We start from the raw sequence: 144,179 nt of genomic DNA, 5'->3' as shown, positions 1-144,179 counted from the left end.
CGGAGAAACCACTTTCACACCGAAATTGGGCCGGTGATTCTCCAGGACCCGAAAATCGGCGTGATCGCAGAATACACCGCGCGACTGGGGGACCAATGTCAGAAGCCAGCCCGGCGATCCTCCACTCCCGACCGGCCGAGTTCCCAACGGCGTGGAACGAACCAACTATTGCCGGTTGGGCTGCTGGCATGACGGCTGCGGACTCAGTCCGCGGCCGCCCTGGTTGGCGGGGGGGGGAGATCAGATACCGGGGTGGGGCCTGACAGGCGGCCAGGGTTAATATCCGTGCGGTCAGATCCGCGGGCACGTGGCCGATCGGGGGAATCTGCCTCCGCGGTCCGAACCCGCCATGGCGCTCGCGCGGCCGCTGAAGGCCGACGCCATGCGCATGCGCGGACTCAAAACCGGAAGTGCGGGGGCCCTTACCCGCAGCCAAAGCTGCCTGAATTACTCCGGGTCCCTGCTAGCCCCCTGCATTAGCTGTACTCTTTTCCAGGAATCTCCAGAATAAAATCCAGCGTGTTTATGCCGACGTGGGGACATAGTTCCATTTTGAGAGAATTCAGCCCTTAACGCTCGTCATCATTTTTCCTGCCTTTTCAAGAGCACAGAAGAAAGTCCACTAGCTATCCTCAGGGCCTGAAATCCTGGTGAAAATTTAACATTTCAATGCCGTCCAGCCATCTCTGTAGGCCAATTAGTCAGAAACAGCCTGTCCACATTAGGTTGGAGAAAAAGCTCAGTGGATCACAGTAGCCCCTCGTCCTGCAAGAGTCACAGTTGGCAGATCCACAATAAGTACCCTCTGTGATCGCACACTAAATGGATGCTGCAGCTTTCAGATAACTTGCCCTGTCTTAACCATGCATCAGCGTGTCTGGCATTGCACAATTCATGCTCCTGGTAGCATGAAGGTCATTTTCTCTCCCACCATTTGCACTTCATCCATGAATCTTTATAAGTTTAGTCACAGTGGGGACAACGGGAGTATTTGTACAGTTAGATATTAATGCACTTACAAGGCTTGATGCGACCATCAATTCATTCAGAGACATGAGTTGAAGTAAACTGTGGCTTTAATCGGCTTACAACTGAGCCTGCCTGCGACTATGCTGAACTGAGGGCGGACTCGCAGGACCGCAGCACTTATACTTCCTGCTGGGGGCGGAGCCCTGTATATGCTCCTCATCTCCCCCTGTGGGCAGAGCCGCGCAACGGCTCACAGATGGAGCCCACAGGGACACAGTAATGTACAGTGTGCATTTATAGTGGTTACACATTCACCACAAGGCTGTCTGCGTCTTGCGCAAGTGAAGGGAAGCAAGAAACAGACGGATGAAGAGAACTGGAAAGAACTTTAGTTATCGAGTAACACTGACACTGCGGCTAATATCATAGTGCATGTTTCTTAGAAATATGCAGAGCAGCCCTGCACACCAGTGCAGAAGAAAAGAAATAGGACAGCATGTAATTGCAGGTCAAATGACCTGGAAGGGAACACTAAGACCTGGAGGTGTCCCAGGGAGTCGGACAAGGGAGGGCAACAGGAAGTGTCAAAGCCGGGGAACAAGAACACGTTTTCTTATGTGAAATTAAAGAAATGAGCAAAGTTATGGGCTCCGAATTCAAGAAAGACCTGCATGAAGCAGACTTGAAATTAAGCGGGCACAAGAGGAGCCCTGAATATCTGAAAAGACAGCAGAAAGTCAGTGACTCCGTGGTGCCCGCCATTTAAGCTGAAGTAACCCATTGGAGCAGTGGGGTTCTGCTTGGCACAGTCGAAGATCTGAAATTATGCTTGGAAGGTGAAATTTGTATATAGTCAGAGATCTGGGTCAATGAATCTTGGAGGCGAGACTGAAACCCTGCGAGGTGGGTCATTATTGAAGTCACCCGAGCGCGAGTAACGTTTGGAGAGCATTCCAAGATGAGACTTCAAAAGCAAAGTTGGGAAACTTTCAGAAGAAAGATAAAGTTTCAATAAAGTCGGTTGCCTCACAATGTCACAAATGCCTGGGTGAGTTGTTGAGAAATCCATGGAATCAGTTTTGGTCACATCTATCACCTACTGTGTAATACAGTGTATCCGACTGCAGTTTGTCCATTAATTTACATGTATCTCATATTTACCTGGATATAAGAGTATAAGATAAATACTGCACATTGTTTTATCATTCTGAACGTCTCTGGTAACAAGTATTTTTGTTTGTTCCAAACCCATGGAACCTTCTGGCTTTATTCACTCAGTTATCAACTTGACTCGCAAACTTGATCTACTTTAAACTAAATGTTAATGGTCCCTAAATGGATCACCTCATGTTCTGTGGTCTGACCAGGGATTGTAACATAAATTGGGGTTCATTGTGATCTCAGATCCATCGACAATTACAAGTACTAATTCTTTGCTGAGGTGAAGGTTTATAAGAATTGCATGGTGAATGTTTCTAAACTGGTTGAAAGGCAGTTTGGCTTTGCCAAATCTAAGGCTTTTTCTGGAAATGGAAGACTTATCCCTGAATGATTTCCAACAGTTAACCAAGGCTATAAAAATTGCATTAGCAGAAAAGTTAAAGTTAACATTAAAAACATGGGATAAGAAAGAAGAAATATTTGAGGTAATAGCGTCTAGGATTTGAAGAGGAAAAAATGAATCCAGATAGCAATACTATAGCGTTAACTAGAATTCAGTTGCAGATGAAGCAACTTAAGTTTTGAAAAAATAAATGAAAAAACTTGAATTGGACAAAAAAGAAAGATTGAAAGAAATAGAAATGAGAATGCTTGAACTTGAACATCAGAGAGAATAGTTAACAAGGGACAAAAGAGATAAGGAGGGAGAGAGAGATGGAAAGTTTCAGCGAGAAAAAGAAACGAGAAGGCATGAATTAATTAGAGAAAAACTTCACGTACAGCATAGGAAAAAAAAAAGTGTCTTGTAGTTTGGGTGAAGAATCAAGTCCCTTTGAGAGCTTTAATATAACAAAGATTCTTTATCTCGTGCCTAAATTAACCGAAGGCCGAGTTGAGAGATGTTTTATCTCAGTGTTTTTAAAACCTTTTGGCCCGGGACCCAATTTTACCAACCGACCATCCTTCGGAACCCACAGCGGCCGATTATCGCTACTTACGCCGGCCAACTATCGCGACCCACACCGCCTGACCTTCGCGACCCACACCGCCCAACCTTCGCGACCCACACCGCCCAACTATCGCGACCCACACCGCCCAACCTTCGCGACCCACGTTGCCCCAACTTCGCAATCCACCATTTTCACTTACCTGTAATGTGACAGGTGAGCATGCTTGGTCCTCATGTAACATTAGTCAATGTTACAATTTTGATAATGACTTCAGCTGACGATTTAAGATCTCACTGCGTCCGTTGAAAAGATTCAAGAGGTTTGTCTTCGAAGTTGCCATGCTTAGTATTCAAATGTCTCTGAAGTTTTGAGAGTTTTAAACTTTCATTTGACAGTGTTTTCCTGTATTTAACACACATGACAACTTTGAATCCTGATTTGCAGTGGTACAATTGAGAAACCCATACGTCAAGTAATCATCTTTATTCTGCTTTGTTCCTGATTTCAGCTTCTTCTTCATGGGTTCTTCACCAGAGGTCCTGGAGTTCACACCAGCACTGCTGGCGGCTGCAAAATGGAGGAATCTCTCTCGCACCCATAACACGTGATGTCAGCGTGACATGCTCTCTTCCGCCTCTCCAGACAGGAAGACTCCAGCGGCTTAAAAAAGTATCTGCTCCTGGGTCAGTGGCTGATGTCAAGAGGAAGTGTTCTGCCCTCCAGGGCTCTGGGTCTGCGTACTGCTGAGGGGGCACGCATGCACGGAATGGCCAGCAATAAGCAATTTTCATTTCATAACTGTGGACACTAAATTGCAAATGCTTGCCAGTGTTGACACACAGGAGACAGCAACAGGATTCCAGGCAAGTTGACAGTTCATAATTTACCTTTTAAAACCTGCAGAGGAGTAGAATGATGTGGGGCATGATTTTCCCACCAGGTCACACCAGGTGCAGAGCCGGGCGTGATGGGTGGATCGCAGGAGAGGCCCAAATCGGGCTTTGTGCTGGGCGTGAAACCTCACGCAGGTCACCTGATTCATGGCGCTCGGCATGATCTGGGTCTTGCCCTTGCTGGGGACTCCACCCTTGGAATCAATGGCCGCAACTGCGAGGCCTCAACCTGATTAGTACTGATTTCCACAATTGTGGACCAGGCATTTTTGCATCTTGGGGGTTCTCGGAGGCAATTAGAGCCCCCAGGGTGGTTGGAGACAGAGCAGGGCAGTAGCCTAGAACTCTCCGTGGCACCTGGGCCGGGCAGTATCCTGGAACTCCCCATGGCACCTGGGCCGGGCAGTATCCTGGAACTCCCCGTGGCACCTGGGCCGGGCAGTATCCTGGAACTCCCCATGGCACCTGGGTACCTTGGCACTGCCAGCTTGACACCCTGGCAGTGCCACAAAGGCACCCTGGCAGTGCCAACCTGACACTGCTAGGTTGGCACTGTTAGGGTGCCAGGGTGGCAGTGCAGGAGTTCTGGGCTGTTAGCATCAAGGTGCCCAGATGCCAGGTTGGTACTGCCATGGTTTTGGGCCTTGGGGAGTCATGCCCATGAAAAAGGGGGGGGTGAGGAGGTATGAAGGGCGTGGAATGAAGTGGGGGGCCTGAAAGCAGGGGGTTCTGAAAGGGGGGATGTGGAGATTGGCGAAGCCTTTGAAAATGGTGCCCCGATCTCTGAGGAGCCGGTCCTGCTGGCGAGTTCAGCTCCCCAGTGTCGCAAAAATTTCAAACGAGGAGAAACTCCCCGAGGCCAAAGAACACAGCCAGTTGCTGTTGAAAAGTGATCTCCATCTCGGCATCGCAGCCGTCATGAAACACCCCGCCAAACGCGCCCGAGATCGCCCTTTCAAATCTTTCCAGTGAATCGCTTCCATGATTTGTGAATTACGTAAAAGTATTGAAATATTAGGGTGAACAATAAAACTCCAGAGTGAAGAATCGGGTAGTATTGCTCATGGAAATTTAAATAAGAGCCGTGTGGAGTGGGATCGGGGTAACCACAAGATCTGAAAATATTCAACGATCAAACCAAGCAGGGGTATGAAACTCTTTTGTGTGACCATAATAAGTCGCTCAATAACATCCTTGAAACAGCTAATAGAGATCCTGATCAGAGGAGGAATGAGTTGTTAAAGGACACAGCAGACATTTTGACCTCACCATGTTTTGAGCTTGAGAAAGGAGTTTGAACATGGAGTTACACTTGCAGCGAATGAAGAAGATGACCGCTGGGCTGTGGACTTGAGCAACACATTCTTTGCTGAGTCAATGACTGGGAATAAGAGAAATACTAAGTGCAAACATAGATCCATGATAATTCTATGATAGAATTTGGATTGTATTTATTTCAATTATTGGCTTTTGTCTTGGAATTGTATATGTGTAATTGTGCAATAAAATGAAAAGTTCATTTGTGTAGTAAGTCATAAGCTATTTCTTAGAAGTGTATGATGTTCGGTTCTTGCAATGAAAGTGTAAAGCTATTGTAAAGAAACCTGCACAGCAGTGAAGCTTTCTTTCTTTCAAGGGGTTAGGTGTGATGAAACTAGAATATTGTATGCTCTATAGGTTGTGGGTCAGGAACTCCTATACTGGACAAACCATGAGTCTCCCGTGCATGAACCGTTTGGAGAGTGGCCGCAAATGAGCAGTTGGACTTTTCATTTGCACTTTCGGCAAGGGACCAGCTCTGTGTAACTGCACAGATAATAAATGAAAAAATGAAATGAAAATCGCTTATTGTCACAAGTAGGCTTCAATGAAGTTACTGTGAAAAGCCCCTAGTCGCCACATTACGGCGCCTGTCCGGGGAGGCTGGTACGGGAATCGAACCGTGCTGCTGGCCTGCTTGGTCTGCTTTCAAAGCCAGCAATTTAGCCGAGTGAGCTAAACCAGCCCCTATAAGAAACACAATGGTGCAAAAAAGCAGGAACTCGAAGGGAACGCAATGATCTGGTATTCATTTAGTAAGCATCGTGATTCTCAAAGTTTATCCACTTTAAAGAAGCCGGATCTACCTCCATCACAGCCGCCCCCCCCCCCCCCCTCCCCCGCCCCTCCCACTTCCCGAGGTCTGAACAAGGATCGCAACAGACCCTACAATGTAGCAACTGCAACTAAATTAAAATCAAAAGGAACATCCATTACTTCGGGGGCAGCACACACAGAGTGGGGTTATTAAGTCTCAAGTGTGATGTCAAGAGTGGTGCTGAGTACAATGGTTTTTGATTCCCTTCAGGATTCTTTTTGGTTACTGCCCAGCCAACCTTTCGTCCTTTGTGCGAGAATTGATAGATAACTTTGGTTGAAGTGTAGTCAGGTCTGTGCTGTGTGACTGAGTCTGGCCTGACACTGCCCCAAACTCATTTTGCACTGAACCTTCACAAGCCAACAGATAGAAGAGGCTTCCATCTCGCCATTGTGGTCTAGATTTGGAACGAGGGGCTTTTCACAGTAACTTCGTACTTGTGACAACAAAGGATTATTATTTTTACCAGACTGGAAAGAAAATGAACCTGTCATGCCAGCACAACCTTAAACAAACCTCAGCAAATCACGGTGCTGGAACCTCCAACAATATTAGGGAGATCACAAAACTATCGTGAACTTTTTATGTAAAACAATCATCTCTAATATGATCGCTAATGACGGAAGTGGCAAGCAGAATATTAAATCTATTGTTTTGTATTCCTTTATTGCTACGTTATTGCAGAGCTTTGTCTTATTGTAAGCATCTGGCATGCTGACTGCAATAAACGGGTATAAACATGATTTATCTTTATGAAGATGTCACTCATCAGGCTCCGTGAACAATATTTAAAATAATCACAGTGGGGCTAACCTGCCCATTACCATCTGGCTGTGCTCTCAGCGGTAATCTCATCTGTACGTAGTCTGAATTAATCGTCCACTGTTCCAACAATGTAGCATTTCTGCAATTAAGAAGTCAGCATATTCCTGAAACCCAGATACCGCTTGGTGAAGCGGAGACCTGCTTTGTGTCGCGTTGATTTCTGCAGCAAGAATGCGGTGTTGGGTTTACAAATTCCACGATCGAGCAGACGATGGACGAACTGCGCCCAAAACATGGCTGCTGTCCTGTTGAACTTTGTCGCACTCTTTGCATGAGTTTGAGATGAAAAGGGTGAGATTTTGGTGATAGCTATAAGCCCTGCAGGACTGAACCCCCAACCCCCCCATCGACTGGCCATTGGCCCCGAACACAAATCCATCATCATGAGTTGTATCTCCAATGGGTAAGGGAAGGACCTGAATCAATTTCCCTTCTCCCTTGGTCCTTAGCTTCTCTCCATTATTGTTTCTGGGCAATTATAAAGAATGCTTTCTGTCTCATCAGCAGAAAAATTGCTTCACTTCATTGTAAATTATTTTCCCAGTTCCCTTTCATATATTCCTCGCCATTATCTCCGTTGCTAAACCCATTTATAGATGCCTTTACGGCAACTGTACAGTATCCACTTCTCCCGTTCTGCCTCCAATCCTCTTTTCCATACAGCCAACAATCCCTCCCATCAGCAGCTTCATCCAGACCCCGAACTACTGTGTTCTTTGCCTTGGGAAAATGCAGAGATGATAAACCCCGGGTTATGTGTCTGCACAGGAATTTCACTTGAGGATTTGTAATGTCTACTCCCATGTTTCCAACTGCCGTCATGCTTACAGTTGCCTGCCTGCATTTTGATGTCTCTCTTCGTCCCCACACCCAGGTTTAACTAATCACACACAGTAAAGAAAAGAGTCAATCAACGCACATCATCAAACACTGACCAATTGAACATCCACCATTCCTTTTGGAATGAGTCAAGACGATCCAGAGCAAAGCGTTATTAAGTTTGGTGCCAGAGCTAAGTCCTTTCTCCATGGCAATGAGCACAGGTTCAGGGGAGGCGCTGGTGTTGTGGTTGTCATGATATGCAAACATGCAGCTAAAGAACACATAGAATAGGACACGACCAATGAGCAGTTAGGACACTCAGGGGTGGTATCTCATTATAAAAGGGATGAGGCACTCACACCCCACCTCTTTCCACAGACCAACATCTACAGAGTGAGACAGGGTGTGTCTTCAGCATGACACCCCAGCACGTGGCTCAGAGCAAGGCCGGTTCAGTTAAACTGAGTTACTACATTTAGATTAGCGAGAGTCGAACTCATTGAGAACTGTGCTAATAGTTCAATAAAAAACATTGAACTCACTTCAAAGTCTGGCGCATCTTTTACTCAAAACTGCATCAAGTGGCAGCTTGTGTTATTCCAAATTACATAACACAAAAGTGGTATTGTCACTGAATTAGTAATCCAGGCACCCAGGGTAATGGGGACTCTGGTTCAAATCCCACCAAGGTAGATGGTGGAATTTGGTAAAAGAAAATCTGGAAATGACCATGAAAGCAATTGTCGATTGTCGCAAAAAACAATTTGGTTCACGAATGTCCTTGAGAGAAGGAAATCTGCCGTACTTACCTTATCTGGCCTACATGTGACTTGAATGTGACTCCAGACCCACATCTTGACTCTTAACTATCCTCTGAAATGGTCTGGCGAGCCACTGAGTTCAAGAGCAATTAGGGGTGGGCAATTAATGTTGGCCCGGCCAGAGACACCCTCATCCCATGAATGAATAAAATAAAACATTACACCCAGTCCATTCACACATTGCAAAGGTACCGTCAGATTAATCAGTGCAGTCTACCCTATAAAAGTGGGGGCATTTCAGGTAAGGGCTTCCAAGCTAATATTGGATCAAATTGTCATTGGAATTAGTAGGTTTGTTTATTCCATTCTGCCCTGCCATCATTCTGTAATACAAATCCCAGAAAGGCATCTTCTGCTACATCGCTAAACATTTTTCATGGCTGTGTTTGCTGCCAGCAGCATGCATGCACAATTGTGATGTTTCTTCAGGGAAATAGGGAATGGGAGAAGTCCATTTGGGTTTTGAGTTCGTCCAATCAAACTCCTATTTGCACTGCACCATTCTTAGTTCTACTAATCAATCGGCTCAGCCTGACACACTCCACACATTACGTTGATTATGCAATCAGCTTTCCTATTAGCCAATTGGCAGTCCCTGAAGTGTGAGTTTAGAATCATTATCAAAATGAGGACACTTGATCTGGTGCAACACTTCAAGGGTGTTTTTGTTGCAACGATTAAAATTTCCAATCCCTCTGTTAAAGGATATCCTCATAATTCAGAAACTAATTTTAAATATCACACGGTGAGAGCTATCATATTTTTGTCACATATCCTTTGAGCAAACAGAGAACATATCAGAGCATGTTTGATCATTTTAAATTATCTATTCCAAATACTGTTGCTGCATGTGTTCTGGACTTTACTGGGTCCTTGTTCATGTAACATTTTCATTAAGAGTATCGGAAGGTTGCTTTGATCTCACAGTTTAATTAGAAAATTGAAAGACCCTTATGACTTCATCCACTTAGATGTGAGCACTCGCAGCTTATAATTCATTCTCTTTCATTCCTTCCAAGTGATGGATGGTGCCTGACTTAAATAACTTAATTGATTGGTACAGATAAAAGAACATTTCGAGAACTCATGTCAAATGGCTGCATGTCGAACAGATGGGTACGTTCAAGTTTATTTTGAACCAACAGAAGGTGGCAATATGCATTTTGGCTTCATGAATGAAACCTAAAGTATATTGCCTTAACATTTAAAAGCGATTAACAAAAAAACAATATTCTTTTCATCTAGCTTTGTTTAAACAACATGCAAATATTGAACATTTCAAGTGAAAATTAGACAGCATTTAAGAAATGCATTGGCCAATCAAGGGCAGACAGGAAAGAACTAGTTAAAAGCATTCCATGTATGACAAACATAGTCCTATAGTTTTTCTTTCAGGAGGTAACTGGATTGATAAAGTGAAGATGTTTGATAAAGCACAGGTACATTTCCAGAAATGGTTTAATGACATGCCTGCCAAAAGGCTTATTAGGAATATTCCGCTTCTTTTAGGGGAAGCACGGTGGAACAGTGGTTAGCACTGCAGCCTCATGGCGCTGAGGTCCCAGGTTCGATCCCGGCTCTGGGTCACTGTCCATGTGGAGTTTGCACATTCTCCCCGCGTTTATGTGGGTTTGGCCCCCACAACCCAAAGATGTGCAGGGTAGGTGGATTGGCCACGCTAAATTGCCCCTTCATTGGAAAAAATTAATTGGGTACTCTAAATTTTTTTTTTTTTAAATATTCCGCTTTTTGCTATCAAAGTAAATGTACAAATAAAAATGGAAGATTACGTGATGGACAGAAAACAAGGAGTGCCGATAAATGGACATTGCACAGATTGAAGGTTACTAGCAGCCTGGTCCAGAGATTAATGATGGATCCGTTTACATTCTCAGTTCACACAAATTATATAGATATGTGCAGAGGATTATCTTCTTCAAGGGAAATTAATGAATATCTGCAATTCCTCTGCTAAGTGGAGTGAGGACCATGTTCTCACTGATGCCTTCTTTACCTCCAATCAAGAAAAAAAAAACATCACAAGTCAAAACCCACTTATAAATAGAGTTAGGAAATACAGGCTTACTTGACGATGTTTGGGCAGAGAGATCCGTTATCCGAGACTGATTGAAGAAAGAGAGAGAGATCCTCTCAGATTAATGCTGAACCTCTGCCAGCCTTCTGCGGAAGCTGTTGTTCAGCTCCCAGCCAAAACTAAGCTAAACTAAAAAACTGCCTGCTGCAGTCCTGGCTCCTCCCATTAATTACATCACCCCCATTCCATTCATATCCCATGGCCGACTTGCTTAAATTTAAACACAATGGGTTGGATTATCCGCCATTGGGATGTTCTGTTTTGCCGGCAGCCCGGGGGTTTCCCGAAGGCATGGGGCTGCCCCACAATGGGAAACCGTGTTGACCAGCCAGCAAAACCGAGTATCCGGCTGGCGGGGTGAACCAGGATCCTGGCGCGGCGAGGTGGAGAATCCGACTCAATGTCTCCAATTACCTACTCCCAGGGAATCCCAGAAATCCATTCGGCCTCTCTTTGTAAACATATACAGACGGGAAAAAGGATGTTCTAATTTTTGCAACATCTGAAGTCCCCCTTCTGTAGCCACAAAATCTGGCTGTCTTTCAAACCAGGATTTTAAACAAATGTTACTGCAGCAGATATATACATACCCTAACCCAGACGTTTAACCATTACTTCACCAAATGCATATACGATTATTATATACCAATTTCTCACATTCATCACAAAAGACAAAAACAAGTGTCTCAATATTTATTCGAAAGCTAGAGAGGGAATTTGTTTCAGGGAAGGGCAAATTGAAAATCCCAGGGTCGCAGAGCTTCTGCCATATTTAGTGACATGGGGCAGGATTCTCCGCCGGCGTGATTTTCCATTATGCCGACAGCGTGGGGTTGCCCCACAATGGGAAACCCCATTGACCGGCTGGCGTAACGGAGAATCCCGCCGGCCGGTCGGGGCAGAAATGTGGCGCGGTGGGGCGGAGAGTCCCGCCCAGGATCTTTTTATCCAGAAAGCTCAGGAAAGTTTGGGGATCTTAAAGCTTGTCATCATGAGTTTTGGGGAAGTTTGGGGAAGTTAGGGGAAGGGTCACAGTGCCGGCCCACTGCAACAGGAAGTTTGCTCCAGGCACTGGGTTGGGGGAAGACTTTGGTCATCTTCATATCTCCTTATGCGGCTTCATTTCATTTAACTTAAAGAATGATCTTGTGAAGCACAACGGTATGACGCTAGGCAAATGTACATTTCTTGCTTTCAGTTTAAATACAAAAATCTTGATATTTATTGGGGAGGCTTGTGTTTTTGGGGAGTTGGGCATCCCTAAAATCCCTGCGTTGCAGATGTTAGACTGTTTTTTAATGGTAGGACCTCATTATCACGTTTATATTCGACATCTTGCTTAACAGCCAACTAATTTGTTGGTTAGAATAATGGCTCACGGCCATTGGAGATGACCATTGACAATTGGCAAAGATTGTAAGGTGTAAATTCCACACAAAGGCTTTCCTTTGCCTTAGTATTCAGAGTTGAAACTGAAGCCAAATTATTTGGCGCATTAAAGGAGCTCTTCGCGAAAGAATACTCACATGGGGAAATGCCACACACTGACCAGAGACAAGTCACGTGAAAACCCATTGTTAACGTCAAGTACACACACACACACCATGTTGATTAAATGGAGTTTCCTGCCTGATTGGCCTTGAAATGCGATCGATGTGCGCACTTTGGAGAACTACCCATCGATTCACCATAAAGTGGAAAAGTGTAAGGCAAAGGCATCACTTCCATTGAAGCGTAAATGGCTCAAAAGAATTTCATTGAATCTTTCGAAGGGGTGAATTGAGAAGGTATTTTGGGAAGACTTTATTGTGGCCTCAAGTGCCAAGATGTCCATGTATGTCGGTGCTCCTTTCATAATCTCAAGGCATCTTTGCAGCCAATAATATTGCTGTAATATAGGAACCACGGCATTCAATTTGCACACAGCAATATCTCTTAAACAGCAACGTGATAATGATCAGATAATTTGTTTTAATTATGTTGGCCAAAATACCCACTCCTCGTGTTGTTCTTCAAAGTAGGTCCATTGGATCTTCTAACCACCTGAAACTAGAGTTTAGTATCTCATCTGGCCTTGGTTTAGTGTCTCCTCTGAGAGTGCAGCACCCCCATAGGGCCAGACCCAGAGTCAGCCTGGATTATAAACTCAAATCCCTGGAGTGGGACTAGAACTCACAACCTTCCAACATGGAGGCAAGAGTCTGGCCCCCAAGCCACCGCTGATACATGGCGGGGCATTCTTTGACACAATGAAACACGACCTGAATCGGGCCGTTTAAATAAAAACAATGAAAATTGTGAACTAATTCTAGATCACCCTGGATTAAAATCTGTTTGGTTCTTAACACCTTGTCTGAAAGTCAAAAGGCTTGGTCCTCATTGTCATTCGTGAAGAAAGCGAAAATCAAACATGTTGTTTAACTGAGAGCGCAGCAATATTGTTTGGACAGTCCTTTGATCACCGACAGGCAACACTCATTTATCAAATTCATTGCTGACCTATATCTACAGAAATTAGCACAGCAGTCCATACCTTGTTGCATGTTCACATCTTTCTCCGTCCAGTAATCATTGCCTCGAAGGAATGCTCCATTTGTTCAGCAACTGTATATAGTTTGAACATTATTTTTACATATACAAAGTCCTTGACTTGTTTGGCAAACTGCTTTCTGAAAAGATATTGCTGAGTTGAAGGAATAAGCCTAATCACTGTACGATGAAGTACATATAGGTCATGCTGCAAATATTGAAGAGGGGTTGATGGCAATCTATGATAAATAGCATGCTGCTGTAATAAGACTACTTCTTAGCAGTTCTGGCTCTTCTTTTTATTACACATTTATAATAATCGTTGCCTTTGGAAAGATTTTCGATTGTGAAGTTATTTTTTTTTCCTCACTGCCTTTTAAATCATTCGGACCTGCAGCTTTAAAAAAAAAATGTCACTTATGTTTCCTCCAGTTTGAATTGCGATCGTCTGAATTTTAATAAAATCTAGCTGGGGAAAGGAGAATGTTTCAACTGACATCTTTGTTCCCACGGGAATGAAAGAAAAAGTTGTGTGATAATATGTTCACAAAGAAACCATTTGAGGCTTTGGTCTGGGTGTGATTCTAAAGATAGTGTCGAGTTGCTAATCGACTATCTTTACATATCAGCTATGTAGGTCAGGAAAATAGGGATGCTTCATCTTGGAAGTAGCAACCTGCTTATGCAGCACTTTTTAAAAATTTGTGCTTCCTTGCCTGGTTTTCTCATTGCAGTTGTCAAATTATAATTTTAGTGATGCACATGCAGGGGGCGATTTTGAACCCTCCCTCTCCATCCGTGAAAGAAACTCGGCGCAAGCAGGCAAGAGGGAATCATCGGAAAACATGATCCTGTCCAGTGGGATCGGGTTTTGGAATACCACCGTTCCCCACGCCCACCCCCCCACCTCCAGTGGAGTAGTGAGAACCGTGTTGCAGTAGGCCGTAAAACCTCTTTTTAAAACGCTACCACGCCATTAGCGAGCGCTCTCTCTAGCCCAAAACCCCTCTCCCCCCCCCCCACCCCCGCGCCCCCCACTCCCGCCCCCCTCACGGAATATGACCTGGCACCAGCGCGAGGACACACCAGCGTCAATCTCTCCAAAACTGGCCAGGCGTGAGGCAGCCAAGGGTTTCCCTCTGGATGAGCAGAGGTAAGTACAGCCCCCAGGGAGGGGTAGATGAACATAACCGGATAGTGACCTGACACTGCGCCCTGGCACAGGTGCCAAACTGGTGGCGCCAATCTTTTCCGGAGTAGCGCCAGGGCAGCACCCCAGTGGGAGCCCCATTGGGGGTTTATGTATATATGTAGTGGGAAGGGGGGAGTGCAAACATTGGGGGGGGGGGGGGGGGCGGAGGTGGGATCCGCCGTCAATGACTGTCGCTAGGTTTGGTGGAGCAGGGGGGGAACCTGCAAGCAGTCAGGACGGATCTGCCAGCGATGACTGTCGGGGAGAGCACTGAAACCTCCAAGGACGTGGCGTGGGTGCTGGTTTGCTACAGTGCTGGTCGGGCCGTCCTGTGAAGGTGGAGACCCGATCTGCTTGAAACCGGTTCCCGGCTCTAAGGGTCCCGACCTCGCCAGCGCGATGCCGTTAACTACGCCCGCTCAGGCTTTTTTTGTTCCCAGGGTCTCAAGTTCCCGTGAGAAATTAATTCCGTTTTTCTCGCCGGGACTGACAGTTTGCCATTTTTCGGTAAGATTCCGCCCACAAAGTCTGTCTTACATGCAGCTTTTGACTTCTACCATGCAGCAATAGTGCAGCATGAATGACAAAATCCTGAATAATTAGGGTCCGTGCCTTGAAATTACACCACATTAATGTTAATGTAAATTTTTTATTTGGTGCCATTATAATGAAGGTTGTTATGTTCGTTGTTGTGGCTGCAAAGAGAGAATCAGAGGTTGCACACGCTGAGTTTGAATAACACAGTGCAAAGTTGTTTATTTACAAGGTGCTGCTCAAACAGGGAACAGCGGTGAACTCCACAGAAACGCTCTGATGATGTCATTGAGTAACATGTGACATTACGCCTTGTTACTTCGTGTTGCCAGCATTTTTACTTCAACAAACACTTTAACACAGATCCAAACACATTATGCCACAACCAATATTGTTGTGTTATGGATGCATATGTACATCAGTAAGACGGTCTCTTGGGTGGCCAACTGTCTCGTTTTGGCAGAATACGATGTTCAGGAATTTGTCCAGGTCCTGGAAGTGTCTTCCAGTACGTTGGTCGGTGTTACATCTAATGAAACCAACTCCGGAACTGTCCCAGATTGTGTGGATGATTCTGTCAGAACAGGTTCCAAAATCTCAGTAGTTTGTAGTCCTCAAGTCGGGCAAGTCATACTCCCTGTGGTGTAAATATCTGGTACAGGTTCTGGACCCTCTCCACGTGCAGACAATAATTGTTCAGCGTGCTGACGTCAAATTTCTTTGTCGTCAGGTTGTGCAGTATCTGAAACCGCACCCGTTTTGGTGAACACATTTGCTGAAGTCCATCTTTTGTCTGAGGGAAATTTCTCGCAAGAACACGTTACCCATGGTGACAGACTCAACTTTTGGGATGTTGTTCCCTTCCAGCCACTTGTGTCTGATGTTGTAACCTGGCTTTCTCCGAAGTTGAAGTGGGAGTCAAAAGGTCAAACTGTGTACTTAGTTTCTTTTAGAATATCAGTATAGCCATTGAACTTTGTGTTGTTGAATGCACAGTGTTTCTGTCTGTTATTGGCAATCTACTGATATGTTTAGCTAGAAAGCCTTTGGGCTTGATTCTCCAGCCCGCCGCGCTAATTTTCTGCCCCGAACCGCCAGCGGTATTCTCCGTTACATCAGCTGGTCAATGGGGTTTCCCATTGTGGGGCAGCCCCATGCCGTTGGGAAACCCCCGGGCATCGGCAAAACGGAGAATCACGCCCCTTATCTCTGAAAACCTCAACTGCATGCTTGAACGATTGAATGAAATGTTCAGCTAAACCATTGGTAGCTGGATGATAGGGGGCAGAAATGAAATGGCAAATGCCACACCCCTTCAGGGAGTCCTCAAACAGCCGAGAATTCCGACCGCTGTTTCTTGCCCTGCCATCGATTCCCGGGCAGGAAGTTGCAGAGTCGCAGCCCTGCAGGTGTGCTTTCCCGCGACCTGCTTCAGTGCCTTACACGTGGTCTCCGCAGCTCATAGAATCATAGAATTTACAGTGCAGAAGGAGGCCATTTGGCCCATCGAGTCTGCACCAGCCCTTACAAAGAGCACCCTACTGAAGCCAACGTATCGACCCTATCCCCGTAACCCAGCAACCTCCACTTAACATATTTTGGACACTAAGGGCAATTTAGTATGGCCAATCCACCTAACCCGCACATCTTTGGACTGTGGAAGGAAACCGGAGCACCCGGAGGAAACCCACGCAGACACGTGGAGAACGTGCAGACTCCGCACAGACAGTGACCCAAACCAGGAATCGAACCTGGGACCCTGGAGCTGTGAAGCAACTGTGCTAACCACCATTCTACCGTGCTGCCCACTACATTTGGGCTCTACTCATTACATTTCTGGGGAGGCTGTGCCGAAGTGTCACTGGACTAGTAAGCAGAGACCCAGACTACTGGTCCCAGGTTCAAACCCTGCCACTGCAGATGGTGAAATTTGAATTCAAGAAAAATCTGAAATTAAACTAGAGATGACCATGAAACCATTGTCGACCAAAAACTCATTTGGTTCACGAATGTCTTTTCGGGAAGGAAATCTACCGTCGTTACCCGGTCTGGCCTACCTGTGACTCCAGACCCACAGCAATGTGGTTGACTCTTAACTACCTCTCAAGGGCAATTAGGGATGGGCAATAAATACATAGCCTACGACACCAATGTCCCTGAACGAATAAAAAAAATTTGTACTGAAAACTTCTATCATCCAATTGAATTAATCCCCCAGTAACTCGCAATTGGCCAATAGCTTTTTAATCTTTAAAAACCCTGGGCGCGATTCTCCGCTCCCCACGCCGGGTGGGAGAATCGCAGGAGGGCCCCCCGACAAATTTCACGTCCCCCTGGCGCCCCCCCCGATTCTCCCCCCTCTGCTCGGAAGAATCGCCGCTCGCCGTTTTTCACGGCGATTGTCCGACCCGGATGGGCCGAGCGGTCTGCCATTAGTGACCGTTTCACGACGGCGGCAACCACACCTGGTCGCTGCCGTCGTGAAACGGGTGAGATATGCCCATTTGGGGCTTGTGGGGGGAGTACAGGGGAAAGAGCACCACGACTGTGCTCGGGAGGGTACAGGCCGTGATCGGTGCCCACCAATCGTCGGGCCGGCGTCCAAATCGGACGCACTATTTCCCCTCCGCCGCCCCGCAAGATCAAGCCGCCACGTCTTGCGGGGCGGCTGAGGGGAAAGACGGCCACCGCGCATTTGCGGGTTCGTGCCATCAGCGTTATGATGTCAGCCGCGCATGCGCGGGTTGGAGCCGTCCAACCTGCGCATGCGCGGCTGATGTCATTAGGTGCGCCGGCCGCGTCATTCTTGGCGCGACGCCCCCACGGCCGTGAGTTATGGAGCGCCGCTCCTAGCCCTGCGGGGAGGGGAGAATAGGGGGCGAGGAGTGGCCTCCGAGGCCGTCGCAAAACTCGGCCGAGTTCACGACGACCCTCCCGATTTTTCCCAGGAGCGGAGAATTGCGCCCCCATTCTCTTGCACCAACGGCTGAGGTGAACGACCGGATGATTTGCTGATGCCTGCTGCAAACTGCATGATTTCCGAGTACTTCATTGAGAGTTATTTTTACATGCCACAATGATGATTTCACCTCGGAAGTCAATGATATTTCTCCTGACCTCACCCCCGGTGGTGAATAGGGGAATCTCTATCGATGATTCGTATACTCTAGCTCATAAAAATCGGTGGCGAAAGCTGTTTTTCTCCTGCTTTTCGTTTTGGCCTAGATCCTGTTGCCAGTTTCTCTTCTGTTATGTTCTTTTTCGTAGCCATAAAAATAATCAGAGATGGCACACGTTGCATTTGTATAACATAATGCACGAGGTTTATTTACAAGGTGCTGCTCAAACAGGGAACAGTAGTGAACGCCACAAAAGCCCATGAGCCACGCCGGTTATGTCATTGCGTGACACGTGACATCACACCAGCCAATGGTGTTACACTGCTACATGCAAAGGTGCTCTTCTAAATGGGGTAGCCTCCATCGAAATGATGAACAGGAATTTCATCAGAATATGTTCAGCATTTTTGTATGTTTGCAAAATAAATCTACAGAAAGCACTACAACACAAGGGATTTAATTGGAGTTTCATCTCAAAGTCTCAAACGTATGGCAGGGATGGTTCGTAAATGTTAGCTTTCCTGGACGGCATGCTGGTGCAGTGGTTGGCACTGCTGCCTCACGGTGCCAAGGACCTGGGTTCGATCCCGGCCCCGGTCACTGCCCGTGTGCAGTTTGCACATTCTCCCCGTGTCTGCATAGGTCCCACCCCCACAACCCAAAGGATGGGAAGGATAGGTGAGTTGACCACGTTAAATTGCCCTTTAATTGGAAAAATACCTGACCTTTCCTGATCCACTGCACTGACCACTTCAATCGCACTAACTGGCAATGAAGTAAACTGAACGTTGACAATGTTAGGCTGTCCTATCTTTAGGAATTTTGGAGATATCTCTCTGTTTTTGTTGGCTAAGGCAGGAACAAGAAAGGAATCATCCACTTGTAGCATTTGGCAACAACCAAATCCATACAATACCTTATGTGCAGAAGGAGGCCATTCGACCCATTGAGTCTGTACCAACCCTACTAAGAGTACCCTACCTAATAATAATAGCTTATAGTCACAAGTAGGCTTCAATGAAGTGACTGTGAAAAGCCCCTAGTCGTCACATTCCAGCTCCTGTTCGGGGAGGCCGGTACGGGAATTGAACCCGCGCTGCTGGCCTACTTCTGCATTACAAGCTAGCTGTTTATCCCACTGTACTAAACCAGCCCCAGTACCTAGGCCCACTCCCCCACCCTATCCCTGTAACCCCACCTAACCTGCACGTCTTTGGAGACTAAGGGGCAATTTAGCATGGCCAATCCGCCTGACCTGAACATCTTTGGACTCTCGAAGCACCTGGAGAAAGCCCATGAAGACAGGGGGAGAATGTGCAACTCCACACAGACAGTCAACCAAGGGCAGAATCAAACCTGGGTCCCCAGAGCTGTGAGGCCGCAGTGCCACTGTGCAATCTGTTGAATGAGAGAGAATATCACAGACTGTGGTGGTCATGCTAAAGTACTGGGTGGATGGCTTCATAATTCTAGAATCTTTGAATGTTACAGCATAGAGGAAGGTCTGTAGCCTCCAATGCTCTCATCTGTATCAGGCTCATCCTTGCACAAGAGGAGGTCCCGTTTACCCTTCGCAGTGCCTCACTCCATACACCCCAATGAAATCCAGCCTTAATTATTTGGGACAAAGGTCCAGTCCGCTGCATGGTTGTTCAGCACCCTAGCTCACACCACCTCATTAATTATAGAATCTTTGAATCTTACAGCACCTTATCCCCATGCACCCTTCCTTCAGTCCTTCACTCACATGTCCCCCAATTTTCTATTATAATCAAACACCCCCTCCATTCCCCCTTAAGTCTCCATGCCCCCTCCATGCTCCATACCCCCATGGCCCCTTCCATCCCTCCTGTAACACCATGCCCCCTCCAATGCATTCTTCTCACACACGCATCCAGTATCCACCATGTACAGAACCAGCATCATTGATATGTCTGAAAAATGTTTGAAATGCTCCGAAAACTGATTAAACAATCAAACAGTTTTGAAAATCCCCTTTTGAATGAACTGCTCACATTATAACTTCAAAAGTATGTCATTCACACACAATTTATAGAATCAACATCAAAAATGTAACCATCTTAATACCTCTTAATCATGTCCAAATAAATACAAGGGCACTGAAAAACCAAATCAAAGAAAAACACATATTATACAACTGTCACTCAAAACAAAGTAGTATTTCCCTCCAAGCTGTGTCATACTCAGTACTGCTACTATCACTTTGTTGTGGAGAAATAATGAAGTTGGTTTGCCCCATTGAACAAATGTTTTGTCCAGTTTCTTGATGTATCAGTAAAATAACTTACAATGAAGATGATCCCTGAGGTATCCTGGAAAGATCTTTGGTATATTTAGCGTACATTTTAAGAAAGGTGATGATCTTGTCTATGATGCAGTGACCTTTTGTTGTAGAAGTCATCTCTGTGCAATGTGATAACTGGAAAACTTTATGAATATTGGATTCGGAGTATTTTAGCAATTTAAGGGTTAAATGCCTGGGGGAATAGTGCGTTTGACTGCAGCGGTCATATTTGTTTTAAAATAATTCTCTTTTGCAGGGCCTGGGTGTTTTTAGGAGCCAGAAGGTGAAATTGACAATGGAATGTGTTTTTCAGTCTGGGATAATGGACTGTGGTTTGACTGGGAAAGTCCCTGGAGTGTCAATGCGCTATGCAGCCTGCGGAGTTAATTTGGTTTTAGCTTGGGGAGATGAGGTAATTGCTGGATAGAGCCAAGGTCATTGCTGGGTAGAGCCAAAGAATGCAGAGAGACATTTTGAAAAGCTTTAAAGAGATATTTTTTGAAAAGCTTTGCAGAGGTAGTTATTGGAGAAAGATTTGGAGAGAGGAGGTGAATTCTGATCTGCCTGATGTTGAGTGCATAATTCTCCCACAGTAAGACAGTCACAGAAAAGTAATATGTAAAGTGGTACTGTCTTGTCTGGGGACAAGGAAGAAGCTGAACATGCCAGGTAAACCAGCTTGTTTTGAAGATATTCAGCCAGAGTCTGAAGGAGTTCTGACAGGAGTCTAAATCTGTTCTGTGATGCAAGTATTACTCTGTCATGCTGATTTTTAAGATTGATTGAGAGCTGTATATTTCTTGTTCTTTAATGGGAAATTGAGTAGTAGTGTAATTGTAAGCTGTTCTTTTTGGGTATGAAGTTAAAAAAATTGATATTGTATTCATAATGAAGGTTAGTTTTAAAAATACCAAAACCCTATTTCTTCATGCAATCACTCCAAGAGCAAATTATTCTTTCCGCACAGTTTCTGTCCAGTATCCGAGCCAATGTTTGGATCTGGTCTGGGATCGTAATAACAGTCCATGGAATAAGTACGTGACTACAACTCTATTGAACATGAATCTACGAGGACACTTCTCCTTTAATATTCTCAGGTATTTGTGCCTCAGATTATATGTACCGGTTCTGAGGTAATGGTGGTTGTGCAAACCTCACCCTTGGTGCAAGCAAATCTCCCTGACCTCTCCTTTCTTTGGTCAGCTTCTCGCTCTTTTTAAACAATCAGAGAGCCTTGGGCCGGGATTCTCCTTTCCGGGCATTAAGCCCTCACGCCGATGGGAAAACCAGCGCCAATGATTCCGGCGTCAACGGGCCCTCAAGGCGAGGAATTCTCACATGTCTCGGCGGGTTCGTGCATGCGCGGAATGGCCATCGTGATCTTGTGCATGCACAGACCAGCCGGCGTATTTTGGCGCATGCGCAGGGTGTTCTCTTCTCCGCGCCGGCCATGGCGGAGCCCTACAGGGGCCAGCACGGAAGGAAGGTGTGCCCCCACGGAACAGGCCCGTCTGCAGATCAGCGGGCCCTGACCGCGGGCCAGGCCACGGATCCCACCATGCCACTCCCCCCCCCCCTCCCGAGGACTGCCCCCGCCGACTTACATGCCAGGTCCCGCTGTGTGGGGCCATACGTAATCCACGCCGGTGGGACTGGCCAAAAATGGACGGCCGCTCGGCCCATCAGAGCCTGAAGAATAGCCAGGGGGGGCGCTGCCAACGACCCCCGACCAGCCCGGCGGGAATCCCGTCCCCGCCCAAAAAATGGCACCGGAGAATATGGCAGCCAACGTCGGGGTGGCGGGGCGGGATTCGCGCCAACCCCCGGGGATTCTCCAACCCGGCGGGGGTTCCGAGAATCCCGCCCATTGTATCTTCTGAAAGCACCAGTGATTGTATAGGAGTGACGGTGGATGGAGCAGCCCAGATTTAAAAGAATGCCCTTCCTTACAAGCCTATCACAGCTATCCTTTAATGTTCATCATAATATCAGAAACCAAATTTCCCGTAGTCTCATAATGGAACTATTTTCATACATTTACATTTTTATACGACCATCCCTTGCACGTTCTCTGCAACAGCCATGAGCATTGGCAAGCAAAGCTGTCTGAAAGATGATCTGCTTCACTGGCCAATTGGGCTGTGCTATGGTTTCATGCTAACAGCACGTTCACGCACGTCAAAAAAAATAAAGTTTAAAATAATCCGATAAATGATGGACCAATAAAAGCTTCAAACAATTTTTGTGAATGGCTTGCTGAAAACAACATTGAAAATTCTTAATGCTCTCCAACCAAAAATCCTCCGGGAAAGTGCTTTGCCTTTCTCATACTGCTGGCAGAAAAATACTTTTCACTGTACTTTGGTACATGTGACAATAAATCAAATCAATCAATCAATCAAGCAACCTTAATTTAAGAAAACACGAGATTGTATTTATCTGGGGCTTTTCATTTTCCCAAGAGACAAGTAATCGCTAATGAAATATCGGGCGAGAGTCTCCGCAAATGAGGAGAATCGTAAAGGCTGCCGTGGGACAGGCCGTGACCCACGGCAGCCTTCACGGCCACTTCCGGGGCCGATTCTCCCCCCCGGGCGGGGCTAGGAGTGCGGCCCCGTGCGTCACGGCGGCGCGGCCTTGACAACGGTCATCAAGGCCGCACGTCAAGCATCACGGCGGCTGACGCGGCCGATGTCGTCAGCCGCACATGCGCAGGTTGGACAATGCCAACCCGCGCATGCGCAGTTGCCGTCTTTCTCCTCAGCCCCCTGGCAAGACGTGGCGGCTTGATCTTGCCGGGCGGCGGAGGGGAAAGAGTGCGTCTGTTTTGGACGCTTGCCCGACGATCGGTGGGCACCGATCGCGGGCCTGTCCCCTCCCGAGCACAGTCGTGGTGCTGCCAATCGGGCCTCTACATGCCCCAAACTGGCATCTGGCGCCCGTTTCACGATGGCAGCAAGCAGGTGTGTTTGCTGCTGTGGTAAAATGGGCGTGAAGGGCCCGGCTGCTCGGCCCATCGGCCTCGGAGAATCGCCGCTCGCCGTAAAAATCGGTGAGCGGCGATTCGTGGCGTGGGTCGGGCGTGGGGGGGGGGGAGAATAGCGCCCATTGTAACTGTTACAAAGTCAGCCAATGTGGTTAACAGTTTGTACAAAAAGAACAATAACTTTGATAACTGGGGCATCAATGCAGGGCTTTTGAGGGATAAATGTTCATTGGAAAAGGGTAACTCACCTGTTGCTCTTCAAATTGCGCCATGAGGAAATATTATTTAATTGATATAATGACTTGCACACCCAGAGAATACTCCATCGCACTACACAGCCAATGAAGTATTCTTGGAGTGTACTCACTGTTCCAGTGAGATAAATACAGCAAATGATTTTCACACCAAGCTCCCCCACACATCAACGTGAGAATCAGCACAAAATAAGTTTTTGCCATGTTGATTGAGGGATAAATACTGGCCAGGACACCGGGGACTGTTCCTCTGCTCTTCTGGGAAACAGTGCCATGGGATCTTTTCAAGCCGCTCGAGACAGCAGATGAATGATTGGTTTACTGTGTTATCCGAAGGCCAGCAATGCAGAACCCCCTTGTGCAGCACATTGGAGTGAGATGAGTCACAAAGCCTTCACGGTGTAAGATCCCATGATGAAAGAATGGCCTGCCAATTATCATGAAGATCCCAACATGGCTTTTGATCCACGATGCCATGTTACGGGGTGGCTTGATTTCAGGTTAAAATCAGAAGGGTAGGTCCCACACTAAATCCAGGACCAAATAGGATCCTCCTTCACTCTTTGCCTGCCACAGAATGTCACGGTTAAGGGTAGGGCCAGACATAGTTTGACAGTTTGATGCATCCCCACTGAATTTCCAAGGGATCTTTATTCTGCAGCACCACACCCATGAAGGGATGATCTCCATGAGATATCACTTGGATTGAAAACAAATACAGCTGGCTACATGAGCGCCAGTTCAGGCTCCAAGTCCCTCACGGGAAGCCATATCGTGCGATTTCTAGTGCGACTGGAATTTTCAAGCGAATTCCCACACATCGTTGTGTATATTGACGCTGCTGGAATCGCCTCGGGAGCTGTTGAGAAGCCTTGCGTCTTTTCTTGTGTAAGTAGGACAGAATCATTCAGGTTTCTGCCTGTCACCACCCCCCACCACCACCACCCCCACACATCCTTCACCACAGTCCTGAAAATGTTTCCTTGTTAAGTATACATCCATTCCCTTTTGAAGGTTCTTTTCGAATCTTCTTCCGTTACCCTTTGAAACAACACAGTTCGGATCATAAAGAGTCCCGGGGTGGGGAAAAAAGATTTCTCACCTCCCTGCCCTCTCCCCAACATTAATTCTTGCCAATTCTCTTACATCTATGCTCTCTGGTTACTGACCCTCTTTTTTTAATATACTTGAAATATAGTTTAATATATTTTGCGCTGTTTGAGCCATAATGAGGCACAATTCTCCCCACAAATATTTTGCCACATGTGAAACAAATGTCCCCAATTACAGAAATTCATAAAATAGTTTATGATACAATTACCAGCACAACTAGATTGTAAAATTAAAATTAAAAATACACTTTAAATGGCATTCAATAAGTGAGATATATTACAGAATCAACTCAATGGAAAGGTTGCAGGTAAGTTGGAAGTGGAAAATTGCGCTTTATTTAACTAGTTTAATAAAATATTTCTGGTACAAAGCAGACTGGGCGAAATTCTCCCAAAGGGAGACAAAGAGCCGACTCCGGAGTGAAACCCGGAGTGTTTCACTCCGGCGTCAGAGGCCGCTCCTCGCCCCCTATTCTCCAACCCCCGGGGGGCTAGGAGCGGCGGCGCGTCAATCTCGTGCGCCAGGCCTTGACGCCGATGTCAAAGCGGCGCCGCCTGAATGACGTGGCCAGCGGCGCCTGAATGATGTCGCCCGCACATGCGCAGGTAGGCCGGTGCCATCTTCCCCTCCGCTGCCCCGCACGACATGGAGGATTGATCTTGCGGGGCGGCGGAGGGAAAAGAGTGCGTCATTCAGAGACACCGGCCCGATGATCGGTGGGCACGATCGCGGGCCAGACCCCTCCTGAGCACCCCCCCGGTGCTCGATTCTCCCTCCGCCCCCCACAGGCTCCACAGGCAGCGGTCGCGTGCTGTTCACGCATGCAGCGACCAGGTGAGTTTGACGCCGGCGTAAACCGGTCGGGTTCGGCAGGCCGCTCGGCCCACCCGGGCCGGAGAATCGCCGCTCGACCGGAGCGACGATTCTCCGAGCGGGAGTCGCAAAATGCGACACGCCGTTTTGGGGGGGGGGGGAGAATCGCGTGCGGGTGCCAGGGCAGCGTGGCGTGATTCGCCCGGCATTCCCGCGATTCTCCCACCCGGCGTGGGGTCGGAGAATCGCGCCCCACATTTCCTATAGACCGAGTGAAAATTTTAAAAGAAACAATATGAACGACATTGCTTTTAAAAGCGGTAGTAAGAACAAAGGGTCAGAAAGGCACTTTCCTTGTTCTCAATTTTGATTTACGTTGAGAACTAATTCATCAGCATTCTGGTTGTAAGGATAACGCTTAAATTTGCTAATCTCCGTCAGAATCATACAAAATTATATGCCAAAGATGACTGCTGCAGTATTAAATTTCAATGTTGCAAATCTTGAACCATGTTTTACATTGAGCGACTGGAGGAAATGCACCAAGCTTCCTGCCCTTACCCCTGAAATTCCTCTTTAAGCTCAGAATCGAATCCCTACAGTGCAGAAGGAGGCCATTCAGCCCATCAACTCAACACCGACTGTCCTTACGGGGTCTGGCCTACATATGACTCCGGATCCACAGCAATGTGGTTGACTCTTAACTGCCCCCCTCAAGGGCAATTAGGATGGGCAATAAATGCTTGTCCAGCCTGCGATGGCCACTTCCCATAAATTAATTCTTTAAAAAGGCCTTCGAACATACAGTGCAGAAGGAGGCCATTCGGCCCATCAAGATTGCACCGATCCATTTAAGCCCTCACTTCCACCCTATCCCGCAACCCAATAACCCCTCCTAACTTTTTTGGTCACTAAGGGCAATGTATCATGGCCAATCCACATAACAGCACAGCTTTGGATTGTGGGAGGAAACTGAAGCACCCGGAGGAAACCGACGCAGACACGGAGAGAACTTGCAGACACCGCACAGACAGTGACCCAGCGGGGAATCGAACCTGGGACACTGGGGCTGTGAAGCCACAGTGCTATCCACTTGTGCTACCGTGCTGCCCTGCTGGTTGTTGAATGTCAAATCCAAGCATTTAGTCCTTTCCTGTCCTTCCAAACATTCCTTATTGCGTTGCTTATTCCTGTAAGTCATAATGTGGCATCTTTATCTGAAGATACACTTTTATTTTGAGATGCAACGAAAGAAGCCATTCAACCCATTGAACTCATCCTAGCTCTCTGCAGAGTAATCCAGTCAGTCCCCCGCTCTACTGTCCTGTGACCCTGTGAGGTTATTTCCCTTCAAGTGCCCATCCAATTTGGGTGGCGCCAACGACTCAGCCCGACCCGGGCCTCCCCAAAGGTGGGGAACTCTCCCCACCTTTGGGGGCCAGCCCCGCGCCGGAGCGGTTGGCACCAGATGACTGGCGCAAAAAACCGACACCCCCGGCAGCGGGGCTGGCCGAAAGGCTTTCGCCGGTCAACGCTTGGCAGTGACGTCAGCGGCAGCTGGCCGCTGACGTCACTGCCGGCGCATGCGCGATGTGGGGTTGTCTTCCGCTTCCGCCATGGCGGTCGCGGAAGGAGAAAGAGTGCCGCCAGGGCACTGGCCCGGAGTCTGAGCGGGGGGCCCCGATCGCGGGCCAGGCCACCGTGGGGGCACCCACCGGGGTTCGATCGCATCCTGCCCCCCCCAGGACCCCGGGGGCCCGCTCGCGCCGCTGATCCCGCCGTTCCAGAGGTGGTTCAAACCTCGGCGGCGGGAGAGGCCTCCCAGCGGCGGGACTTCAGCCCATCCGGGCCGGAGAATCACCGCAGGGGCCTCGCCGGTCGGAGTGGTGAGATTCCTGCCGCCGCCACTTCCCGGGTGGCGGAGAATCTCTGCCACGGCGGGGGAGGGATTTTCGGCGGCCCCAGGCGATTCCCCGACCCTGCTGGGGGTCGGAGAATTTCGCCCCAGATGTCTACTCTCAGATATTATAATAACACAGACATAGGCATTCGCCTTATATAAATACTGGTTAACAATAGATCAACTGAGGGCAGCATGTAGCGCAGTGGTTAGCACTGGGACTGGGGCGCTGAGGACCCGGGTTCAAATGCCGGCCCTGGGTCACCGTCCATGCGGAGTTTGCACATTCTCCCCGTGTCTGCATGGGTTTAACCCCCACAACCCAAAAGATGTGCAGGTTAGGTGGATTGGCCAAGCTAAATTGCCCCTTAAATTGGAAAAAAATTAAATAATTGGGTACTCTAAATTTATTTTTAAAAATGTTTTTAAAATAAAACAAAGTAATGCTGTTGGTCGTTCTGGGTGAGTGTGCTTAACACTCAATTTGGCTCTGTTTCTTTACTTAGCTCTGGAGTCGCTAGGTATCGTTAAGACACCGCCACAAGTTCAAGGTGAAGTTCAAAGCAATAAAACTATACACCAATTAGTAAGTCCAAGCAACTGAGTTTATTATACCCATGCACACGCTAAAAGGATTAAACTTATTCCTACCGCTAAATAAACTAATACTTATCTCGAAGGAATTGCTGGGTCAGGGAACAAGGCCTCTTGCTCTGCTCTGGTCTGCAGACTTCAGGTTGGTATAAGTTAAAAAGGGGTCAGGGGTGCCTATCTCTGTTAGCGATCGTTGTGAGGCACTTACTTGTTGGCGGCTGCTGTCCGAACCCTCTTCTCTCTCTCATTCAAGGTCTTTTTGGCAAAAGCTGGTCCATGGAGGAGTGTTGGTCAAAGAGAGAGAAGGGCTGGAGGACTGGATCAGAAGACTGATCCATGTGTGGGACCTGTCTTTTATAGGTCCCGGGGATCCGCGCCCCTTTGGGCGGACTCCCTTACCTGCTTGGAATCGATTGGGTCTCTTCCCAATCGATATGTTTGAATCCCCCAATAATGGGGCAGTTCCTTGGTCACTGGGGCGATTCTTGGGACTTATTGTTTTGGGCTTTTTTGGCACCGAAAAGTCTGGCCTTCCATTCAATGAATCGATCTGTGTTTAACTTGTTTCCATTGTATTTGGGGATCGCCCGGTATCGCCTCATTAGTATGTTCACTGGTTTCTTTTCACAGTGCTGTCTGGTTTTTGCAGCAGTCAAAACTGGTTTCTGCAGCAGTCCGAATATACAAGCGCTTTGCAAGCTGCTTGCTTTACAACATGTCCATTTTCCCTGCATTCCTTGCAATCTTCCATTTTGTGTTGGGCAGTGGCCACCCCAGGCGGCTACAATACATCAACTATCCGGAGTAAAAATGAGAACTGCATGTACAATAGTAAAGCAGAACCTAACCTACTTTCAGAAAGTTAATATCTTGCTTGACCAGTCACCATGACGCATTTTGCTGTGGAAGGCTTTTCTGCAATTGTACTGTGGCATCAAAAATACACTCCATAAAGTTACCCATGGAACTGGTTATTTATCTTGAAAGTAGTGAGATTCTAAATGAACATCAAATTCTATAGTCAACATAATAGCGTAGTTAGTCAAATTATAAAACATTGGCATCAAGATATCGGGGAACCCTTTAAGGTCTTTAGATGCTTCAGATAAGAGACAGGTAATCCAGGGACCTGGACTAGTGATCCAGGGTCACGGGGAATGATTCTCCCAAAAGGACAAGGTCCCCTCGCAAGCGGGCTTAGCCGCGTGTTTCCCGGAGCTCACAGTGCCGAGAAACACATGGCTATTCAATGCGACTAGCGTTGAATAAGGAGCCTGAACGGGGAATGAGAGGCCGAGGCTGCTTGTAGCCCTGTTTGGTACAGTGGGGAGCTCCACTCGCCGGAACTCCCCAGTGTAGCGACAGATCGGGACGCCATTTTTAGCCTTGGAAATGGTGATCATGAAACTACTGATTATCATACGAGCGCATCTGGTTCATCCATGTCCTTCAGGGAAATCAGTCTACTGTCCTCCTCGACATGCGACTCCTACAGCAACCAAAACAGAAAATGCTGGGAAAACTCAGCAGGCCTGGCAGCATCTGTGGAGAGAGAAACAAAGTGAACGTTTTGAGTCTGAATGACCCTCCTTCAGGGGCGATGTGACTCCTGCCTGCTCAGCACAATGTGGCTAACTCTGAAACCCCCTTGGAGACTAGAAAGCCTCAAAAGCCACTGCGTTGTATCAAAGGTCAATAACAATAACTCCCTTCCTCACAACACCGTGGGTGTACATACATCAGAAATCTTCAGCCATTCCAGAATCTAGCTTACCACCACCTTCTCAAGGACAATTAATGATCATCAATCAGTGCTAGCCTAGTCAGCGATACTCACAGCCCCATAAATGATTAATTAAAATTTACAAAAAGTGATCTTCAATCAGAAAGGAATGAGGTAAGAGGGAAGATGATAGAAATTTGGGTTTATCAGCATTGAAAGGAAGCTCTGATGAAATAATCTCAAAGAGAGCATCCATTCTCCATTGTAGATGGTGGTGAAGAAAAATTAGATCCACAACATGATTTATATCTCGACCGGATTAAGGATCAGGGTGGCGGTTTGAACTGGAAAGAAGCAAATTTTTTAACGGGACATAACAATTGTTTTACAATCCAAAAGACATTCGTTTCAGGGAAATTAATGGAATCTGTCATTGGGGATGAAGTGGCTGAGAACTTAACTGAGTGTCAGCTGATCAGACAGGCCAACATGGCTTTGCTAAAGGTTACTGTGGAATGGATTTATTGATTCGGTGTTACTTTGGGATTTTTTTAATGAAACACATGATTGAGGGACGATGAAAGGATTAAAGGATTGAGCTAACAAAGGTGGAATCACCTTCCTCACTTCTAACAAGATATTCTTCGATTGATGAGAGCATGCCCATGGTTTATGATACGCAGAGCTGGCAGACATAGACTTATGCTGGGCGTGTGGTTAACATGAGCTATCCTGTATCTTTTCGTAAGCTTTACAGATATGGCCGGCACGGTAGCACAGTGGTTAGCACTGTTGCTTCACAGCGCCAGGGTCCCAAGTTCGATTCCCGGCTTGGGTCACTGTCTCTGCAGAGTTTGAACGTTCTCCCCGTGTCTGCATGGGTTTCCTCCGGGTGCTGTGGTTTCTTCCCACAAGTCCCGAAAGGTATGCGGTTAGGTGAACGGGACATTCTGAATTCTCCCTCTGTATACCCGAACAGGCGGCGGAATGTGGCATTGAGGGGATTTTCACAGTAACTTCATTGCAGTGTAAATGTAAGCCTACTTGTGACAACAAAGATTATTATTATTGTATGGTAGCTACATCTGTAGCAAGGTAGAACATATCATCAATGGATAATACCAGGGTTAAATTATAACAAAAGATTCCATGAAGACTGGACTTGCATTGACCCGAGCATAGATGATTAAAGGGCAAACTAGTTGAGTTGCAAAGATGATTAAAGGATTTGATAGGGTAGACAGAGAGAAACGATTGCTTCTGGTGGGAGAGACCGAAATAAGAGACGTAACGTAAAATTAGAACTAAATCATTCAGGGAGAATGTCGGCAAGCACTTTGTCACACGACTAAGGGATTTTCACAGTAACTTCATTGCAGTGTTAATGTAAGCCTACTTGTGACAATAAAGATTATTATTATTAGAAATATGAAACTCAAAAGCTGTTGAGGTTAGAGTTCAAGACAAATTTTTCAAACTAAGGTTGATCATTTTTTTTTAGGTAAAGACATTAACGATTATGGAGACGAGGCATGTGGATGGATCTGATTTCTAAATAAGCCGCGGTCTTCTCGGATGGTGGTAGAGACTCGATGGGCAGATGTACTCCTCCTGATTCCACACGTTCCTGTTATGATGAGGAGACAGGATTTTGTAACGTCAGCAGAGATATTGGTCATGACAAATGTTCCGTGTGTGTGTGAGTGTGTGTATGAAGCAGGAAGGCATGCAGCGGGCTAACTGCACAAAGCAACATCGCTCAGTGAAGTTAATTGGCAGCACTCTGTGAGCACAGGGCATGACGGGTGGGGAGTTGTCTGCGGCCCAGGGGTAGCTCAGCAAAATTAAAGAATTGTCTCTCGTCCTCATAACTGACCAGCAACCGAATAGTCCGTCATTAAATGGTGAAGGTTCTGAAGGAGAATCCTCACAGACAGGAGGAAGAAGCCGGGAAAAAAAAATTGCATTTCTTTGCTGTCCTCAGGAGACTCCAAAGTGAGGCACAACTGTTGAAGTAAAAAGAGTAATCGTAAGGCGGAATTGTACATCGGCCCATTTTCCAGTCTCACTCAGTTACGGGATTCTCCGAAACGGTGGCTAAGTGTTGATGCCGGCGTAGACATCGGAGCGTTTTACGCCGACGTCAAGGGGCCCATTAGCCCAAGGATTCACTGACCTGAAGGGGGCCAGCAGGGCGCTGGAGTAGTCCGCGCACCTCCGGCTGCCGATTCGGTGCCCTGCACTTCCGGCCGCAGGTCTGCGCATGCGTGCGACGGTCGCCTGTGGCGGCGGCCCTGTGCAATATGGCGGACCCACACAGCAAGCCGGCCCCAACAGTATAGACCCCTCCCAGATTGCCCGGGCCCTCCGATCAGTGGCCCTTAATCGGAACCCTGGCCGTCCTGGAGGACCCCCCCTCCACCATGATGGATCCCCCCCCCCCAACCAGGGCGGCCGCAGCAGCCGCCACTCCGAGTGCCCACCGGGTGGAACCATGTTACAACCACGCCGGGGGAACTCAGCCAGCTGCCGGCGGAGAATCGCCGCCGGGGCTTCTTTCAGTGGCCCCTGACCGCGTTTGTGTGGCTGGCGGCAATTCTCCGGTCGGCGGAGAATCGCAAGAAGTCGTTGGACCCGATCACGGGTCTGACATCCCATTCTCCATCCCCACGCCGAGCGCAAGTTCGGCTCTGGGAGAATCCTGGCCATGGACGTTTGAATGGCTCGCCGCATTAAATGACCCTCACTGTGACGGGGGTTGTAAAGTTCCACCGATGAAGAATTAATGATGTAATTTTTCACGTTGTTGGGTATAAATGTTAGAATTATGTAATAATCTGAATTAAGCATTGTCAAGGACTTACCAGCGATGCATTTTGGGCGACATTTCAACAATCGGAAATTTTGATTCAACAATTTATTTGAGGGTCAAGAAGTGCCAACTTTTCCATGGTTGTTATCGCAGCAAAGCAAAAAGTAAAATCAGAGTGAATCAGCTGTGTAGTAATCCACGGGAGCTAGGAGTTCCGTCACCACACCAATATTTATTTACAATAACGATATTACAGGAGCAGCTACAAACAGTGCTGCTAGCAGTCCAGTCAACTTAAGACTGGCTCACAAAGCCTACACAGGTGCTTATATGGGCCCCCTCAATGAGCTATCATTGAGGGAGCTCATACTCCAATTGGCCAACCAATAAAGCCAATTGGAGTTCATTACACCCCTCCCCCCCCCAAGGTCCGAGGAATTTCTGCCAGCTGGCATTCCTCTGAGCTTCTTCCTGCTCCTGATGTCTGGGTCTGTCACCTCTGTGTCGTCCGCCGGGTCGTTCTCCAAAGTGGGCGGGGTGTACCTTATAGGTGCCCGTCTTTTCCTTGACGACCGCCTTGAAAGTTGTTCTTCCTCCTCCTCGGGGAGAGGTGTCGCGGCGGCCTCGTCGAGTGTGTCCATCTCCGACTCTGATGACTGGATGACGGAGTCTGGAGAAATTGCTCGGGGCTGGGGTGTGGGTATCCTTTCCGTCTGGGCTATCCCAGCTTGAGGCGATCCTGCTTCGCCTGCCTCCAGGTGTGGTTCCGCTGCCTTTATTTGGTCTAGGTGTTTCTTCAACACCTTACCTCCTATTGAAACCACATAGGGTATGGGCCCTGTTTGGGACTCTACCGTGCCTTTGACCCACGTTGGTCCATTCCCATAATTCTTGACCCAAACCGGTGCCCCCACCTGGAAATGTCTCTGCTGCCGACTATTATCATGCCCCCTGCATTGGGCCTCCTGACGTTTCTCCACTTTCCCCGTTAAATTTGGGAAAAGGAGACTCAGCCTCGTTTGCAGCCGCCTTCCCATTAAGAGTTCAGCTGGCGGTATGCCCGTTGTGGAATGCGGTGTGGTCCTGTAATCAACAGCCAGCGGGAGAGCTTTGTGTCCATTGATGCTGCCGGCTGCTTCTTGAGTCCCGCTTTAAGTGTCTGGACCGCTCTCTCTGCCAGGCCGTTGGTCGCTGGATGGTAAGGGGCCGTTCTGATGTGACGGACTCCGTTTTCCTTCAGAAATTTTCCAAATTCCCCACTTGTGAATGCCGTTCTGTTGTCCGACACCAATACCTCCGGAAGTCCATGTGTTGCAAACGAGGCCCTGAGCTTTTCAATTGTCGATGCTGTGCTTGCCGTGTTTACCCGGTGGACGTCCAACCATTTGGAGTGGGCGTCCACTATCACCAAAAACATTGAGCCCATGAAAGGGCCGGCATGGTCAATATGCAGGCGGGTCCACGGTCTGCCTGGCCATTCCCACGGGTGCAATGGCGCCGCTGGTGGCACTCTTTGCCCCTGTTGGCACTCTTGGCACCGACGTACCAAGGCTGCTATGTCTGTGTCCAAACCTGGCCACCAAACGTAGCTTCGAGCTAGCATCTTCAGTTTAGACACCCCTGGGTGTCCGTGATGTAACTCAGTTAAGATTGCCTGACGGTCCTGAGCTGGGACGATTACCCTGGCTCCCCATAATAGGATACCGTCTTCTACGGTTATTTGGTCCCTTCTGCTCCAGTATGGGTGCATCTGGGGCTCCACTGGTCTTTCCAGTTCCCCTGTTAGCAGTAAATGCTTCATCTTGGCTAAAATGGGTCTTTTTGCGTCCACAAACAAATATGTTGTGCGTCTACTGGTAGGTTGTCCAAAAAATTTAGCGTCATTACTGTCTCCTCTACTTTTGGTATTTGCGGCGGAGTGTCCGGGAGGGGAAGTCTGCTCAAAGCATCTGCATGTGCTACTCGCGTTCCCAGTCTGTGCTCCAGAACGTATCTATATGCCGCCAGTAGCCACGTCCAGCGTTGGATTCTAGCTGATGCAATCGGGGGTATTGACTTGTCTTCTTTTAATAACTCTAATAACGGCTTATGGTCTGTCACTATGGTGAATTTCCGCCCGTACAGATACTGGTGAAATTTTTTTACTGTGAATATCACCGCCAGTCCTTCCTTCTCGATTTGGGCGTACTTCCTCTCAGCCATCGCCAAGGCCCTCGAAGCATAGGCTATTGGCCATTGGCCATTCTTCCCCATTCCTTCCTCTATGGGCTAAGACGGCTCCTACCCCGTATGGGGATGCATCACAAGTGACCACCAACTCCTTCCTTGGGTCATAATGCTCTAGGACATTTTCGGATGACAGCTGTTCCTTAATGTCCCTAAATGCTCGGTTTAGCGGGTGGACCATTTCCATTCTTGCCCCTTTTTTAGTAGCTGGTGGAGGGGTTCTAGGATGGACGCCCTATTTTCAATAAATTTTCCATAATAGGTTACCAACCCTAGAAATGATCGTAACTCCTGGACCGTGGTGGGAGCTGGGGCTTCTTTTATTGCCCTTACTCTGTCTTCTAATGGATGTAAGCCTGACTCGTCGACTTTATATCCCAGGTACGTCACTTGTGGGGCCAGAAAAACACATTTTCCCCTTCTTAGCCGTACGCCTGCCTTTGCGAAACGCCTGAGCACTTCCTCCAGGTTCCTTAAGTGTTCCCTGTTTGTCCTACCCGTGATTAAGACATCGTCCAAATAAATCGGCACCTGTGGTAGTCCCTGTAGAATATTTTCTATCGTACGCTGGAATATAGCGCAGGCTGATGACACTCCAAAAGGTAGCCTAGTATAACGAAAAAGGCTCTTCAGGGTGTTGATCGTAGCGAACTTCTGGGAGCCCTTGTCCAGTTTTAACTGCAGGTAGGCATGGCTCATGTCTAGTTTCGTGAACAAAAGCCCACCTGCCAATTTGGCATATAGGTAGTCTATTTTCGGGATTGGGTATTTGTCCAGCAGTGCGTATTTGTTTACTGTCTGTTTGAAATCTCCACAGAGACGTACCGAGCCGTCTGGCTTCAAAATTGGCACCACCGGCGCTGCCCATTCCGAGAATTGTACTGGTCTGATAATGCCGTCACGCCGTAACCTTTCTATTTCGTCATCTACTTTCTTTCTTAATGCAAAAGGTACCGGCCTGGCCTTACAAAATTTCGGAAGGGCCTCTGGGTCTACGTGCAAAGTTGCTTTGGCACCTATGATTTCCCCCAAACCTTCCTGGAAGACCTCTGGGTATTTTTGGAGTACTCCACTCAACTGCCCGCTTCCACTCTGGAAAATTTTCATCCAATCTAATTTTAGGTCTTTCAGCCAGTTCCGTCCAATTAAGCTCGGTCCGGAGCCCTCTACTATAGTCAACGGTAATCTGAGCAATTGTTTCTCATATTTCACAGGTACATGAGTCGTGCCTAGAGCTTCCAGGGGTTCCCCCGTGTAGGTTTTAAGTTTTGTCGATGTTTTTGTTAGGGTTAGTGGCTGGAGTCCATCTTTGATTTTTCTAAATGCTGCCACTCCCATTACTGATACGGCCGCACCCGTGTCTATTTCCATTATTGTCGGCCGTCCGTTCACCCGTGGGGTAATCCTAATGGGTTCTGCTTTCTTCGTTGTAATATTATATAATCGTTCCCCTTTGGAGGAGGATGGGGCGTCTAGGTTGTGTACTTCCCTGCGTCCCCACCTGCTATTCCTCTTTTGCCACCTCCTTCTAGGGTTTCTGTCGTTGTTACCCCACTCTGTCTGGTGCCAGAAACGGTCCTTCTCTGTTGGGGGAGCCTCAGTCGGTACTTCCCTCTGTCTCCAGTTAGTCCTGGCAGACTTGGGGGCAGTTCTGGGGTTTTCCTTTTTCCCTCTATTCCTCAGGTTTTTCCTGAGAGCGGCTATCTGGTAGCAGGACCCGTTGTGGTAGTCCCTCTCACAGGTATCTACCTCCATTGGCGTGCTCTGTAGTTCCTGCGTCCCACTTGCTGCCCTTTCTAGGGACAGTACGAGCTGTAATGCCTGCCTGCAGTCTAGCTCCGTTTCCGCCAACAGGTGTTTCTGTATTGTGAGGTCGTTTATACCGCACACTAACCGGTCCCGAAGCATTTCATTTAGCGTCGGGCCGAACTCACATTTTTCCGCCAGCCTTTTCAGGCGGGTCAAGAAATTCGTGACTGACTCCCTGTCTTCCCGCTTCGCTGTGTAGAATCTGTACCTACGCAAAATGAGGGGTGGTTTTGGGTCGTAGTGCTCTTTCACCAATTCCGTTACTTCTTGGAAAGTTTTTGTGTCCGGCGCATCGGGATAAGTCAGACTACGTATAATGGCGAAAGCGGAGGGTCTGCACACCGACAGCAGGATAAGCCGTCTCCTTTCACCCGTCAGTATACTATTTGCCCGGAAGAAGTAACACATTCTCTCCACATACTGGGACCAGTCCTCAATAGCCGGGTCGAATGCCTCTAACCTCCCAAAAAACGGCATTTTTAAAATGGCAAGGCTTACCCTCTGAGTGCGGCAGCTGGTCTCCGCAAAATTTGTAGTTTACCTCGTCGCCACTGTAGTAATCCACGGGAGGCAGGAGTTCCGTCACCACACCAATATTTATTTACAATAACAATATTACAGGAGCAGCTACAAACAGTGCTGCTAGCAGTCCAGTCAACTTAAGACTGGCTCACAAAACCTACACAGGTGATTATATGGGCCCCCTCAATGAGCTATCATTGAGGGAGCTCATACTCCAATTGGCCAACCAATAAAGCCAATTGGAGTTCATTACAAGCTGGTAAATCTAGGCCTATAAGTTTTCAATGCAATCATGATTGTACTTAAATTATTGCAGATTTTTTTTTTTGGCCAGATTTAGAAATTGCTTTCATAAGATATGTCACAATCCATGGATCCCTGCTGACAGATGCATGCGTGTGGGTAGCTGTGATTGGGATTAGAACACCTCCCATGTCACTTTCCTGCCTGATTCTGTTTGCGTTTACCATCCGCTTCTTCCAAGCAGACATGATGGGGAATCCTCATGAGGTTTATTCTTGGTGTCAAAATTGTGCATAAGAAGTGAAGCCCAGGGGACCCAAACTGACAGCACAGAAACCAGGGAAAAGTAAAGCCATTAAGAAATGGCTCGAATAGGCTTTACTTCGTGCTGAAGAAAACATTTATTTACACAGCACTGTTCACAACCACAAGACATCACAAAGCACCTTACAATCATTTGAGCACTTCTCTGAATTGTCTTCACTGATGTAACGTAGGAACCCTTGGCAGTCAATCGGTTGAAATTGAGATCGATCAGGTGATGTGTTCTTTGAGAAAGGTAAAATACTGCAGATGCTGGATCTCTGAAATGGAAACAGAAAATGCTGGAAAAGCCCAGCAGGCTTGGCAGCGTCTGTGGAGCAAGAACAGAGGCCTGGATTCTCCATTCTCCCGCCAGCAGAGAATCACGGCTCTAGGACTCACTGTTGCACCGCTGCCTCACGGCGCCGAGGTCCGCGGCTCTGGGTCACTGTCCGTGTGGAGTTTGCACATTCTCCCCGTGTCTGCGTGGGTTTCGCCCCCACAACACAAAGATGTGCCGGCTCGGTGGATTGGCCAGGCTAAATTGCCCCTTAATTGGAAAAAACAAATTGGGTCCTTATGAAAAAAAAGAGAATCACGGCTGGCCTCCACTGGCACTTTGAGCGGGCGGCCTGATACGGAGGGTCCGGTGGCGTCCCTCCCCCAACAACGTAAATTGTGCCCCCCGCCTCGCTGACAAGTGGCGGCACCTGTTTTTCCCTCGATGCCCCATTCTCCGCCCAATCGGGAATCCCGCTACCAGTCTCGGGCAATGGGGAATCCACCCCAGGGTTAACCTTTCACGTCCCATCTGTTTTTTGAGTCATGATAGTTCAGGCATAAATGCTACACAAGGATAACTCCCGTGCTCGTATTTGAGGTAGTGCCACGGGATCTTTTGCATCCACCTGAGAGGACAGACGGTGCCCACTTTAATGTTTCATCCAAAACAAAGCACCTGTGGCCAATGTAGTGTTTCCTCAGGATTGCACTGGAGTATCAACTTTTATTATGTGCTCACCTCAACCAGACTCCGGTGAGAGTTTTATCGCCCAGACACTGAATCACAGAAATTCAGTGGGAGAGAAGGGGGCCATTCAACCCAACATGTCCGTGCTACCCTACAAGGAAGTATCCAGCCGAAGCCAGGCTTCCAGTGCGTGTTCCTTATTCCTACAGCAGCATTCAAAGTGCATGTCCAAGAATGTTTTAATGAGATTTTGGTCTCTGCCTCTGCCTCTGCCACCTGATCAGACATTGAGTTGCAGACCACTCCATCCACTGGGTGGTAACAATTCCCCTCAACTTCTCCAATCCACCTGTTAGCTATTTAAAATCTATACCCTGTAGCGATTGACTTCTTTGGTCGGGGAAATCAGCCCTTCCGATCCATTCTATCCAGGGCCTTGTAATCATATACATCTCAAGTAAATTCGTACCTCAGCCTTCTCTTTTCCAAAGGGAAGGATCTCAGTCTAATCAATCTTCCCTCAGAGGTAAAATTCTCCATTCCTGACCACATCCTCGTCAAGTCTTCAGCACCGTCTCTGGTGCGATCAAATTCCTCCTGTAATGTGGTGGCCGGATGACTGCTATTGTACCATTTCACACGACTCATCATTGCATAGCAACCCAACAGCATGAAACCAGCCCCATGAGTGTTGAAGTCAGTGGAAATGAATATCAAGAGGTGTTTAAAAGGTGACTCATGCCTATCATTCAGTTTGCATTATCGTTGAAATTAAAACTTGTTCCTCAGGAGCAGGCAGGTGGTGGGGGGTGGGGGGGAGGGGGGGATATGAACGATCAGTGACAAAGGGATTTGGAGGTGGGGGGGACTTGGCTGGAGGAGTGCATTTGAAAATAGTACACAGGAGAGATCTATGTGTTGTTGATGGTGAAGCAGCATTAAAAAAGGGAAGACTTGCATTGATCTGGTACATTTCACAACCACCAAACATCCCAAAGGACTTTGCAGCCAGTGTGGTATTTCTGAAGTGTAGTTCCTGCTGTAATGTAGGGAGGACAGAAACCAATCTGTGCACAGCAAGCTCCCACAATCTGTGCACAGCAAGCACCCACAAACAACAATATGATAATGACCATATGTCTTTGCGATATGGGTTGAGGGGGAAATATTGACCAGGATACTGGGGATAATTTGTTTGTCCTTGTTCAAAAATATTGCCACAGAATTGTTTGCATCCACCTGAGAGACTAAACAGGACTTGAGTTGAACATCGCACCCAAAGGACATCACCCTCTGACAGTGCAGCAGCCCCTCAGCATCCCAGCTTTCTCCTCAAGCGGGTCGTGAACCCATGACCTTCTGAGCCAGAGGGGAGAGCACTACACACTGAGCCACAATCGACAGTTAAAAAAGGAACACAAACGATGAAGAAATAAATCAAGAAAAGTAAGGTCGCAGAGAGGAGAATAAACACAAAGGAGTGATTTGAAGAATAAATACATTACTTCAGGTTGAAGAAATGTGGCCGGCGTTCTCTCACCCGGGGCTGAGCCGGAGAATCGCCGGGACCGGCGCAAATCTCACCACGCCACCCCGATGCCGGTCCACCGATTCTCCAGAGAGTGGAGAAGCGGCGCCATTGGCGCCAGCGTGGTCGGCGCGGCGCCGGTCTGGGAACGCTCTATGGGGCCCCCCCACCGGTGATTCTCCACCCGGGATGGGCTGAGTTGCCGTGCAAAAAAAGCCGAGTCCCGGCCGGTGCCGTTCGCACCTGTTCTTAGCCGGCGGGACTTTGGCGTGGATGCATCTGGGGGCGGCCTTGTGGCTGGGGACGTGGGTCCGACCCCGGGGGGAGGGCCTCCGCTGTGGCCTGACCCGCGATCGGGGCCTATCGATCGGCGAGCCGGCCTCTTGGGCTGGGGGCCTCTTTTGTTCCGCGCCATGTTGCATCGGGACCGGGGCGGAGAAGGGATCTACTGCGCATGCGCGGCAATCACGCCGGTCCTACTGCTCATGCGCGCGTTGGTGCCGGTGCCACTGCACATGTGCGGACCCTACAGCGCCCATCTGACGCCAGGATTTGGCAGCTGGAGCGGCGTGGGTCGCTCCAGTGCCATGTAGGCCCCCTGTAGGGGTCAGAATCGCTGCTCCTGTGGGCACGTTGACGCCGTTGAGAAATGCGACGGCGTTTACGACGGCGTCAACACTGAGCCTCAGGATCACAGAATCCCGCCCTGCGTTTCCAGAAATGAAAAGAAAAAAACAATGAGAATGGGCCTGGAAGGAAATGCTGATTGGGTGAGTTAAAGTAAGGAGGCTTCCGTAAAGCATAAATGTACTTTCTTTATCTTGACGCACTTACACAGAAAGAAAAAAGAGCAAAAAATACAACAGGGTTGAGGACTGAGGAAAATGTCAGACCTGGAAGAAAATCCATGAACGTTTTGAGTGGCAGTTCACATTTCCTGTTATGGAGGTTTGATTTACTGAGACAGCCCACAAGCACTTCATCAAGGGATCAATTTTCGGCTGAAAAATGTACAAGTGTGTAATTATGTGTATAAAATAGTCATAAAAACTCATTTCATTCCTGGCACGATGAACTCTTAACACAATTCCACCTGTACGGTGGCTACAATGGAGCTGACTTCAGTGTTTGAAAGAGAATGGAAATTGAAGCATATTTTAGAGGTAATTACTATTATTTGCATCCATGTTAAGCCCTAACGGACCTTGACTGCCTGAAATTGGATTATAAAACTACAACTTGACATTTGTGCTCAGTAGTACAGTTTCTTCAACGTAAGCCAAAATAGAGCAAAGGATGGAGAAGGATGGCAGAATTTCAAGCTTAAATTACGCCTGGTGTGAATCCGGTTTCTCTGATTTTTATTGGCAGTTTACAAAACATCGTGTGAGGCTGACCCATCCCAGAAAATTGCCCTCTTGCCCAGATCAATTAATCCCCGTGCTGCATTTCCACTAAATGCGTTTGTGGAGCTTCTGAAAGGGTTTTAAATAATATTGAGCTTTTGATTTGCGATAAGGACATCTATCAGCACTTAGGTTCCTGGGTATATATCTTCCCAAATTTAATTATGTCCAAATTTTCTGGGCGTTCCCATCGCTGGCTACCCCATGAGATGCCTTCCCCACTGGAGGAGGGTACGTGGCAGGCAAAACCCCACAGACATTAACGGGACCAGAAAATGGCGCCACTAGTCAATGATAGGCCGCCTCCACTGCCAGAAATATGCCACGAGGGGCGAAAAATCCCACACTAAGAAACTAACCACTGTACTGCAAAAGAACATTTACATGGCTTGCCAATTAAAATACTTTTTTTTTATAAATGCATTACCTTATGGCAGAGTCGTAATGTGACTGGGCTAGTTGTCCAGAGACCCAGGCTAATGCTCTGGAGACAAGGGTTCAAATCCCACCACGGCAACTGGTGGAACTTAAATTCAATTAATAAGCTGAAATTGAAAAGCTGGTCTCAGAAATGGTGACCATTGTCGATGGTCGTAAAACCCATCTGGTTCATTAATGTCCTTCACCGAAGGAAATCTGTCATCCTTACCTGGTCTGGCCTGCATGTGACTCCAGATCCACAGCAATGTGGTTGACTCTGAAATGGTGTGTGGCACGGCTCACAGTTCAAGGGCAATTAGGGAGGGGCAACCCAGGGACACCAACATCCCATGAAAGAATTTTAAAAACCTACTGTACGATTTAAAGGAATTAAGCATTATGGTGAGCGGGTGAGTAAGTGCAGTTGAGTCCACAAAAGGATCAGCCATGATCTTATGGGCCGGGATTCTCCCGCAATTGGTGGGGCGGCCCGTACCGGCGACAAAGAGCGGCGTGAACCACTTCGGCGTCGGGCCGCCCGGAAGTTGCGGAATCCTCCGCACTTCCGGGGGCTAGGCCGGCACTGCAGGGGTTGGCGCCATGCCAACCGCCACCAAAGGGCCTCTGCCGGCCGGCATGAGTTGGCGCATGCACAGGACCGCCAGCATGTTCTGGCGCATGCGCAGAACCGCTGGCGTGTTTCCTGTGCATGTGCGGGGGGGGGGGGGTTCTTTTCCACGGAGAATCCTGCCCCATGGAGCAGCAGGGTCGAGGGGCCAGATGGCCGAGCCCCGATCCTAGTTCTTAAGTACAGCAAGCTACCACTCTTCAGTACATCAAATGTTTGAAGAAAATATTTTTAGAAAAATAATTACATTCTAAAATGTTGCCTGGTTGCGCTGCGTCAAGGCACATTTTGCATTTGACAATAAGCAAATAGGTTTAAGTGAAAATTGTGGGGGAAAAATGCACTTCTCAAAGTTGGCATAGTTGCAATTTGCTCCCAAATTGTCTATTGTGCTGCGAAGCTGGAGCACCAAGCTAAGATGCCTGACAAAATGACACCTGTTTCCCCCTTGCCTTATGTTAGAAATACATGTTTGACAAGACAAATAGGCACTTATTTTATAACACTCATTCCCAGACAATGGATGATAAAGTCTAAAAATAGTTACATTGTTACACTGATAGCCCGTGTTACAAATGCATTATCGTTCCCTTGAGACACCACAAGTACAAGTAAAGTTGTCAACCTTGTTTTGTATGTCCTTGTTAGATGCTGAACCAGAGTAAGTAACAAATGATTGTTCACACTGATACAGAACTCTAAATTATAAACTGGAATTTGATATGTGCTATCGAAACAATTGAAAGTTAATGGAATGTTTGCGGGTCGATGATTAGAATTCCGGTGTTTAAACGATGAGGCTCAAATAATTTCATTTTATATCATTTTCAGAAAATATTGCAGCATTAAAAGAGGAACTAATACAGGAATAATAGTCGATTTGTCGTTCAGAACTTGAGTTTTGCTGAAAAAAGAGACCATTTTTTGTTGACGTTTTGCACCTATCACCTGACTTTAGCATTTTTCTTTATTGTTTTCAGGGACGGGCAATGGGCAGAATTCTCCGGCCACGCCGCCCGGTGATTGGAGAATCTCGCCCAGGGTCAATGGACTTCTCCATTGTCCGCGTCTCACCCATACTGTTCTTGGGGCAGGCGGGGAGGGAGAATCCAGCTCAATATGTGCTGACCACTGGCTGGCCTGTCCAGTGACGTCTGCATCCCATCACTGAGGAACTATAAAGTCAGGCAAAACTCCTGTCATCGCAAGCTGCTGACGGTGTTACAGGGTAGTCTTCATCAGGGATAGTCTCTGGATCCCTGGACAGGGGTATGTGGGGTGGGATGGGGGTTGCAGGGAGAGAGCATCGCCAGTGAGAGAGGTCGGTGTAATGGTGGCTTCCCCTTCCTGGAGCTGGGTCCCTCAGTCAGGCACAAGGGCACCCTCGCTGCTCCATGGTCGCACTGCCAAGATGCCCCCGTGGCACTGCCAGGGTGTCCATATGCCAGTGGGGGTGCCAAGGTGCCACCCTGCCCTGTCCCTGGGCATCCAAGGTCTTGAATGGCATGAGGTGCTGTTACATCTCGTCTAGGTTTGTTTGAACCAGAACCAAACAGTGCTCTGGTGAGGACTTCCAGGTGCAACTAATGAGTCCTGGGTGCCAGGTGAATTTGGGGTATGTATATTTAAATGAGCCGTACGGGGGCAGCACGGTAGCATAGTGGTTAGCACAGTTGCTTCACAGCTTCAGGGTGCGAGGTTCGGTCCCCGGCTTGGGTGACTGTGCTGAGTCTGCACGTTCTCCCCGTGTCTGCGTGGGTTTCCTCCGGGTGCTCCGGTTTCCTCCCACAGTCCAAAGATGGGCAGGTTAGGTGGATTGGCCATGCTAAATTGTCCTTATTGTCCAAAAAAGGTGGGTGGGGTGATTGGCTTATGGGGATAGGATGGATCTGTGGGCTTAATGGGGATAGGGTGGAGCTGTGGGCTTAATAATGGTGCCCTTTCCAAAGGCCGGTGCAGACTTGATGGGCCAAATGGTCTCCTTCAGCAATGTAAATTCTATGATTCTATAAATATTCTGAACTGGATCACGCCCAGATTTGCCTGACTTTATCATTACTCATTCATGGGATGTCGACATCAGTGGCTAGGCCGGCCAGCATTTCTTGCCCGTCCCTGAAAACATTTAAGAGTCAACCACATTATTGTGGATCTGGAGTCACCAGTAGGCCTTGAGGATGGCAAATTTCCTTCCCTAAAGAGTATCAGTGAACTAGATGGGTTTTTATGACAATTGATAACGGTTTCATGGTTGATTCCAGATTTTAAAAATTAATTAAAATGTCTCCATCTGCCATGGTGGGATTTGAACCCAGGTCCCCGGAGCATTGACCTGGGGGTCTCAAGATTAATCACCCAGCAACAAAAGCACTGCCTCACCCTAGACTGGGGCCTTGATCGAGTGGGTTCCCTGTGCTGTCCAGGAAGGTGCCTGATTGTGCTTAAATAGCATTGTGACTCCTGAAGAGGTTCTCCCGCTCATTGTACAAACTAAATTCCACCCAAGCTCCCTTAAATTCAAATTCAGTCAACCCTCTGTTTCTGTTTTTAAGCACGTAACAATTGGGATAACATGGGCCACTCCTCATACAGCAGTTTTTTTCTGACTTATTAATGACCACATCAGTAAGCCGACGTGAATATCAATCACACAGCAAGATAAGATGTAAGACCCCCTCTGAGAGTACCTACTCTATGTAAATGAGATAAAAGATTGGGACTGTTGCCAGAATCTTTACACCTACTACTTGTTTTCAAGAATCTCATTTTTTTAGTCAATTAATCCAACAGACTGCAGTCCTTGTGCATCAGTGCCAATGTGTAATTTTGTCAGCCAGCACTTTTTTGCAACCTGCGTGCCAAACTAACACCTTGCTTCAACTCTGTCGGGAGTTTTTGACTGCAAAGATCTCAAAATAATCATATTCCTTTCTTTAAGCAGAAATAGAATCCTCAGTAATTATGATTGAGTCTTTCAATTTTCTCTCTCTGAATTTTCATTCTCTTCCTGAACCCTTTCAATTTGAAGCCCTGAATGTCAACGGTGTCACCGTGGCAACACTTTGCCTCATCGACATACCTGCAAGTTAGATGAATACAGTCACAGGGCACGAATCGCAGGGCCCGTTCGTTGCCGGCTCGAATCCCATTATGACTCTCACGAGACGGCCATGATGGGATTTGGGCTGGAGGGATTTCCGAGCGCCATGTTCCCGGGTCCCCCGTGATGATGCGATCAGGTTCCCGCCCACGAAGGGTGTTAAGCTGATTTCAATGAATTAGAATTCATTTAAATGTAATTAAACAGTCTAATGCAGTACCTTCGGGCAATGTCAGAGGCGTCCCATTACCCCACCACCCCCCACAACACCTCAGCCCGCCTTCCCCAGTCGGCAGTAATCATTACTGGTTTCCAAAACGTGATGACCAAGTCGGGGGAAGCGGAGGTGAGTATCGACCATGGGTGGTGAGAGACATGGCTGGGGCAGGGCCCTGGCCCAGGAGGCAGTGACTGGGGACGGGGGCTGGACAGTGCCAGGAGGCAAGGCCAGAGATAGGGCCTTGAGTGTGGTGATGTGTATCACTGTAAATACACAAGGGGTAAATATACATAGACTAGCTAGACACTAGAGGGAGCACCAGAGACATGACACACAGACATTCAACCAATAGGCCAGGAAGATAGGACACGACCAAACGGCATTCACGATACACACAGAGGTGACACTACCACAGCTGGGCATTACACCAACCCATATAAAAGGACACAGCACGCATGATCTTCCTCTTTCCAGTGGAGACACTCAATGTGTACGCAGGGTTGATTTGAAACTCATCATACCCACCACCTGGATTGTAGCAGACTGGTTCGTCAGTCTGAGTAGCTATAGCAGGATGAACAGGGGAGTCTAATCCAAGTAGGAGAATCGTTAACAGTTTGATAAATATGTTAAAGCTATCTCCAAGTCTGAACCTTCCTTTGTCAGAGTGCACATCAAGGAAGCAGCTTATGCTACGTCAAGAGCATAACAAAACTTTGAGAGCACGCCATTGGGGTGGGGTTCCCATTATGTGAGGAGGGCGGGGTGACGATGCTGGATGTGAGGGGTGGTTGTGCCTGCATGGGGGTGAGGGAGAATTCACTTGAGAATGGGGGTTTCCCCAATGCCGGCAAAGATTCGGGGGTGTGGTGGGGGGGAAGTCATGTCACCCTGATGCCTGCCTGGTATGGGGGGGATTGACCCAATGATTGAGTGGTGGGGGGCGGTAAGTTGTCGGCCTGATGACTAGTGGGGGGTGGGGGGACTTTTAACTGCACTTCGCTACACTGCCCTCCCAGAGTGATGGCACAAAACATTCCCCCCGCCTCCTCGATTTTTTTTGTTGACAGTGCCGGAAGGTGTGAAAACTTGGCTGTGTTTCTGGGGAGAAACATGCCGGTTTTCAGTCAGAATCAGTGAAAATTCATCCATAGAGTGACAGAATTTTACAACCCACAAGAGACCCTTCGTCCCATCAGGTCTTGCTAACCAGCAAGCACCTATTTCTCCTCATTCCAGTTTCCAGTACTTGGCCTGTAGCCTTGTACACAATGGGTTTCAAGTGCTCACCCAAATATTTCTGAAACATTGAGGGTTTCCGCCTCTACCACCCTTTTAGGCAGTGAGTTCCAGATTCCCACCAACCTCTGGGTGAAATAGTTTTTTCTCAAATTCCCAAGCAGCATGGTAGCACAGTGGTTAGCACTGTTACTTCACAGTGCCAGGCTCCCGGGTTCGATTCCCAGTTGGGTCACGATCTGCGAGGAGTCTGCACGTTCTCCCCGTGTCTGCGTGGGTTTCCTCCGGGTGCTCCGGTTTCCTCCCACAAGTCCTGAAAGACGTGCTTGCTAGGTGAATTGGACATTTTCAATTCTCCCTCTGTGTACCCGAACAGCCGCCGGAACATGGCGACTAGGGGCTTTTCACAGTAACTTCATTGCGGCATTAATGTAAACCTACTTGTGACACTAACAAAGGTTATTAAATCTCCTGCCCTTACCTTCGATCTCTGTTCCCTGATTATTAACCCTCCAGGAAGGGGAAATGTTTCTTCCTATCTACACTGTGCATGTCTCACATGGTTTTGTGAGCAGGCCACTCCCCGCCTTCTCTGCTTCATCCCAGCCTAACCAGCCTCTCTTCCGAACTGAAACGCGCCAACCCAGGCAACATAATATGGGCGGCACGGTAGCACAGTGGTTAGCACAGTTGCTTCGCCGCTCCAGGGTCCTCGGTTCGATTCCCGGCTTGGGTCACTGTCTGTGCGGAGTTTGCACCTTCTCCCCGTGTCTGCGTGGGTTTCCTCTTTGGGTCATCCGAGAAGCAATATCTCCAACAGTGCCGCACTCTGAAATATGTGCTCCAGCCTATGGAGTTGAGCTGGAAGCCGTAACCTTCTGATTTAAAAGAAAGTGAAAGTTTACGGTCACGTGGCTGCCTTTACTGGCCTGCTATTGGGCCTTGGAATGTTCACCATCACCTGTCTGTTTTGTGACTTTATTGGTTGAGAAATGCTTCACAGCTTAAGGATATTTAAACAGAGCTGAGCCATTTACTCAATCAATGATTTCTAGCATTCAAATAGCTAGCAATCTCAGTGAATTTATTACAGGACTTATCCTCAACACGGGCTCAGAATGAGTAATTTTATCAGGCTGCATGGGTCACCTGTTGCCAAAAAGCTCAAGGCGGACACACGTTCGGCTCGAAAACAGTGCATAAAGGAGGTGCGGAGAAAATCATCACAGGATTACAGTGTAATGTAATTATTGTCATAACACCTATCTCAGCACAATAATTAATATATAATAGGTGTGAAAACTCAACAGCCTTCTGGCATTCTGAAGGAGATGGGTAGATTTATCAAATCCATTTGTGTCGGTCGGTAATAGTGTTGCCTTTGAGTCAAGCAGTTGTGACTTTAAATTCCACTCCAGACATATAGGGCGCAGTTTTAAGACCATGCTGCACCCAAAAGGCAGCTCGCCCTGGCGCAGTGAGGCTGATAGGAGCTGGGAGATCCGGTTGCGGGATCTGCCTGGCTCGCAACACTCCACGTGAAGCCTAACGCGATTTCGCGAGACGTTGCGATGTAAGTCCCGTGCATTGTGGGTGGGATCACTTTTTAGCAAATCTGCATATTAAAGCGCGATAGTTAGTCTCACTTTAATGTGCAATTTCCTGAGGTGCCCGAGGTGAAAGAGATAGATCTCTTGCCTCAGGGACCTTGGGGGCGAGTGCTATTCAGTACTTGTCTCCACAAATAGGGACCAGATAGAATGGCACTCATGAAGGTCTCCCATAGGTTTGGAAGCCCCCAGATGCATACCATTTTGGGCAGGGTGGTACCCTGCTGGTCACCCTGCCACCACTAGCCTGGCACCCTGGCAGTGCAGCCTGGATGCCAGCCTAGCACTGCCAATGTTCACAGATGGCACTGACAGGGACTCTCCCAGGGTGCCAGGTTGATACTGCCACGCTGCCATTTTTGTGTGATGGTAATTGGGTTGGGGTGTACCATGTGTGTGTTAGGAGGGGCAGGTACTGGGATCCTCCCATAGTGCATTAGGGCTTCGGGGGGGGGGGGGGGGGGGAGGTCGGGCATCACTTAGGGGACTTCAGAATCTGGGAGGCCATCTAAAAATGGCGTCCCGACCTCTCGCTTCACTGAAGAGTTTAAGTCAGCGAAGCTGCCCTTTGCACAAAATGGGGCTATGTGCGGACTTGGCCGCACTCCCCCCCCCCCCCCCCCCCCCCCCCCCCCCCCCCGCCCTCCTCCTCTAGGCCTCCTATCTAACGAGAGTGTTGTTTAATAGCGTTGTGTTTCTCGGCGTGTGAGTGCTGGGAAACAAGTGGCTAAACGCGTTCGCTATGTGGCTTTGTTCCCATTTAGTTAAATCGCGCCCTTTAGCACAGAAGTCTGGGCTGATGATACATGCGGGACTGAGGGAATGCAGTGGGTGAGCAAGTTTAAAATGTTGAACTGAGGCTTGTCTGCTCTCTCCGGTGAATGTAAAAGATCCCAAAATGCTATTCCTATTTCTGGCTATTTATTTCACTACTGTCTGTGCGGGATTGCTCTGGATAATTCCAATCTCCACGTTTCCTACATTACAACAGTGACAGTGAATCATGAGCTGCAAAGCATTTGTGACATCTCAAGGTTGGTAAAAGTTCTCTTCGCAATATATCTGCAAGTTTTCCTCTTATTGAAAAACGTGTTTATTATTTGCCAGCTACCGGAAATGTCTTAATGAGTGTGAATTAGTTTCTGAAATCTGCCACAATAATCAAGGTGCTTCCTTCTAATGAGAATTCACTCTGAAATGGGACATCACAACATTGCATGCCGCGTTTGTTGAAGAATATGTCGATGTAGATAGCGGCTTTGTGCACATCGTTTGGTTGGATGGTAAAACTGACAAAACATCTGTAACAACTAAAGTACGCTGTCCTTCATTAAATCTGCTGGGTGACTGGTTTTGAACAATTCTGTCAGAGCTGAGCCTGCAATGTCTTGTCTCCTTCGCAATGTGAACCTATCTAGGCTCATCTATGATTTTATTTATGGTCTGACAACCATACTTTGTGGTGTATTCCAATGCAAATTAGTAAAAACATCCTTCACCTTGAGAAGTGCAGTTTCTACATATTGTTCATTGTGTGGCAACGTTCTAGAACGTTCCTGTGTAATCATACTATTTTCAGCATATTATGATTTGGTAATATGTTCTTCACATTTGGTAATGCCCAGCGGTAGTCTCATTCAAATCTTGTCCTAGATTGCACCGTGCCCAATTCACCTCTGTGTACCTGGTCTGATAAGACCTTCATCTTAAAATTCTCATCCATGTGTTCAAATCCCTCTGCAGCCTGGTCCTTCCCTATCCCTGTAACCTTCTGCAGCCCTGCAAGCCTTTGAGATTTCTGCGTTCCTCCAATTCTATCCTCTTGCAAATTTACAATTTCTATTACTCTGCCAGTGGCACCCTCACCTTCAGCTGCTGAGGCCCTTAGCTATGGAAATGCCTCCTTAAGCCTCTTTGCCTCATTCTCGTCCTTCACATTGTTCCTTAAAGCCTACCTCTTGAACTCTCCCAATATCTCTTCACAGCTCCAGGGTCCCAGGTTCGATTCCCGGCTGGGTCACTGTCTGTGCGGAGTCTGCACGTCCTCACCGTGTGTGCATGGGTTTCCTCCGGGTGCTCCGGTTTCCTCACACAGTCCAAAGATGTGCGGGTTAGGTGGATTGGCCATGCTAAATTGCCCGTAGTGTCCTCAAAAAGTAAGGTTAAGGGGGGGGTTATTGGGTTACGGGTATAACGTGGATACGTGGGTTTGAGTAGGGTGATCATGGCTCGGCACAACATCGAGGGCTGAAGGGCCTGTTCTGTGCTGTACTGTTCTATGTTCTGTTCTATGTTCTATCTCGCGTTATGCCTCGGTGTCAAATTTTGTCAATAATGTTACGACTGGGATGGAAGGCGTGCACAGATTATTTACCATCGCTGCTGTTCGACCCAGAATAAAAAAGACTTTGGCGAGGCTTCCTTCTATAAACCCAGAATGATTGATTCATTCTCAAACAAAACATATTTTTAAACTAGCTGCAAGAACTGTAATTTGGAATCTGCAAGTGTAACTATCTATCCTTTTTAAAATTTCCCAGCATACACAACACACACATATACACACACACACACACTCACAAATACACACACACACATCGGCACACACAGACATAGACACACACATATACACACGCATATTCATGCTCATGCTTACACACACATGCACTCACACACACACACATACATGCACACACATATATAAACACACACACTCATACACCCACTCACACTCATGCACACACCTAGGTACACACATGTACACACATTCATATACACACACTCATACATACATACCGCTCATACACGCACTCATACATACACACACACACACACACACACGTACTCACACACGCTTACATACGCACACCATACACACCATACAGTTCGACCAGACCCCAACAGTGAGTTTGAAACTGAACGGAAACCCTAATATTTTATTTCAATTATATAAGACCGTGAGGAAAGGATACCTCGCTGCAGGAATGATTTCAAGCAAAATTCATAACCTGTATTTGGGCACTGCTTGAGACAATTATAGTTCACAAAGGACTAAAGTAATCCACGCATTTCTGAAGTCCCTAAGCAAGGTAAAAGGATATTTCTCTTACTTTTCCATTTAATTTGCACCCTGAAAAAGATTCAGACATCTTTTCTGCCAACGGTAGTTTTATATTTTACACTGAGGATTATCTGTACTCAATTTTTCCAACTTAGTCCTCCCAATAAACTTTTTCAGACTCTAAGATCCAAGTGTTGGTATCATTCTGCAGCTGTTAAACACTGAAAAACACACCAAGCTCAATTTGACGTGCTCCCCACCACCCCCAACCACCTTCAGATCTGCCAGAGGAAGACTCTAAAGTCCAGGCCATGGTTCTTTCAGTGAAGCAGGTTTCATTGCAAACTTTAACTTCAGATCTGAAGGCCAGAAAATATATGCAGGGCAAAATAATGCTCATTAGAAATATTAATAATCTTAATTATCACAAGTAGGTTTACATTAACACTGCAATGAAGTTACTGTGAAAAGCCCTCAGTCGCCACACTCCGGCGCCTGTTCGGGTATGCAGAGGGAGAATTCAGAATATCCAATGCTCCTAACAAGTCCCACGGGACTTGTGGGGGGAAATGGGGCACCCGGAGGAAACCCACGCAGACAAGGGGAGAACGTGCAGACTCCACACAGACAGTGACCCAAGCCGGGATTCGAACCTGGCTCCCTGGAGCTGTGAAGCAACAGTGCCGCCCATGAAGGCCCCAAATTGGGAGTTCCATGGGAACAGCACCACCTGAAAAGTCCCCTCCAAGGCTCATTCCATCCTTAATCGATGTTCCATAACTGTCATTGGGGCAAAATCCTGGAATTTCCTTCCTAACAGCACCGTGGGCCTTCCAACACCACATCGACTGCAGTGACTCGAGAAGGCAGCTCACCTACATTCCCAAAGGTAATTCGGGATGGGAAATAAATGCTGGTCTAGCCAGCAATTCCCACACCTATGAACGAATAGATAAATAAATAATATAGCCTTGTGTTGCAAATTGTGAAATATATACGTGTGAGCCCAGTCCAGACCAGTTAGTTTAACCTCAGTTCTGGACAACCTTTTCAAAACAGTTATTCGGGATAGAATTCCGAGGCACCTGAAAAAATATGCGTTGATTCGGAACAGATAGCATGGGTTTCTAAAGGGGAAATTGTGTTTAAACTAACTTGCAGCTATTTCAAGAGGTAACAGAAAGGGTCACTGAGGGTAATGCTGTTGATGTGGTGTACATGGACTGACAGAAGAAATTCGATACAGTGCCACACAACAGACTTGTGACAATAGTTATAACTCATTGAAAGAAAAGGGTCAGTAACAAGATAGACACAAGATTTCCTGAATGATGGGAAGCTGAAAGTAATGGTCAATGGATATTTTTCGGGCTGGAGGAAGGTTTGCAGTGGCGTTCCCCAGGTGTCGGTATTGGGATCCTTGCTTTTATTGATACATATTGACAATCTAGATCCTGGCGTGCATAGGACAATTTCAAAGTTTGCAGATGATTCAAAGCTTGGAAGTATTACAAACTGTGATGAGGACAGTGCCAAACTTCAAAAAGTCCGAGGCAAGTTGGTGGAGAGGGCAGAATGGCGGCAGATGAAGTTCAGTGCGTAAAATGTGAAATGATACATTTTGCTCGGAAGAACAAGAGGTAAAATTCTTCAGGCGATGCAGGAGCAGAGGGTGTATATGTGCATAAGTCATTAAAGGTGGCAGGACAGGTGGAGAGAGCAGTTAATAAAGCATATTGGGCGGGATTCTGCGCCGGCGGGATTCTCCGTTTTGCCGGCGCCCGGGGGTTTCCCGACGGCGTGGGGCTGCCCCACAATGGGAAACCCCATTGACCGGCCGGCATAACAGAGAATCCCGCTGGCGGGTCGGGGCCTAAATGTGGCGCAGCGGGGCGGAGAATCCAGTCCACAGTATTCTGGGCTTTACTATTAGGGGCATTGAATACAAGAGCTTGAAGTTAATGCTGAACTTATACAAGACACGAGTTGAGCCTCAGCTGGAGTATTGCGCATGTTCTGGGAACCACACTATGGGAAGAATGTGAACATATTGGAGAGAACGCAGACGAGATTTACCAGAATCCAGGTGTGAGTAACATCAGTTATGAGGATATATTGGAGAGGTAGGGACTGTTCTCCTTGGAGAGAAGAAGGCTAAGAGGGGGCCAGACAGAGTAGATACGGAGAAGCTGTTCCCGTGTGTAAAAGGATCAAGAACAAGAGAGCACAGATTTAAAGTGAATTAAGAAGCAAATGTGATGTGAGAAAAATCCTTTTCACACAGCAAGTGGTTTGGGCCTGGAATGCCTGGAAGTGTGGTGGAGGCAGATTTAATCAAAGCATTCAAGAGGGCATTAGATGATTCTATGAATAGAAACAATGTACAGGGGTACAGGGAAAAGACACTAAGTTAAGGTGCTTGATTGGAGACCTGGAGCAAAATTCTCCGACCCCCCGCAGGGTCGGAGAATTGCCCGGGGCCGGCGTAAATCCCGCCCCCGCCGTGGCCACAATTCTCCGCCACCCGGGAATCGGCGGGGGCAGGAATCACAGCGTTCCGGTCGGCGGGCCCCTGCGGCGATTCTCCGGCCCGCGATGGGCCGAAGTCCCGCCGCTGTCAGGCCTCTCCCGCCGACGTAGTTTAAACCATCTCTGGTGCCGGCGAGAGCAGGCGGCGCGAGCGGGCCCCGGGGTCCTGGGTGGGGGGTGCGGGGCGAAGGCCTTTTGGCCAGCCCTGACGTCGGTCGGCGGGGCGCCAAAGGCCGTTGGCACCAGTCGGCGGCGCGGGAGCCACTCCGGCGCTAGCCTAGCCCCTAAAGGTGCGGAGAATCTGCAACTTTGGGGAGGCCCGACGCCGGAGTGGTTCTCGCCACTCCGGTAGGCTGGGACCCCCTGCCCCGCCGGGTAGGCGAGAATCCCAGCCCTGGTGTAGACACAATGGGCCAAGTGGCCTCCTTGTGCACTGTAACAATTTGGTGATTCTGAGCGCTATGGGTCTGTCTCAACCTCTCCATAATGTCAACTCTTCTACTTGACTTCGAACCTGTCTCAGTAACATCTTAACAAGGTAGAATTAGTTTCCTGATCAACTGTAAAAAATTAATTTTTCATTAGTTATCCATTTGCACAGCGTACTAAAAAGAGAAAGATCAACCAGAAAGGTGATTTATTTAACACAGTGGTGAATTGGATGATAGAAAGATTATTTCCTAAGGCCGTATTAGCAATCAGCTCTTCCCCACTAATTATTTCCACCAACCTTTGAAGGTGACAGGAAGAATTGGAATTGCTTCTTGACATGAAGGACATAATAGAGCCAAATAAATAAGTATATTGTTGCTTTCAGTGACCAGATAAGACAATAAAATAGGCAGTGTGTTCACAGAACGTCAAAGCATTGACAACCTTTGACAAAACTGTTGTAAAATCGTTTAACCTGGAGCATCGGACCTTGGTGAGAGGAGCTTGGTAGGCGGAGCTACCTTCCTCCCGATCAATGAGAAGACAACACTTGGGCCAATGGGCAGCGAGCCTTCTACACCAATAGCAGCTCACACTCTCAGGTACCGGAATACCCCTAGTCATACTACCACACTTCTTTTAATGCCTACTGAAGGAAGGTCCACAGCCCACGCATGTTATTCAAATACCAAGCAGGGAACTGGCCACCAAGGCGCCTGAAGAACAAAGTCCTGTCGGGTTTGCTTGTGAGCTCCCAGCACGGGGCAGTGTGGGGGTTCCTTGTTGTCAGTCAGTGATTGAGGAACCCAGCATCGGGAATGGGTCACCCGCTGAAAGCTCTCCCTCCCTCCTTCCCACAACCAAACAATACAGGATGGCCGTTAAACGGATCCCATGCCAAATGGTCAAGTGTGAATCTAGACACAAATCCTTTTCATGATGGCAAGTTTATTTACAGGATGCAGCATTAGATACCTCTGCCTCTTATCGACAAACCAACACAATGTCCCAGCATTCCCTGATATATAAAAAGATACTTAAACAGTCAAAGTTCAGAGGAAGATAGGGGAGTTATTTTTAACTATCATGACCAACATTTATCGTTCAAGACACATTAGAAAAGCAGATAATGGGGTTAATGGCACTTCATTATTGTTTGTGAAGTCTGTTGTGACCCAATTGGCAGCTGAAGTTCCGACCTTACAAGAGTCATTACACTTCAATAATGCTTCATTGGCTGCTTTGCGTCATCCTGTCTTCTATATCTGCTGTTTCTTTCTTCTTCTTTCCTGTGCTTCTTCATTTTCTCACACCTGTATGCCAGCCATGCCTCAGTTGGCCATACTCTCACCGCTGATCCTTTACGTTCCTGATTTAATTCACACTCCAGGTCTTGAGCAGGGCTGTCACTCCACTGCGGTACTGAGGGGTACTGCAGTGCAGAAGGCAACATCTTCCCAATGAAACATCAAACTGAGGTGCTATCTGCCTACTCAGATGGATGCAAAGGATCCCATGGTATCATCGGATGACTTGCATGTAGGAGCAGAAGGCACATTGATACATTTGCTGATGGCACAAAGATAGGCCCGGAAGAGGACACAATGAGGCCACAACTGGATGTTAATAGGCCACGCGAGCGGGCAAAGATCAGGCAAAGAGAGGATAATGCAAAATTGTCCATCTTGACAAGAAGAATAGGAAAGAAGCACATTTTCAAAATGTTGAGAGATTGCTGGGCATTGAAATGCAGAGGGATCTTGGTGTCAAGAATTAGAAAAATTAATGGAATATTTTGTTTATTACAAGGATAGTGGAATGGAAAAGTTGGGAGGTTGTGTTTTTAATGAAACTGATGAGAGCACGTCTGAAGTACTGTGTGCAGTATTGGTCTACTTATTTAAGGAAGGATGTAAGTGCATTGGAAGCAGTCCGAGGAGGTTTACCAAATTAACACCTACAATAGCTGGTTTGTGTTGTGAAGAAATGTTGGACAGGCTAGGCTTGTATCCTCTGGAGTTTAGATGAATAAGAGAACATTTCTGGGAACATATAAGATCCTGAGAGGAGTTCTTGACAGGGTGGATGTGGAAAGGATGTTTCCTCTTGTGGGAGAATATAGAGCTCGTGGTCACTGTTTAAAAATACAAGTGACCACCCATTTAAGACAGAACTGAGGAACAATGTTTTTTTTCAGAGGGTGGGTGAGTCTCCGGGAGTTTCTTCCTCAAATGGCGGCCAAAGCAGAGTCTTTGGAGCCTTTTAAGGCAGAAGCAGTAAATTCTTGCTAAGCAAGAGGGTGAAGGGTCATCTGGGCTAGGCAGGAATATGGGGTTTGTAGGTGCAATCGGATGAGCCATGAACGGTAAAGCAGGCTCGAGGGGTTATGTGGCCTCCTCCTGCTCCTAATTCATATGTTCAAATTATTTTTGAGCAAGAGCAGGGGGTGTCCTGGCCAAGAGTTATTTCTCAAACGGGGCAGTATGGTAGCACGGTGGTTAGCACTGTTGCTTCAGAGCTCCAGGGTCCCAGGTTCCATTCCCGGCTTGGGTGGCTGTCTGTGTGGAGTCTGCATGTTCTCCCCGTGTGTGCGTGGGTTTCCTACGGGTGCTCCGGTTTCCTCCCACAGTCCAAAGATGTGCAAGTTAGGTGGATTGGCCATGTTAAATTGCCCTTAGTGTCCACAAAAGGTTACGTAGGGTTACTGGGTTACGGGGAGAGGTCGGAGGTGTGGACTTAAATGGGGTGCTCTTTCCAAGGTCCAATGCAGACTCGATGGGCCGAATGGCCGCCTTCTGCACTGTAAATCCTCTGTTCTAACACAGCAAAAGCAGATTGTCGGCTCATAATCACAATGCTGATTGTAGGAGCTTGCAGTGACTGTCGGGTTTGCCTACATCTAATAATCTAATCTTTATTAGTGGCCCAAGTAGGCTTACATTAACACCACAATGAAGTTACTGTGAAAAGCCCTTAGTCGCCACACTCCGGCGCCTGTTTGGGTACACTGAGGAGGATTCAGAATGTCCAATTCACCTGACAAACGCGTCTTTCGGGATTTGTGGGAGGAAACCGGAGCACCCGGAGGAAACCCACGCAGACACGGGGAGAACATGCAGACTCCGCACAGAGAGAGACCCAAGCTGTTAATCGAACCTGGGACCCTGGCGCTCTGAAGCAACAGTGCTAACCACTGTGCTACCGTGCCGTTGCAGCAGGGACTGGATTTTAAAAGTATTTCAAGGCTGCGAAGCCCTGTGGCCACGAAACAGGCTGCGTGATTGCAATCCTTTAGGAGACGCTTCATCGTACAGGAAGTTAGATTGTGGAAAATGTCTTCATTTATTGTGCTCTTCCAATGGACTTCAGCTCCAATGGCGAGTTTCAGAGCAACAATGGTCAAGTTTCCCATTGAAGGTGACTGAGTTATCTCCTGAATTATAAATTCGTAGCTAGTTGCTTATTTGGCTCGTCACACTTATTTTCAGAGCTGGAACTGGATTGGGAAAAGAATGACAAGTGTGATAATGAAAAGCAGGGGGTTCATAGATAGGTGTAAAAGAAAAAAAAAGAAAAATGTTTTACTGTATCGTTCTTGGAGAGCATTGTGCCTGCGTCTTCACGCACTTTTTTCTTTTCACCTGCATTTTCCTCAGTGTCATTGAAATAAATTGGACCATCAACACCAGAGCGTTGGCAGAATGTAACAAGAGCAACGTGAAGGATTTGCAGCTTGCCGCAGTTATATTTATTCCATTCCATTCCTACCGCTTTCGTAAAGCATTGTGAAAGGAAATAATTGCTTGTTTATCTGCCAATAACTGGACCTGGCAGTGGAGTGACAAGTTGGTGCATTAATTTGGCGCTGGAACAGTCAGCAAAAATTAAATCAATCCAGAGCCATATTAGGAAAATTATTCCCCCCAGACTGCCCTTTCCAATATTGCAATGTTCTGAAATTAGGTGACAAATGCACGGATTTCTGTGAAGGTTTTCATACAGATTTCAAACTAACCCACTCTTTCAATCGATCATTGGGGGAATGATTTGAGAAATTTTTATTTGTACCGTTAAAAGATACCACGAGCATATCATTTGTCAAAGGGTTGTGTGGACTGAACAATTATCAGCAGATCGATGCAGTTAATCGTTTGTATATTTTAGAATCATACCACAATTAAGCAGGCCATTCAAGCCCAATTGTGCCGGTGCAGTCCTTTTGAAAGAACCATCAAATTCATCCCCCACTCCCATTCCCAGAATCAGTGTTTCTAGACAACGGGATGATAACCGAAGCTCACCTCAGGTGAGGTGCATGTTAGACCTCACCAATCCCCATCCGCAGAATGCTTGGCAAGCGATGGAAGGGCGTCTCAGACATCCATATTGGTGCATGCTAATGAACTATCGGCCACATAAGACTAACCCACTGATTTGGCCATCAACATCTTTAAAAATATCAAGAAATTTGCTTGGTCTACAGAAGATGAACTTCATTCCTCAAAATTGGGGAGCCTTCTGCAGTCTGGGCACCTCAAACAGATAGAGGAATTCAAATGTATGATAGTTATAGAATCGTACAGTATAGAAAGAGGTTATTCAATCCATCGAATGTGTGCCAGCTCTTTGAAAGAGTTATAGAATTATGTCCACTTCCCTGCTCTTTCCCCACAGCCCTGCAGTTTTCTCTTCTTCAAATATTTATCCAGTTCCCTTTTGAAAGTAGTTCCATGATGTGCTTCAGGCAAAACACACCGAATCATTGTGACTTATGGGAATCTTTTACTGACTTTTCTTCCCTTTGGCTTTTTTTTGGTCAATTATCTTAATCCTCTGTCCCTGACAGTTCTCCCTTTACTCCGACGGAATCTTCCATGATTTAGAACGCCTCTATTAACTCTCCCTTCTCGGTGGTTTGAATGACAGATTTGAAATAATTCACTATTCATAGAATCATAGAATTTACAGTGCAGAAGAAGGCCATTCGGCCCATCGGGTCTGCACCTGCCGTTACAAAGAGCACCCTACTCAAGCCCACATCTCTACCCTATCCCCGTAACTCAATAATCCCCACTTAACCTTTTTGGACACTAAGGGCAATTTAGCATGGCCAATCCACGGAACCCGCACATCTTTGGACTGTGGGAGGAAACCGGAGCACCCGGAGGAAACACATGCAGACTCCGCACAGACAGTGACCTATGCCGGGAATTGAACCTGGGACCCTGGAGCTGTGAAGCAACTGTGCTAACCACTGTGCTACCATGCTGCCATAATGCCTACATTTTCAGCCCTATCCTAGAGTCAAAGACTGGGAGTCTCTGTCAGCCCCATTATTGCTGCTAGTGAGGACGAAGAACTTGGTACTCAGCAACATTTCCCATTCACTCCAGCGGGACGGGAGAATCTCCTTGGCCTTAATGGCCAGAGAATCCCAAGAGTCATATAATTCAGAACAAGCCCATCGAGTCTGCACCAACAAAACTACACGACATCGATATTAATTCTACTTTCCAGCAATTGGCTCATTGTCTTCATTTTTATGACATTTCAACTGTTCATCCACCTATTTTTTTAAGGCTGTGAGGATTTCACCTCTACCACCCTCCCAGGCAGGGCATTCCAGACTACCACCGCCCGCTGGGTGAAAAATATTTTCCTCAAATCCCCTCAAAACTTCCTGTCCATCACCTCAAAATTATGCCCCCCTCGTTATGGACCCTTCAACGAAGGGAAATAGCTGCTTCCTATCCACCCTCTTTATACCCTTCATACACCTCACTCAAGTCCCACTTCGAGCTGCTCAGCTGGAAGGAAAACAACCCAAGTCTATCCAGTCTCTCTTCATCGCTCAAATGCTCCACCTCGGGCAACATGAGGGGAGGAAGTGGCTTAGTGGTATTGTCACTGGGCTAGTAAACCAGGGCACCCAGGATCATGCTCTGGGGACCCAGGTTCAAATCCCACCACTGCAGATGGAGAAATTTAAATTCAATAAAATTCCGGAATTGAAAGTGTAATGATGACCATGAAACTATTGTCATTAAAACCCATCTGGTACACTGATGTCCTTTAGGGAAGGAAATCTGCCATCCTTATACAGCTCCAGCATAACCTCTCTGCTCTTGAAATCTGTGCCACGACTGATAAAGGCAAGTATCCTAGGCGCGATTCTCCCAAAGGGAGACAATGTGCCGACACCGGAGTGAAAACCGGAGTGTTTCCCTCCGGCGTCGGAGGCCGCTCCTCGCCCCCTATTTTCCCAACCCCGGGGGCTCGGAGCGGCGGCGCATCAATCTCGCGCCCACACGCAGCGCTCGCGCGCTGTTCACGCCAGCAGCGACCAGGTGTGGTTGGCGCGGGCGTGAACCGGTCGGATTCGGCAGGCCGCTCGGCCCATCCGGACCGGAGAATCGGCGCTCGACCGGAGCGGCGATTCTCCGAGCGGCCTGTCGCAAAACGCGACACACCGTTTTGAGGGGGGGTGGGAGAATCGCGTGCGGGTGCCAGGGCAGCGTGGCGTGAATCGCCCGGCACTCCCACGATTCTCCCACCCGGCGTGGGGGTCAGAGAATTGCGCACCCTGTTAATTAACCTATTAAACTACCCTGCTACCTTCAGGGATCTAGGCCAGCAGCCCAAGATTTGTCTGTTCCTCTGTGCTTCCTAAATGATCTCACATTTATTGAGTACTCTCTTCTCTTCTTACTCCTTCCAAAGTGCATGACCTCACATTTTTCAGGGTTAAATTCCATCTGACACTGATCTGTCCATCAGACCAACCCATCCATAATCTTTCTCGGGAAACCGGCTAGCTTGGACAGCCGGCTCGTGATGGGGGTTCAATTCCATTGCCGGATCAGGCTACCATGAAAGCCCTGCCTCCCTGGCCTTGTCCCATATCTTAGGTGTGGTGACCCTCCGCTTAAATCACCACCAGTCATCTCTCTCCTTCAAAGGGGAAAGCAGCCTATAGTCCTCTGGGGCTACGATGACTTTTGTTTATTTTCTACATCTTCCTGCAACCCAAGACCTTCTTCCTCACCATTAACCACCCTGCCAATCTTCGTGCCATTATAAACGTCAGAGTAATCGATTCTTTTTTTTTCCAATTCAGGGGCAATTTCGCGTGGCCAATCCACCTACCCTGCACATCTTTGTGTTGTGGGGGCGAAACCCACGCAGGCACGGGGAGAATGTGCAAACTCCACCCGGGCAGTGACCCGGATCGAACCCGGGTCCTCAGTGCCCTGAGGCAGCAGCGCTAACCACTGCGCCACCATGGCCCCCCCTGCCATCCACAAAGTTACTTATCATTCCCGCCCCCCCCCCCCCCCCCCCCCCCCGCCCCAACATTTCAACATTTTCTTCTATATTGTTTCTATTTATCACGAACAACAAGGGACCTGACATTAATTCCTGTGGTCTTCACTGGACACTCTCCTCCAGTCACACAGACAGCCTTCTACCACCACCCTCTGTCTCCTCCCACTACACCACTTTTGGATCCAACTTACCAGGTTGTCCTGGATCCCATGTGCTTTTACCTTTTATATCCATCTTCCCTGTGGAGCCTTGTCAAAGGCTTTGCTGAAATCCATAGAAACTACATCAACTATGTATTTACTGACCCCATCCACCAACCTTTATAAATACGAGGAAAAGTGCAGTAGTGTTATTGGTTAGGTGGGGTTTTGGGGTTATGGGGATAAGGCGGAGGTGTGGGCTTAGGTAGGGTGCTCTTTCCAAGAGCCAGTGCAGATTCGATGGGCTGAATGAACTCTTTCTGCATTGTAACTGCTGTGAGTCTTGTTCCTTGTGTTTAAACAGGCACTGAAAGGCTTGATTTCCAGGTGGCAAAAATGGGGTTAAAAAAAAAGAAATATTTCTATTTACCAACGGTCAATTCTTCAAAGCGTCACCATTACAAAGATCTATTAGTGGCTTAGCAGCCAGAACAGCAATGCCTTATAATTGACAAAGCAGGGCAGCACGGTGGCGCAGTGGGTAGCACTGCAGCCTTACGGCGCTGAGGTCCCAGGTTCGATCCCGCCTCTGGGTCACTGTCCGTGTGGAGTTTGCACATTCTCCCCGTGTTTGCGTGGGTTTTGCCCCCACAAACAAAGATGTGCAGGGTAGGTGGATTGGCCACACTAAATTGCCCCCAATTGGAAAAATGAATTGGATACTCTAAATTTTAAAAAAAATAATAAAAATAACTGACATACCAGTTCTACCTGAAGGAATATGCCAGCAAAAAAAAATTGATATTTTGCAGAATCAGAAAGTCAATACGAATGATGTTGGTTCAGAGCAAACACATTGATTTCTGCACGAAACTCGCACTCATTCTTACAGCATTTTAACATTTTTAAGCTTTTTTTCGATTTAGTTATTTTCGAATTCCAAATTGTCCCCACTTCCAAAGTCCTGAACAGTTTGTGAAAATTCATGCATGTTTTTTTTTGTGTCAACTTTCCATCAACTGATTTGCCCATAAAAGTTATGACACAGCAAATATGTCGGACAGCCAAATGCTGACAAAGGAAGAAATGAATAGCGCTCTGAAGAATAGTCAGAGGGACTTGAGACCTGAGCTGGGATCTTAGGTCCCCCCCCCCGCCCCCCCCCGTCCCCCCCTCCCCCCCCACCGCCCCCACCGTCCCCCCCTCCCCCCCCCCCCGTCCCCCCCCTCCCCCCCCCCCCCCCCGTACCCCCCCCCCCCCCGTCCCCCCACCACCCCTCCACTGCAGGTTTTCCGGTGGCGAAGGCTGGTGGGATCTTCCGGCTCCGTCGAAGTCAATGACCAACCCGCCGCCGGGGAGCCTGCCACGGGGGGTGTGGGGCTGACTTCGGTGGGGCAGGAAGATATCACCCCAGCGAGAAGATTTGGAAAATTCTGCCCATTAACTCTTTCTCTCTCACTCCACAGATGCTGCAGACCAGCTTTTGGGAGGGGGGGGGGGGGGTTGTCTCCCAGAATTTTCTGCTTTTATGCAGCAATTATACTCGGAATTGAATATCCAATCTTCTGACCTTGATAATGGATACAGATCCTTTCCCACTCATGAAATGGTTGATGCGCGATCAATTGCACAAAGACTCAGGTTGGGTACAACTGTGGCTTTATTGCAGTCAGATGCGTGGCCTCCTACTGCAGCTGGCGAAATGGCAGATCAATGGAGGACACGCATATTTATACAGCTCCTAGTGGGCGGAACCAGCCGGCAGGGGCTACCGGCGAACCTGTAGTACAGGTCCTACCTTACATCCCCTAATACAGGTGTACGCAGTGGTTCACCACAATGGTATAGAAGATAATCAGAAAGGCTCGTGGACTACTGCTTTCTATATCAGCCAAACAGAATACAAGATGGTATATATGCCAAATCTCCATTATTCAAGATGTGGCGATGCCGGCGTTGGACAGGGGTGAGCACAGTCAGAAGCCTTACAAAACCAGGTTAAAGTCCAACAGGTTTGTTTCGAATCACTAGTTTTCAGAGCACTGCTCCTTCCTCAGGTGAATTCCTCATTCGATTATTCAAAGCTCTGGTTCGGTAACACCTGGAGTTACTGTGAGCAGTTGTGGACAACGCACCTTCAGGAGGACATATTAGTCCTGGAGGGAGGGCAGTTTGGATTCACCAGAACGATCCGTCGACTTCAAGGGTTAAATTACGAGGATCAATCACACAAACTAAAAAATTAAACAATTTGGCAGGCTAAGGGGGAGTGGTTTCAAATTATTAAGGAGAACAGATAGTATAGAAAGAGAGAAACTATTCTTGCTGGTTCGAGCATCTAGGACCTGAAATGACAATTGATGTCAGATCAATTGTTAAGTTTAAATCTGATGTTGATAGATTTTTGTTAATCAAGGGAGTGGTTAGCACTGTTGCTTCACAAACGCCAGGGTCCCAGGTGTGATTCCCGGCTTGAGTGAGTCTGCAGGTTCTCCATGTCTGCGTGGGTTTTTTCCGGCTGCTCCGGTTTCCTCCCACAAGGCCCGAAAGACGTGCTGTTAGGTGTATTTGGACTTCCTGAATTCTCCCTCGGTGTACCAGAACAGGCGCCGGAATGTGGCGACTAGGGGATTTTCACAGTAACTTCATTGCAGTGTTAATGTAAGCCAACTTGTGACACTAATAAAGATTATTATTATTCAGCAATGATTTCAGTGGACTAGGTTAGGGGGGGTGGGAGTGAGGTGGTCAACTGGCCTCTTCCTGTTCCTATGTTCCACCCACCCGTGCACGAATGCACTCTTTCACACAAAGCTTTTTAATAATTGTAATTGCGAGCAAGTTTTCAGTAAATGAGGCAAAGACTTAGGTCAGTCCCCTCCCACTCAGCACGGTGAGTTTTGCGGCAATGGGGATGCCTCACCATTGGCTGTCATTGGGACCTTACGATCCTGCCGATGTCTACGCCGCTTTGTGGGGCTCGCCCATCGGGCCGCTGGGGAACCCGCCAGGGGGCTCACCTTCTGCGGAACTGAAAGATTCCGCCGACGGAACGGAATCCCGCCCTTACTCTAACCCGTGTAGCATTGAATTGCAGAGACATCTGTAGGCGTCAAAGAAGATTGATGCCTTATGAAGTTCTGGGGTCAATATCTACCTTGTGGCGAAAGAGAGGGAAAAAAATGTTAAAGTTCCACCTTCAAACAGATGTGAAGAACGTCTAGCTTATGGTTCGCGTTACTTTGAAGAGGCAGTAGTTATTTTTAGGAAGATTAAATTTTACCTCTTGTGAATGGAATTGATACAAACTAAGCAGCTTGGAGTCTGTCATACTTAAAAGGAGGAGGCCATTTTGTCTTAAGAGGTTGACAGCTCGGAAGGTAAGAGCCAAAAAACAGCAGGTGGGCTTACTTAGCTCAGAGAATTGGAGAAATGGAGGGAAATTTTCCTGCCATGTTTCCTGTCGAGTTAAAATTATCAGGCACACAGCTGGCGTGGACCATTATTATCTCGCTCAAGTGTGACCACACTTTGGAAACAGAAAGTATATAAATCAACCCTTCAACATCATGAGAGGCTTCACATGACCATTATAAAAGGGAGGACAACATTGAGCCACGTAAGAAGATATCAGGACAGATGACCAAAACCTTTCTCAAAGAGGTAGGTTTTAATAAGTATCTCAAGCAAAGATATTAAGGGATGTGGGTCAAAGGCAGATATATGGAGTCAGGACACAGATAAGTCATGATCTCGTTAAATGGCGGGACAGACTTGAGGGGCTGAATGGCCTACTCCTGTTCCTATGTTCCTTTTCCCCAATGAGGAAAGCGAGGTAGGGGGCAGAGAGGTGTAGAATTGGAATTAGGATTAGGAAACCGAATGGTCATCAATGGTGGAGTGACTCAAATTAGTGACGTTCAAGAGAACAGGAGTAGGGGAGTGCAGAGATCTCTGAGGGTTTTGGGCCTGGAGAAGGTTATGACAGGGAGGGCAAGGCCATGGAGCAATTTCAAAATGCAAATGAGAATTTCAAATTCAAGAAATTGCTCGACTGGCAGTCAAGACAGGCCAGTGATCATATGGGTGATGGAGGACCAGGACTTGCTGTGAGGTAAGACATGGAAGGTAGAATGTGGGAAACTAGCCAGAAGTGCAATAAAATAAATGTAACACCGACAGGAACCAGAGTTTCAGCAACAGAGTGACTGAGAAGGGGTGAAGCTAGATAATGTTACGGAGGTAGAAATAGACAGTCTGGGTGATGGAATAAACTAGAGACTGGAAAATAATTTCAGGATCAAATGTGACGCCAAGATTGCAAACAGACTGGCTTAATCTCAGAGCTGCCAGGGAGAGGGATGGTGTTGGCAATTAGGGAATGGGGTTCAGTGGCTGGTTTAGCTCACTCGGCTGAATCACTGGCTTTTAAAGCAGACCAAGCAGGCCAGCAGCACGGTTCGATTCCCATACCAGCCTCCCCGGACAGGCGCCGGAATGTGGCGACTAGGGGCTTTTCACAGTAACTTCATTGAAACCTACTCGTGACAATAAGCGATTTTCATTTCATTTGAGTGTGCGGATTGAAAATAATGGCTTCAGTTTTCCCAATATTTAATTGGATTAAATTTCGGCTCATCCAGTATTGAGTGTTGGATAAGCAACATGATAATTTAACACAGGTGGAGGTACTGTGAGGGGTGGTAGTGAGGTAGAGCTGGGTGTCATCAACACAGGTGTGCAAACTAACACAAGAATGTTTGGTTGATGTCACCAAGGAGGAGCTTGTAGCTGAGGAATGTGGGAGGGGGGGGGGGGTCAAGGTTGGGTCTTGGTGGGCGGGGGGGCATCAGATGTACGATATGGAAGCTGGAAGAGAATCCATTGCAAGTCATTCTTGATTAAATGGATGGCAATGGAGACAAGTGAGAACAGTCCCACACACAGCTGGATAACAACGGGGGAATCTTGGGAGAAGGACAGTGTGGTCATGTGTTTGAGAGGCTGCAGAGCGATTGAGAAGAATGAGGAGGGGAACATAAGATGAAATGCGTCATTTAAATAAAGGCTGTTTCCATGCCGTGGCCAGTTCTCGAAACCAGACTGGAAGGGTGCAAACACGAAGGTCTGGGATCGATGGACTTGAGTTTGGGAAATGACAACATGTTCAACGACTTTGAGGAGGAAATGGAGGTTAGAGATGAGAAGGTGAAGCATTTTACTACATTACAAAGATAGCAACATACTCACAGCAGTCTTATATTCTGAAGAAGGAACTTGTATTTATATGATGGCTATCAAGACCCATGATAAAACCAAATGCTTGAAAGCAGATATGTACCCTCTAAGTGTGATCACTACGATAACGGAGGAAATGAATGCTTTTATAAAACAAAAATCCTTTTTGGTGTTCACTTGAACAGTAACAAAGTCAGTCAGTGATTCAATAACTATTTTTTTTAACTTCAGCATTAAAACAATTTACTAGCTGAGCATTGTGAGCAGGGAGGACACAGTTGAGTGAGGACATGCATTATATCTTGTGTCCATCAAATAAAGGAAAAATGGCCATGATATACACTGTCCTTATCAAACTGTAACTGGCATTGCCTTGTTTGGTCATCCCTTGCTTTATTCAGAATAAACCACATGGCCTTAAAAACAGGCCTATCTGTATTTTGTTTTACAACCCATGTAAAAAATAGCCTTTCTTTGTTATCAATAGATCATCAGTTCGCCTTGTTCTGTTTGACCTGTTTATTGACAAGACTCCAAGGGTGAGATTTTAACTCACTCAAGACCCATTCACTTTGTTTTGAAACTGAGCCAAGGCTTCACTGTCCCAGGTAAAATGTTCACTCAGCTGGCCGCATCTTTCACTCGCCTCTTCTTTCTCTCTGAGCTGAATTTTCTCAACATCAAAGAAATCCTGCCACTGAAAGTGGGAGGCGGTCCCATGTTGTTGGGTGGTAAGGCCCTAGGGTGAGATTTTGGCGGCGCTAGCCAACTACCAGATTACTGCCAGCACCGGCGCTCAGTTGTGGACAGTGGCCTGCCTCCCAGGCCTGCCGGCCCCTCCCCATACTGGCAAAGTTCCAGCAGGAGTGGGACGTGGCCCTGAATTGGCAGCGTGCCAGTAATCTGCTGTGGCAGGTAGGAAGAAGTCAGGCTCCCCTTCCAATGCCTTCCCCAGCCTTTTTTACCTGGCCTCCCATCCTGCCTCGGGGCAAAATCCAGCCCCTCCCCCTTTCCCTCCCCGACTCTGATTGACGATTGATAGGCTAAACCTACCCGTGGGGCTGGATTCTCCAATTCTCAGGCTATGGCCCCACGCCAGCGTGGGAACTGTGGCTCTTTACGAGAGAAGAAATGGCGTAACACGGCCACCGATCCTCCGTTTGGCTGGGGGTTAGCATCAAGGCAGCGTAAAGAACCCGGCTCTAGGTGCCGATATGGCCCGGAACATTGCCGGGTCCGTGGCTGCACATGTGCACGGCGATGGTCTGCAGCGGCCGTTCTGTGCTGCATTGTGGTGGCCGCTCGCAGACCCAGCCTGCGAAACAGTGCCCCCAGCTTTGGCCGGCTTGCGCGCTCCGGCCAACCCCCCCCCCCCCCCCCCCCCCACAGTTCCCCCAGCCCTTGATAAACTCCCCACCTGCCCGCGGTTCGGCACTTCGCCGACTGTTGCGGCGCTGGACTGAGTTGGCAGCCGAGTTCTCCACGGGTGAGACCCCACGTGACTGACGTGTCGGGAACTCGGCCGAACGGGGGTGGGCCTCAGGCAATGCCGAGGCCATCAATATGCGGTGTGGTGTACTCGGAGAGTAGGGCGCTTTGCAGGAGGCGGAGCATCGTGAAAGCTGCGCCGCCCCCGATTTGGTCGGTAACTGTGATTCTCCGGACAATCGCGATGGCAATGGCAACGGCGATGGCAACAGGAGAATCCAGCCCGTGATGTATCACCAGTCCATCAGCTAATTTGCGCATCGCAAGATCCCACAAAATGCCATACGAGATACAATGTGACTTTTCCTTTTCCTGCTGTTTAACTGGGCATGTGCGTTGCCCAACGTATAATTTTGTAAAATAACATAATTAATTTGAAATGAAAATCGCTTATTGTCACGAGGAGGCTTCAATGAAGTTACTGTGAAAAGCCCCTAGTCGCCACATTCCGGCGCCTGTCCGGGGAGGCTGGTACGGGTTTCTAAACCTATGTTCACTCTGCAGCAGCATTTATTAATTCCCAGTGTGTTCGGTGATATTCTCAACTAGAATCCAAAATGTTTCTCTTGCATTCATGCAGAAACTTTCACGACCGCAGCGAACCCCAAAGTTCTCGGCAGCCAATGAAGTTTCGTCACAGTTGTAATGGCTGAATTTCTAAAATAAATTTAGAGTACCCAATTCATTTTTTTCCCCCAATTAAGGTGCAATTTAGCGTGGCCAATCCACCGGCCCTGCGCATCTTTGGGTTGTGGGGGTGAGACCCATGCAGGCACGGGGAGAATGTGCAAATTTCACACTGACAGTGTCCCGGGGCCAGGATCGATCCAGGGTGGTCGGCGCTGTGAGGCAGCAGTGCTAACCACTGCGTCACATCTGAAATAAGACAATCAATTCGCGCCTAGCAGGTTCCCACAAAAAGCACCAGTAACCAGATAGTTTGTTTTTCAGTGACGTTGGTTGAGGGATAAATATTGACCCGGACATTTCGGAGAAGACCCCCACTGGTCTTTGAAATCATGCCTTGGAATCAGTTACGTCTATCGGTCGGAATGGGGAGGGTTGTGGTATTATTATAACTGTAAGAACTGCAAGGGTTAATGAAATGTCTGGAGTAGCCACTAGAGGGAGATACAGATACAAGTATATAAGGCATTGATGCTAAGCCTTGTGGGGTGAGGGTACTCCAGGAGTTAACGAGAGACAGACAGAAGTATTAACAGTGTGAGTAAGGGTGGATCATAGTTTATAACTGGATTAAGATTAGTTGTAGATGAGTGTAGTTTATATGTTAACAATCGACTGTGTATTCTTTAGAAGTGTGTGTCGTATCCAAATTAGTAGTGCTAATAAATGTACAGCTTTGGTAAAGTTGGAGCTATTTTGTGTCCTTTGTGAACATTACGCGGACCATCCTGAATTAAGCAACACAAAGAACACCACAGGGGTCACAGTTCATTGCCTCATCCAAAAGGTGGGCACACCTCTGACAGCACCGTCCCCCCTCAGTCCTGAACCATGGGTGTCAGCCTCGATTTTGAGAGCCCACGGCCTGTTGGCCAATTGTGCCCTGGCTGACGCTGATAGGTATCGAACATGAAACTGTTAATGGCTACCTGCGGATTATTTCTCAGTAAACATACTGCACTGACGTTATGAACGTTACTGTTGTTGTGTGGAAGTCTGCATAATGAGGTGCGTTTCAGAGATGGAATTTTCACCGATAACTGCTCCTGGCAAGATTATAAACCGAAAATAAAAAGTTACAATCCCCATTACAGTCTCTGTCACTCACGTTTGTACATGAGCACTGTTGACTTCATTTTTATTACTATTAATAACCACAATGTGCAGTGTGTTCCATGTATTGGCCAAATTACCACACAACAAGTATTTCGTATAATCACAGTTTATTATTGAACATAGGATTAGTTCTATACTTAATAAATTACATGCTACTACACTTTAGACCAGGGGTGGGCAAACTTTTCCATGCAAGGGCCACATTCAGAAATTCACAATTCACAAAGGGCCGCATAGTATATTAAGTAAAATAATTACTTCACCCGGTTATGATTCTGGGCGCCTCATTTAGAACATAGAACAGTACAGCACAGAACAGGCCCTTCGGCCCTCGACATTGTGCCGAGCAATGATCACCCTACTCAAGTCAATGTATCCACCCTATACCAGTAAGTAACCCAACAGCCCCCCCCCCCCCATTAACCTTAAAAAAAAATTTAAAAAAAAAAAAAAAAAATTTTTTAAATTTTTTTATTTTTTTTAATGACTTGGTGGGCTGCAGAAATACCTTTGGCGGGCCGCATGCGGCCCGCGGGCCGTAGTTTGCCCACCCCTGCTTTAGACTATAGTTAGCAGTTTAAACAACCTTTACTTAACTCCCAAGTGACCGGCTCTGTGCAGGTTAGATGAGGCCTTTATCTGGTTCCCCACTTGTGGCGGCTGGAGGTTGTTTGGTTCATCTCGGCTGAGTGTCGTCTTTCAGGTGGAGATCGCGGGTCCTTGAACTTGTCTGGTCGATGTGCTGCAGTTGGGTGACAGAAGCCAGTACCCCAAAAGAGACAGAATGTTGGTTGCACAGTTCCTCTTATCCACCAATCTTTCACGCCCTTTTGGGCGGTCCCAGGTCGGGATCCAATGGATCGATAGGATTTTGATCACCCTAATCAATTCTGGCCACTTAGGGGCGGGTACCTTGATGGCTGGGCGAGTCCTAGTCGGTCATGGCCATTAGTGTCCAAGGCACATAGGCACTTTCAAATAAGGCAAATAGCCCCCCCCCCCCCCCCTCCCCGGGTACTGATGGTAAGTCCATTGTCCTGGGGAGACCTGTGAGTGGCCTCTAGCAGGTGTGAGCTTCTGTATAAGTCTGAGTTGTTGTTTGCAACATAGAAAAGTTGTGTCCTGTCTGTGTCCCAACCTGATCACAATTCCCATCATCCCTTGCGGGCGGCCATTTTAGACGGTCAAGCACACAATATGAAAAGGATGCACATTGTCAAGCAGAAGCCGAATAGTCCATTTGGCTAATTTATGTGTTAGCCCATTTTGTGTTCATCTCATTTGAATCTGGCTGATATATGAAACCTCCAGAGGAGGTTCACAAGAATGATCCCTGGAATGAAGAGCTTGTCATATGAGGAACAGTTGAGGACTCTGGGTCTGTAATCGTTGGAGTTTAGAAGGATGAAGGAGAATCTCATTGAATCTTACAGGATACTGCAAGGCCTGGATAGAGTGGACGTGGAGAGGATGTTCCATTTGGAGCATTGTGAGCAGTTTTGGGTCCCATATCTAAGGAAGGATGTGCTGGCCTTGGAAAGGGTCCAGAGGAGAGTCACAAGAATGATCCCATGACTTGTTGTATGAAGGACATTGGGGACTCTGGATCTGTACTCGTTGGAATTTAGAAGGGTGAGGGAGCATCATATTGAAACTTACAGGATACTGCGAGGCCTGGATAGAGTGGACATGGAGAGGATGTTTCCACTGGTGGTAAAAACTAGAAGCAGAGGACACAATCTCAGACTAAAGGGACGATCCTTTAAAACAAAGAAGAGGAGGAATTTCTTCAGTCAGAGGGTGGTGAATCTGTGGAACTCTTTGCCACAGAAGGCTGTGGAGGCCAAATCACTGAGTGTCTTTAAGATAGAGATAGATAGGTTTTTGAGTAATAAGGGGATCAGAGGTTATGGGGAGAAGGCAGGAGAATGGGGATGAGAAAAATATCAGGCATGACTGAATGGCGGAGCAGACTCGATGGGCCGAGTGGCCGAATTCTGCTCCTACGTCTTATGGTCTTTTTCATCATTCTCTCCCTCTGTCTCTCTTTCTCTCCTACTGTACGAAGGGAGTCCCAGTGATTTCACTTCTGTCCCTAACTTTGGGTGCGGACTGACAGATACAGAAAGCTGCCTCAATTTTGGTACGAGTAATTGGCAACTCAGGGAATGTGGTGAAAAAGAATTAACCTCACTGCCATATGTTTGGGTTAGGATAACTTAACTCGGCATCTGGCTGTCCTTTACCCGACCTGGGAGTGTCTCACTTCAATCAGGCTGAAGTTTTATTTCCCCACCAGGCATCTTATCTTACGTTCAAAAGTGCAAACAATTAATTATAGTTTCGAGCTGCACTTAACTCTGACTTTTCAGTCAAGAACAATGGCCCCAATTTGTTCCGATTGATAGCAAACACCTTCCAGGTGGAGCAGGCTATTATCATTCCTGTGGTAGCATATTAGAAAGCAGTTTAGTAGCTTGAGGCGCAGCATGACCATTCAATAAAGGAGTTAATGTTTGTGAACATATAATTCATTTGGACGCAAATAGTCAGACAACCTGATCCAAAACTGAAATCTTTAATTAAAATGAAATTATCGAGATATATTTGGATGCTGATTTTCTGCCTGTTATTATTCCACTTACCACAATTATTGATTGCTCTGTTTTCTTAGTTTTAATGACATTCAGCGCTATTCTCACAATAATAAATCTTCATTTAACACTCTCTACAGGACCACACTGACAGTGAGTGCAGTACAAATTGAATGTCTGTGGGCGGTGACTTCGCCAACATGGGCAATTAGAAAATTGACGGTCAGACGTTTTAGAATATCAGGCAGGATGTTTTCAAATGTTTCAAGTGGGGAATAGGAAATGAGAGACGTCTGGTTTGAAAAACTGACACGAAAGCTGCAAATGCTGGGATTCTGAAACCGAAGTAGGAACTGGGGGATTGTGCAAAAATGACAACTTGTGTTTATTTAGCACCTTCAATTTAGTAAGAAATAGTCCCAATTGTCACACATCTTGCAGGCAGTTGGTGAAAAGTCAATCTTGACTCAGTTTTACATTCATATACAAAGGCATTATAAAAGTATGCCTCCCAACTCTCCCACTCGCCAGCAGTGTCAAAATGTACCTGTATTTCTTTTTTTTCCAAAGTAGCCCTTTGTCCCCTTTCTTGAGTTTGTCAGTTCGTCAAATTAAAAATAAACTAATCAACGTCTCATCCGCCCTTAAAAGGGGCAGTGCAGCAAACACAGATCCTGAGGGTGGATGTGGATAGGATGTTACTTCTGGAATCCTCTAGAACCTAGAACTCCTGGCTCGCTGTTTTAGAACGTGGAGCGGGATTTTCCGGTCATTCCCACCCCAAGACTGCCCCAGGCCAAATTTTCCATCCCACCCGCGGAGATTCCCATGGTGGACAGGATCGTAAATTTAACCCCTCGGGGTCGCCCATTTAAGACGGAGATTAGGAGAATTTTTATTTTCTCTCAGAGGGTGATGAGTCTCTGGGACTCTCGTCCCCAAAAGGCGATGGAAGCAGAGCCTTTGAATATTTTTAAGGTAGAGCTAGATAGACTCTTGATTATGAAAGGAGTGAAAGGTTATCGGGAAGCGAAAGGCTATCGAAAGGGAGGAATGTGGAGTTGAGGTTACAATCAGGTCAGCCATGATCTTACTGAATAGCGGAGCAGGCTCGAGGGGCCGAGTGGCCTTCTCCTGCTCCTAATTTATGTGTTCATAAAAACAAGTCTTCAAAGGAAACTTGAAATTAAATTAAAATGTCATTCTGGGTGGAGGTAATGGAGATACGTGCATCTCCTGCTTTGGCCACCTTGGCCAAGGCCTGGAGCAACTTAGAGGAGGTAAAGAGGCAAAGAGATTTGTACAGGGAATCCCAGGGCTGATAACGGTGACATAGAAGGTACAGGCACCAATGGTAGAGAGAAAGAAATCGACAATGTGCAAGAGGCCTGAATTGGAGGAGGAGAAAGATCTCGGAGGATCGTAGGCCTGGGGGAGGTACAGAGAGTCAGAATCGGGTTTATAAAAAGACCAGTTAACATGATGGATGAATGCTCTCCTTAATGGGAGGTGGGGAGGGGGAGCTGTGGAGGGGGGGGGGGGGGGGGGGGGGAGCTGTGGATTGGGGGGGGGGGTACATCAAAAGATAAACATCAAGAGTGAAGAAAGCTTTCATTGTCACAGTCAGAGATAGTGGGCGGGATTCTCCAATCCCGCAGCAGTGTCCACTCCGTCATAAACGTCGTCGCATTTTACGACGACGTGAACGGGCCGCTCCCAGGACTAATTCTGGCCCCTACAGTGGTCCGCGCCGCTCCAGCTGCTGATCCCGGCGCGAACTGTGTGCCGTGGGATCCGCGCAGGTGCAGTTGTGCCGGCGACAACGGGGGCATGCGCAGTGACTCTGGCGCCAACGCGCACATGCGCAGTGGCCTCCTTCAACGTGCAGGCCTCGGCGCAACATGGCGCAGGACTACAGCGGACGGCGCGTAGGAATGAGGCCCCCAGCCACAGGGGCCGGCCCGCCGATCGATGGGCCCCAATCACGGGCCAGGCCACATCGGAGCCCCCCCCCCACCCCCCCCCCCCGGGGTTGGACACCCCCCCCCCCCCCCACAGGCCGCCACCCAACCCTTCAACGCCGCGGTCCCACCGACTCAGAGCAGGTTAGAACGTCGGCGGCGGGACTCGGCTCTTTTCTTACGGCCGCTCGGCCCATTCAGGCCGGAGAATCGGCGGGCCTGTAGGGGCCATAATTGGACGCAGGAGCGACCCGTTCACGCCATCGTAAAACGCAACGGCATTTACGACGGCGTGGGCACTCTGCCGTGGGATTGGAGAATCCTGCCCAGGGTCGGCATGAGGTGACTAAATATGTGCTGGATTGGTTATGGCTGCAAGGGGAAGTGGCAGGGGGAGGGAAGATGGTTCCTTACGAAGTGAGGTGAAGAAGAACTTGGTGCTGGAATCAATGGGGGAAGCTGTTCTCGCTGCCAGGATGGGCAGTCATCAAAAGTCATAGATTCAAGATAAGTGCTAAAAGCAAACAAGGTTAGGTTTGTTATTTCGAATGAAATATTTCAAAGGAAGGCAGTTTTTACACATTGCCTGTGCCAAAGAAGGTTTTGATTCGACGTTGGAAGTGAAAGTGACAGCCTCTCGCTCTTTCTCTCTCTCTCTCGTTCTCTCTCTCGCTCTCTCTCATTTTCTCTCGCTGCTGAAGTAAAGAACTTATCGTTCTAAAACCAGTGAACGCCTGGCACGCATCAGCTGTAAACTTGCAATAATCTTGAATCCACAAACAAAGTAGACAACCTTGTCAGAGAAAACCATCTGAAGTCTAGAAGGAAGAAGTAACAAAACAAAAGCTTGAACTCCAGAAAATCATTACCTGGAAGCCATCCTAGTGAATCAAAGGGCCTTTATCCTTTCATATATATTAACTATTTCCTTTACCTCTCAATGGCCCTTTCCCCTCTGTGTTGTTTGTCTGTGTGCAGAGAGAGTGGGAGTAGTTGGAAATGGGAGAGGATTGGGAAAGTGGTATTAGATAGTCAGTGACATTTTTCTGTCAGTTTAATTACAACACCGTACATAATAAAAGATTACTTGTGTTAAAGTTACAAACCTGGGGCGGGATTCTCCGCCCCCCCCGCCGGGCCGGAGAATCGGCAGGGGGGGCGACGTGAATCCCGCCCCTGCTGGCAGCCAAATTCTCTGGCACCGGAGATTCAGCGGGGGGCGGGAATCGCACCACACCGGTTGGCAGGCCACCCCCCCCCGGCAATTCACCGGCTGTTTCTATGCCGGTCCCGCCGGCGTAAATTGGACTCGGTCCCTTACCGGCAGGAGTTGGCGGCGCGGGCAGGCTCCGGGGTCCTGGGGGGATGCATGGTGATCTGGCCCCGGGGAGGTGCCCCCATGTTGGCCTGGCCCGCGATCGGGGCCCACCAATCCGCGGGCGGGCCTGTGCCGTGGGGGCACTCTTTTCCTACACGTCGGGCGTGTCAGTCTCCGTCATGGCTGACGCGCAGGTGACCCCCCCCCCCCCCCCCCCCCCCCGCGCATGCGCAGGGATGACGTCAGCAGCCACTGAAACTCCCGCACATGCACGGACCCACGCCGGCCGGCGGAGTCCCTTCGGCCCCGGCTGGCGTGGCGCCAAAGGCCTTCCACGCCAGCCGGTGGGCACCAACCACTCCGGGGCGGGCCTAGCCCCGAAAGGTGTGGAGGATTCCGCGCCTTTGGGGCGGCCCGACACCGGAGTGGTTCGTGCCACTCCGTCCCGCCAGGAACCCCCCCCCACCGGGTACGTGATAACCCCGCCTCTGATGTCTGCAGTTTATTGGGCTCAGCCAAGGATCACGGGTATTTTAAAATAACATTTACTTCCACTTGTGTAGCCACTCCAGATGAAGTGGTGTCGGAATTGACCGCCTCGATTGATAAAGGCAAGTGTCCCATTTTCCTTTTTCGCCATCCTATTAAGCTGCCCTTCTGCCTTCAGAGACCTATGGACAAACACCAAGGTCCCTTTGTTCCTCAGAGTTTCCCAGTATCATAACATTCATTGAATACTTCCTTGTCAAATTGACAAACTATAGGGGTCCCAGCACAGATCCACAGATCCCACACACTAAAGCAGCGGTCTGACATCAACCTCTGTCTCCTACAGCTAAGTCCACTTTTGATACACCTTAGCAAGTTACTTTGTATCTCTTGTGCATTTATGTGCCTTCCTTATCAGTCTTCAATGTGTGATCTTGTCAAAGGCTTTGCAGAAATCCATATAAAATACATCAACTGCACTCCCCTCATCTATATGCCTGGTGATGTGCTCAAAAATGTAATCACTTTTGTTAGGCATTATGTTATTCTCTAAATCTGAATAATGATTGTAGGCTTCCAGTTAACACAAATACTTTATTCAATGGGTTTGTTCTGTTTCCAGAGCTTAACTAGATATAATACAGTCAAAAGGTATGACCAGTGAAACGAAGGTAAACTGCCTATGTTGAGCTGTCTCTGTCTGTTGCTGCTGCTCACTAGCCCTGTGCTTCTGAAAGAAGCGGATCCTCCCTTGGGCTGGACCCTTTATACCCGTCTCTGATGCTGCCCTCTAGTGATGTTGTGGCTGTTACATCTGTCTGTAGTCCCTGGTGTATGTGCAGATATGTGTACAGATGTACAGATCACTACAGGCATGACCTCCCTCTGACAAAGCCATGCTGACCATCCCTGATCAAATCTTACCTCTCCAAGTGGAGATAGATTCTCTCATTCAGAATTTTCTCCGATAGTTTCCCTATCACTGACGTGAGGCTCACTGGTGTGTAGATTCCTACCTTATCTCTCCAACCCTTTTTAAATAGTGGGGCTACATTAGCTGTTCTCCAGTCCTCTGGAACCTTCCCTGTGGCTACAGAAGAATTAAAAATTTGGATCAGAGCCGTTGCAATCTCATTCCTCGTCTCCCACAGCATCCTGGGACAGAATCCATCCTGACCTGGAGATTTGTCCACTTTGAAACATGCCAAAATCTCCAATACCCTGTCACTTCCTATGGCAATTTGCCCAATAACCTCGTAGTCCCGCTCCCTGAGTTCCAAAACTACCTCCTCATCCTCTTGGCTGAAGACAGATATGAAATATTTGTGCAACACCCAGATTTCCTCTGGCTCCATCCATAGATTTCCCTGATGGTCCCTACTCTTTTTCTGGTTATCCTCTTCCTATTGATATACTTGGGATTTTCCCTACTTTTACTAGCCCGAGCTTTCTTAGATCCCCTCTTTGCTCCCTTAATTGCTTTCTTAAGTTCCATCCTGCACTTTCCATACTCCACGAATGCCTCTGTTGATATGGTCCCTTTGTACTTGCTAAAAGCCTCACTTTTTCTTCTCATCTTCTCCTGAATGAGAGGGTCGGAAGAAGCGTTTCCCTTTAGCAGAGGGGTTAACAACCAGGACACATAGATTTAAGGTTAGGGGCAGGAGATTTAGAGGAGAATTTGAGGAAAAACATTTTCACCCAAAGGGTGGTCTAAATCTGGAACTCACAGCCTGAAGGGGTTGTAGAGGCAGGAAATCCTCACAACATTTAAGAAGCATTTTGATGGGTACTTGAAACACCATCGCATACATAGCGTACAAGGCTACTGACCAAGTGCTGGAAAATGGGATAACAATAGATAGCTGCTTGATGGTCGTCACAGGCTCCGACGCCAGTTGCCAAATTCTCCGGAACGGTTTTTGGGCGGGGGCGGGGAATGCGCCGCGCCAGTCCTGGGGCCATTGGCAACAGCCCCCCCCCCCCCCCCGGCAATTCTCCGGGCCGCGATGGCCGAGCGGTCGCCTGTTTTTGGCCAGTCCCGCCGGCGTGAAATAGACATGGTCCATCCCAGCGGGACCTGGCTTGGAGGGTGGCTTGAAGAGTTGTTGGGGGAAGGGGTACGGGGTATCCGCCCCCTGGGGGGGGGGGGCACGGCGGCCTGGCCCCCGATCGGGGCCCACCGATCAGCGGGCGGGCCTGTGCCATGGGAGCACTCTTTCTTCTCCGCGCCGTCCTCTGTAAGGCTCCGCCATGGCTGGCACAGAGAAGAAACCCCCTGCGCATGCGCAGGAAACACGGCAACGGTTCTGCGTATGCACCAGAACACGCTGGCGGTCCTGCGCATGCGCCAACTCGCGCTGGCTGGCGGAGGCCCTTCGGCGCCAGTTGCTGCCCTCTACCGCCGGCCTAGCCCCCCCGGAAGTGCGGAGGATTCTGCAACTTCCGGGCGACCCGACGCCGGAGTGGTTCACACCGCTCTTTGGCATCGGTACAGGCCGCCCCGCTCATTCCGGGGGAATCCCGGCCATCTCATTGAAACATTCAAGATTCTGAAGGCACTCAACAGGTTAGATACAAAGATGTTGGCCAGATTTTCCAGCCGTGACGCGCCGGAGCTCATTCTGGGTGAATTGGTGGCCCAGTCAAAGGTCCATTGACCCAAGACTGTGATAGATAGATTGTTGATCTCTCGGGGAATTAACGGATATGGTGGGGGTGGAGGAACATGCTGGAAAATGGAGTCGAAGCCATGATTATATTGAATGGCAGAGCAGGCTCGCCATGGCGACTGTATGACCTTCACCTGCTCCTGTTTCTTAGGTTCTTGGGCTGTTATATTTGCAAGTACCTAGTGATGACCCTTGCTGAAACCTCACTGAATTACCGGCAGTAGCCACCACTCTTGGTGGCACTGTGTGCAAAGTAGAGCTCCGGACTTCTGATTGGCCAGCAGCTCTCCGATTTCTGCTCAACCCGAGACTTAATTCTGGAGGAATTGCACTTCAATAGCCCCATGTGTACCTTGGAGAGTGACTATCCCACCACTGGGTGGAATCAAGATTGCCTGGACTAAGTTCCACCCATCAACAAAAGTGGAACCATCAAAGTTGCTGTCAAGAAAATGTGCGGAAGAGTTGGTATCTTCATGTGGAATGTTGTGGGAAGAATCACAATTCAGAGAGGGTGGGGGGGGAGGCCTTTGGGCTTGCTATGCAAAATGGAAAATCCATTAGCAAAGGTGGAGAGAAAGAAATCCAGGAAGAAATGCGCCAGGAATAGGTCACATGAAGGTGCGAGATGGGTCGAAAGTGGGAAGGAATGGGAAGAGGCAGAAATGCAGTCATTAATGTCATGGGGGAAGAGGTAAATGGGGAGTCACTCAATAGCACGGGAGTCAGGGTGCTTCAATTATGGTTCTCCCATCAACAATATTTAACTGGAGGAAGTGGGTGGAGCTGAAAGCAGAGAGACGGAGAACACACTTAACCAAGCCGGCTTGTGAATGGAGAACGTTCAAGGAAGAAGCAGGGAGAATCAGAGACCATGCTGAAAAGGAATTGGATTCAAGTCGGGCGGTGTGTCTCCAGTGAAGATGGGACCAATGAAACTGAAATTGCTTATGTGGCAGAGAGCATCGGATTGGTCATGGGCATATAGTAGAGACAAAACAATCAGAAAAGGAATAAGATCAAGATACGAGGAACTTAGCTCAATGGTACAGGAGCAAGTCAAAACATTGGGCAGAATGTGATGGTTTCTCTGACCCATGGGATTTTCCAATCTTGCCAAACTCAATGGACTTTGAAATGGCGCACCCTTTTCACCACCCCGTCTCTGATGCAACAAAGTCGTAAAATTCGGCCCACTGTTTTTCCTGGAACCATTGTATGGATGTGTCTTGAAGCTTGGCGCCGAGTAATTTAAAGTACTGGAAGCATTGGAAAGTAGAGAGTGTGAAAGCCGTGAGATAGGACACAGCTTGGCAAATGATTATGTGTTTTACAGTCATCTATTGAGATCCAAAAGGCCGCAACTCCAATTAATGCAACGGCCTGCTCAAACCTGGCCACATCTGTCAACTGTGTCCAAAACGTGCAGTTTCCGCCAGAGAGGAACAGACAGACTTCCAAACCTTTCGGATGGAAGGGAGGGGATACGTGCCAAGGACAGATAGTTTCCAAACAATAAATCACAGCATGGTGCAGAGTGCATAATATATAAACTAATCCTTGTTTCATTAATCATCCACCTCCCATATTCATTTTGTTCATTATTTTACCTTTTAAAGCACAGCTTTAGGGGAATAGTTAATGGATATGCATTTGTTATAAATAAGGATGCATTAGTTATAATCTTTGAATGTTTACTAGATTTGTGGGTGAAACTGGAGGGCTTGAATGTGGCAAACCATTTTTATTTAGTGCAGACGAATAGGTAATCCACGTAATTGCAGGCTAGTGAGTTTCAATTCAGAGTGGGAGCATTGTGAAAGACACCAGGGAATAAGTGAACATTTTACTGGGTTGGTGAGCAAGGGAGAATCAAAAGATGTTGTGTGCCTGAAATTTAGGAAGTACTTAATCATGTGCTGTGCTAAAGATTGCCGGCTCAAAGTGCGGAACATCCAATACATCAGCATCTCAGTCAGAGCTCTCTGTACGGTGTAGCCTTTCCAAATGAATGAAGCGGGAGCGAGCACGAAGAGAAGATTGGTGAGAGGAAGGAGCAGATGGCTGAGGGATATTTCTGGAGCGGTGAGTAGCGACAAGTGTTTCCTGTTGCAGCCGAGCTTTGGTGAGGTTTTATTGTCACCATGTCTTATTCTCTTACCGCAACCTGAAGAGTCTTTGCTTGTCCTATGATAGACTAGAGATAATGGGTATTTAGGGTGGGATTCTCTCAGCCCAGGCTGGGCCCCGACGCTGCTCCGCCAATTCTCCGGAGTTCGGAGAATCGGGCCATTGGCGTCGGCACAGCGGCAGACGGGGACCGCACCACGTGCCCCCCCCCGGCGACTCTCCGCCCAGGATGGGCCAGCGGCCATGCAAAAAGCCCGAGGCCCGCCGATGCCGTACATACCTGGTCTTACCCGGCAGGACCTCGGCGTGCATGCATCCGGGGGCGGCCTGGTGGGGGGTGTTGCCAATTTAATGGAATACTATCCCACCAGCGTCACCAATAATGTTGCTCTTTAGAGTCGCTGAGGCTATTTTTATGATATGATGTTATGTCCCAACTGTGGGTGTTTCTATTTCTCTCACTGAACCACAAGGCTTTCCCTTATATCAGTCAAACGACCACACAACCAGTTAGTCAGTTCAAGTTCAAAGATGGTTTATTTATACACAAGGGTTACTTTGACATGCAAGCGCAATATACTACAAGTTAAACTACACCTATGAACTACAACAACCTATACTTAACTTCAGGCAACCGGCACTGTGCAAGTGGATAAGGCCTTTATCTTGATCACGTGGCTGGTTTGAAGAAGTGGCTCTGTCTCTGCTGGGCTCATCCGTCAGGTAGCGATCGTTGGTCTTGAACTTGGCTGTCTGGTCGTTGTGCTGCAGTTGGGCTGGCACAGGTCGGATTCAAAAGAGACAGAACACATGGCTGTGTCCCCTTTTATCCCTCTAGGGTTTTGTGCACTTTGGGGCGGTCCTTAATCTTGGACCCAATAATTCGACAGGGCGCTGATCACTGCCTTAAATTTCGGCCAATAAAGGGGCGGGTGCCTTGGTGGCTGGGCGGGTCCTTAGCGGCCATTGACCTTGGCAGTTGGGCTCTCTGAGTAAAGGGAGTGGCGCCGATCAGTCTGTGGCTGTATCGGTTTCTTGAGTGCAGTCCTATTGTTCTGGGGAAATTGGCCATTAGAGTGCAAATGAGCGGGGGTTTTGATCAGGTCTAGCTACCTGCGTTTCAAATACACAGACGCTCTGTATCTGTCTGAGTCCTGTGTTGGCCATGATTCCCATGATCCTTTGCAGGTGGCCATCTCAGATGGCTACAGGGGAGAGGGTGCTCCAACCCCGGGGGGGGGGGCTCGGTGGGGGGGTGGGGGTGGGGGGTGGGTGGAGGGGGGTTGGGGGAGGGGCCTCCGCTGTGGTCTGGCCCGCGATCGGGGCCTACCGATCAGTGGGCTGGCCTCTCGGGCTGGGGGCCTCTTTTGTTCCGCGCCGGCCCCTGTAGCCCTATGCCATGATGCGTCGGGGCCGATGCGGAGAAGGGATCGACTACGCATGCGTGCATTGGCGCCTGCCCCACTGAGCGTGCGTAGACCCGCGGAGCCCATCTGACGCCGGGGATCAACAGCTAGAGCGGCGTGGGTTGCTCCAATGCTGTGCTGGCCCCCTGTAGGGGTCAGAATCGCTGCTCCTGAGGCCATGTTGACGCCGTAGAGAAACCCGACAGCGTTTACGACGACGTCAACACTTAGCCTCAGGATCAGAGAATCCCACCCATAGTTTTTTTTTGGAAGTACTTACGGAGGACAGGATAAAGCCATGTCGGGGCACAGACCATTCTGTGTCTTGATCTCTTGGGCATCATTAACATCATCAGGGTCTCAGAAACATAACCATTAACCCATTACTCGAAAACAAGCAAGATCCTTGAGTTCAACGTGGAAACAGAAAGGGATGGCAGTAGAATCAGTGAACTTTGATCCAAACTTATAAACCTAATATACCATTTGTGCTTCATAGAGTTCGACCTCTGTTTGAGCGAAACCAGGAGAGTATGTGGCTATATTGGCACACTGATGCACTTCTGGTGCCCATGATTCCAGCATTTCTGGGGGAAGCATTCTGGAATGCCACAACTGCCAGGTTCCATTCCCTGCCCCTTGCGATGTAAGAAAAGATGCACCGTTTAGCAACCACTCTGGCTGTTGGTAGTAATACAATGCAAACACGCCCCTAATAACAAAATGCTGTCCTTGTCCAGTGTGAGCATGTGAATTAGATACTTGTGTATGTGTTCCAATTGGAACAAGTGATCAACTCATTGAAACATACGGAATTCTGACAGGGATCAACAAAGAAGATGCAGGAAGGATATTTCTCCAGGCTGGTGGGTCGAGAATCAGGGTCTCAAAATAAAGGATGTACCATTTAGGATGGTGATTGAGGAGGAACTTAATCACTCAGAGGGGTATAAATCTTTCAATTCTCTACCCCAGAGATCTAAGTACGCTCACATTGAGTTTATTCAGGACAGAGATCGATAGATGTTTAGATATTAAAAGCATCAAGACATTTAAGAAGTTTTTAGATGTGCACTTGTGATCTCAAGACATACAAGGCTCTGAGCCAAGTGCTGGAAAATCAGATTAGAATAGGGCGGTGGTTGTTTCTGACAGGCGCAAACGCGATGGGCCGATTGGCCTTTTCTGTGCTGTCTGACTCTACATGGGGATAGTGCAGGAATATACTGTTGAGGTCAAAGCTCAGCCATAGTTGAATTGTAGATCAGGCTTGAGGGGCTGAATGGCCTGCTCTTGCTCCTATGTCCAATGTTCCTATCCAGGAAGTGTAATGAATGGAACCAACTTGGCAACGATCTGTTAATAACAGCAAAACCCCTGTGTGAAGAGAAATTAGGCATTGATCCGGAGTCATTCACCAATGTAGGTTTAGTCATGAGAAAGTTGGGCAATGAAAGCACAGCTTATTGTGAGAAAGTAGCACGATCTAGTTATGGTCAGCTTATGTCCAGGTGGGCAATGCATCTGGAAATAGATTTAGCTCTGCCGCTATTGTATTCCGAGCCTCAGTCCATCTTGTAAAGGGTCAGAATGTGTCAATACCCATGGCTGGGTTTAAGGGACAGGGAGAAATCAGGAGATGTAACTGTGCCCACGGAACTGATTTGATTCCTACTGACAGCCCTGAAGGTGATGACTACTCATGATAAATACTCGTGATGAATACTCACGGGATATATCCAAGGATTCTCTGGGAAGCAAGAAATGAAATTGCAGAGCCGTTGGCAATGATCTTTTCGTCCTCGCTGTCAACAGGGGTGGTACCAGAGGATTGGAGAGTGGCGAATGTCGTGCCCCTGTTCAAAAAAGGGAATAGGGATAACCCTGGGAATTACAGGCCAGTTAGTCTTACTTCGGTGGTAGGCAAAGTAATGGAAAGGGTACTGAGGGATAGGATTTCTGAGCATCTGGAAAGGCATTGCTTGATTAGGGATAGTCAGCACGGATTTGTGAGGGGTAGGTCTTGCCTTACAAGTCTTATTGAATTCTTTGAGGAGGTGACCAAGCATGTGGATGAAGGTAAAGCAGTGGATGTAGTGTACATGGATTTTAGTAAGGCATTTGATAAGGTTCCCCATGGTAGGCTTATGCAGAAAGTAAGGAGGCATGGGATAGTGGGAAATTTGGCCAGTTGGATAACAAACTGGCTAACCGATAGAAGACAGAGAGTTGTGGTGGATGGCAAATATTCAGCCTGGAGCCCAGTTATCAGTGGCGTACCACAGGGATCAGTTCTGGGTCCTCTGCTGTTTGTGATTTTCATTAACGACTTGGATGAGGGAGTTGAAGGGTGGGTCAGTAAATTTGCAGATGATACGAAGATTGGTGGAGTTGTGGATAGTGAGGAGGGCTGTTGTCGGCTTCAAAGAGACATAGATAGAATGCAGAGCTGGGCTGAGAAGTGGCAGATGGAGTTTAACCCTGACAAGTGTGAGGTTGTCCATTTTGGAAGGACAAATCTGAATGCGGAATACAGGGTTAATGGTAGGGTTCTTGGCAATGTGGAGGAGCAGAGAGATCTTGGGGTCTATGTTCATTGTTCTTTGAAAGTTGCCACTCAAGTGGATAGAGCTGTGAAGAAGGCCTATGGTGTGCTAGCGTTCATTAGCAGAGGGATTGAATTTAAGAGCCATGAGGTGATGATGCAGCTGTACAAAACCTTGGTCAGGCCACATTTGGAGTACTGTGTGCAGTTCTGGTCACCTCATTTTAGGAAGGATGTGGAAGCTTTGGAAAAGGTGCAAAGGAGATTTACCAGGATGTTGCCTGGAATGGAGAGTAGGTCATACGAGGAAAGATTGAGGGTGTTAGGCCTTTTCTCATTAGAACGGAGAAGGATGAGGGGCGACTTGATAGAGGTTTATAAGATGATCAGGGGAATAGATAGAGTAGACAGTCAGAGACTTTTTCCCCGGGTGGAACACACCATTACAAGGGGACATAAATTTAAGATAAATGGTGGAAGATATAGAGGGGATGTCAGAGGTAGGTTCTTTACCCAAAGAGTAGTGGGGGCATGGAATGCACTGCCTGTGGTAGTAGTTGAGTCGGAAAATTTATGGACCTTCAAGCGGCTATTGGATAGGTACTTGGATTAGGGTAGAATAAGGGAGTGTAGGTTAACTTCTTAAGGGCAGCACGGTAGCATTGTGGATAGCACAATTGCTTCACAGCTCCAGGGTCCCAAGTTCGATTTCGACTTGGGTCACTGTCTGTGTGGAGTCTGCACATCCTCCCCGTGACTGCGTGGGTTTCCTCCGGGTACTCCGGTTTCCTCCCACAGTCCAAAGATGTGCAGGTTGGGTGGATTGGCCATGACAAATTGTCCAAAATTCTATGATTAACCTAGGACAAAAGTTCGGCGCAACATCGTGGGCCGAAGGGCCTGTTCTGTGCTGTATTTCTCTATATCTATATCTATAAATTCATAATTCATTTTTCAGTTTGAGTGTTATTCTATTTGGAAACAAATTAAATGTATTATTAATGTCTAATAAAGTCACATTCAATTATACACTCCAACGGAAAACTAGTTTAATTGGAGTTCAGAGTATAATATATCACAGCTTTAGTCCAGCATTTCAGTCATTCATAAACCCGAGTTAATTGTAACAGATTTACTGACCATCTACCGGTTCAGCATCAATTTTCGATGAAAATAAACTTAAAAGGAATGTGAAGAATCTGTACAATTTAGTTTGTTTAAATTCTTCTTCAACCCAGGTTGTTAAATCGTCAATAATTTATCAGGTTCTCGCCCCAGCTTCTTTGCCTCTCTTGGCTATCTCTTGCTTAACTCTCAGTTCCCAATTTACCGGTATGGCTCTTGCCCTCTCTTCTCTTCAAAATCTCTAACTCTCTCCTTCCCTCAGTCATAATCTTTCAGATTCTGTCGCTCCACCTCTCTGCGTTCACCGTTTCAGGAGATTCTGGAGTATTTCGCTTTCAAACTCCGTTTCTCTGTCTCCGTTTCTCTGTCCCCCGCTGTAATATCTTCCATCTCCCCACTCTATTTATCTCTCACTGCCAAAAATGAATATTATATCCCATCCCCCCCCCAACCAAACAGTTGGGCATGTTTAATTGCATCAATGTGTATGGGTGCTCAGACTGGACGTCATCAGGCATTGTTCTGTGTCAGTCACCGATTAATGGAGCGATCGCCTTTATTTCAGTGAGGAAGAGAATATTTCCCACAGGGAGATTGATGCATCTTCTGTTTCTAGCTCTATACTCCTGTTATGTGAAAGCCACTCCATCAACTCTCAGGTCAGAAGAGATTTGTGACAGGACTACTTAGTCTATATGGCACTGCTTTACATTCTCTCCTGCACCATCTCCCATGCAAAGTTATTTGCATAACCTTATATAATTTACGCCAGTTTGTTAAATATTTCAGGCAATTTTCCGCCTTTTTTTCAGATCCACACCTGTAACTTTTACTTTCCTTCAGGACCATAGAAGTCCTTTGCTGTTACTGTATAGTGATACACACAAAATATAAAGGCTATTTCATTCATACAACACCTTTCACATCCTGAGGACCACAAAGTGCTTGAAAGCCAAGCTAAGTACTTTTGAAATTTAGTCACTGTGGTAGCGTAGGGAGTGCAGCAGCCAACATGTGCACAGATAGATCCCACCAACAGCATGTGGTAACCTTTGCACAATCTGTTTAATGGTGTTGACTTGAGTGGGGTGCTCTTTCCAAGGGCCCGTGCAGGCTCCGTGGGGCCAAGTGGCCTCCTTCTGAACTGTAGGGATTCTATGAAATCCAATTGTATAAGGTGTTAGTGCGGCCACACCTGGAGTATTGTGTTCAGTTTTGGTCTCCTTACTTGAGAAAGGACGTACTGGCGCTGGAGGGTGTGCAGAGGAGATTCACTAGGTTAATCCCAGAGCTGAAGGGGTTGGATTATGAGGAGAGGTTGAGTAGACTGGGACTGTACTCGTTGGAATTTAGAAGGATGAGGGGGGATCTTATAGAAACATTTAAAATTATGAAGGGAATAGATAGGATAGATGCGGGCAGGTTGTTTCCACTGGCGGGTGACAGCAGAACTAGGGGACATAGCCTCAAAATAAGGGGAAGTAGATTTAGGACTGAGTTTAGGAGGAACTTCTTCACCCAAAGGGTTGTGAATCTATGGAATTCCTTGCCCAGTGAAGCAGTTGAGGCTCCTTCATTACATGTTTTTAAGGTAAAGATAGATAGTTTTTTGAAGAATAAAGGGATTAAGGGTTATGGTGTTCGGGCCGGAAAGTGAAGCTGAGTCCACAAAAGATCAGCCATGGTCTAATTGAATGGCGGAGCAGGCTCGAGGGGCCAGATGGCCTACTCCTGCTCCTAGTTCTTATGTTCTTATGTTCTTATGAGAGATAAAGAATGGCCAGGTCAATAGGGAAAATTCTCCACCTCCTCATCAAAATAGCACCATGGAATCTTTACTCTCCACCTGAGAAGGCAAGGTTTCTGTCCTTTGGGCCAATGACTCATACAAAAGTCAGCATCTCTGACAGAGCAGCTCTCCCCCATGCTGGGAGAATCGGTCTAAATTTGAGCTCAGCTTTGTTGAATGGAATATGAACCATTACTCAGAGACAAAAGTCCATTTACTAAATCACAGCTAAATATTGATGCCTGTTTATGTCATGCCAGGTCCACTGGATCCCTAACCAAAGCCTCTCCACTGTTAGCATTGGGGACACTCTTAAAGCGGCAGAATGGCACGCTACATACCACATTTGAATACTTGGGGTTCACTGTCCCCAGTTAAACATGTGTTGCTGAAGCTCTGGTTCTGATTTTGCAACAGGAACAAACAGTCTGGTACAGATATTTCTAAATTGCTGTTCAGCCATTATCTACTAAGAATGACCAAAGGTTCTTGTTTTTATAGAGGCGTTGTAAATCACAGCAGTGTGACAACACGCCCACACCTCATTATTATTCAGAGTGAGTGTGGATGTCCCCGCGGAAGACATCACCAATGATACTATAATGTATCAAAATGACATTCCCGGCCTTCCGCTGCGGGTTTCTCATCACGCCGCCAAGGCTGAGAGAACATTCCAGAAGTTCTGTCCTATTGCTAATATTCAGCAGCATAGCTCCAGGCAACTGTTATCAATGAGGATCAGTCCATAGAATTTACAGTGCAGAAGGAGGCCCTTCGGCCCATCGGGTCTGCACCGGCCCTTGGGAAGAGTACCCCACTTAAACCAACGCCTCTACCCCATCCCTGCAACCCAGCAACGCCACCTAAACTTTTGGATGCCACGGGGCAATTTAGCATGGCCAATCCGCCTAACCTCCACATCTTTGGACTGTGGGAGGAAACCAGAGCCCCCAGAGGAAACCCACCACAGACACGGGGAGAACGTGCAGACTCCGCACAGTCGCCCGAGGCTGGAATTGAACCCAGGACCCTGGAGCTGTGAGTCAGCAATGCTAACCACCGTGCCGCCATAGTTACAATGTGGTGAAACACAAATAGAAGGGAATCATTTTCTGTATTTGCCTAAATTCTACTACAGCGATAACCTCTCCAGCCTGGAAATCTAATGGGCAAAAGCAACAGTTGTGTCACCATTTTCTGTGAAGACACTGCATCACTTCCATCCAGTACTTTGGGAGTGGAAACAAGGAAGATATGGCATAGTAAGTTATGGAAACAAGGAAGATATGGCATAGTAAGTTCTGGAGAAGTAAAACTATTTTATTGCAGATTTATAATGTTTTGTCACTGTATTATGCTTCAGGTAAACATTGATATCCACAGTGATTTCTGGTTCTGTTACAATCCCAGTTGATGTTACTATTGGACGGGAAGGCCTCAGAATGGAACCCTGGCTCAGAAAATTGTAACGTTTTACTTTTGTTATCAGAAAACATGAAGGAACAGTCACGGGAATTCCAATTAGCTTTTAACATTAAAAATAGTGATTGAACATGAAAAGTTTGACGACAATACAATACTCCTCCACACCCTCTTATCTTCACAAATGTGCAGAAATTTCAAGGATAACACCCCACTCTGAAACCAAGCGATAGATGCCATTCAATCAATCCTCTGTCGATTTCTCGTCAATACTCCACGGATGACCAATGATTCCCATTAGTTACTTTCATCAAAGAACTGCCTCCAGGTTTTCCAATTTTCTTTCAGGATTCCTCTGTCTTAAACACTTTTATACAAACTCTGTGATTCCGCCACGCATTGCTTCGCAAGTATTTCAACTATAGTTTCACAGGCTATAGTAGTTCCGCTTTCCTTTTTTTCCTTTAACTTCAGGCTTATTAGAAACATATATTCATTCCTCTAATTTCCTTAACTAGCTGTTCTTTAGCTGTCAGGCAGTTGCTTCCTTGCCCTTTATTCCATTGTATGGTTTTTCTTCTAGCAAAGCAGAGAGAGATGTTCCCTCTCTAACTTCCTATCTTCAACTGCCTCGATCCAGTTAACCACAAATCCCGGAAGGTCTTCTCACTAAAAATGAACACTGGTTTATAAGCAACATCTCATTCTTTCCCCAACCTCTTATTTTACATCATAAACTCTCTCAGCACAATAGAGGCACAGTTTGAACGGAAACTAAAAAACTCCTGTATGTGCAATACCTTTGATAACATGGATCTAATTAGAGTTGTACTTTTTCCTCACAAAACACTAAATTGAACTCACTTTAATCTTTACCTTATTTCTAATATCCAACAATACAACCATCGATCACTTAAGCTACCTCTGCTCATTGAGAGTTCACACACCACAATTCGGCATTGCAACGTCATTCTACAATTCAGAAAATTCTGAAATTCAGAAGAAGAAAATGAGACTTGCATTTACGTAACATCTTTCATGACCCCAGGATGTCCAAAATCAAGTTGCAGCCAAAAATGTAGTTTCAAGGTATGGCCATAGTTGTAGCATAGAATTTGCCGCAGCCAAGTTGCACATAGCAAGCTCCAATGAATAGCAATGCAACCAGATAATCCTTTGAATAATCTGCATTGAGGCATATGGACCGGAATTCTCCAGCCATTGGGATTCGCTTTTCCCATTGACGACACACTCCTGCCCGTGGCATGAGTGGCTTCAATGGGAAATGTCATTGACAAGCGGCGGGAGTAGATTATCCTGCCGCCAGCAAACAGCGCACCGCCAAGAGACACGGGGCTGGGGAAACGGAGAATCCCGCCCCTGATTATCTGGTGCAATCTGGTGCCTTGTTGTCCCCTGCCATTCGTCGAAATTGGACTGCCTCATATTTGGCATTCACCTGAGAGGGAGGTTTGAGGCCTCCGCCCTTTACTTGGAATCTCAGCTGAGATTTTGTAAGAACCCGGAATGGGCACAAACCCAAAACCTCGTGAATCGGGGAGGAGAGTACTCCCCACTGAGCCATAGCTGATACTTTGCTCTGTTGGAGAAGCTTTGATAACACTGCGTTCTCAACAGCCACGAGCAAATAATAGTTGACTAGTGACACGAAAAGGGATTACTGACTGCCGCACACCACAGCTCCAGCCAGTACCCAGCAAATCAGGGCAAATTTAATTTAATGTGGTTTCATAATCTAATTTTGCATTTAATCTGTAGTGAAAGGATGTTTTTTCTCACGGGAAATTCATAAATGTCATATCTAATATGTTCTACACAGTCACAGTATCAACAGGCAGATGGTAAAGAATTGCTGTAAAATGCATCATTATGCACTATGAAAACTAATTCCAAGAAAAGGAAAATTATTTGTTTATAATCTATTTTCAGATGGCGTACCTCAAATAGATTAGAAGGTAAATTAGAAATGACTGATGGTATGGTTGCACAATTACATTAGAGCCGTTGACATTTTCTACCCATTGTATCCTTTTGTTTTTTCCTGTGAACTATTTTTAGTTCATGATTAATAGACTCAAATTTCTGTTTGCATTACTCCAATGTATCCAATAGCCAATTTAAAATGGATTGTGACTATCTATAATACAGCTCAAACAGGCGAATGCATTAACCAGTGAGCTGAAGCTAGTGCGCAGAGGGTGTAACGATTGGCCCCAGCAATAATGCAACGTGTGTTGCAACATCTTGACATCCTGGCACTGTAAGCTGCCCAGCAAAATCTGCTTGCTCTTGATGACTTTCTTTTGAAACGTTACTCGGATTCAATTGATCCCTCTTTTGTGAATGATGGGAGGTACTTGCACAGGGTTAGAGCTCCATCCTTTCACCTTTGGGATGTTTAGCTCAATTCTGGCTAAGACCAAAAGAAGGAAAGTGCTTTGTTTGGCTGCTGTCAATTCCCTGCCTCTACCTCTCTGTCTTCCCTCCTCCTGTCAGCCATCATGCGAATCCCACCTCCTTGACCAGACTTTCTGTTCACCTGTCCTAATATCTCCTGATGTGGCGCAGTGTCAAATATTGCTTGATAACAATCCTCTGAAACATCTTGGGACGCTTTACCACGTTAAAGGTACCACATAAATGAAGTTCTCATTGTGATTATAAATAAAAGGCTCTTTTAAAATAAAAACAGAAAATGCTAGATAAACCCAGCAGGTTTGGCAGCATCGGTGGAGAGATTTTCTGAGTCTATTGGACTCTTTTACGGAACAGAAAAGGGATAGAAATACATAGAAAATCGAAGCAGGCGGAGGCCATTTGAGCATGCTCCGCCATTCATTCTGATCATGGCTGATCATCACGTTTAATACTCTGATCCCGCCTTCCATCATATCCCTTATCTCTTTAGCCCCAAGAGCTATATCTAATTTCTTCTTGAAATTATGCAAGGTTTTGGCCTCAACTACTTTCTGTGGTAGCGAATTCCACAGATTCACCACTCTTTGGGTGAAGGAAGTTCTCCTTACCTCAGTCCTAAAAGGTTTACCCTCTGACTTCAAACTGGACTCCCCCACCATCGGGATTATTTTTCTGAATCTACCCTGGATCTATGATGCGTTATATACTTGGAAAGGAGGGTGGAGCAGAATGGAGAGTTGATGATAGATCGGAGCTATGGAGAGCTTGACAAAGGTGTCAAGGATAGAAGGCAAAGAGGCTGTTGATGGTGCCATTAATGATGCCAAAAGTAAGATGGCAAAATGTGTGAATAGGAGAAAAAAAGTCAGTGTTCAGCAGGAGCAAAACTGAACAACAAGGGGCAGTTGCCTTGTGGGGAAGGTTGGAGTAGTATTGGGACAAGCCATGGGAACCAAATAACAGAAAACAAAAGCAGGGGGTAGGATTCTCCAATAATGGGGCTATGTCTCCATGCCCGTGAAAAGACATGTGCAAATGACTCCGGACTTACCTGGAGTAAGTCCTGGGTGATTCTCCGATTTGTAGGGAGCTAGTAGGGCTCCGGAGTAGACCTCGCAGCTCCGGCTGCCGATACGGGGCCCTGCACTTCCGGCCGGGGGTCTGTGCATGCGCACGGCGGCGGCCTGTGTCGGCCGCCAACACGACATGGCCGACCCACACCGCGGACCGGCACCAAGAAGATAGTGTCATGTGAGAGTACCTTTAAGAAATGGATGTTTAAGAAATGTACATTTAAGAAATGGGTATTTATCAGTGATGTCAGAATGTGGATGGAGCTGGGCTTTCTGTCAGCTTTATACTTTCGTTTTGGGCTGTTTGCTGCAGGGTGTGTTTTAGTTTGTTTTCAGAACTGGATAGCTGCAGTCCCAGCCAGAAGGGGTATTAGTCTCTGTCTTGGTAATCTAAAAACTGTAAATTGATCCTGGTGATTTAAAACTAATAATTGCTCTCAGCAGTGACTTTAATCTGATGTGCTTCTGTTAAAAGTTTTTTTTAAGTCTTCTGGTTGTTAAAAGGACAGCTTAAGGATTACTTGGTGTTGTATTCTTTGGGGGTTGTATTTGAATTAATGGTTGCTAAGATGTTCACTGTATGTTTTAAAAAGGTTAACTTGAGTTCATAGAATAAACATTGTTTTGCTTTAAAAATAACTTTTCCATTTCTGCTGTACCACACCTGTAAAGTGGGCCGTGTGCTCCCCATACCACAATCTAGTAAAAGTTGTGGGTCAGGTGAACTCCATTAGACACTTTTGGGTTCTCAAAACCCTGGCCCATAACAATGGGACCCCGCAAATCGCCGTGCCTGCGGATTGGTGGCCCCCGATCGATTGTCTGGCTGTCCTGGAGGCCCCCCTCTGGTGAATGATCCCCTCAGTCCGTGGCTGCCACGCCAAGTGCCTGCCAGGTGGAACCATGAGAGAACCACGCCGGCAGGAACTCAGCCAGCTGCACTTGGAGAATCACCGTGCAGGCCTCTTTCAATGGCGTCCGACCGGCGCCACATCAACCGCAGGCACCCGATTGGCGATGATTTTCCGGGGACTGGAGAATCGCAGGAGTGGCGTCGGACCCGATCTCTAACCTGCCCCCATTCTCCACCGCCGCGCCCGCGCAAGCCCGATTTCGACATGGAGGTTTGGAGAATCCCACCCGAGTCAAGGTGGAGGAGAAAGTTCACAGTCTCTTTTAAAATATGTTTGATGGGGAGAACATCAAGCAGTTTAATTTGCTCCTTCCCCTTGCTTTGCTTCTTCAGAACACTTTAGTGACTTTGGAAGAATCCTGGATAGTTTGCGTAAGAAATTATTTTGGCTGGAATTCTCTGGTCATTGGGATTCTCTTTTCCCAGCTGCAATGTTCCCTCGCCCATGGGTTTCCTGAGAGCATGGGGCGGATTTGATGGGAAATCCCATTGCTAAGTTGCGGGAGTAAGTGAGTCCTGCAGCCAGCAAACAGCGCACTGCTGAGAAACACACTGGTGGGCGACAAGACTCCCGCACATCCTATCTGAAATTAAATATATGTGTCAGCTTTGTTTGGTCCACTGACAGCTGAGTCCGTAATCTCTGGAATTCAATTTGATAACTGCGCCACCTCTGTACCTCTCTCTCTCTCCTCTTTCAAGATGCTCCTTAACATGCACATAATAATAATTGCTTGTTGTCACAAGTAGGCTTCAATGAAGTTACTGTGAAAAGCACCTAGTCGCCACATTCCAGCGCCTGTTCAGGGAGGCTGGAACGGGAATTGAACCCGTGCTACTGGTCTTGTTCTGCATTACAAACCAGCTGTTTAGCCCACTGTGCTAAACCAGCCCCTGCTAAATCAGCCCCTGACTCAAAACCATCCTTGACTCCACTTTCTGCCATCTCTCCTAATCTCTCCTCACATGGTTCTCGGGGGATGGGTGGGGGGAGCAAATTCTGATTACACTCCTGTGAAGTGTTTATTTTGTTAAAGGTGTAATAAAAATGCATGTCACTGCGGATTCACATTCCACTCCAGCTTCATATCATAGAACTTACAGTGCAGAAGGAGGCCATTCGGCCCCTCGAGTCTGCACCGGCCCTTGGAAAGAGCACCCCACTTAAGGCCATACCTCCACCCTATCCCTGTAACCCAGTAACCTCAACCAACCTTTTTGGACACGAAGGGCAATTTATCATGGCTAATCCACCTAAACTGCACATTTTTGGACTGGTATTTTCCTTTTGGGAGGAAACCGGAGCATCCGGAGGAAACCCATGCCGACAGGGGGAGAACGTGCAGACTCCGCATAGACAGTGACCCGGGGCCGGGAATCGAACCTGGGACCCTGGAGCTGTGACGCAACTATGCTAACCACTGTGCTACCGTGCAGCCCTCAATGTGCAAAGGATTCATCTTTCTGCTAAGTTGCTAACCAAGGTCTGTTCATGGGAATGGATTGCTCCCATGGTGCACTTCGAAGAAGAGCAGGGCGATTTCCTTGTGTGTTGGCTAATATCCAACCCTTGGTTGGATCTTGTCGAGCAAATCAATTGCCTGGCTCACATATAAAGCACACTGACTGCACCAATTTAATAATGATAATAATCTCTATTAGTGTCACAAGTAGGCTTACATTAACATCAATGAAGTTACTGTGAAAAGCCTCCAGTTGCCACATTACGGCACCTGTTCGCGTACACAGAGGGAGAATTCAGAATGTCCAATTCACCTAACAGCACGTCTTTCGGGAGGAAATCGGAGCACCCGGAGGAAACCCACGCAGACACGTGGAGAACGTGCAGACTCCGCGCAGACAGTGACCCAAGGCGGGAATCAAACCCGAGTCCCTGGCACTGTGAAGCATCAGTGCTAACCACTGTGCTACCGTGGCTGAGAAACAATTCAGGAGACCATAAGGATGTGAAAATCCTTCTTTCAATGCAGGCACTTTAAGAAATAACTTACTAATTCCTGGACAAGTATGAAAGCAGATATGGGAGGATAGGTTTCCATGCAACAATAGACCACAAGCACGACACATGATTACATTGCAAATCCCGATCAAAGCACCATCTACAGTCACGGCAGACACAGCATCCAAATGGTGGCATCCTCACCATGGGCTATGTCGCAGGCAGAGGCTCATTTAGAAGCTTTCAATTATTTTCAAATGAAATGTTGTGACTCATTCTAACCGATGAGGGAAGGAGCACTCTCAATATTGAGATGAAAATCTTAAACCGCACTTGTGTCAACAGAACTCCAGCCATCAACCACGTAATGATGAAATGCACTAAGTAAAACAGCTGACTGCATTTAGACGTGAGAGAAGTCCATTAAATAGGCATTTTAAGGTTTTATAAATTGCTGTAGGCTAATCTTCATTTCCATTTTCCTCATTGCCGTGGAAAATCTTTACGAGCAGTGTTTCATTTTTCAAGATGGCTGTCAAAGTAGCTTAATAATTTAATGTTGAATTAAAAGATGAAAGTGTCTGTCACCAACGTTTACTCCAAGCGATTCCTTCAACTGTGCAAAGTTGGTTCACGGCCTCTGGAGTCCGGATCCTTTTCTTTCCCTTTTTTGGGACAGATGTGGGGGTGTGGAGGGTTCAGTCGTGAATGCCTGGTCTTATTTTCCAATAGTGTTGTTCTGGCGGATGGGAGTTCCTGTTGTTTCGGGTACAGCCCAAGACATATAACTAATCATGGAATGTGCCAATCAATCCTAACCTAGCTATGACTGGCATTGGGAAGGCCTAACTTGTAAAATGTCACTTCCTGCATTCAGAGTGACCGTGCCTCCAAGTGGTTAAATCTGATAACTGTTGGGAGGGTGTTGGTTACAGAGCGGTGTATCTTAAAGAAGTCTTCATAGTCTTCAGTACGTTAACTGTCTATGCGGAGTCTGCGTCTTCTCCCCGTGCCTGCGTGGGTTTCCTCTGGGTGCTCCGGTTTCCTCCTGCAAATCCCGAAGGATGTATTTGTTCGGTGAATTGGACTTTCTGAATTTTCCCTCAGTGTACCCGAACAGGTGCCAGAGTGTGGCGACTCGAGGATTTTCTTAGTAACTTCATTGCAGTGTTGGATTGGATTGGATTGGATTTGTTTATTGTCACGTGTACCGAGGTACAGTGAAAAGTATTTTTCTGCAAGCAGCTCAACAGATCATTCAGTACATGGGAAGAAAAGGGAATTAAACAGAATTCAAGAAAATACATGAGAATACATAATAGGGCACCACAATATATACAATGTACTACATAAGCATTGGCATCGGATGAAGCAGACACGGGTGTAGTGTTAATGAGGTCAGTCCATAAGAGGGTCATTTAGGAGTCTGGTGACAGTGGGGAAGAAGCTGTTTTTGAGTCTGTTCGTCCGTGTTCTCAGACTTCTGAATCTCCTGCCCGATGGAAGAAGTTGGAAAAGTGAGTAAGCCGGGTGGGAGGGATCCTTGATTATGCTGCCTGCTTTCCCCCGGCAGCGGGAGGTGTAGATGGAATCAATGGATGGGAGGCAGGTTCGTGTGATGGACTGGGCGGTATTCACGACTCTCTGAAGTTCCTTGCGGTCCTGGGCCGAGCAGTTGCCATACCAGGCTGTGATGCAGCCCGATAGGATGCTCTCTATAGTGCATCTGTAAAAGTTGGTAAGGGTTAATGTGGACATGCCGAATTTCCTTAGTTTCCTGAGGAAGTAAAGGCGCTGTTGTGCTTTCTTGGTGATAGCATCGACATGAGTGGACCAGGATAGATTTTTGGTGATGTGCACCCCTAGGAATTTGAAACTGCTCACCATCTCTACCTCGGCTCCGTTGATGCTGACAGGGGTGTGCACAGTACTTTGCTTCCTGAAGTCGATGACCAGCTCTTTAGTTTTGCTGGCATTAAGGGAGAGATTGTTGTCGCTGCACTACTCCACTAGGTTCTCTATCTCCCTCCTGTATTCGGACTCGTCGTTATTCGAGATCCGGCCCGCTATGGTCGTATCGTCAGCAAACTTGTAGATGGAGTTGGAACCAAGTTTTGCCATGCAGTCGTGTGTGTACAGGAAGTAGAGTAGGGGGCTAAGTACACAGCCTTGTGGGGCACCGGTATTGAGGACTATTGTGGAGGAGGTGTTGGTGTTCATTCTTACTGACTGTGGTCTGTTGGTCAGAAAGTCAAGGATCCAGTTGCAGAGTGGAGAGCCAAGTCCTAGGTTTTGGAGCTTTGATATGAGCTTGGCTGGGATTATGGTGTTGAAGGCGGAGCTGTAGTCAATAAATAGGAGTCTGATGTAGGAGTCCTTGTTTTCGAGATGCTCTAGGGATGAGTGTAGGGCCAGGGAAATGGCGTCTGATGTGGACCGGTTGCGACGGTATGCAAATTGAAGTGGGTCAAGGCGTTCCGGAAGTATGGAGGTGATGCGCTTCATGATCAGCCTCTCGAAGCACTTCATTACAACTGATGTCAGGGCCACCGGGCGGTAGTCATTGAGGCACGTTGCCTGGTTCTTCTTTGGTACCGGTATGATGGTGGTCTTCTTGAAGCAGGTGGGGACCTCGGAGTGGAGTAGGGATAGGTTAAAGATGTCTGTGAAAACCTCTGCCAGCTGGTCCGCGCAGGCTCTGAGTGCACGACCGGGGATCCCGTCCGGGCCCATCGCCTTCCGTGGGTTCACTTTCAGGAAGGCCGATCTGACTTCGGAAACTGTGATGGTGGGTATGGGTGAATTATGGGTTGCTGGGGCACTCGATAGCGGATTGTTGGTTACCTGCTCAAACCGAGCATAGGATGCATTAAGTTCATCGGGGAGGGGTGCACTGCTGCCAGAGATACTGCTCGGCTTCGCTTTGTAGCCCGTTATGTTGCTTAGTCCTTGCCACAACCGCCGAGAGTCTGTCTGTGACTCTAGCTTAGTTTGATATTCTCTCTTGGCATCTCGGATGGCTTTGCGGAGGTCGTACCTGGATTTCTTGTATAGGACAGGGTCGTCTGCCTTGAACGCCTCAGATCTGTCCTTACATGCTTACAGGCTTACATCTGTTAATGTAAGCCTACTTGTGCCAATAATAAAGATTATTATTATTAACTGTAAGTCTTCATTTACAAGCAGAACTCTTTGCACATGTACAGTAAAGGGTACAGGCCTCTCCATGCTCAGGTATTTTCCCGACTCTGGTGAACACCGCACTGATCCCTGGATCTGGGTCATGTCCCTTCTTACATCACTGTGTGGGTGGTACTGTACTCTGTCCCACATTAACCCTGTGTGTGCTAGACCCTCTATTCAAAATCTTCCGCCTGTCTCTTTAGTCAATGTATGTGGTGTTACACTAGTTTACTCCATATCTCACATTGTTGTCAATCTCATGGATTTATATTGTTGTTGTCACGTTATTGCTGATACTGTATTCGCATTATGATAGCATTCTCACGACCATACCTGCCCCCCTTCAAGTCCTTGAATTTACAGGTTCTGATGGCTTGGAAGCTTTATAACCTTTCCATATCTCAGTCGCCAATCTGCCAGCAGACTGGTATCATAGAATTTACAATGCAGAAGTAGGCCATTTCGTCCATCGAGTCTGCACCAGCCCTTGGAACGAGCAACCTACTTAAGCCCAGGCTTCCACCCTATCCCGTAACCCAGAAACCAGATCTAACCTTTTGGACACAAAGGGGCAATTTAGAGTGGCCAATCCACCTAACCTGCACATCTTTGGACTGTGGGAGGAAATCACAGCATCCGGAGGAAACCCACACAGACTTGGGGAGAACATGCAAACTCCGCACAGTCACCCCAGGCCGGAATTGAACCTGGGACCCTGGAGCTGTAAGGCAGCAGTGCTAACCACTGTGCCACCGTGCCGCTCATGTAATCCCTGTTGTTTCTGGTTCTTCATGTTGGCTTAGAGGATGGACTGGCATTTGGTTAGGCTTTCATTCTTCTCTTCCATTTCTTCATCTTGAACCGCACTTGGTTAGTTCGGCTGTTGCGTTTATCCTTGGTCGCTGCTGCTCTAAATCGTTCCTTGAGGGGTGGATGAACATTTGTGCTTATCTCTGTGCCACTTCTTCCTTTTCTTCTTTCTGCATGTCGTCCATCTCAATCCTCGCTGTGGCTGAGGAAGAGCGTTCCTGTGGTCAGAAGAATTTTCAATGGTGTGCTCACCTCTGTTTTTCTGTTGTCGATGTGGGAATCTGCGACCAGTTTCCAGCTTCCCTTGCACTCGTAGTATGTTGGCTGTCAGCTGCAGTGCGCGCACAGTGGTTGCTAAGTTGACCGACTGTGCCATTGCCGTATTTGGTGGGAGAGGCTTCTTGGACGGCTGATCACTCTCTTATCCCACTTATACCCATGGACAGCAGACTGGTCTGACCACAGAGGGTTTTCTGGAACCTGCAATGAGAATGTCAAACCTGCTAAACAAGAGTTCAGAACTGATGCCCAAGTCTGAATACTCTTCAGTGTTTGAGTAGTCAGGACCACGTGGTTCCAGTTGGCTAACGTCATTAGTCGTTTTGCCATCTTCTGCCACCTGGAGGAGATCCAAGGCTTTGCAGACATCCCTGCTCGGGGGAACAAATGCTGGTTACAGATGATGTACTTCAGCTCACAGGTCTATTTGCTCCCAAATCTTAGTGGTTACAGGATGATGCGAATGAGTGGCTTCCTCCTGCCCCGTAAAGTGGAGTGTCCGTCGTTTGTGTCCGGAGATCTTTGAACCATGTTTCCTTGTTGTACAGGACTATCGTCCTGGCACCTGAATTTAATTTAAGATTTGTTACATGGCCATTGACAAACATGTCTGCAATCCAGAGTGATAAACCGCAATCCCTGTCCTCACTGAAGAAGCATGGCCATGGTCAACGGCCATGTCACAATATTTTGGGTGTTCTGTCTCAACCTTGTGGATTACATCTGGACCTCCTGTGTGTTTCTGCGGTTTTGCCATACTGACCCATTCTGTTGTAGTAAAAGAATTGGGCTGTCTGGGCGTTTCACACCACAGTGCGGCAAGGTCACTCTGCTGGGCCATTCAGGAATTGCTTTCCCTAATCTTTATTGTCCATGTATCTTTGTGGCCTGATGAGCTGGACTGAGGGTTGGCTTCGTCCCCATATTTAATTCCCCCCCCCCCCTTAAGATTGTCCTGTGCTGATCATGGAGTTCAACCAGTTACTGTTTGGATAATCTCGCATCCAGGAATAAATCGGCTTGTAGGAGTTGTTATTCCTGTTAGCGTACTTTCATGGCCATGTACTGTTTTTTTTTTACCCTCTTGGGAATAGTTGGGGAAGTGGTGGAAAGATTTCTGAGCAGGTTATCAGCCCTGTGTACGATGCTGAATGCTGCTTCCGTGGCCAACAAGTCTTGACATTGAACTCGAACCCAGAACTTCTGGCTCAGTGGTGGGGGTGCTCCAGGGCCTCCTACATCACACAGGAGGTGAAAGAATGTATTGTCTGTTCCACCCGCCAGTATTCTCTCTCTGATGCATTCAGATTTTAAATCCCGTAATCACACTCCTCTGCCATCCCATAGAGATCGTGGGCAGGATTCTCTGATGCTGGAAAACCGCGGTCGGCGCAGCGCAGGTCAGGGGCCGCGCGGCCCCCCACCCCCCGCCAATTCCCCACCTGGGATGGGCCGAGTGGCCGCCAAGAGAGCCCGTGACCCGCCGGCGTCGTTCACGTGTGGTCTTACCAGGCGGGACCTCGGCGTCCATCCTGCGGGGGGGGCGGCCTGGTGGAGGGGGTGGGGGGGAATCCGACCCTGGTGGGGGCCTCCGTGGCCTGGCCTGCGATCGGGGCCTACCAATCAGCGGGCCAGCCTCTCTTGGTGGGCGCCTCTTTTACTTTGCGCCGGCCCCTGTAGCTCTCCGCCATTCTGCGTCGGGGCCGGCGCGGAGAAGGAAGCTAGTGCGCATGCGTGGGTTCGCAGCAGTCGCAGCGCGCATGCGCAGACCCGCGCCGCCCTTTCGACGCCGGTCTCAGCAGCTGGAGCTGCGCGAGTTGCTCCACTGCCGTGCTGGCCCTCTGTGGGGCTCAGGATCGCTGCTCCTGGGGGCCTGTTGACACTGTCGAAAAATGCGATGGCGTTTACGATGGTGCCAATGCTTAGCCTCAGGATCAGAGTAACCCGCCACATTTTTTTTAATGAGTTCATACATAGGAAGTGGGTGTCACTGGCTAGACCAACATTTGCCACCCATCTCTAATTGCCCTTGAGCTGCGTGGCTTCCTAGGACACTTCAGAGGGCATTTAATAATCATCCTCATTGCTATTGGATCTTTAGTCATATGCAGTCGAGACAAAATAAGGTTGGCAGATTTCATTCCTTAAAGGCCATTCGTGAACAATTAATTTCCAACAATGGTTTCATGGTCATCATTGGACTTTAATTCCAGATTTTTATTGAGTTCAAATTTCACCATCCGCTATGGTGGGATTTGAACCTGGGTCCCAGTTGCATTAGGGCAGCACGGTAACACAGTGGTTAGCATAGTTGCTTCACAGCTCCAGGGTCCCAGGTTCGATTCCTGGCTTGGGTCACTGTCTGTGCGTGGTCTGCACCTTCTCCCTGTGTTTATGTGGGTTTCCTCCGGGTGCTCGGGCTTCCTCCCACAGTCCAAAGATATGCACGTTAGGTGGATTGGCCACGCTAAATTGCCCTTAATGTCCAAAAAAAGGTTGGGTGGGATTGCTAGGTTACGGGCATGGTGTGGAGGTCTGGGCTTGATAAGGGAGCTCTTTCCAAGGGCCGGTGCAGACTTGATGGGCTGAATGGCCTCCTTCTGCAGTGTAAATTCTGTGATTCTATACTCTGGGTCCTTGGATTACTAATCCAGTGACACCATGCCACTACCTCATTATGAAGGAATCAATGAGCTCGCCAGGCAGTTGAGCTCTGCTAACTTTTGCTCTCTCCAGTATTATATTGCTTCCCAAGTTTCAATAAATGTCAAAAGATTTTAAAGTATCTTTGAATAGTGAATTGTGAGAATGCTACTGACAATTTCAGAGGGACATTGACAAGTTGGCTGTCATAATATACACCAGTATATCATGGTGCAAACACACACTGATGGACACACACAGGGACCAATCAACATGTACAAACACCGCAGCCAATCACCAGTTAGAATACACACACTATAAAGGCAGAGGGTACCTTGGTTCCCGCTCATTCTGGGTGCTGCCTCTGAGTGTAACAAGAACTCATCCAGCTCCGCACAGACTTATACCACGTGCTGAGAGAATCAACTGGTTCGGACAAGGCTTAGGTCTCTAGTTTAAGTTAGCATTGTTTAGACCCACAGTCATCGTGTGTTAGTTAGTTAGAAGTAGTTAATAAAATTGAGTTGAACATTCATCAGTGTTGGAAGTGTCTGTTCATCTCTCAAGTCTACACTAGGCAACACTTCATTGGCCAAATGGCAGACACCTGGCAGATAAATTTCAATGCAGAGAAATGTGAAGTAGTCCATTTTGGTAGAAGAAACATGGGGAGACAATACAGGCTCAATGCTACAACTTTGAGGGGAGTACAGGAGCAGAGGGACCTCGGGGTTCAAGTGCATAATTCCCTGAAGTGGCCAGGCAAGTTGAAACAGTTGTTCAGAAGGCTTATAGCAGCCTTGGGTTTATAAATAGAGGCAAAGAGTATAAAAGGAAGGAAGTGATGACACACCTCTACAAATCGTTGGTCAGGCCAAATTTGGAGTATTGTGTTCAGTTCTGGGCACCTTATTTAAGGAAGGATGTTAAAGCCCTGGAGAGAGTGCAGAGGAGATTTACTGGAATGATACCAGGAATGAGGAATTTTAGATACAAGGAAAGATTGGATAAATTGAGCTTATCCTTGGAGCGGAGAAGATTAAGAAGTGACCTTATTGAAGTGTTCAAAATCCTAAACAATTTTGACAGGGTAAAGAAGGATATTCTGTTGCCACTAGTTGGTCGGTCAGTGACAATTTCAAAATGGTCAGCAAGACAACTAGGAGTGAGATGAGGAGAAACTTCTTCACTCACAGAGTTGGGGTTTGGAATGCGCTGTCTGGGAGAGTGGTGGAGGCGGATTCCACAGGAGGTTTCAAAAGAGAGCTGGATGTATATTTGAAAGTGATGTATTTACAAGGCTACGGAGATAGATTATCATAGAATTTACAGAGTCTGCACCGGCTCTTGGAAAGAGCACCCTACCCAAGGTCAACACCTCCACCCTATCCCCATAACCCAGTAACCCCACCCAACACTAAGGGCAATTTTGGACACTAAGGGCAATTTATCATGGCCAATCCACCTAACCTGCTCATCTTCGGACTGTGGGAGGAAACCAAAGCACCCGGAGGAAACCCACGCACACACGGGGAGGATGTGCAGACTCCGCACAGACAGAGACTCTAGCCGGAATCGAACCTGGGACCCTGGAGCTGTGAAGCAATGGTGAAGCAATAGGGCTGGGGAACGGGACAAGCTAGGTAGTTCTTTCAGGAGCTGGTGCAGACATGATTGGCCGAATGGCCACCTTCTGTGCTGTAAAAGTCTATGATTCTAAATTGGCAGATGATTCATTAATTTCCTGAATTAAAATGATGTTGCCTGCAATCGGGATCATGGTGTATAGCAATGTGTTCACATGCTCTTCTTTTGACTGCTGTATCTTCTAATCTTTTCTTTCAAAGACACCAGTCTTATGATTGGTCTGGGCCTTGTCTTAATCCAAATTGAGTTAGGAGTGTTGAATTGTGACCCAGGATAAAAATGTTCAAACTGTAAGTGCAGCTTTAAGAACTTACAGGTTTCCGAGATGAGCTGGCTGTTGATATTAGCACAAAGGTATTTCCAGTGGTTGCTAGTTTTGGTGGGCCACGCAAAATGAAGATGGCGAGCTTCTTGAAAAAGACTCTTAATAATAGCTGCCTGAAACACTTGCGCGCCGACTTTTTTCGTTCCACTGTTTGCCATGTCGAGTAATGAGCTATTCAAATTAATTTAAAGTTATGTTTCTCGTTTTCCATGCTCGACAGCCACAATATTCCCGAGAGCTTGAAACAATCCATTCTTTTTTCTCATCTGATGAACTCAGAAGCCATGTGATGGGACTCCCACTAGGCAAACAAATTTTAGCAAATGGTTTTCCTTCAGTGGCTCCCCTGACACTAAATTAGGTAAAGGGTTATCAGGGATTTTTTAAAAAGATTTAGCTCACCCTTGCAGGCTCTTTCGACTCTGCACCCTGCAGCTGTACTTCCGAGGGAGACTCAATGGAGCCTTTTCTCTGAAATGTTTACTGGCTAAGTTTCTCTTGCATCTTCAACTTCTGTTGCGTGCTTCTTTCAGCATTTTAGCGAGGCTGAGGGATTTTGATCCCCAGCTACCAGGATGTTGAAAAGATAGTGGTTACACAATGGTATATCTTAAAGGAGTCTTTGTAGCCTTCAACAGGTTTACACTAAGTCTTTACTAACGAGTAGAACTAATTATACAAGTACAGTAGAAGAGGGCAGCACGGTGGAGCAGTGGGTTAGCTCTGCTGAAGCGCCGAGGTCCCAGGTTCGATCCCGGCTCTGGGTCACTGTCCATATGGAGTTTGCACATTCTCCCCGTGTCTGCGTGGGTTTCGCCCCCACAACCCAAAGATGTGCAGGGTAGGTGGATTGGCCACGCTAAATTGCTCCTTAATTGGAAAAAAATAATTGGGTACTCTAAATTTACTTTTGAAAAAATATAGTGAAAGGTGCAGGCGAGTAGCCATCTCAAGTTTAGGTCTTTTTCTGTCTCAGCTGAACACCATAATAACCCTGGCTCTGGGTCATGTTACATCACTCTGTGGGTGGTACTATACTCAGCCCTCTGTATGTGCAGACCCTTATACTACACTAACACCCTTTTGCCACACTAGCTCTCTAATGCTACACCAACATGCCGATGAAGCAGCGAGGGGTGGTTTCCTGTGGCAAAGGTGCAATATAAATGAAAGTTGGTGTTGTTTTATAACTCAGGTCCTTTAACCTGCGGAGGAACTGCGCAAAAAAAACTTTCTGCCAACAATCATCTCTAAATGCTGGCCCCAGTGAAAATTCGAGCTGAGTACAAAGACACGGCAACTGCTGTTGCGTCTTGTGAGACACTTAGTTGGGCAAAAAAAAAAGCTCTCCGGTAATGAAGTCGGGGCTAATTTGTTTGAAACCTCACCTCACCCCTCAGTTTATCAGTTGAACAGTCCAGAACGATGGCTGAGTTTAATGAATATATTGACGCACTTAAACTCTGCTAATGAAATAGCCTCATCTATAGTATGATTATTTTTAACAGACTCTGGGCTTGCAACTAACTAAATCACTTGGATGCTCACATTTAGAAGTGCGCGTGCTAATAAAGCATCATTATCTCAGAATACAATGGACCAACCACTGTGAGTTGTCCTTGCAGCTTATATGAATCTTCCAGGAGGGTTAAATACCCAAAGCAATGCCAGTTAATTGGAACTGTAACATAAACGTTAACCTTTAGAGTGAGGGCATCTCCAGAATATTCATTTCCCCAGTGCCGGTCATCTTAAGAAAGAAAAAAATTCTGTGCAATGTCAGGTCAGCAGTTACAACTAATTTTGTCGCAATTATTATTGCAGTCATAAAGTGAAGCACTATAATTGGTTTTCCTGTAATGTAATATTGATACAAATTAGCTATATCTCTAAATTAATGGAGTCCCCAGCCTAAAAGTGGAAAAGGTCCCATAAGAAATCAGTTCTATCCCCCACTCCCGATGTGATAATAGACATATTCCTATTCTAACGACTATTTATTTCGGGATTGCATTTTGACACGACAAGTTCTAATCTCATTATGCTCTTGTTACATCCAAGACAGAGGCACTTCTATGTTTTCGCCAAATTCCAAGGTGTTCTACAGCCAATGGCTCACTTAGAAAGTGTCATCAATGCTTGTGGGCAAACAATTCAGTCAAATGACTGCGATAGCTGGTCAGTTAATCTGTTATTGATGTCAGTTAGGGGCTAAGTGTCGACCAGGTCACCAGAAAACTGATATTTTTTCATATAGTACCATAGATCTTGCATGCGCACCTAGGAGAGCAGGTGGAACCTTAGCTTACCGGCCCATCTAAAGTACACTACCTTTGACGATGTGGCACACACTCTGCATGGCACAAAGTGTGAACCCTCCATCAGGATCATGTGAGGGAGTAGAGTGTGAACCCAATAGGGGCTGGTTTTGCACAGTGGGCTAAACAGTTGGCTTGTGATGCAGAACAAGGCAGCAGCGCGGGTTCAATTCCTGTACCGGACTCCCCGAACAGGCGCTGGAATGTGGCGACCAGGGGCTTTTCCCAGTAACTTCACTGAAGCCGACTTGTGACAATAAGCGATTATTATTATAATCTTCTGACATTGATGCACAGAACCTCCAGGGGATAGCTGAATTGGAACATTTTATTACCACAGTGACTGGGAAACATAAAGACTTTGTTCCCCAATGTTCTGTATGGTGATGTGCTTGATATAGTGCTTCCTATCTCTGACAGATCGATGGGTAGGGATTGTTAGTCTTGGTGAAAGAATAAAAAATGCTTCCACGTGCCTTTTAGATATGCATTGTTCTGCCTGCCGATAATCCAGTCGCAGCCACGAAGAACTGGTCGTTGCTGTTTGAGGCAGAACATTGGGACTCATGCTAGGCGTCAGTCCCTGTTGACTTGGTGCCCTGATCGTAATTCTTCAGGTGCTTCATTGAACAATGAGGAGCCTGAAAGATGACAGGTGGAGGCGCTCCTCAACCAAACGTTCCACCTGTTGCTAAGTGTCTGTTCCTTCAGAATTTCTTAAGGACAATGTGAAGTTCTATCGTGGGGCTGGTTACTTTCCCAAATGGTCCTGCTGTCAAAGTGAGAGGACAATGCACCATATGCACATACTGACATAAAAGGTATATTGCAGCACATTAAATGCCCTGAGAACACACACAAAGAACTGAATTATGCAATTTATTCATTGTACCATTTTGTTTATGCCCCTTTGTTAACTACTTTTACAATTCTCCACAAACAGTGAAACAGGGGAAATCTATGTCTTTGGGTCTTAGTTCATACATAGCTAGAGCATTCATTCCAACATTTTTTATGCTCTACTTATCTCTTCTAAAACTCACTTCAGTAACCTTCAATCAACGTTTTCACGGCTCCCATTTTCGCCTCTTGCTTGATTCCCTATCATTTAGAATAAATATTAGCTCTTAAACTAATCCTAAACGTCACATACAGGACACGGTGATCTCACTATCTACTCTTTTTTAGGAGCGATACATTTTACCTCTACATCCTTTGAAGTTGTCATACAATATTCTCTAATATTGTCGCCACAAGTTTAGAGGAGTAAGTGGGCTTATAAAGAGTGACCTAACTGATGAAGAGTGAGTGAAAATGTGTTAAAAAGTATCCCAGCAATGATCTGAGTCGATATAAGGCCATCTGCAATCTCTTCAACTGTGACTGTTGGCTGCCATTTGGTTTTGTTGAAGTTACCGACAGCTTTTGTCATTTTTATGTATTCTGTCTGTTTGATCTGCATCTCTTGCTGTAATCAGCTCTTTTCCCTCTTTTGGCTGAAGACATGCTGACACTTATTATTGGACGAGTTGAAAGAGGACTCTCGATCTTAGATCTCTGCGCTATGAAGAGAGGCTTAGAGGCTGAACTCAATCCCGAAAAGACTGCGGGGGAGAGAAGAGCTTGATGAGGGGGTAGAATACAGCAGTCATGCATTTAAAACGATGCTGAAAATTGACAAAATGAATAAATGCATGTTCCTTGTGCAGGCTAAGGCAAGAGAATGGGAACTGTGAAGCCAAAACGGAAACTATGTCCAAGTGCACTTATTCAAAATGCTATCTTTTTTTTAAAGAGAGGAAAACACTCAGCTTGCCAAATGTTTCTGTTGTGTTATTGTCCACATGAAGACATTTGATGATCTCAATTATTGAGGACGTCTCGTTGCGTTCCACAGACGATCCAGTATAAACAATGTAAATAATTTCAGATGAACTTAAAATTCGGCCTCTTGAAAAAGCTTGCTACGGACTAGGAGATCTGCCAATAACACAATTCCCCGGAGTGGGAAAGCATTGGAGCAACCCTCTGGCTGATTTTAACTTGTGCCATCAACACATACTATTCAGCTGCTCCAAGTGCTCGCCAGTACTGAACACGGGGGGGGGGGGGGGGGGGGGATTCACTTGGAACGGAGGAAACTCTTCCTGGAGGCTTTTCAAGACAGCGATTTAAAAGAAAACAGAACAAGGTTGGATCATTGATTTTATTTTTTCTGCAAAAGCGAGGAAAGCTTTGAAAAAAAACCCCTCCCGCCAGCACAATTTCCTTCTCTGTTGAGAAATTATTCACTTCCTGATTGAGTTGCGAATATTTGGAAGAAACTGTCACTGAACGCGGCAAACTCTAAAATCAGGATATCATGAGCGGGACCGATTCCAAAATCATGAAATTAACCCTCAGAATGTTGAGAAGTTTTATAGAAATGCCATAATTCTATTTAAACAGTGCTTTTGTTTTATTTTCAGAAGAGGCAGTGGAAGCCGTTCCTAATCCTACAATAAATTTGTTTCAATGTATTGAGTAGCTTGATTTCTTCAATAAAAATGTTAGGAAAATACACTGCCCATCTCTTTGTCGTATCACTATCTAGACATTCTGGCTGGGATTCTCTGAAATCCTGGCCAAGTGTTGATGCCGGCGTCAAAACCGGCGCGAGCGACGCCGGCAACAACGGGCCTCCAGGCCCAGGCATTCAACCCTTCCTCGGGGACTAATATGGCGCCAGTGTGCTGTCTGCTGCTCCGGCACCAAAATCCGGCACGCCATGGGCGGCACGGGTCCGCACAGGCAATTAAGTTGCCGTCTCCGTGCCGCCCCCCGGGCAATATGCCGGAGCCCTACAGGGGCCAGACGCGGAGGAACATAGGCCCTCCCCCGGAATTAGCCCGCCCGCCGATTGGTAGGCCCTGATTGCGGGCCTGGCCACCGTGGAGTCCAAACCCGGAGTCGGATCCCCCACCAGGATGGCCGCCCGCAGCCAGAACTCCGAGGCCCCGCCGAGTGGGACCATACGTAACCCACGCCGGCGGGACACAGCGGTACACGACGGGCTGAAATCACCGCGGGGGCCGCTTTCAATGGCCTCCAACTGGTGCGGCGGCGACTGCGTTGTCGTGATTGGCGCTGATTCTCCGGTTGCCGGAAAATCGCTGGCCCAGCGTCGGAGCAATGTGGCCGATCCCCCCCCCCCCCCCCCCCCCCCCCCGGTGATTCTCCGTCCCAGCGCAGGATCAGAAAATCCCTGCCTCTATCTATCTTCCTTCATTGTTTGAAACTTGTTTTTACTTTATTTTGACAATTTATTCTCGTTTTAACAATCGTCTATTTTTGCAGGTTGTCTGCGTTGAAATTCCTAGAAACAAGAAAACAGCAACCTTGGCTTGTCTGCATCATAGATATGAATAGAGAAAGAAAAAGAAAGGCTTGCATTTCTATGAAATCTTTCACGGCCATCGGCTGTCCCAAAGCACTTTGCAGCCAATGAAGTACTTCTGAAGTGTAGCCACTGTGGAGGTGCTGGAGACCCAAACGCTGGCAACAAGGACTTGCAGCAAACAAAACTTTATTTACCAGCTAAGCAGCTACTTCATGCTTGTGCTCTGCCCGAGCTCCCAGGGAGAAGTCACGCGCTCCGGCCACGTGACCCCTTTAGTAGCTGTGATATCAGGTGATCACTACTGTAAAGTCAGAAGCACAGCTGCCAATTCATGTGCAGAAAGATCCCATAGACAGCCAGGAGAAATGACCAGATAATCTGTTTTAATTGCTGTTGACTGAGGAATAAATATTGTTCAGTAACCCAGCATAATGTCCCTGCTCTTCACCGGAGTCTTTTGCACCCACCGGAGAGAGCGGACAGGGCCTCAGCTTAAGGTCTCATCCTAAATACGGCTCACCAGGAAATGCAGCACTACCTCAGTATCGAACTGTGCAGATTAATTTTGATTGTTATGCTCAAGGCCTGCAGTGAGCCAGCTGGACGTGAACGCAACTTTCCAACACCGGAGCGACCAGCTGAATCAAGACTGATGCCAACTTCACTTGCAGCACCGTTTTGTTCTCGTGTTAGAATTGAATCTGCCGTATGGGGGAGCTGCTCATTGGCTGTGGATTCTGACTTAAACGGCGCAACTTTCCCACAAAAGGTGAAAGGTTCCAAAAGCTCCAGGGATCCACCCATGGAGGGGGGGGGGGGGGGGGGGGGGGGGGACAAAATAGTTTCTGCTAATTCAGCCCTATTTCTACTTCCTCTGTCACAGAATCACAGAATTGTTACGGTGCAGAAGGAGGCCGTTTGTCCCATCGTGTCTGCACCGGCTCTCTGAATGAGCAACATCCACGAGCTCCATTCTCCTGCCTTTTCCCCGTGACCCTGTACACGCTTCTTTTTCAGATAACAGCCTAATTCCCTTTTGAGTGCTTCAATTGAACTTGCCTCCGCCACACTCTCAGGCAGCGCATTTCAGTCCCTGACCACTCGCTGGGTAAAAACGTTTTCCCTCACATCACCATTGCTTCTTTTCCGAATAATTCAAACCTGTGCCCTCTCATTCTCAATACTTTCACAAGTGGGAACCGTGAAATATCCTTTTACCTGCTGACCTGTTTTTGTTTTGTTTACGCCGCTCACAATTATTTCGAGAAATAGTTTTTGAAAAGCATACAAATTTTGTGCAGACAAAATAAGTGCATTGTTGGTAGAATGGGTCATATTTTGTTTTATATTGTGAAGCATCTTGGGTTGTTTAAGCACATTAAAGGCACCATATGAATAAAAATGTTGTTTTGTTGTGTCACAGTGCCTAAAATAATGTTCCCGTTTGAAAATAACAAAAAAAAAACATAATTTGATTAGGGTTTTTCCATTTTTACAATTAATGAAACAAATCCTCCAGATTGGGACAGTATAGTATAAATGCTTCAGCAGACATGAATACAGAAAAGACTGGAGAACAACAATGCAGTCTGTTCCGCCCAATCATTAAACCCGGCACCTTTGTTTGCACCAGGGGAAACAATACATGGATAAACTAGAGAATAAGGGAAAAGAAGTTGAAGCCATGGTAAACTGGAACACACTTTCACAGGCCGTGAATACTCATTCAGCCAAAGAGGATAAAGGGTAAGAACTTTGCGTCATGTTTGGGCACACACCAGGACACACCTCCCCCCCAACTCCAGTTAGACCAGAGGCAACAAGAGCCCATTGTAGGGTGACATGTGGCGCAGTGGTCAGCACTTGGACTGCACCGCTGAGGACCCGGGTTCGAATCCCGGCCCTGGGTCACTGACCGTGTGGAGTTTGCACATTCTCCCGTGTCTGTGTGGATTTCACGCCCACAACCCAAAGATCTGCTGGTTAGGTGGATTGGCCACGCTAAATTGCCCCTTAATTGGGGGAGAAAAAAAATTGAAATATAATGAAATGAAATGAAAATCACTTATTGTCACGAGTAGGCTTCAAATGAAGTCACTGTGAAAAGCCCCTAGTCACCACATTCCGGCGCCTGTTCGGGGAGGCTGGTAGGGGAATTGAACCGTACTGCTGGCCTGCCTTGGTCTGCTTTCAAAGCCAGCGATTTAGCCCGGCTACTCTAAATTGTTTTAAAAACAGCACATTGTAGCGTCTTTATCTCGGATAAAGAATTGCCTGTGACTTTGCAGGAACCAGCCAATGATTCTTTCACCCCAAAACAGCAAACAGAAATACAGCAGAAATTTGCAAAGGCATTAGTTCTGAGAGGCTATTTTACATATAACCCCAAGGCACAGCAAATCTCCAAAAATCAGCATCATACTCAGCAATCATTATTCCACATGTTTCTCCAGAGAAAGCCAGGATATAGTCAGAGGGTTGGTCCAGAACAAAATTGTTGCGGTCGGTTTCTCCCTCGTACCGACAACGGCCGGATAAAAAGGTACTACCAAGAGCAAGGAATCTCAGGATAACAGGATACTCGGTGAAAGCCATGAGCACCTGGCCTTATGATGCACACCATCCCCCTCAGGAACGGAAAAATGGAAAAAGCTGCATGTACAAAACTTAGCTCAGCCTCCCAAGGCATCCGAGCAGAGACGAACATCCCAAGCAAAGGGGAACGAAGGGGAGGGGCAGGACACCTGCCACAGTACAAGGCATGGCCCAGCAATGTACACGTTTGTGTACACAACCCAGCAACCCAAGGAAAATATACATTTTTAAAGAATTCTGAAACAGCATAGGGAGGTGTGTTGAGGTAACTCTGTCCGCAAAGGCCACGGACATTCTTCATTAGAAAGAAATCATGGTGTGTATGTAGCTTGAGATGCACCACTCAACGAGCATGAGGCAAAGCAAGTAGGCAGACCTCCATTAACTACTACCACTTGTACTTGGCGTGAGCCTGTGCTCCGGACACCATTTTGCATTGTGCTCCAACCAGCTAGCCAACTGAGCTGACTGACTACCAGGCCTGATTGCTACCCTGCATTGAAAATAAATGCATTATTTAAAATGGCTCCGCTATCAATTTAAATATAGATGACCTTAAAATAATATCCTCCCACTTGGATCCTGACCTTCTTTTCCCAGGGACGGTTGAACATGACGAATTCACTATCACAACTGACATTTCAGCTGATCACAGGGAAGCAGGACAGGCCAGGTTTGACATGCGTGGGAGCAGCTTTTAAAATAAAACTGTCATCCACAGGGATCAAGGTGCATTTTCATTTTTAAGAAATACAAAACGCTGAGATTTAAATAAACTGTGTGACTAATTTTGAGCTGGAATGACACCAGGAGCTAGAATCTATTTTCTAAAACCAGTCTGAAAATGATGAAAAGCGCTCCCCGTTTTTAGAAACCAGTGAGACATTTATTTAGTATTCAGCGCGGGAGAAGGCAAGTAGGGCAGCCAATAGGAATTTCAACAGCATGATTAGTTTAATGCATCAACGTTAATTTTGCTCAATGGGTCATAAACCTGTGCAGGTGTGGAGAAAACAATTAGAAAAAAAAATCTCCGATGGAAACCAGAATGGTCCTTGTTTTCATCATTCGGGAGCTGGAGGAGAATCATTCTATGGAGTTGCATGAACGATTCCAGATACATGGGAACGGAAGTTTCACTTTAGGTGATTACAACTGTAAAGAAACATTGGCCTTGATTTTAACAGGGGTGAGGGAGGGGTACAAGTGGGGTGGATCGGGGGCACTAGGTGACATGGATGTACATTACACTGATCAGTTGTTCTGTGCTTGACTGTGTGTCTGTTGACTGCTCACTATGTATGATTAGTTCCAGTAAGAAGTCTTACAACACCAGGTTAAAGTCCAACAGGTTTGTTTCGAATCACTAGCTTTCGGAGCACTGCTCCTTCCTCAGGTGAAGGAAGAGGTGGGTTCCAGAAACATCTGGAACACACCTCTTTATTCATCTGAGGAAGGAGCAGTGCGCCGAAAACTAGTGATTTGAAACAAACCTGTTGGACTTTAACCTGATGTCATAAGACCTCTTACTATGCTCACCCCAGTCCAACGCCGGCATCTCCACATTATGATTAGTTAAGTGGCTACTTAACGGGAGAGGCTGAACTCAGCCAAATTGTTGTAAGGCGCGGGAGAAGACATTTTAAAGCTTTTACTAAAACTCCTGTTCCAGAAATATAAGCTGGAGTGTATCATCTTTACATATCTCCAAGACAGGGTTGTCTCTATAATGTGCGTCCTGTGCTCAATGGAGCAAGTTAGGAGACCTGGGTTAAATTATAAGGGTAGACTGCAGTCTTGTATTCTCGTGAGTTTAGAAGATTGGAGGGGGGGGGGGGGGGGGGGGGGGGGCAGGGGAGATTGAATAAAAGTCTTTCAAATACTGTATTTTCGATTTTTCTGAACTTCATTCATATATAAACTAAAGCGATGTATAAAATGAAACCAGGCCAGAAAAATGGGTCCAATACAAGTATCCTTCAATGGTACATTTATCAATGAATAAGAAAAATCATACAACTCATTTTACTTTGCAAATCCAAATCTGGTTCACTAACAATGACAAAGTGGGAACGGTCCTAACTCCCAAAACAACTGGAAAATAGTGGGCGCGATTCTCCCACACAGGGAGAAATCGTAAGGCTGGCGTCAAATCTGGGCGGGTTTGACGCCAGCCTCCCCCTCCCCGACCGGGAACCGATTCTGGTCCCCGGTCGGGGCTAGCATGCCGCCGCCGTAAACTCCGGCATCGCGGGCTTAACGAATTTCGTTAAGCCCGCTTGCCAGAGTTTGCGCCGGCTGACGCGTCATATGACGTCAGCCGCGCATGCGCGGATTGGAAGACTCCAACCCGCGCATGCGCGGATGACGTCATCGCGCATTTGCGTGAAACCCGTGCATGCGCGGGCCAGGATGCCCCTCAGCCGCCCCGCGAAGTGATACAGCGGGGCGGCGGAAGGACAAAGAGTGCGCGGGTATCGGACCCGCTGCCCGCGATCGGTGGGCACCGATCGCGGCCCATGGCACCCTTGGCACGGCCGTGGTACTGCCGTGCCAATTGGTGCCATGGTTTTAAAAATCGGCACTTTACGGCCGTTTTTACGAACGGCCAGACCAGGTGTGTTTACCGTTCGTAAAAACAGCCGTAAAGGGCTTGGAACTCGGCCCATCGGCCAGCTGAGAATCGCTGCTGGCCGTAAAAAAACGGCGGCAGCGATTCGTATCGGGAGTCGGGCGTGGTGGGGGGGAGAATAGCGGGAGGGCGTCGGACTAGCGTGGCCGTAAAATTTTACGACCCCCGCTATTCTCCGCACCCTCATGAGTGCGGAGAATTGCGCCCAGTATGTTAGCATAAATCCCTGACTGTGACAACTTCAACACAGCTTACTCTGCACCTGTGAAGCCTTTGATTTCTTCATCCCCTTTGCCTGAGTGGAGGTTTGTCGTTGTCGAGGGGCTGAGGGCAGGCGTAATGTTCTCTTCATCCTCCGTGTCTCAGGGTGGGATTTTCCTTCCCGGGAGCAGGTTCTTCCGGTCTCGGTGAAGGTGACCACCCCGTGGAGGGTTCCCCAGCGGCAGGACAGAGAGCACTGTGGATATCAGCGGGACAGGAATATCCTGCCAATGGTGAATCGCCTCCACCAGAAAACACGCCATTGCGGTGGCAGAGAATACCACCCATTGTCTTTCGCCGGTTCAATCCCTGGTTCCTCCGGTCTGCTCATAATCACAGATTCAATGAACCTGTTCATAATTACCTCTTCAGACACACTGTCCCATTTATCTTTAATCCACCGGGTGATGTCAGCATAGGGGGCATGCGTTCATGAATCTACGTTCCCCTGCAGACATCCAACTTTCCCAAATCTTCCAACGTTCAGTGTGAAATCAGGAATTGACAGAAATGTCAAGTGTTTGCAGTAGCTTTGTAATACCACCAGGGATAAAGCTTAACTCAGTGTTCTTGTTATCTAATATGCACTTTGTCTCCTCACATACATGAGCTTGCATAGAGTCTAGGATTAACATTGACTCATTTGTTTAAAAAATACAACTGGTCAACATGTGCAGCACTTCCAAAGCCATTGCCCGTTTATCTCATTATCCGTCCATCTCTTGGATGAACTTAGACTAATACATCACTTGGCAACTCCTCCTTTGTGTTCCGACACCTTGGGCTTGTGCGCAGTCAATTCCAGTCCCCCACTTGACCCGGAACATAGAACATAGAACAGTACAGCACAGAACAGGCCCTTCGGCCCTCAATGTTGTGCCGAGCCATGATCACCCTACTCAAACCCACGTATCCACCCTATACCCGTAACCCAACAACCTCCCCCTTAACCCTACTTTTATTAGGACACTACGGGCAATTTAGCATGGCCAATCCACCTAACCCGGAGTCACAACACAATTGAATTAACCAATAATTCTGAGAAAAATAGTCGAGGGGCGGGATTCTCCCGTACCCGGCAGAGCGGGGGATCCAAGCGGGACGGAGTGGCTGCTGATGTCATCCCCGCGCATGCGCAGGGGGCGTTCACCTTCGTGCCGGCGATCGCCGAGGCCTACATGGCTGGCACGTAGGAAAAGAGTGCCCCCATGGCACAGGCCTGCCTGCAGATCGGTGGGCCCTGATCGCGGGTCAGGCCACCGTGGGGGCGCCCCCCCAGGGCCAGATCGCACCGCGCCCCCCCCCCCCCCCCCTCCCCCAGGACCCCGGAGCCCGCCCGCGCCACCAAGTCCCGCTGGTAAGGGTCCAAGTCCAATTTATGCCGGTGGGACTTGCATAGAACGAGCGGGACTTTGGCCCATCACGGGCAGGAGAATCACTGTGGGGGGGGGCTGCGAGTGGCCGCCGACCGGCGCAGAGCGCGATTCCCACCCCCATCAATTCTCCGGTGCCGGAGAATTCGGCGGCCGGTGGGGGCAGGATTCACGGGGGGCGGCGTGAATCCCGTGAATCCTGCCCGAGGTCTTTGGCCCTTGGATGGCCAATAATTACAGTTACCAGGTTTGTAAATTTAAACACAATTATCTTTTTATTTATAACAAGAACTATAATGACATATGCAGCAAATACAACCAGTTAATTTTCTGATTCCTAATCCCTCACTTTAACTTTCCCCACTCACTAGATATATAGAATTTACAGTGCAGAAGGAGGCCATTCGGCCCATCGAGTCTGCACCGGCTCCTGGAAAGAGCACCCTACCCAAGGTTAACACCTCCACCCTATCTCCATAACCCAGTAACCCCACCCAACACTAAGGGCAATTTTAGACACTAAGGGCAATTTATCATGTACAATCCACCTAACCTGCACATCTTTGGACTGTGGGAGGAAACCGGAGCACCCGGAGGAAACCCACGCACACACGGGGAGGATGTGCAGACTCCGCACAGACAGTGACCCAAGCCAGAATCGAACCTGGGACCCTGGAGCTGTGAAGCGATTGTGCTATCCACAATGCTACCTTGCTGCCAGTACACACACAAACATACACACACACAGGACAGTCAGACACAGAGGGGTTGAGAGGGCTGAAAGTAATTAGGATGAAAGTCAAAATGTTAGGGCCTTTGTTTCAGATGGTTGTTTTTAGCACCTTTGCTTCATTCCAGGGTCTCAGGTCGAGGTTTTCACTCTACATTCATGCAGAATCTGCGTAGAGCTACCCAGTTTTTTTCTTCCATCAATCTAGACTTTCAGTTCAAGGTTCTCACTCTCGATTCATTCAGGTTCTATATAGGCTCAGAAATGATAACGGGAAAAATAAAGGATGGGGAAATAAGTGAATAATACACTTGGCATGATCCTGCATTTGAAGATCACCATTGGTTTCCCACCATCAGCAGAACATGTAAACACCACAGTGAAACTTGCCTCTTTGCGACCTGTAGTCCTGATAATCACTGCTTCATTTCCTTTACTCTCCATTGTCCTGTTCATTGGAACATCAAATGTCAGGGGCATTTCGTCCAGTTGTAAGATGTGAGAATGCTGCTGGTACTTGTCCTCAATCTTACTCTTGACAAAAGACGTGAAGTTGTCTCGTTTCTCCCTGAAGTCTTCAGGGTTTTTTGGGACGTTGCGTAAAATGGAAACAGCACGGCGGATTGCCACAAAAATTCTGAATCCCAAAGTCAGCAGCTATCTATCTGACTTTCAGATGGGGCTGAACTGAATTTAACCCATGCTATATATCTCGTTGTGTCAACACATCCTCTTGAAAATTCTGTTCGATGTTAGTCCACCTGGCTTTAGATACATACATACACAGATATCTCGAAGATAGGAGCAGGAGGAGACCTTTTGACCCATCGAGCCAGCTCTGAAATTCACCAAGATCATGGCTGATCATCCAACTCAATAGCCTAATCCTGCTTTATCCTCCCCAAGTGCTATGTCAACCGCCTTTTGAACATATTCAATGTTTTAGCATCAACTACTTCCTGTGGTAATGAATTCCACAGGCTCACCACTCTTTGTGTGAAGAAATGTCTCCTGATCTCAGTCCGAAATGGTTCATCCTGAATCTTCGGACTGTGACCCCTAGTTCTGGACACACCCGTCATTGGTAACACCTTACCTGCATCTACCCTGTCTAGTCCTGTTAGAATTTTATAAGTCTCTATGAGATCCTCCATTATTCTTCTGAACTCCAGCGAGAACAGCCCCAACCTAGTCAATCTCTCCTCATATGACAGTCCCGCCATCCCTGGATTGCTTGATTTGCTTATCTCGTCTTCTTGGTTGGAGGCAAAACATCCTCTGCCTTGCACCAGTCCCAAATATTTTTCTTGTTGACTCCATATTTGGATTGGATTGGATTTGTTTATTGTCATGTGTACTGAGGTACAGTGAAAAGTATTGTTCTGCATACAGTCCAGACAGATCATTCCATACATGAATAAACACCCGCCATATATAAATACACAATATAAATACATTGACACAGGCATCGGGTGAAGCATATAGGAGGTGTGTGAAGAGATCAGAGCAGTCCATAAGATGGTCATTTAGGAGTCTGGTAACAGTGGGGAAGAAACTGTTTTTGAATTTGTTCATGCATGTTCTCAGACTTTTGTATCTCCTGCCCAATGGAAGAAGTTGGAAGAGTGAATAAGCCAGGTGGGAGGAGTCTTTGATTATGCTGCCCACTTTCCCCAGGCAGCGGGAGGTGTAGACAGAGTCAATGGATGGGAGGCAGGTTTGTGTGATGGACTGGGCTGTGTTCACGACTCTCTGTAGTTTCTTACGGTCTTGGGCCGAGCAGTTGCCATACCAGGCTGTGATGCAGCCAGATAGGATGCTTTCTATGGTGCATCTGTAAAAGTTGGTCAGAGTCAATGTGGACATGCCAACTTTCCTTTGTTTTGTGCTTTCTTTGTGGTAGCATTGACATGGGTGGACCAGGACAGATTGTTGGTGGTGTGCACACCTCGGAATTTGAAGCTGTCAACCATCTCCACCTCGGCCCCATTGATGCAGACAGGGGTGTGGACGATACTTTGCTTCCTGAAGTCAATGAGCAGCTCTTTTGTTTTTCTTTTTTTTTTAAATTTAGAATACCCAATTCATTTTTTCCAATTAAGGGACAATTTAGCGTGGCCAATCCACCTACCCTGCACATCTTTGGGTTGTGGGGGCGAAACCCATGCAGGCACAGGAAGAATGTGTAAACTCCACACGGACAGTGACCCAGAGCAGGGATCGAACCTGGGACCTTGGCGCCGTGAGGCTGCAGGGCTAACCCACCGTGCCACCGTGCTGCCTCGCTCTTTGGTTTCTCTGACATTGAGGAAGCGATTGGTGTCATCACACCACTCCACTAGGTTCTCTATCTCTCTCCTTTATTCTGGCTCATTGTTCGAGACCTAACCCACTATGGTCACGTCATCAGCAAACCTGCAGATGGAGATGGAGCCAAATTTTGAACACAGTCGTGTGTGTATGGGGAGTATGGTAGGGATTTAGCAGTATATGCAGTGAGTAGCTATGTTCCTGCCATTTCCTCCTGCATATTTCAGGACTTTCAGCTTGAGTGCAGCCATGTAGGATTGACGTGACTTGACTGGAGGCATTTTGGAATGATGCAGGGAGCTTGACTGGATTTATTCATAAGGCGTCAGCAAACAAAATCCACTTCAGCGGTAGTTAAGTTGAAGTGGCGCAGTAGACGGAATCACGGTCGCACAAGTGATTAGCACTGTGGCTTCACAGCGCCAGGGTCTGAGGTTCGATTCCCTGCTGGGTCACTGTCTGTGCGGAGTCTGCACATTCTCCCCGTGTCTGCGTGGGTTTCCTCCGGGTGCTCCGGTTTCCTCCCACAGTCTAAAGACCTGCAGGTTAGGTGGATTGGCCATGATAAATTGCCCTTAGTGACCAAAAAAGGTGAGGAGGGGTTACGGGGGAGGGGTGGAAGTTATGGCTGAAGTGGGTCGGTGCAGACTCGATGGACCAAAGGGCCTCCTTCTGCACTGTATGTTCTATGTTCTGGAGAAAATAATCTCTTCTTATGCACTGAAAAATACGGTCATTAAAGACGATTGATAGAACAGAGAGAGAAAATGTTTCCTCTGCTGGAGGAGTCTGAAACACAGAGAACAGCCTTAAAATTGGAGCTCGCCCATTCAGGGAAACACATTTTCACAAAAAAGCTGAGTGCAAATCTGGATCTCTCTTCCCCAAAAGGCTGCTAAGGCTGGTGAGTCGGTCGAAGATTTCAGAACAGGAATCGACAGACTTTGGTTGGTGGGGAAATCAGAGGTTACAGTATCAAGGTGCGATACGGATACTGAAATCAAAGTTGGAGCTATGTATCAGACCATCCGTGATATGACTGAAAGGGGGAACTGGTCCGAGGGTCTGAATGACCTACCCCTGTGCTATGGGCTGGATTGTACGTTTTCCGTTTGAGTGGGGAAGGCAGAATGGGAAGCGAGTGGCCCGTTCACTCCCGCTGCTGTCGTCTCAGGTTGTTGAATTGCCGATTAGCAGTTGTCTGGTTTAAAGGTGGCCAATTAGCAGTGTGAAGGAGGGGGAGGGGGTTGTGGGTGTGTGTGGGGGGGCTCCGCAATCATTCAGGCACCTAAACCAGGATGTCATCCGGCAGAGGTGTTAATCGACAAACAGGAAGTCAGACATGGCTCCAAATCTAAAGTCTCCCTGGCTCTCAGAGACTGTTTTTATATCTTCCACATGAATGAACTAATAGAAAATGTACCGACGCTGCCTCCTCCACCAGCAGGATCTGCAACTATGTGCAGCCGTGGTCCCATTGACAGGAATCTACTCCTACCCATTGCGCCACCCCGTGATAGCAAACGTGAAGCATTGCCAAATGTTTACACACCTGAAAATTGTGATCAAGTGGGCCCTTGAACAAACTCAGTAGCTTATTCATTGGCCATTTTAACATGGTGGATTAACTTCTATTTCTGACTCACGCTCACCTTAATGAACTCATGAACTCCCAGGGGTCGCTTCCGACACGCCCAGAGAATCCGCAAATGCGGCCCCTCCCCCTTTCCCAACACAGCCCTTGTAGCTAAAGCTGTTGGACTTCCAGGGTGTTTCACTGCTCCCCCCCCCCCCCCCCCCCCCCCTGAAGGGCCTGGGGTCTCCCCCGCCCCTGTCAGAGAGTTCAGCGATTGGTGGAGGAAAACAAAATCCAGCCCCGTAAACCTCTACGAAACCTCCTCTCAGCTGCCTCAGTCACACACAGTAAATGCTCAAAATTCTCCAGTTTTCACTATAGCCCAGATGGTTGATATTGAGGAAGAGCCTAAACCTGTGCAACGGAACATTCATCCCTCAACTAAAAACACAAAAACAAAGTAGCTGCTCATCATCATATTCCTCTTTGTCGGAGCTCCCTAAGTGTAAATTGGCTGCTGCGTTGGCAATTATGGCCGTGACTGTACGTGAAAAATGATTCCATTGGGTGGAAGGCACATCCGTGCAAGGTTCCAGATTAATTATTTCTTTCCGTGTGGCTCTTCTCTGCATCCATGTTTGAATCTCTTTTTTGTTTCTCAAAAACTGGTCTTCCAACATGAAATAAAAACAGAAAATGCTGGAAATACTCAGCCGACCTTACAACAACTGAGGAGAGCGAAACTGATTTCATGTTTCTCTTTGATGACCTTTTTTTCTCACCTGTTATCCGGTCTCTTCCCTCTGTGACTCTTAGCGATACTTTCTGTCAATTTAGCTGATTCGTGCTTTCCGGCCCTAACCGTCTCCTTTTGACGATGGGCATCCAATGTCTGTCAGCCTTCATCCCTGGCCAGGACAGTCTGAGAGGACCTCCCCTTCTTCCTAGAATGGAGGCCCAACTGGTCGCCACCCACCACTATTCTCCTCCGTCTGGCTGAACATTTTTCTCCTGACTTAACTTGTTCTTCCGACTGAAGATTGAGCAACTTCTCCTTCAACTCTGTTCACTTCACAAAGGAAAGGATAGCGACCAGAGACATTGGCCTGGATTTTCACTGAGTTATGTTGACTCATCAGCCCTTTAAAAATGGCAGGGCGGTTACGATTTTAGGATTCCCGACCCCTTTACCAGGCTGTGCAATTTTTGGGAGCATCTTTAAAGGTGTGGAAATCCCGACCCGGCCAGTTCTATTGCGGGGATTGGCATCGTCTCACCCCCTGCAATTTTCATGGAGTCAGTCAAGTTTCTCGAAGAGTCGCGGTTCATGGCTTCTCACAGGAGTCATGAACCGTAGTGAGGGGACCTTTGAATGGATCACTCCAAACGTCCCCTTCATGTTTACCATGTTCTATCCCTCATCTTCTACCTCTAACCCCCCCCCCCCTTCAAGCCAGGCCCTACCCTTCCACCCACCCCCTATCTCCCCACATGTCCCCTACACCAGGCTCTGCCCCTCTACCCCCTCAAGGCCCCTCAAAGTGTGTAGTAGGTCAATGGGAAAGCAAATCCCAGAGATTGGCAGGGGAGGGAGAAGGGCCTCAGAAGCCTGAGGGGGTGGATCGGAGGCAGAGGCTGGAATAGAGGAGATGAAGGGTCCAGGGGGGGGGGGGGGGGGGGGATGGGTGGGCAGAGCTATAGTGAAATGAGTTTTTTTTAAGAAAGTAGGAAGTTATGACTGAATGAATGACTTTTAAAAAGCGTATTCATACATCCTATTGTTACTATAAGGTTCCGTACAGAATGTATATCGTGGGTGATTAGGCATAGAAGTTCCATAGCTTGAGAGGCTTGGGGGCAAGGGGTCAGGGGGAGGGGGGGTGTGTTGTTATGTTGGATGGAAAGGCTGAGCTTGGCATAGAGAGGATGAGGGGCCATGTGAGTGGGTGCAGGGACATAGCTTGGCATGGAAAGCGTGAGGGACCATAACAGCACCTCTGAGGTGCCACAGACCATAAGTTGTCCCAACTCCTCAAAGGCTGCGAGGCCTAGAACCTGCCTATCCCTAAGCCAGGTTTAGTGTATAGGCTGGGGACTTGTGACGCACACCAGCCCTCACGCTTACTCTGCACTGGTGGAAATTAGGGGCACGAGGAAAGGGGTTGGGAGTCCTGGAATGGAGATCCCGGCATCCATTGCTTCCCCTCAATGGAGTCTCTTCAACTTCACAAAAGTGCAACCGGAACATCTCAACCTTCACTCTTTCAAACCCTTTCTCCAATTTACAGTATTCCATCGAGTCACCCCTCAGCTTTTACTCCTCATGCACAACCTTTCCTGCCAATTACAACCTTTCAGTTTCGAGGCAAATTGTCCACAATGCGTTCCTTACCTTGCTGAAGAATTTGGCTCCTTGCTGGATTCCGCTTTTCCATCTGCAAATTTTTGTTTTCATCTCTTGTGACAGGGTGTGGCCTCCTGACTGCAGGAGTTATCAATGGAATTTGTCACACTCCCTGTGTTAGATATAACAAGCGAAGCAGATCAACATAATTGACTCAATTCATTGACTGTCAAAACATAGCTTATCTTGCCAGTTCTGACTCCAAAGCCGTACTGACACTGGCTCAATTCCTTTTTCTCACTCTCCCTCTCTCTCTCTCTGGGCACATCTCCAATTCTAACCGTTTACATAGAATCACACAGATTTGTTCATATCAATACATAATCTTAGTTAAGCCCTTCCTGGCACTGCTCACACAAAGGTCTATTGAGGTGTTTATGAAAGCGGAGTCATGGTGTGTTTCCCTGTGCATCTTTTAGGATGTCGGGGGTTGTCCAGCACTTTGAACACTTCACTGACAACTCGGACGTGCCACCCTGTAAGAAGTGTTGATTGGCAGAAGATGGTCTCCTGTTCTCAATCTGATTGGCCGGCCATTCTTCAGTCCCACCAGGCTGCACTGGGGGCAAGAGGCCCTGCAGCAACGTGCTCGGAACTAAGTACAGAGGGCCGGACTGAAGCCAGGGGCCTAGGGGAAGGGAAAGGGAAAGGAAGGGAACACCTAGGGAGGTTGCTGGTGTGGTGGTGGGGGGGGGGGGGGGGGGGGGGTGGTGGTTAGTTTGGAGTCCCAGGGGTAGGCCAGTGGGGAGGGGGGGGAGGGATGTAGGTCCAGATGCCACCAGGCCTTGAGAGGATGGTGTCCTGAGTTAAAAGCGGGCTGCTGACGGAGCACCCGCACCACCACTGCTCGAGGCTTTGGTTTGGTCATTGTTTTGTTTCCCCCCTTCTCAGTATCTCTGGACACGCCAGACGAAACATCGAGACTGGGCACGTAAAGACCCTTAATTGAAGACCTCGATTGGGGAAAGGGTGGACATGCTTCTCCTCCCCCCCCCCCCCACCCCCAAAGGCCAATGGACTCTGCTCGTCCCGCCATACAATAACTGTCAGATCAGAGCGGATGGGATCTTGTAGGAAATCCCTTCTATACAATTTCACACCCCCTGAGCCGGGGGGGGGGGGGGGGGGGGGGGGTGGAGTATAAAGTTCTAGCCATGGTATGTCTTGGTTGAATTGCCAGCCAGAGCAACACCAGGACATACTCTGGGCATGACCGCAGTGCACCCAGTTTTGGGGACTCTACTGTCGGAAAGATATGGTGGCAAATGGAGAGGATATGACGAAGGACTCAAGGGGTGAATTGTACAGAGGGGGTAGCCATGACTCTAAACTGGGTTGCCCTGCAGCGCCAAAACACTTGGGTGACCTGAATAAGGTGAGAGTGTGACCTCCAACATTAAGAAGAGGAACCCTTGCCTTTCAGAGATGCTGCCATTTAATACAATGATATAATACCTTGGGCTTATTTACTGTCCAATATACAAGGCACCAATCACTCAAAAGGGATTTGGTGAACATGTTGTGGGTTCATTTATTAAGATCCACAGGTGAAGCTTGAAGGCATCAGAGCTGTGCATGTGTGCTCTGCTTAAAGCAGAAGTGAAACTAAGACTGGAGCATGTAACATATTTCCCTCCTAGTGATGTCATTCTGATATTCCTTAAAGACATATTACAATAGCTGCCAGACAATCCCATTGGCTGACAGCTGAGTATTCCTGCTGCGGCTATAAGGAATTCTGTGTTGCTCTTTTGTAAACCACAGTGTGGAAGTGTACCCCGTGTATTGGACAAATGATCACACAAGTATTCAGTTCAATCACAATCTATTTATTGGACACAAGGTTTGTATATATTTAAGAAATCACCCGTTCATACACTCTATGACTATGACTATCGATTTGAATGACCTTGAATTAACTTTCAAATTACCGGCTCGGTGCAGGTTAGATAGGCTTATCTGTTTCCTCACGTGTGGCGGCTGGAGGTCGGCTGGGTGGTCTGTGGTGAATGGTTATCTTTCAGTAGATGTCACGGGTCCTTGAACTTGGCTGATGTCAGGAGCTGTGCTGCATTCGGTGGTCAACTGCAGAGTCAGTCCGAAAGAGACTGAATATTGATTGGCACAGTTCATCTTATCCTCCGATCTTTCAAGCCCTTTTGGGGGGTCCCAGATGAGGATGCAATGGATCAATAGGGTTTCGATCACCCTAATCAATCCTGGCCAATTAGGTGCCTTGATGGCTGGGCGACTCCTAGTCAGCCATGGCTGTTAGTGTCCAAGGCACGTAGGCACTCCCAAATAAGGCAAACAGACGTCCCCGTGTCTGCCACTTATTGATAGTTTCTATCGGGAGCCCATTGTCCCAGGAAGACCTTTGAGTGGCCTTCAGCAGGTGTGAGTTCCTGCGTAAGTCTGAGCTGTTGTTGGCAAATACACAAGCTGCAGCTTGTCTGTGTCCCAGGCCTGACCACATTTCCCATCATTCTTTGCATCTATCCATCCTCTTGATCTTGAATGCAAAGCGTGGTGGATTACAGACTCAAACCGATACTTGCCCTGCATCTCCAGTCACCTGCCGGTCAATCAAGGTCCTATTCTACTCCAACCAAAATACATTACACAATATCACTTAATTCATTATTACATACAGTTTATAAAAAGGGTCAATTCATTACCTGGGAGGAAGGAAAATAGCGACTGGACTTCAACGTAGTCCCAAGGAATTTATTTGAGGTGGGTTCGGGGGCGAGAGTGGGAAGGTGGTGGGGGTTGCAGTGGAAAGGGGCTGAGGGGTCAGGAGGGTCAGGTTTCAGAAGTCGGGGCAGGAGGCAAAACAGGAAGGACCATCTTGGGACGGGTGGGGGTGGTCTGATAGATGCACACCTTCTGAGATCATAGAATTGTAGAATTCCTACAGTGCAGAAAGAGGCCATTTGACCCATCAAGTCTGCACTGACCCTTTGAAAGAGCGCCCCACTGAGGCCCACTCCCCCGCCCTGTCCCCGTAACCCCACCTAATCTTTTGGACACTATGGGGCAATTTAGCGTGGCCAATCTATCTAACCTGCACATCTTTGGACTGTGGGAGGAAACCGGAGCACCCGGAGGAAACCCACGCAGACACAGGGAGAACATGCAACTCCGCACAGACTGTCACCCTCGGTCAGAATCAAACCAGGGTCCCTGGCACTGTGAGGCAGCAGTGCTAACCATGTGCCACCATGCCACCATACATTGCGAAGTTCTCACATCACGCCACCGTGGAAGCATTGTGTGACATGGGGGTATGATTCTGCTGCATGGGCCCAATAATGATATGCTGGTGTACTACAATGAAGCTCCCGACGGTGAATGGCGGGAAACATGGTCCACCACTGATTGGGGAGGGGAGATTGATTCCTGCTCTTCCATCAACGTAAAATATGACTTTGGTTTTCTTGTGATATTTTCTGTTCTCATCGCCACATTCGGCAAACGCGAACAGGAGCAAAAATTCCTGGCTGAAGAGTATAAAGGTATGATTATTAACAAAAGGAGTAAATGTCTTGTTACACTAGGGCTGTTAGGACATAGAATGCTCTACCAGGAGCGCCTGCATTTCTCAGTTCAAACAATTCTATACTTGCCAGTGCTGCAATCCATGCTTTTGTGCATTTCCAACTCCAATATCCTATGATAAAAGAGATGGATTTATCAGTTTACCAACAGGTTAGACCACACAAATCCTGCAAGAACAACAAAAACTCTTGTGTCCCACTCTGTTTTGAATTTATTCGCTTTTTATTCACTTGACATTGATTGACCTTTATGGAAAACTGCTTTCGATTTTGTCTTTTTCCTTGACTTTCTGAGCTGTGTCAGTACATTTCTAACCACCGGAATTAGTCCAGGTTTTGTGATTTTTGTCACGCACTTGCTATTCATGACATTTCCCCCACACGTTTACAATTGCAACATTGAATACAATATCAAAATAAATTAAATAGTAACTTTCCAATGGGGATTAAGTATACACTTAGAAAGGAAACATTTTTTTAGGTTATGGGGAAAGGTTGGAGGGGGGGGGGGGGGAGGCTGCATTGTCTTCCCCTGTTCTTTGTAGATCTCTGATATGCAATACTTCACAGCGCTAAGGTATTTTTCAAGAGTGGATGGCACAGTGGACAACAATCCAGAGATCCAGGGAACCTGGGATTGAATTCCACCAGCAAATGGTGGCATTTTGAGTTCAATAAATATCTGGAATTAAAAATCAAGAGGTGACCATTGTTGATTGTTGTAAACACCCACCTGGTACCTTCAGGAAGGGAAATCTGTCGTCCTTACCTGGTTTGCCCCACATGTGACTCCAGACCCACAGCGATGTAGTTGACTCTCAACTGCCCTCTGGGATGGCCTGGCAAGCCATTCAGAAGAGGGGCAATGAACGATAGGCAATAAATGCTGACCTAGCCAGCGACGCCCACATCCTTTAATATGAGTAAAGCGGAGTCACCGTTGTAACTTTGGTAAGCATGGCTGCTAATTTGCTTCCTTGATGTTTTGTTTTTTTGAGGTCTGAATATTGGGTCAAATGAATCAGAGGAATTTTTCGACTGTCCTTCAAACGCTGCACTGAAATATCGCCCAAGCTAAAGCACTCAATTGGAATTCTACTTAATGGCCTTCAGATACAAAGGTGACGGTACTATGCCTAAAACAAGACTTGACATCGCAACTTTACACCCATTAAAAACAGAAGGCAAAAATTAAATAAATGGTGCATTCAAAACAATGCAGATTTGAAGTCCGAACACAGGACTATGGTAGGGTTGATATCCTGCAATCTTTTACAAATACAGCCTTGCTTTGATCGAGCTTAAAGCTCAGAAGCAAATTGTGCCCACAGCTGCAGTGCAAATGAGGCTTAGATAAAGGGGACTAATTAAATTTAAACTATTTTACCTCATTTATAGCTTTCAGTTGAATGTGCCAATTGTTTTAACACATTTAAATGGCAATGGAAATGCATTGTTGTAGCCACTGGACCGTGAATAATTTAAGTTCTATTAGAAATAATTTCATTCAGTAACATATACTTTCCAGTTATCCAATTATTTCAAAGGGGGAATCACGAGTATGCGAGAGGGGAGGTCATTTCCATAATTTGCCATTGCAATTATGAAATCTTGAATCACAACATAAATATATTATGTAGAATGAGGTTTTCGGCACCCATAGTGGAAATATTTATTCTTCTGGGCATTTCCTTTATAACAGAAAAATGCTGGAATTATTCCCTGGGATTTAATGAACTGCATCTTGCATGATTTTACTTAGAAATCGTTTAAAGTATTTCTGGATTTACAGAACAAACAGGAACTATTATTGAAATAAATTAACAATTTGCAGCATATGTAATTGCGATGGTTGAGGCTTACTCCCAACACGATAAATTTGTGCTTGTTGCAAAAGAAGGCAGTGTTCGAGCAGACTAAATATCTTATAAAGCAAAATAAGGATCTTTAAAAAGAGTGGGGGGATAGTGCACCATGGGACTAATGGTTATCACTCAGTTATGCTTTGATACACTTCAAATGCCATTGAAGAACATCTTATAATAATAATCTTCATTGTCACAAGTAGGCTGCAATGAAGTTACTGTGAAAAGCCCCTGGTCCCCACACTCTGGTGCCTGTTTGGGTACATAGAAGGAGAATTTAGAATGTCCAAATTACCTAACAGCACGTCTTTCGGGTATTGTGGGAGGAAACCGGAGCACCCGGAAGAAACCCACGCAGACACACAGAGAACGTGCAGACTCCGCACAGACAGTGGCCAAGCCGGGAATGAACCCTGGCGCTGTGAAGCAACAATACTAACCACTGTGCCACCATAGACTCTTGACTACTGCAAAAAAAAACATACAGCTGCATATATTGATACCACAAGTCTCAGCTAGAATGGAGATGATTGGGTCATTCTGCTGTCAGTTTCGCCTGGAGAGCCCACAGTTGTCAATGACTGGGATTGAATATAACATGCTTAATTCACATTATGGTGCTATCTTCCATTCATGGAAATTTACCTCAGAAGTAATCCTGCGTTTATCATGAAACATTGCTATAGTTTCTGACATGAGTTTAATTTGCTGTGTGGTAGTCGCCACTGTTGTATTGTATATACTGCATATCAGGGTATTACGGTAAGGCACCTGTACTACAGGAACGGGGGTAGATCCCTGCCTGCTGGGGTATAAATGCTTGGGCTCTCCGAGCTGCAGCCATTTTGGCAGCAGCTGCGGGAGGCTCCACATCTCTGCGTAATAAAGCCTCGATTACATTCTACTCTCGTCTTGTTGTAATTGATTGTGCATCAATTTATTACGCAGAGATTTTACAACGATGGATGTCCGCATCAAGCCGGATCGGCTGCAGCTGCACCCTGAAGCAGACAGCGTCAAGTCAACTTCGCACATTAGCTAGCTTGCTTTGAAGCACATATCGGATCTGCGACAGAACCACCCTCAGAGGCACAGAAGCTCCAGATCCTTTATACGCGGCTGAGCTCCGATATCTTTCCCCTCATCCGGGACGCACCAACCTATGCTGAGGCCATGGCACTACTGAAGGAGAACTACACGCAGCAGACTAGCAAAATCTACGCCAGGCACCTCCTGTCCATGCGTCATCAACTCCCCGGTGAGTCTGTAAAGATTTATGGCGTGCCCTGCACGCCCTGGGGAGGGACTGCGATTGCCAGGTCGTTTCGGCCGCTGAACATTCTGACCTGCTACTTAGAGACACATCCGTTACGGGCATAGGGTCGGCCTACATCCGCCAGCGCCTCTTAGAAGGGGCTACTCTCAACCTTGCATGACCAGACCTGAAATCTGCCTACCACCAGCTCCCCATTCGCAAGGCGGACCGCCCATACACTGCGTTTGAAGCAGACGGCCGCCTTTACCACTTCCTTAGGGTTCCATTCGGCGTCACTAACGCGGTCTCAGTCTTCCAACGGGAGATGGACCGAATGGTTGACCGGTACGGACTGCGGGCCACTTTCCCGTACCTGGATAATGTCACCATCTGCGGCCACGACCAGCAGGACCATGACGCCAAATTTTCCAAATTCCTCCACAGCGCCAAACTCCTCAACCTAAACTGCAACAAGGAGAAGTGCGTGTTCAGCACAAACCGATTAGCCATCCTCGGCTATGTGGTCCAGAACGGAGTTCTAGGGCCCGACCCCGATCGCATGCGCCCCATCATGGAACTCCCCCTTCCCCACTGCCCCACAGCCCTCAAACGATGCCTGGGGTTCTTCTCGTACTACGCCCAGTGGATCCCTAACAATGCTGACAAGGCCCGCTCACTCATCCACTCCACAGTTTTTCTCCTGAAGGCCGAGGCTCACCAGGCCTTCAACCATATTGAGGCCGACATCACCAAGGCCGCAATGCACGCGGTCGATGAGATGCTCCCCTTCCAAGTCGAGAGCGATGCATCAGACATCGCTCTGGCCGCCACCCTCAACCAGGCAGGCAGGCCCGTGGCATTCTTTTCCGGCACCCTCCATGCCTCCGAAATTCGGCACTCCTCCATTGAAAAGGAGGCCCAAGCTATCGTTGAAGCTGTGCGGCATTGGAAGGATTACCTGGCCGGCAGGAGATTCACTCTCCTCACTGACCAACGGTCGCTTGCCTTCATGTTTAACAACACATAGCGGGGTAAGATCAAAAATGATAAGACCTTGAGGTGGAGGATCGAGCTCTCCACCTACAATTATGAGATTTTGTTTTGCCCCGGTAAGCTCAACAAGCCCCCGGATGCCCTGTCCCGAGGTACATGTGCCAGCGCACAAGTGGACCGAATCCGGGCCCTGCACGACAATCTCTGTCAACCAGGGGTCACCTGCTTTTATCACTTGATAAAGGCCCACAATCTGCCCTACTCCATCGAGGAAGTCAGCGCTATCACCAGAGACTGCCAGGTTTGCACGGAGTGTAAACCGCATTTCTACCGGCCAGACCGTGCGCACCTGGTGAAGGCCTCCCGCCCTTTTGAACGCCTCAGCGTGGATTTCAAAGGGCTCCTCCCCTCCACCAACCGCAACACGTACTTTCTTCATGTGGTCGACGAATATTCAAGATTCCCCTTGGCCGTCCCATGGTCCAATAAGACATCTGCCACCGTCATCAAAGCCCTCAACACCATCTTTTCTCTGTTCGGTTTCCCCGCCTACGTCCGTAGCGACTGGAAATCCTCATTTATGAGCGATGAGCTGCGCAAGTACCTGCTCAGCAGGGGCATTGCCTCGAGCAGGACGACCAGCTACAACCCCCGGGGAAATGGGCAGGGGGAGCAGGAGAATGGGACGGTCTGGAAGGCCGTCCAGCTGGCCCTACGGTCCATAAATCTCTCGGCCTCCCTCTGGCAAGAGGTCCTCCCCGACACCCTTCACTCCATTCGGTCGCTCCTGTGCACTGCGACTAATGAAACTCACCATGAACGTCTCTTAGCCTTTCCCAGGAAGTCCACCTTCGGGGTTTTGCTCCCAACACGGCTGGCAGCTCCAGGACCCATTCTACTCCGCAAGCACATGCGGCTTCTCAAGGCGGACCCGTTGGTTGAGAGGGTACAACTACTCCACGCGAACCCGCAGTACGCCTACGTAGCGTACGCCGACTGCCGCCAAGACACAGTCTTCCTCAGGGACCTGGCGCCAGCAGGATCCCCCCACAACCCCCCCCCCCTCCCTGGCGCTACCCTCCCTCCCCCGACTCACCCCACCACAGCCCCCACTCCAGGACGATCTTTCCTCCCCTTGGTTCCACCCGGGGATGTAGATGAGGTCGATACACTCCCGGAGTCACCGACGACCGAACCGAAACCTGAATTGCCACCAGAACCATGGCGCTCGCAACGACGGATCAAGGCGCCCGATGGTCTGCTCTGCCCACCCCCAACTCATTGTCTGATGTAGCGGCATCAATGTTCATTCCAAAAACATAAACACCATGCTGTTAAACTGCTGCAACCAGGGTGAAACTTTACAAATATGATCCTGAAGCAGAATCAGAATGACGCAGCAAGTAGCCAATCATATATCACTTGACTTGCATAAAACACAAGATGAGTTGAAGCAAGAAAATAAAATCCTTTACCTCTTTTCAGCATCTTTAGTTGAGTTTCTGATGGGTACATCATGGAACTTGACTTCCTGCCCATAAAAATAATCGGAGTATTTGCTGCCTCGATAAATCCACCCTCCATGGTCGCGACACCAAGGCAAAGCACATCTGAGAATAATAGATTGGAATTTTGAAGAATGCACGTTCAGATTGTGACCATTCGGCCCTTCAAGTCTGTGCCAGCTCTCTGTGCAAGAGCAGTCTGGCTATTACCACTCTCCTGCTCATTTCCGATAGCCTGATATTTTCCCTTCAGCTGTGTATCCAATTCCCTTTTGAAAGCCACAATTTAGTTTTCCTAAAGGCAGTCAATTTAAGGGAGAGAAATTCGGAATGGTGATTGCTTCTTTGGGGAATCAAAAATCCAAACCCCTTGAGCTGTGAGATCATCTTGTAAATAACGTGTTTCAGAAGAAGCACAAATTTGTAATAAGCTATTGCTCTGGGATCTGTCAATTAAACTAAGCACATTGTCATCAGGTGACAGGTGAGAAATGAAATATGTCCTTGCCAAGATTAGGAGTTGCAGTTTACGATTACGGGTCAGCCAATGGCTCTCAGGTAAATATGTATTTTTTCGGTATTGTATTAAATCATTATTATTGTACCTGCACCTTTGAGGCGTGAGACATGTTTTCATTATCCTTATCGTGAAGCATTTTTGTCTTCTCTGTGATGAGGCAAATGACGGATTTATCTGTCAATCTGTCAGTTATTGGTACCTGGGCAATCAGCCAACTAGTAGATGAATGTTATTTTATATCGCGAAGCAAATAGTTCAATTTCAGGATGCTTTCAAAAAGTTTTCATGGGTAAGAGTCGTCTCATCTCCTTGTGTGTCTTTGCTGCCAGGAAATAAACCCTAAACTGTGTCGAACGTACTTCCACTGATGTTAGGCTGAAACTCACGCAGGTCTCTGTGACAAGCTTTCTGATGTTAACTTCAGAGAATCACACAGTGCAAGCGAGGCCCTTTGGCCCATTGAGTCTGCACCGACACGTGAAAAATACCTGACCTAGCAACCTAATCCCATTAGCCAGCATTTGGCCCATAGCCTTGAATGTTCTGCCATGCCCATCCAGGGAGTTTTTAAAGGATTTGAGTCAACCCGCCTTCACCACCTCCCAGGAAGTGCATTCCAAACCATCACCACACTCTGGGTAAAAAGGTTTGTCCTCACATCTTCCCTAAACCCCTTTGAACAGCTGCTCCCTATCCACCCTGTCCATGCCCCTCATCATCTCGTGCAGCTCGATCAGGTCGCCCCTCAGTCTTCTCTGCTCCAATGAAAACAACCCAAGACGACCCAGCCTCTCTTCATAACTTGAATGTTCCATCCCAGGCAACATCCTAGTGAATGATCTCTGCACCCCTTAGAGTACAATTGCATCCTTCCTATAATGTGGTGACCAGAATTGCACGCAGTATTCCAGCTGTGGCCTCACCAAAGTTCCAATTAACTCCAACATGACATCCTGCTTTTGTAGCCTATGCTTCGATTAATGAAAGCAAGTGTCCCCTATGCCTTTTTCACCACCCTATTAACCTGCCCTTCCGCCTTCAGAGATCTATGGACAACACGCCAACGTCCCTTTGTTCCTCAGAACGTCCTAGTGCCAAGCAGTTCATTGAATACTTCCTTGTCAAATTACTCCTTTCAAAGTGTATCACCTCACACTTTTCAGTGTTAGATTCCATCTGCCATATCTGCCAAGTTGACCATCCCGTCTATATCTTCCTGTAAGCCAAGGCACTCAATCTCACTGTTAACCACCCGGTCACTCATTGTGATCCAATCTCCTACATAGTCATCTATGTCGTTGATATAAATGATGAATAATAAGGGACTCAGCACAGATCCATGCGGTACACCATCGGACACTGGCTTCCAGTCTCTAAAGCAGCCTCCCGTCACCACCCTCTGTCTCCTCCAACTAAACCAATTTTGAATCCACCTCATCAAGCAGCTCGGTATCCCATGTGAATTTGCCTTCTTTATAAGTCTCCCATGTGGGACCTTGACATATGCTTTTCTGAAACCCATGTAAACGACATCAACTGCACTACCCTCATCTGTACACATCCTTCTCCCATGTAGTATAAATTGTTGTGATTTTTTTTTAAAATTGGCATTTGTACATTAGTCCCGATGAGAGGAAGATGAAAATTTTGAGCAACGTGCCTCTGTTTTCAGCTATCGTTCAGCAATGACCTAGGAGGCTCATGCTTTCTGCCATTCCGGGACTTAAAAATCTGTTACCCTGACAATGTGAAGCGAACATAGGAACAAGGAGTAGGAATCGGCCAGTCGACTCCCCCTGGCCTGCCCTGCCATTTAATGTGACCACGGCAGAAGTGACCTGCTGACTATTGACCTGGGATGGGAATTTCTGGTTGGTGGGCGGGCGTGGGCTGGAGAATCCCACCCAAAGACTCTGCTTCCAGAACCTTTTCAGGACGAATTCCAAAAACTCAAGTCCCCTCCCCTGAGTGAAAGAAATTCACCTCATCTCCACTTTAAATGGGCAACCCCTTATTTTTAAACAGGGATCCCTGATTCTAGAGTTTGCCACAAGTGGAACATCCTCTCCATCTTCTGAAGATCTTTCTTTTTTCTAAATTTAGTGTACCCAATTTATCTTTTCCAATCAAGGGGCAATTTAACGTGGCCAATCCACCTACCCTGCACATCTTTGGGTTGTGAGGGTGAGACTCACGCAAACACGGGGAGAATGTGCAAACTCCACACGGACCGGGATCGAACCTGGGACAGTGTTAACCACTGCGCCTCCGTGCTGCCCTCCTCTGAAGATCTCAATCGGTCAGGTACCTTCCTTAATCTTGCTACTTTGTATAAATGGTGTCGTTCCAGGGTCAGCATTGACATATTGTCTCAAACTGCTAATCAGCAGAATATATAAGTATGACCACAATGTCCTCTTGGTTAGCACAGCTGCGTGATTTTCTATATTTCATCAGGAATTCACCTGCACGGGATCGAAAAGAGAGTGATTAAAATCCTGGGTCTCATTTCTATTTTGCGGTGGTTTTAAAACATCACAGGGTGCCTTACCTGTAACAGGGAGGATTTGTTCGCCCAGTGTAAGGGACAAAGCTGGATGTCATCAAACAAGTCATTGTCGATGCACAGAACCCTGCGTCAGAGCCACTTTTAACTTAATGAGGTGTAACTGCCTTAAACAGGTGTGATTGTCTTTCTGCACTGTTTAGTATATGGGCTCATTTTCGGTGTTTTCAATCAACTCAACAATCAACGTAAAGTACAGAAAAGCAGTGAGTATCGGAAGTAAAATCACTCTAAGAGAAATGTCTGATTGCGATTGGGACCCACTGTGAAACCAGCCACAGTGAAAAATATGAGTTGAACATAACTACCGCATGTTTTACCTTAATCTCAACACAACAGGTGGAACACAGTCTTCTGTCTAATAGAACAGCTATTTTCTAATTCAAAGAAGACCATTCCTAATCAGATGCAGGTTACCAAAAATAGAAATGAAACAACTTTATCAAGATTTCATCGAAAACAATGCAACAATCTACCTTATGTTTAAAGCAATCCTGCCACTTTGTTGAAGAAGTTATTTGCCATTACCTCTGTTTCTGAGGCAGCAGTTACCACGTGCCTTTCATTTATTACAATCAAGATATGGGTCACCATACTGGGGCTGATCCATTTCTTAGTTTTGTGACTGGTAGCATATGTTGAGCCATATTTAAAAGAAAATTGCCAAGCTTCACATGTTATTCTCGTGATTTTGAAATTTCGATTCACCGGGCCTTCGCAACGTTTTAGGGAAGCGAGGTCTGGATTGCTGCTCCCCTTTGTTCAAAGAAGTCCTTCCTGACATGATTATACTTCATCTCATGCATTTTTTTTCAAAGATACTAAAGGGCAACTCTCCCAGCTGTTCGACTCATTCCTGCTGGTACAGAGCAGATGTGCAAGGATCATGAAAGCAAGTGGGGTCCCAAATCATGGCAAATCTGCTTGACTTGCACTAATTGGCAAAATGTGCGGGAACTCAACCTTAAAGGTGATTCTGAAGTAAATTACCTGGCAATTCCTCCTGATCCAATTTCCTGGTCTCTGAACTGTTCCATCACCCACATGGGTGAGAAGACAACAGTGCTGTTTGTGTCTATTCATGGAGTGGTTACTTAAAGCATAATGAGAATAATCTTTATTGTCACAAGTAGGCTTACATTAACACTGCAATGAAGTTACTGTGAAAAGGCCTGTTCATGGGAATAGATTGCTCCCATGGTGCACTTCAGAGAAGAACAGGGCAATTTCCTTGTGTGTTGGCTAATATCCATCTCTCAAATTACTTGTTGGATCTTGTCGAGCAAATCAATTGCCTGGCTCACATATAAAGCACACTGACTGCACCAATTTAATAATAATAATAATCTTTATTAGTGTCACAAGTAGGCTTACATTAACACTGCAATGAAGTTACTGTGAAAAGCCCCTAGTCACCACATTCCGGCGCCTGTTCAGGTACTTGGAGGGAGAATTCAGAATGCTCAATTCACCTAACAACACACCTTTTGGGACTTGTGGGAGGAAACCGGAGCACCCGGAGGAAACCTATGCAGACACGGGAGAATGGAATTTGCAGACTCCACACTGACCCAAGCCAGGAATCGAAGCTGGGACCCTGGAGCTGTGAAGCAACAGTGCTACCCACTGTGCTACCATGCTGCCCCTGAAGTGAAACCGCTGAAATTCTGTTTGCATTATGCCTCTTTGGCTTTTCGATTTCCTGAGCATGGATGAAGAGGGTGCAGGGAGTTATGTGAAGTAACCTTACTTGTGTGACAAGTGCATGTCCTTTATCATGAAACAGTGAGGGATAAAAGACACAAAAATTGAGCTTGGGATGCCTGAGAGACCGAGCTTCACCAGAGAGGTTGCGACTGATTGGCACCATTTGGTCGGTCTGATCTTGACAGAAGCAATGGTCCACATCGACAGTACAACCTCCCAAAATGACCCTTTCAAGATCGCTCTTCCTATATTACGTTCAATTATCTCATTAAATAATGATGGCATCTATTTATCAATTTGCACTGCGCGAGGAAAACAGTAATTTTCCAAGAACCACCAAAATGATGCTTCCAGCATTAATTCTGGGTTGACCTAGTGTTTGCTTCCCTTTCACTCCATTCCAGGGATGTGTGCACTTTTCTCCCGCTTCTACACCTAATATACACCCAACTCCCTCCTGTCCTTGCAACAGTATTAGCATCACAACCCCCCCCCCCCCCCCCCCCACCCCCCACCCCCCTCTCCCCAGCCCAGATTTGTACCAGGGGCGATAGAACATAGAACAGTACAGCACAGAACAGGCCCTTCGGCCCTCAATGCTGTGCCGAGCCATGATCACCCTACTCAAACCCACGTATCCACCCTATACCCGTAACCCAACAACCTCCCCCTTAACCTTTTATTAGGACACTACGGGCAATTTAGCATGGCCAATCCACCTAACCCGCACATCTTTGGACTGTGGGAGGAAACCGGAGCACCCGGAGGAAACCCACGCACACAGGGGGAGGACGTGCAGACTCCACACAGACAGTGACCCAGCCGGGAATCGAACCTGGGACCCTGGAGCTGTGAAGCATTTATGCTAACCACCATGCTACCCTGCTGCCCCTAAAATGTCGCGATGTCCCAGTTTCTTCAATCCTGGACATCAAGGAAATCTGCCCTCCAAAAAGAAATGATTAAACAACGCTGGAGTTTCAATCAAAATGGATGGTAATTTATTTGACTTCTTTTACAGTTAAGGTTCTTCTCATTGTAAACTATGCGCAACCTGATTCAATTCCCGTCCTTGAATTTCAACCGACCAAATCTGAACCTAATCAATTTCACATTTGTCGCTCGCACGTTCCATAACCCTGGTGTTTGTCAATTTCAGCTATTCAGACGAAAAGCACAAAATTATATGTGGCAGGTGCGAATATATATTGAGCAACTTTGTGAGTTGCAAAGTGCACTCTGGTAAAAGTCAGCTGATATATGCCACTGGTTTCATGCTAATAAGTTTCTTTCAGATGCCACGATTGATAACCCTATGCAGGTGTGTGTGTGTGGATGCGTTTGCGTGGATAGATGTGGGAGGATTATCATGTTAATAAATATATATGCAGATAGCATTCGTTTCTAACATCACCCTACTGACATTTTCACAATGGCAATAGACGCGACATAACCCCTACCTTAATAAAGCCAAGGTCAGCCAATATATAGTGGATTTCATCAAGCTGATTCATTTTCTCCTCCCTTCCCATGTATTAGTCTCTGTATAATTAGCTTATAGCAGGGAGAACAATGGGGCTACAGAGTGCATTATCTTTTCATTTCCCTTGTGCGCTCATCAAATCATGATAATGGCTATTAATAAAATCACCAGAGACTAACAGGACAGCAGTAGGCCATTCCTACTCATCCTAGCTGTGCATTTCATTTCAGCACATGACCATTAAGAGCCCCTTTATTCACATTTAAAGAAGAAAATCTGTGAACAGCCTCAAAATAAATATGTTGTGTAATGGACATAAGTAAGGACAAGTTTTTTTCTACAAAGCACCGTGAGTATTTCGCCAAACCTTGCAGTGTGACAGGAATCTTTATTAAACTCTATCCCTCAAACCAGAAATTTCTCATTGTATCTGATTTGTATTGGAGTGTCTGTCTCGGCCGACCAGTGGTAAAATGCAGTTTAGAGCACCATTTGATAAGCAACGTGAGTTCTCAGTGCAGACGGACCTAGATCAGGGCACTGCTGCCAATCTAGTGTGCCACCGATAGGTATCTTCGATCACCAAATGTTTTTCTTAGCGCCACTTACTACCAGGTCCTAAGGAGACAGATTTAACGTTGTGAAACCTGTCACTATAACTCATGAATTGTTATCTTTGTATTAGCAATCCCTCAATAATTGTGACTACGTGCTGGGTTTGTTCACCATTTTCTATTTTTACCTGGATGATTTTGAATTACTTTATTCATTTATTTTTAATTTAAGTGTTCAGTATAGTGTGGTGTAACTAATAGCATACAAGTTGCCAAGACTGTAATTTTAAGTAAATAAGATGGACATATTTTCAGTACACAAAAGAGAGACCTGAGCGTTAAAGTTGTCTCTGGGTTTGGCGAGCAAGTGGGTGGCTTCATAAATCAATGTGACGGAGAGACAGGTGCTGCCACAAAATTATGTGAAAATCAACCCGGTTCGCAGTGGAAGTCACAACAGACCGACAAGCTTTCCACGTTTCTCTTCTATAGCAACTTGAAATTTCTTGAAACTTGCTAACGACCTGAAGTACACTCATCTCCCTGTCATTCATGACCACCCTTCAGCAGCCGGGCCCATAGCCTTGAATTTGAAGGCACAATACAAGGGCAAGTTGTTGTTAATGAGCACAGTTTGTAGTGTTTCATGCTTCTTCATCTGTGCTCATGTCAAGTCTCTCTCCATAACTCCTGTGCAAGTCTAATGGGATCAGAGAGAGAAATAGGCACTTTCATTGTCTCCCTGGGAAGCGCACTGGGACCTCCTTCCATGGCTGTGTCTTACTGCTGGTAAGAATTTAAATGTTCACATTTTATAACGCAGAGGAATGCGCATTGATAATCAGACAATGTCCTTCAAAATCCACCCATTTTTTGACGACAACAGAGAAAGATGTTGTGCCCGGGATTGAGACGCTGCTGTGGAATGTGACGTGCTGTGGAAGGTAAAGTGGGAAGTGAATGTAAGGGTAGAGCTGAAATATCATATCACTGTACAAGGGAGAGCTTCCAACTTCACCAAGGCAGAGATGGGTGCACTGCTGAACATACGGGGAGAAGGTGGAGGACACTATGGGAAGAGATTTCTCATGCAACTGTGACAATGTGGAGGGGGCAGATAGCTGAAGCAGTACCATCTTGATAACCCCCCCAAGTCAGGGGTGAGATGATCTGACCTTTCTCAGCAGCGGGACACGGCCCGCTATTGACCGGTGGCGGGATCTTCTGGTCACTGGGATTTCCGATTGATTCCACCGCACACTGCCAGGAAAGCTACAGTGGGGGTGCGCCGTTGGCAGGGCCAGCTATCTCGCCAGCGTGAACAGCCAGAAGATCTCGCACCAGTTTTCAATGCGAGAAATAGTTTCATGAATTGAACCTGATGAGTAAGATGAGAATTCCAGCCACATGGTCAGTGAGGTTCCTAGAGGCACCTTGTACATGGGTCATGTGGCAGGGTCAATATCTGAACTATGCGTGTGGTGTAAGTGGCAGCCTGCGAAGGCCTAACACTTTAGCACACAATTGTCAATTGGCGGACATTAGCACCTCTCCACAAGTTTTTCAGTAAACCTATCTGATCTCTGAGGTAGGAATCTTCCTGAACATTGTGGGGGAGCTGGTAATGGCCAGTTTGAAGACACACACTGGGGTGAATTTTATGTAGTACCAGCAATAGCCACGAATGTCTTCTGGTTCCATGCTGGGACTGCAGCGATGCTGGTCAATCCGATTGTTCTGATGCTGAGGGTTGGAAGTCCCAGCTCAAGTAATTAAGGCTGTTCCCAGAATATCATCACTTCAGCCACAGCGTGCCTGCCTTGCCGAGCTTACACAGCAATGCCGGGGCATTGAGTATAAGAATTGGCAAGTTATGTTGCAGCTGTATAGAACCTTAGTTAGGCCACACTTGGAGTATCGTGTTCAACTCTGATTGCCACACTACCAGAAGGATGTGAAGGCTTTAGCGAGGGTGCAGAAGAGATTTACCAGGATGTTGCCTGGTATGGAGGGCATTAGCTATGAGGAGCGGTTGAATAAACTCGGTTTGTTCTCACTGGAATGACGGAGGTTGAGGGGGCGACCTGATAGAGGTCTACAAAATTATGAGGGGCATAAACAGAGTGGATAGTCAGATGCCTTTTCCCAGGATAGAGGGGTCAATTATAAGGGGGCATAGGTTTAAGGTGCGCGGGGCAAGGTATAGAGGAGATGTACGAGGCAAGTTTTTTACACAGAGGGTAGTGGGTGCCTGGAACTCGCTGCTGGAGGAGGTGGTGGATGCAGGGACGAGAGTGACATTCAAGGGGCAGCTTGACAGATACATGAATAGGATGGGAATAGAGGGATACGGACCCTGGAAGTGTAGAAGATTGTAGTTTAGATGGGCAGCATGGTCGGCACAGGTTTGGAGGGCCGAAGGGCCTGTTCCTGTGCTGTACTTTTTCTATTCTTTGTTCTTTGATACACTCCGGAAGCCACACAGGAATGCAACACAATTGAGAAGAATTCTAGACTTAATCTGTGTTGAATGCAAAGGCACCTAACAGGGGACAAAATAATCCCCGGGCAATGGGGAGGAGTAGCGGATATACATGAGCTGGCTGGTTATAAGGAGGTGAAAGACAGTCAGAATTATTGGATAGTCAGTAGGAAAAGCAATTGGCGACTGAGGGCTCAGTGATATTTGGACACAGATGAAATATTGTTGATAATAAATGGTGTCAGATGAGCGATGGTAATAGCATTGCAGCCCGGGAGATCCAGTGTAGCTTCCTCTTTAGTGGCTTTTCTGTTACGTTGGCCTCCATCCAGGTGAAACACTAACTGTTGAGCCTGACAAAGTAGAAGATGAGGAACCTCTCCCTTCCAGGCACCACTGCGCAGATGGTCATTCACTCTGTCAATTCCAACTCCCAACCCATAGACAAACACCGGCATCAGCCGGCGGGTATGGTCCATCTTGCCAGGCAGAAGAGGAGATTGAGGGAAGCAATAATGGCAGCTCCTATTAGAGGGTCCAGAGGTGTCAGCCTTCACCTGATAACCTTTGGGAAATAGTTCTCGCAGGATCTGCTTTCAA

This window comes from Scyliorhinus canicula, chromosome 14, assembly GCF_902713615.1.
Source record: "Scyliorhinus canicula chromosome 14, sScyCan1.1, whole genome shotgun sequence".
In the NCBI taxonomy this organism is placed as follows: domain Eukaryota; kingdom Metazoa; phylum Chordata; class Chondrichthyes; order Carcharhiniformes; family Scyliorhinidae; genus Scyliorhinus; species Scyliorhinus canicula.
Note: the sequence above shows the minus strand (reverse complement) of the source record.